Raw genomic sequence first — 144,179 nt, 5'->3', positions numbered from 1 at the left:
ATTTGGTTAGTATCCATCTGTTAAAGTGTAATGCATACTGTGTTGGTTTTTACTTATGCTCAGGTTGATGCATTGGATTCTGCCAGAGTAGAGATCATTTAGATTTGATAAAGTCAAGATTGTTAGAGATTTTTTAAGAGCACATCATGGTCCACTTAGGAGTAGATGATGGTCTATTTGTTGGAGGTAATGGTGGTAATGAATAATTGAAATTTCTCAACTGTTTTAGCTTATAAATTTTGCTCTGATCATGAATAAAGTAGTTGCATTTCTATTATCGCATTCTTCAGACTAAGACATTTTTTGTTTCATGCTATCAAAGCATGATTTGTTGGCTATCTGAGAATTTATTTCTTGTCTATCAAGTGAAAAAACGTTTCACTTGTTGGACAAAAACAATATTTTTTAGGGTCTTAGCTGTGGAAATGATTGTCAGTGGATTTGGTTCTTCACAAAATGGAATGGAAAAACTTATAGGTGTAGACGCGGTCCGGATCCAAACAGATTGAACCCAAATTGATTGGGCCCAAATCAATTGGGGTTAAGCTTAATTATCCGTTTTATTTATTTATTTATTTTCATTGTTTTGGTTTTATCCTTTTGTATATATAATGTTATTTATTTATTTGTTATTAGTTTTTTTTATTGATTTATCTTTAGCTCTTTTATATATTATCAAATTAGGTCGTAATGATGAAAACTAAAAAAAAAGGCTAATTCTTAAAATTTTTAAAATAATAATAATGAAAGAAAGTTCTGCCAGAAAAAATAGGTGCTATTAGAATTAGAATATAATTTAATTTGTAAAGGATAAATTCTAGTCTTTTATGATAACACAAAAAATATTGTTGAAGATTGAATCATAGTTAATCAAAATCTCTTTTGAATGTCCTTTATAAATAAATTCCAATCGACACAGAAAAGAAACACAAGAGCATTAATAAAAGCAGAAAAATCAAGAGAGAAAGGTAAGAAGTTCCTGTTAGAATTTTTTTGGGAATTCAGAGTTGTTAGTTTGATTTAGGGTTAGTTAGTGTTTTGGAAGAGCTCAAAAGGTAGGAAGTTAATTATTTTTGATGAATTTTTTGGAATTTCTAGAATTTTATTTTTAAAATTTTTAGATTTTGATTGAATTTTTTGATGAAATTTATATTTTTAGATGATTTTTTGGTAGTAATCCTATTTTTCGGTGAGAAATTTCAGAATTCGGTGATCAACCCAAATTTTGATAGAACTTTTAACGAGCAATCCCAAATTTTGACGTAAAAATCTAAAATTCGAGGTTAAAATTCATCTATTTTTTAGAGAGAGAACAGAGAATAGGAAAAATGAGAAAAAGGGGAAGAAGAAATTTGAGGGAAATAGGGTTTGAAAGGCTTTTATACATTTGGCAAATGACGTCATTTTTGTGCTTTTATTTTTTACAAGATCCACTTGTTCAGCTTGAAGTTGACCCGATCCATGTAGCAGAACCCGAAACGTGGGTCTAGTCTTCTAACCTAACCGTTTAAACCTCAAGCTAATTCCTTGGGCTAAGCTATGCCACGCCAACTTGTTTTGTCTTTGAAGCTACGCGATTCCAGTTTGCTAGCCGAGCCAACCTGTTTGGTACATGTATATATTTCCATTTTATTTATTTATTTATTTATATTTTACATGATAGAATTTTAGGAAAATTATTGGAAGGTTGTTCCAAATTATTAAAACATATAAGATAAGATTTTGAAGAATTAATACTAATTATTAAATGATGAAATTTTTATAAAATTTTTAGGTGAGAAATATTTTTTTTTAAATTTAACCAAAATGGAGGAAAATTTAGATAAAATTTCAATAATGATAATTAATATTTATTTTTAATTTTAAAAAATTTAAAATATATATAGGCAAATTAAATAAATTAAGGGATTGAATTAACAATTACCCAAGGATAAAGTTTTTAGAAATTTCAAATGATAAATTTTTTAAGACATCTTTAGGTGAAGAATTTTTTTAAATTTTATCTAAACAGTGGAATAATTTAGATAAAATTTTAATAAAAGTAATTGTATTCTTTTTAAAATATTAAAAATAAAAATTAAAAATATACCAAACAATTTTTTGTTAAAATATTTGACAATTATCCAAGGATGAAATCTTAAGAAAAATCATAAATGATTGAATTTTCATAAGATTTCTAGGTGAAAACCTTTTTTTTTTTTTCTAAATTTGACCAAAATGGTGAAAGAATTTTAATGAGACTTTAAAAAATAATTGTCATATTATTTTCTTTCCAAAGATTAAGAAACTAACAAGAGTTTAGATTCTAAATTTAACCCAAATGGTGAAAAATTTAGTAATGAAAATTGTAGAAAATTTTTTTAAATTAACTCAAATGGTGAAAAATTTAGTAATAAACATTGTAAAGTAAAAAATAAATTTCGAAGTTGAAATTTTTAGTAATCACAAATAGATGATTATCTAAGACATTTTTAAGTGAGAAAATATTTCTAATTTTGGCCTAAATGGTGGAAGAATTATATATATTTTCAATAAAAAAATGTAACAAAAAAATAAATAATTAAGTTTTCCTGATGACAGAGCATTTTAAAAAAAATGAGATTCTTGAATACTCTTGATGTGAAAAAATATTTTTAGGAATTCTGTCAAATTAATGGAGAATCTTAAAAGTTATTTCTAATATTAAATTTAAAACCATTAGAACTATCAACCTTGAGGATAATTTAAAATTAAATTATACCATCTTTTAGGATAGACATTATATGGGTACTATAATCTTCTTTACTTGTAACTGAACTCTTAAACTTAACTCTATTCAAAAGGTTATAACTTATTCTTTGGGGATTCTTAGTCAAGCATAAGATCTCCTTACAAGGATAGATTCATTAAGTGGCCAGTCATATCAGATAAAAAAAGATTAGTAGGAACACCTTAAGTTGTTTCTAACTATAGGTCATGGATTTATATGTTATGATAATTTAACGACTCCATTAGGGATACATAAAGAGTCAAGCCATAATAATTTTAAATTTATCCTATTCTTTGATTTAATGGTCTTAAAATGTAATTATGCTATTTGTTTACTAACCTTTTTTTTTTTTTTATCTTTTATTTGATATATGAGGGTTTGAAAAGTATATGTTTATTCATATATACTATAACATGCATTTGCATTACATGAGCTCTATACCTAGACTCTCCATTTTAGGAGAAAGTAAAGTACTACGCTCTTGTGAAATGATAATCTCTTCAATGCTAATGAAATACTCCCACTCAAATTAAATCATTTCTGTTGGTAGCTCGTTATTGGTAAGGATTGAAATGTCTTATTAGTCTATGATGGACAATAATATAAGAAAGAATTTGAAAACTTTTAGTGGTTAAAATTACCTAGCCCTGCATATAATCTACATTTAAAAGGCCAGCCTTAAAACAGAGCCATTCCTACTTGTTGATAGATGCAACTTGAAGTTAGGACACAAGAAGAAACAATTTGTAAGATATATTGATTATCTAACCATTTTTTTTCTTTTGACTTTTTGCATTTGCATAATTTCAATTGTTATATTTTGCATTATCACGTTGTCTATTTAACTTTATGCATTATTTTCATTGTCATGTTTAACTTGTGTATTTGTAACATTTTCATATATAGAACATTTGCCATATACCAATTATTGATAAACTAGATCTCATACCTACATCTATGAAAGGCCACATACAATCAAAGTTTGCATCAATTCATTATGAATCTGCTTACTAGTTGAAAATCAAGTCACAGAAAAGTTAAAAAATAGCGGGTAATTACTTGCTTAAGGGTTTTATTTCATCATTGCCCAAGAGAGTTCATCTCGATCTCCAACAAAATTGCTTGGTTGACTTAAACAATGTTTAAGGATGTATGAGTAGGATAAAGCAAAAGGTATTTGAGAACAAATATGGAGACATAGCTTTACTGCTCCAAGTAGATGTAGACAATAATTCGATCAGAGCCATCATGCAGTTTTGGGATCATTATTATAGATGCTTCATTTTTCATGAAACAGATATGGTACCAATAATTAAAGAATACATGATTTTACTTCGCTTTGATTTGCCAAACCAAGATAAGATTTATTAGTCAAACAAAATGGGTTATCATAAGAAACTTGTGCAAATGCTTGGACTCAACTTGCCCTAAGTTGACTCATGTGCTAAAACAAAAGGCGAGAGTAAGGGTATTTTATAGGGTTTTCTGTGAGACTTCATTCAAGAACATTTGGATAATGATTAGGTAATAGTAACGATGGCCATAGCTCTAGATGGATTGGTGATCTTTTCAAAAGTCATTGGATATGTTGATATCACAGTTATAGATTTTGTTAATAAATTAAAATATAAAGTCAACGCAACACCGACTATTTTGGTAGAAACTATTTGATCCTTGAATTATTATCATAAAAATAGTAAGGGTCGATTTAATGGGTGGTACAACTGCTTTACGTATGGATAAAGAGTCATATCGAATATGAAAAAAGCAAGTTACGCAAACCATACCTTTGTTCTAACATTCCAATTAAGGAGTTTTGTTGTAGCACATTGTCTAAATTATCTTTTGGTTATCAAGTGCACGAAAAAATGTGCTACAACATTTTCGTGCACTTGATAACCAAAAGATAATTTAGAAAGCACCTTAGATGCATCATGATCCAGTGTTGTATAGTTGTGGGAATTAACCTTGGATTTTTTTGTTAGGCTTATGGAATGCTGTTATTTATGCTCCAGCTTTAGTGAGAAGATAGTCTAGATGTGAGCAATTTATTCTAGAAACATACAGACTTAATTAGTGAAAATTTTTCTTTATAAAAAAAAACATATAGAAAAATTAAAGTAATAAAAAATATGAAAACAAACCATTGGGATTAACTAGGGGAGGCTTATATATGACGTTACTTAGAAATATTTTGTGTGGCATGTAAGAAGGAGCAAGGACATTGTGCTTCCTCAGGAATGAAAAGCTAACCATTCTTCAAAGCCAATTCCCTAATATCCTCTGCTGAAGGTAGAAATTGCTAAAAAAAAACTCCATATTGAGAGAGATGAACTTGAATAAGAAAATAAGCAATTGAAGGAAAAAGTAAGAGAAAGTTTGAAGCTACAAAAGTAGAAAATTCAAAGCCTTTGTGAGCAAAAAGACCAATGAAAGGCCTTTTTTTAATGATCTAGATAAAACACACTAATCAGTCACAGCTGAACTTGCTCGACTCTTAAACGAAAATGAGTTATTAAAAGCAAAAGTGGAAGAAGGAGAAAATGCCACTTTGAGGGCTTAAAGACACAATCAAATGCTACAAGAGATAATAGATCAATGCACGATATAGGTGGGCACTTTGACCAATGAATGCAAGAAACATGCTAAACAAAATGAGTAATGAAAAAGCATATATATGGATAAACATAAACTTTTGAGGCACCTGTTCAATTAGCTATGCACTATTACAAACAAAGCATCGAAAATAGAAGAAAAAGTATAGTGCAACCAGTGAGAGCTCATGGGCAACAATTGTTTGACTTCCTAAATGAGGCATAAGACCATTATCAGCAAGCTGGGAAGTTCATAAAGAGGCATTCAAATAATGTTTAAGAGATATTACAATTAATATCTAGGATTTTAGAATATTGTTTTGGCTTTGTTAGGATGTAGTTTTGAAATTTTATTTAATAAAGTTTTGAATTGCAATTTCTTTTATCAATCATAGTTATATGGCAAATATTACTAGTACATTCATGCATTAAAGTGCTAAACATGAGCATATCATTTTTAATAATATAATTGTAGTATTCAAGGGTTAAGGATAGCTCCATCAACTAAGAACCCTACACAATCAACCATCACTAATACAATACAAGAACTTGAGTCAGACAAATGAAACAAAATAATGCCAATCATTTTGAAAAGATAAAGAGAGCCTAAGAGAAGCTTGGAAGAGAGTTGAGTAAGATTTTGGAAGCCTTGAATAAATTGAACAAGAAAAAAAGAAGACCATTCATCATAAAATGTGGTTGACCTTCTATACCTTTCTAATTATGGATCGTATTAAATCCAATCCACACAAGGTGCACCATCGCAGCAGTTTACATATTTTGTAGGGTATAAATACCTTAAAATGCCATCGGCATCAAATCTAGTGCATTACCAAAGTTATGTAAACCCTATTTTACTGAAAAAATAGTTGAGCCAATCCAAGTCCTCGACTTAGATGATCCAAAAGTGAAAAAAATGAAAGACAAAAGCAATCGAGTTACGAGAGGACTTAATAGCTAATAAAAATATGAATATGCCTGAAGAAAAGTTACGAGCAGTGGAGGTTCTATGGTTTCGTCGATGCTGCTAAGCTCTATTTTAATCCTAGATGTTGTTATTCTTTCAAAATTTCAAGTTTCAAAGTTTGAAAAATATGATGGTACAAATTGTTTGGACCTACATTACCATGTATTATTGAAAAATAACTGTCTATGCTAATAATAAAAAACTACTGATACACGTATTTCAAGATAACTTTATTAGTTCTATTACTAAATGGTATATTTATCTAGATAGAATCTGTATTTACTCTTAAAGCAAGTTGACTCATAACTTCATCAGTCAATACCAACATATCATAAATCTAACTTTTGATCCCTTTTCTTTACAAAATATTGAAAAGAAGACAACCAAATCATATAAGGAGTATGCCCAGAGGTAGAGAGACATAGCTGCTCAAGTTCAATCACCTTTGATTGAGAAAGAAACCACAGTATTATTTGTGAGCATTTTAAAATTTTTTTATTATGAAAAGATAATAGGAAATGCAACCAAAAATTTTATCGACATGGTGATCTTAGGCAAAATTATAAAAAATGCCATTAAAAATGATGTCATAATGTATAGATCCATGGACTTACCGCTAGATACATAGATAAGAGTAGTCTCCACCAATCTTTTTTGTTTAAGTGTGATTAGCCACCTAAAGCATAATTTGATCCATGAAACCTGATGTTAGGTTCGAGAGTATGGTTAAGCATGGGTAAGGTTATAGCACCCCCACAGCGTCCATCCAAAAAATGGTACCAGTTTAGTTTCAAATTATCCAAGCCTTGATCATTTTATAATTTACCAAATAATCTAATATTGAAAATTAGTCTTAAAATTGTCCCAATAGTTTGGTAGCAATTTAAGGTAATTTTCTCACCTTAAGAGTATTCATAGAGACTAGTTTCCCATTCTAAAGAGGCTCTATTGCCAGATTTATTAATTTATTTTATTTTAAAAAACTAGTAAAGTTTCTCAATATTTTGGTGAGATTTACTTTGAAACAATCCTCCAATAGTTTGAAGAATAAAATTATCTTTTTTTTTTTTTGAAAATTGATTTATGAAATTTTTCAATAGTTTGGTGGATTCCACTTTAAAAATTAAATCCATGAAAATTTCTCAATAATTTGGTAGAATTCACAAATTTATTTTATAAGGATTTTTATTTAAAAAAGATTTTTTTATTGAAAACATTTTTTTTGTTTTTATAAATATTTTTTGAAAACTTAAAAATAGTTTTTTTTATTATTTTGAAAACTTATTTGAAAATATTTTTTTATTGAAAGTATTTTTTTTTTGTTTATAAATATTTTTTGAAAACTTAAAAAGATTTTTTTATTATTTTTAAAACTTATTTGAAAAGATTTTTTTTTGTTTTTTTGGACTTATTTGAAAAGTTTTTTTTTTTACAATTGTTTTTTTTAACTTGTTTATTTTCAAAAATAAAATAACAAAAATAAAACCATAATAAAAAAACTAAAAGTAAAATGAGCTAAAAAATAAAATCAAAAAATAAAAATAAAATAGAAAAAGAAAACCTTGCGATCGGGTCGAGTTAGAGCATGGCTAAGCACGCGGGTCAACGGATCAGAGTGCGAATCTTGGGTTGCCAAAATGCTACCATTTTAGAGCAGTATAAAAGCAATCCTTCAGTGTTTTTATCCTAAATGCATTTGCTATTTCTAGACCCTTAAATGCTTTCCCTTTTCTTTAAAACTTAACTAAAATCCCATCAAAAATTGGAAATCCTTGTCGATTTTTGAAAAATCCCACCGAAAAATTCATATTCCATCAAAAAATTCATCAAAAAATTTATACCCCACTGAAAAATTCATCAAAAAATTCATCCAAACCTAGATTTTTCAAAAAAAAAACTCAAAAAATTCTCAGATTCTCCAGATTCCTTAAAAAATCCTTCCTAAACTTAAACCTAATCCCATAAATCTAAATCTAATCCTAGTATCTTCAAATCACACCCAAAAACTTCAAATCAATTATAGAATCCCAAAACCCAGAAACCTGGTATTGCCCAGTTTAACCTATCCAAATCAATTATGTCCCCTCTAAATCCACCATGTTCGTTCTTTGTAATGTTAGTCCAATTTATTAGCATCCTTAGAACAAAATTTTAGGAAACAGATAGGATCAATCTCAAGCTTGGATCTTGGGATTGGATTATGCCTGAGCAAGATTTTAGGCTAAGTTTTAGCAATTTGTTTGGATCGAATCTGAAACCCTTCTAATTGTGACTTGAAATTGTTGACCATGCGGATTGAGTTCCTTCCCATGTTTAATGGTAGATTTGAAAAAAAAAAAAGAAAAAATATGAAGAAATAATAATAATAGTAATAATAATACTAAAATAATTATAATAATAACAATATAATTATAATAATATAATATAATATAATATAATATAATATAATATAATAATAGTAATAATATTAATGATAATAAAAATAGTACAATGATAATAATATAATATAATGTACTATGGTGTAATGTAATATATTATCCTATTATATATTATACTATAAACTATAATAACATAATAATATAATATGTTAAAAATCTACCGTTAACCCTGGATACATATAGGTGTCTACAGCTGTCCCTCTTTACATATCTCTATTAAACAAGGATGATGCAAAGACCTAGACACCCATTTCGTTTCAAAAATCAAATCAATAAGTGGAAATGATTGGGACTGGATTGCAAGTCAAAAAATAAAATGATTTGGACTGAGTTGAGATCGAAGATGGCTAATTGGGATAGAACTGCTAGTCAAAAAATGATCTAGATGGAATCAAGATCAAATGACTGGGATAAAATCACAAGTCAAAAAGATAAAGCGACTAAGGCTGAGTCAAGGTCGAAGATGATTGATCGGGATGAAACTGCGAGTCAGGAAATGATCTGGATAGAAATAAGATCGAATGATCGGGATAAACTTCAAGTCAAAAAGATAAAGTGACCAGGATCGAGTCGAGGTTGAAGATGACTGATCAAGATGAAATTGTAAGTCAGGAAATGATCTGGATAAAATCGATATCGAATAATTGAGATGAAACTACGAGTCAAAAAGATAAAATGACTAAGATCGAGTCAAGATAGAAGATGGTTGATCGGGATAAAATCATGAGTTAGAAAATGATCTGATGAAATCGAGATTGAATGATCAGGCTAAAATCGTGAGTCAAAAAATAATGTGACCAGGACATAATCAATGTCGAAGATGACTGACCGGGATAGAATTGCAAGTCAAAAAATGATTTAAATGGAATCAAGATTGAATAATCAAGGTGGAACCACAAGTTAAAAATGAAGTGACGAGGACTGAGTCGAAGTTAAAAATAAATGATCAAGGTGAAACCACGAGTTATAAGAAATATCTAAATTGAGCCAAGATTGAATAATCGAAGTAAAACCACGAGTCAAAAATGAATCGACTAAGATCGAGTTGAGGTCGAAAATAAATGATCGAGATAAAATCACGGGTCATAAAGAATGATATGAGCTGAGTCAAGATCGAGTAATCAAGATGAAATCACAAGTAAAAAATGAAACGATTAGGATCAAGTCGATATTGAAAATAAATTACCGGGATGAAACCACAAGTCATAAGAAATGATCAGGACTAAGCCAAGATTGGGTGATCGAGATGAAATCACGAGTTAAAAATGAAACGACCAGAACCGAGTTGAGGTAAAAAATAAATGACAAGGATGAAACCACAAGTCATAAAAAATGATCTAGACTGAGCTAAGATCAGGTGACTGAAACAAAATCATGAGTCAAAAATGAAACGACCAGAACCAAGTCAAGGTCGAAAATAATTGACCAAGAAGAAATCACAAGTCATAGGACATAATCTGGACAGAATCAAGATAAAAAATGAGTGATAAGTGATATTATAATGATGCAAATGCATATCCTATCTAAGATGCAAATGTAAACACAGTGTGTGTAATACAGATCATGCCATAAGGTTTCAATTGTAGTAAGAAGGTTTTCAAGATGCCACCAATCTTTCTTGGCTTCTTAATATTAATGATCTCAGAGTAAGTTTTGTCAGTTGTTCCATGTCTTTCTTTTCACATGATCACATCTCACAAGTCATGTCAACCAATCTATCACTGGATTTATCATTGGATTACCTTGTTTTGCCTCTTGTAAATCATTTTTTCATGCTTCTCATATTGGATTTCTTTCAAAAAATGAAAAACTCTTTAGGAAAAATGTCATTTATTTATTTTTCATCATTCAAATAAGTGACAGACATTATACATCTTCTTAGTTCATTCAGAGAATGTTCATTTGGTGAAGGGTAAGAAAAATGGATCTTTGTTATTAAAAGAATAAAAGGTAAGGTCAAGAATAACTTAAGAGTGAACAAAGGTAAGATGTTGTGATTTATTTAAATAGGACATTAATATCCAAAATAATGATTGCTCAGACAATTTTGAACTTAAACTTAGGATCATTTTTCAAAAACACATTCCATTGATTTTTTCAATCTTTGAGCTAATCATCATCCTCATTCCAGAGACTTTCACATGAAGTGATTTTTTCAAGTTTTCATCTTTACTTAAATCGCCCTTTTGGGTTTTCGATCTAAGTTTCTTTTTTTCTCATTTTTTTTTTGCTTCTCTTTTTTTTTTGCAATCTTTTTGTTTCTTTTTTTTCACCCTTTTTTTCTTTTTCTTTTTTTATTTTTTATTTTTTCTTATTTTTTTGCACACATTTTCTCATTTTTCTTTTTTTTTTTCTCCTTAGTTCATCAATGACACTTTGATCTAAGCTTCAAACAATTCAATGACAAATCTGTCCCAGTTTAATTCATGATCTTTCAAATCGAATATTCACATTCAATCAAAATAGACTTTTAAGTGATATAATGTAGGCTGGGGTCAAGGTGACCAAAGAAAAGGATAAAACAGGCCTAAATTGTGTTTGAAGGGTTATCAAACCAAAGATCATTTTTTCATGTGGAACACTTTGACATTTTACCCTATTAAATTTTCTCTTCATTTTTTTCCCTTTTTTGTTTGATTTTTTGTGTGTGTTTTTTTGCTTGTGGAACATATTAGTACTTTTTTCCATTAAATTTTTTCTTCTTTTTTTTCAAGAAAAACAAAAAGGCTTTGCCCCTGAAATTACTAAGGGTAAGCAAACTTACAACTTTGACCTCCAGTGTGAGGTGATCCTTGATTAAAGTTCTTCAAAATAAATTTTTAATAAGCTCAAATGGGATTGCAAGGGATAATTTTTTTGAAGGATAGAAGAAAGATAGCCATTTCTCATTTCGAATATGAATACTCTAAATGGAAAATCTTTATTAACTAAAAGCAGACTTACGAATGAGCAAAGATCATGTGTTGCATTAGTTTTGATATTTTTTTCCAGACTTATCCCTTTATTCAACAGTCTCTATGGATCAATAATTTTTATCTATCAATCATATCGTTGAATGATGTTTTCAAAATTAAATCCTGAACTATCGTCACAATTGTCTGAACATTCATTATTTAGAAACGAAGAATGGATATGGAAAAAAGGTATATGAAGGTAAAAATAAATAATGGGTATTCACATAAAAGAAAAATATCATGAAAATGCATCAAACATGTCACTTTATTAAAATGATAAAAAATAAGATGAAATCTAAGTACATAAAAAGATTAATATTCTTAAAAAGTCCAAGATAATAAGCAGTTTTCAATCAACCTCCTCAAAATTATTTCATTGGATGATTGGATGATGGGTCATCACTAATATTGGATGCCGTATTTCCACCAATATCAAAATTTATCAACTTTTCTTTGATCAGACTTTGCACCATATGTTTCAAAAGGATGCAATTTTCTATGGAATGGCCTGCCACCCCAAAATGGTAGTCATAGTGAGCAGTGAAGTTATACCATTTTGGATAAAAAGGTTCAAGTTATTTTATAGAAATAAGTGCAATCATATGATTCTTGTAAAGCTCTTGATATAGTTCAGTATAACTCATAAGAATATGGCCAAATATATGTTTTTTCTTATTTCATGATTCTTGCACACCTTTTATTATGCTAGTGGGATGAACATAGGACCTAGGTATGTCATGGAGTTAATTGTTACATTGCAGTAGAAGTATAACTTATGGGCGAATGATATATAAGATAGATTGGTTGGGGGTGGCTTCTGGATTGTTGCCTATTGAAACTCATAGCTTGAGTCTCACTTTTCTTTTTCTTAGATATCTTTTTAACAGTAGATAATTTTTTTTCTTCCAATTTATCGCTCTTAATTGTATTTTTAATGATCACCCTAGAAATCACCATATTGACAAAATTGTTAGTCGCATTCCCTATCATTTTCTCGTAGTATCGTGACTTGAGAGTGCTTACAAACAACACTATTATCTCTTTCTCTATTAAAGGGGGTTGTACCTAAGCAACGATATCCCCCCACCTTTGGGCATAATTCTTGAAAGATTTGGATTCTTTTTTTTTCATCTCTTGTAATGAAAAGTAATTAGGAGCCATATCTATGATGTGACGATATTGGTTAATGAAAGATCGAGTTAGATCTTTTCATAATTTAATGTGAGTCCTATCTAACTGGACATACCATCCTACATAGACTCGATCAAGCTGTCTTGAAACACATGCATGAGTAGCTTCTCATTGTTGACGTGAGCTACCATTTTACAATAATACATTGTGATATGCGTAATAAGACATTTGGTACCGTCATACTTTTTAAATTTTGGTACCTTAAATTTTGAGAGAATCACAACATCTGAAACCAAACAAAGATTAGCAGCATCCATCGATCCATAAAAGTTAATGCCTTTTACAGCCCGTAATCTTTTCTCAATGATGCTTATAGCTTAATCGGTTTTAGAGTCTTTTCGGGACATAACCATTTGTAACTTCACTTTTTCTTTGGTTTCATCCATTTTGGGCATTTTGATAAGCTCATCTATTTTTTCAGTGAAGATAGGATTGGTATAACTCTGAACATTCCTTTGACTGGGTGCATAAGTCATTTCTGGGTAGTTATAATTTGGGATGGTTACTAGTTTTGGTTGAAAAATTAGGGTAGTTTGAGTCTAATGTGGATCAAAACCTAGAGGATATGTTGATTTACTAGCTTCAGGTGAGGTATCCTCCTATTTTTTCTAATGCTTTCAGAATTTTGCTCAGTTTTCTTTCAAGTATCTCCTAGACCTTTTCTATCTTTTCGAGATGACTTGCATTATCTTGTTCCATTTTTCTGGCTCTAACTCGAGTGTAGTACTGGTGTTAAGCTATCCTTAAACCTTGATTCCCCACAATTATGGTGCAAATTTAGAATGATGTTTATGAAATCATCAAATTATGCATGAGAATAAATGTAGTGATGCATGAATGCAAGCATAATAAAAAGGTTAATAAGTGTAATATTCAATCTGCATGTATGTTTATGAATATGCATAAGAAAAAAAATAAAAAGATAAGAAAATTAGGCAATCACCTCAATAAATAACATTATAAAGCAAGTAAAATAATAATATGACCCTAAATTTTAGGTTAACTATAAAGGGTGGAAAGACATGGCTCTATCTACAGTTAGGCTCTTAAAGTTAACTATATGCGGTTTGGATTACTTCTAAAGGTTCTCAAATTATTTCTTATATCATAGTCTATCACAGACTAGTAAGATATCACAATCCTCACCCATCATAGGCCACAAGTAAAAATGATTCAATCTAAGTGAAAATGTTTTGCATTCGCAGGCTCATGCGAAGACATGAAATCTCATGAGAGCATATGTACTTCACTCCCTCCTAAAGGTAGAGCTTGGGTGGAGAGTTTTATATTATGTATATGCAAATGAATGACAAATATATACAATAAATAAATGAATAACTAACAAATATAAGCAAAAAAAAAAGTGAATAAAAAATCTCTAATTTATTAGGCAAGGCTTGGATAATAAGAAATTGTTTATTGACCTAACTCTCGACGTCCCTAGCGGAGTCGTCAAACTATCATAATATACAGATCCGTAAACCTACTGTTAGACATGGATAAGATGAGTCACCATCAATCTTTTTTGTTTAAGTGTGATTAGCCACCTGAAGCATAATCTAATCCATAAAATCAGATGTTAGGTTCGAAAGTACAGTTATGCATGGAGAAGATTATAGCACTCCCACAGCGTCTATTTAGAAGATGGTATAAGTTTGATTTCAAATTATCCAAGCCTTGATCATTTTATAATTTACCAAATAATCTAATACTAAAAATTAGTCTTAAAATTGTCCTAATAGTTTAATAGCAATTTAAGGTAATTTTTTCACCTCAAAAGTATTCATAGAGACTAGTGTTTCATTCTAAAGAGGTTCCATCATTGGATTTATTAATTTATTTTATTTACAAAAAATTAGTAAAGTCTTCCAATAGTTTGGTAGAACTTACTTTGAAACAATCCTCTAATAGTTTGGAAGATAAAATTATCTTTTATTTCTTTATTTTTAAAAATAAAACTAATTTATGAAATTTTTCAATAATTTGGTGGATTTCATTTTAAAAATTAAATCCATGAAAATTTCCTAATGGTTTAGTAGAATTTACGAATTTATTTTGTAAGGATTTTTATTTGAAAAAGATTTTTTTATTGAAAGGATTTTTTTTTTGTTTTTATAAATATTTTTTGAAAACTTAAAAAGATTTTTTTTTATTATTTTGAAAACTTATTTGAAAAGATTTTTTTTTATTTTTTTGACTTATTTGAAAAAGTTTTTTTATATAATTATTTTTTAAAAAACCTATTTATTTTCAAAAATAAAATAATAGAAATAAATCTATAATAAAAAATTAATAATAAAATGAGTTAAAAATAAAATCAAAAAATAAAAATAAAATGAAAAAAGGAAACTTTGCGATCGGGTTGGGTTGGAACGGGGTAAACGCGCGGGTCAACGGGTTAGAGCGCAAATCCTGGGTTGCCAAAACACTGCCATTTTGGTGTAGTATAAAAAACAATCCTTCAGCATTTTTATCCCTGATGCCTCTGCTCTCTTTCTCTCTCTTTCTCTAAACCCTTAAACGTTATTTTTTCTTTTAAACCTAGTCGAAATCCCACCGAAAAATAAAAATACTTGCTGATTTTTGGAAAATCCCAATGAAAAATTCACATTCCACTGGAAAACTCATCCGAAAATTCATACCCCACCAAAAAATTCTTCAAAAAATTCATCTAAACCCAGATTTTTCAAAAAAAATCTCAGAAAATTTCTAGATTCTCTAGATTCCTTCAAAAATACTTCCTAAACCTAAACCTCATCCCAAAAATCTAAATCTAATCCTAGAATCTTCAAATCACACTTGAAAACTTCAAATCGATCCTAAAATCCCAAAACTTAGAATCTCAAAAACCTAGTACTGCCCAGTTCAACCTATTTGAATCAACATGTCCCTTCTAAAATCCATTGTGTTTGTTCTCTGTAATGTTAGTCCAATTTATTAGCATTCTTAGAATAAAATTTTAGAAAACGGACAGGATCAATTCAAGCTTGGATCTTAGGATTGGATTCTGCTCGAGCAAGATTTTAGGCTAAGTTTTAGCAATCTATTTGGATCGAATTTGAAACCCCTCTAATTGTGAATTAAAACCATTGACCGTATGGATTAAGTTCCTTCCCATGTTCAATCACAGATTTCAAAAAAGAAAGAAAAAAATAAAAAAATAATAATAATAGTAATAACAATAATAATAATAATAATAATAATAATAATAATACAATGATAATAATATAATATAATGTACTATGGTGTAATGTAATATATTATCCTATTATATATTATACTATAAACTATAATAACATAATAATATAATATGTTAAAAATTTGCAATTAACCTCAAACATAAATGGGTGTCTACAAATGGTAAGTTGGAACAAGGTGAAGCTTCCACTAAAAAAGCACAAAAGAAAAATGAGACTAAAAATCAGGCTGTAAGCTTTAAAAGATAACAGTTTTAGAATTACCAACCATATCCACCACAAGCCTTTTCCACTACTACCCTATTGTGAATAATACCTTGCCTTACCCATACCAATTAATTTTTAGACCACAAACTCCCATGTACAGTCCTAACACCTAACCTCCTACAAGACTCTAAATTTATCCTACTAACCTAACAAGTGGTTCATGTGAGCCACAAAATAACTAAGAAAAATCTGTGTTTGACCCAATCCTCATGACCTATACAAATCTATATTGAGAGCTATACAATAACCATTTAATTGCTCTTAGCCATCTAAAGCCACTTAAGTCTCTTTATCCCAAGTGGTATGATGTTATAGCTCATTACGACTACTACTATGGAATTGTTGGTCATTCCATTAAAAATTACACTATCCTAAAGCATAAGGTGCAATGATTAATCAAAGATGAAATGATAAATTTTGATTCAAATGGAATAACGATGCTAAACATTAATGGCAATCTATTGCCTAACCACAATGTACATGCTTTGAATGAGGACTGAGAGCGCCATATAAAAAAAATGGAAAAGATCAAGACTCATCTTAGTCAGATGTTCAATACTTTGTATGAAGCTAACATGATACAGTTAATGGATCTACGTACTTATCTTGAAAAATGCGTACCAAATAAAAAGTATAAATATCATAGTAGGGCAATTGGCCACTCCATTGAATCTTATGAACAATTTTATCAAAAGGTACAAAAGCTCATGGATTCTTATCAAATTGAGCCTTATAAAGAAAATAGATTTTGAGAAGTGCTGAAATGTCTATGGTTGACAAGCCATCAAAATTGGTTCTAGAACTAGAAACAATCTACTGTGGGGGAAAAACCAAAGTCAATCATAAACAAGTTCATTCCCAAGCCAGTAACCTTTAAAGCCCCTACCTCATTTCCATACAATGATGAAAAAGCTAAGCCATGGAGATATGATTATGATATGGTAGTCAAGGGTAATAGGAGACTACCCCCGAGACTAATATCGCTAATATAACTAGTGTAGGTGGCATAACCCGAAGTGAAAGATGCTATACTTTAAAATGTTAGAGAAGGCTAAAAAGAAAAAAGTCAAGATAAGAGAGGAACAGAATGAACTAGAAGTGGTGCTTGAAAGAGAATGTCAAAAGCTAGTATCAAGGAAAGAAGCTTACAAATTTTTGAAGTTGATAAAGCATGGTGAATACTATATTTTTAAATAACCAAACAAGATGCCAGCACGAATCTCATTACTATCATTGTTATTAAGTTTTGAACCATATCATAATGCCTTACTGAAGGTGTTAAACCAAGCATATGTGGCCCATAATGTGTCAGTGGAATATATAAATCATTTAGCTAAAAATTTGGTGGTGCCACACTATGTAGCTTTTAGTGATGATGAAATTCCTTCAAAAGGAAGGGAAAGCAACAAGGCTCTAAATATTATAACCAAGGTCATTATTGATAATGGTTTTACTATTAATGTTATGCCTATGTCAACTTTAGCAAAGCTACCTATTAATTATTCACATATAAAAAGCAGCCATATAGTCGTACGATCTTTTGATAGGATCAGGCATAAAATTTTAGGAGACATCAAGTTGCCCTTGTAGATTGGATCGTGCACATTTAATGTAAAATTTCAAGTGATGGATATCTCTCCATTTTATAACTGCTTGTTAGGAAGGCCATGGGTTTACAAAGCAGGTGTTATTTTTTTTACCTTGCACTAAAGAATTAAGTTCAATGAAAAGCCAACTGATGGTAGTGTTTGAAGAAAAGGATATACTTGTGACACATTCCATGAATGCCTTATATGTAGAGGCTGCTGATAAGGCATTAGAATGATCCTACCAATCTTTTAAGCTAATTAATTCTGTTGGATAAAAACCTAAAAACCAACCTTATTTCTTAAAAATAGTAGTCAATTAGATTATCAATAAGGGTTGGTATCCTAAAGTGGGTTAGACATAAATTTGTAGAGAATAAGAGAGCCTCCAACGATAATTGACAACAACGAGAGGTGAGGCTTAGGCTATAATGTAAAAGGTTGAGAGATAAGAAAAAAGCAAACAAACAGAAAAGAAAGAAGGACGGAGAGACTCAAAATGTACGAATCAAAAATTATGCCAATGGTCATCCTACAACTTCATGACGCTTTTAGGCTTGAAAAGTTTATGTACCCGAAGTTAGTTAAAGATTTTAAGAAAGAGCCAAAATTAAGCATGGAAAAGGCATTCGTTAAGTTGTCCATCTATGCAATTAGAGATGAAAAAGAGCATGAACATGAAATGTGGATCCACCCTTGTCTATCAGATTACAAGCTAAACACTTAGAGCTTTATTGAAATGCCTATTATCATTGAAACTGTTTCAATGTAATTTCATATCCCAATAGCTTATGCCCAAAGCCATTGAGATGATCTTTTATGTATGGGTCATTTATCTATTTTTTCAATAAAGAATAGGAAGGACACATTTTCATTCATTTCTTCTATTGCTCACATTTTTCATTTTCATCAAACCAACACATCTTGCCAATATTTTCAATTTCAAGTCTTTAAATGAACATGAGGATAATCATGATAATGATCAAGGGTTTAGTTTTAAAAATTCGATTAACATTAATGAACTTGTTAGTGAAAATGATTATGAGGGATATGTATTACCTCCAAACCTAATAAGATTAATTAAGTAAGAAAATAAACTAATTAAACCTTATCAAGAGATAATTAAATTGGTAAACTTAAGAAATAAGGAAGATAAGAGAGAGGTTAAGGTTAATTCATTGCTTTCATCGATAGAAATGCAAAGATTGAAATATTTACTCAAAGAATTTGTAGATATATTTGCTTGATCTTATTAAGATATGCCTAGACTTACTATGAAAATAGTAAAATATAGACTACTTTTAAAGTCAGAATATAAATTAGTCCAATAGAAATTAAGAGAAATAAAGCCTGAGATACTGCTAAAAATTAAGGAAGAAGTGAAGAAGCAATTTGATATAAATTTTTTACAAGGGGCCAAGTATCCAAAATGGGTAGCCAACATTGTATCAATTTTTAAAAAAGATGAGAATGTGCGAATATGTATGGATTGTCATTATTTGAATAAGGCCAACTCGAAAGATAACTTTCTTTTACCTCGTATTGACACATTGATGATAGTACAGCCAGGCATTCTATGTTTTTCTTCATGGATGGGTTCTCGGGGTATAATAAGATAAAGATAGCTCAAGATAACATAAAAAAGACCACTTTTGTAATCATGTGGGGTACATTTTACTATAAAGTTATGCCATTTGGTTTGAAGAATATTAGAACAACTTATCAAAGAGTCATAGTGATACTCTTTCATGACATGATGCACAAAGAGATTGGAGTTTACATAAATGATATGATTACAAAATCTCATAAAAAAGAAGATCATGTCACCGACCTCAGAAAGTTGTTTGAAAGGTTGAAAAAATTTTCAATTTAAGTTGAAATAGGCCAAATGTACATTCGAGGCTAAGTTAGAGAAGTTGCTAAGCTTCGTGATTAGTGAAAGAAAGATTGAACTTAATCCAGATAAAATACTAGCTATTCAAAATTTATCACCTCCAAGCACACAAAAAAAAAAATACAAGGTTTTTTTGGGTAGATTGAACAATATTTTTTAGTTTATTTCTTAACTTAACTACAAATGTGATCCCATTTTTAATTTTTTTGTAAAAATAATCTTGGTGAATGGAATAAGGAATTTCGAGAAACTTTTAATAAAGTTAAGCAGTACTTGTCTAATCTTTCAATATCAGTGCTATCTATTTCAAAAAAACCTTTAATCTTATATCTAACAATGTGTAAGAAGTTGATGGGATGTATGCTAAGGCAACAAGATAAATCTAGCAGAAAAGAGAGAGCTATCACTATCTAAGTAAAAAGTTCACAGAATATGAGTCTAAGTATTTCTCTTTAGAGAAGATGTGTTATGCATTAGCTTGGATAACCAAAAAACTCATATAGTATATGCATTATCATACCACTTGGCTTATAGCTAAATTGGATCCAATCAAATATATTTTTAAGAAACTTTCATTGTCTAAAAAGATCGTTAGATGGGAAATGATACTCTCATGATATCATATATGTGAGTCAGAAGGTAATTAAAAAAAGTATTATAGCTGAGTTTCTCACAGATCGTGCTATCAAAAATTATAAGCCAATAAGGTTAAACTTGCCTAATGAAGATTTGATAATTGTTTCCCAACTTAAGAAGAAAAGGCATGATGAGAAGTTTTGGAGAATATACTTTGATAGAGTTACAAATGCTTTAGGGTATTAGATTGGGGTAATTTTGATCTCTTCTAAAGAACAATATTATCCTATAATGGTAAGGTTGAATTTTAATTGCATAAATAACATTGCTAAATATAAAGCAGTGTTACAGATTTACAAGCTGCTATAGATAGAAAGATTAGAGTATTGAAAGTGTTTGAGAACTTAGCTCTAGTCATATATCAGTTAAAAGAAGAATAAAAAATGAGAGATTCAAAACTCATCCCATATCATACGTATATCTTAGAGTTGATCAAGTAGTTTAAAAATATCCAGTTTGATTATTTATCTTAAGAAAAGAATCTGATTGCTTATGCCTTGACTACTCTAGTAATAATGATCCGAATTAATGATAATACTGATATTTAACCTATCAAATTAGATGTTAAGGATATGTCAGCTCATTATTTTAATGTAAAAGAAGAAAAAAATGAGAAGCCATGGTATTATGATATCTTATAATATGTTAAGAATCAACAATACTCCAACTAAGTAAATAAAAATGATAAAAAAGTTATCAAGAAATTAGCTATAGGCTTTTTATTGGATGGTGATGTTTTATATAAAAAGAGCCATGATAAAGTGCTATAGAGATGCGTAAATATGATCAAAGAAAAAAAATTATTGAGAAAGTACATAATAGAGTATGTAAGGCACAAGTAAATTGATATATGATGACAAGATAGATCATAAGAGTGAGGTACTATTGGTTAAAAATAGAGAGTGATTGTATTGACTATGCTAAAAAATATCATAAGTGCCAAATTTATGCTGATAAGATTCATACTTTGTCTACTGCTTTACATGTGTTAGTACCACCCTAGCCATTTTTTATGTAGGGTATAGACGTTATAGGTTCCATTACCCCTAAGGCCTTAAATGGCAAAGGTTCATTTTTATGTTGATAGATTATTTCATAAAATAGGTGAAAATAGCTTCATTTGGAATTATGACATGATCTGTCGTATATAAGTTCATAAAGAAAAAGATCATTTATAGATATAAGCTTCCAGAAAAAATCATTTCAAATAACATCAATAACCTCAATAGTAAGATGATGAAAAAAATATGCACTTAATACAAGATCAAACATCATAATTCAGCACCATTGTGCCTAAAAAAAAATAAAGCAATTAAAGCAGCAAACAAGAATATAAAAAGAATTCTTGAGAAGATGATTAAGACCTATAAAGACTAACATGAAAAGTTATCATTTGCTCTGCATGCATATCAAACATTAGTGCATACCTCTATTGGGGCAATCTCATTTTTCTTAGTTTATGGGATGAAAGCTATGTTATCGATAGAAGTAGAAATCCCATCCTTAAGAGTTTTAAAGAAAGTTAGATTAGAAGAGGCTGAATGAATTCAAAAGTACTATAAGCAATTGAATTTTATTAAAAAGAAAAGATTGACAGCATTGTATCATGGTTAACTATGTCAGAGAAGAATAATGAGAGTTCATGATAAAAAGGTCCAACCTCATTATTTTTAAGAAAGGGATTTGGTTTTTAAAAAAAATTCTCCTAAGCCAACATTATAATAGAAGAAAGTAGACTCTAAATTGGAAATGGTCATATATTGTGAAAAGAGCTTTTTGGGATGGAACGTTAGTCTTAACAAAGATGGATAGAGATGATTTGTCTAATCCTATAAATTCTAAAGCTATGAAAAAATACTACACTTAAAAAAATGAAAAAAATGAAAAAATAAAAAAAATGAAATAGGAGGACTCAAATTAAAATTCAAAAGGAGAATTTGAGTCAAAAGGGATACATCTAAGTTGAAAACTTGAAAATGTGGCTTAGATGAAAAAGATACAGCATCGAATTTAGGAAATCACCAACATCGAGGCTAGCATATTTCTATGAACTCTGAGTTGTTAGGTCCATCAAGTGTTTGAATTTTTAAAAAGACTTCAAGATGTATTATCATGATTATTTGATTGTTTATTTTAAGTGTTGTTACACCAATAACCCATAATTGTAACTTTTTCCTTTACATATTGTTCAATGGCTAAAGTTGTTTTATCATTTTTTAAAATAAAAGATATTTCATTTTTAATGATTATTTATTCTCGATCAACCTCTATGTTTTTCCCTTAAATATCTCACAATGAAAAACTTTGTGATTACATTTTTACTTCTTAAAATTGAAATAATGATTCATAAATGAATAATAGCATGAAAGATTTCTATATTACCTACGAAAGGTTGATAGTGCTAAAGGCAAATATGAAATGTTCAAGGCCTGATAAAGACACTGCATTTGGAAATGAAATAAAAAAAGATTGCTTTAAAAGGAGAATATGGGTGATAATGTTAAATGAGAAAGATGATTAAGCACTCTAGTCAATTTAGTCTTATTGCTTGAAACTTGAAGTGTTCAAGATCCAAAAGAAAGAGACTTAAGAACCTGTGTGCCACAATTAAAAAAAAATTAATTAACATTGCATAGCATACATTGCATTTAGGAATGTCTAATGCATGAATCCAAGAAACAAGAGAATTGTAAGATCTAACATCAAAAAGATAAATATGAAAAATTTTCAGTGAAGAAATTTTAAATTCTCATTTGAGAAAAAACATATGAGGTAAGATACTAATCCTTGAAAAAAGGGTATTTCAAGAAAATCAGTCATGGTCAAGAAAGATTTTTCAAATTTTTAAAATGGTGGAGTTTTTGTTCAAAGAAGCATTTTTTAGTATTAGGAGCAATTTGTAAAACTTTCAGGCATAATCTCCTAGTTTTCTTATATACGATCTATAAGACCTTTAAGCATGATTGTCAAAACCTTTGGGTATTTATTTTAGAAGTTATTGAGATTTTATTTAGACGAGCCTTCCATGTTCTTTAAAGTTGTTGAGCTTCCGTTTAGAAAAGCTTTCTATATTTTTTAAAGTTATTGAACTTTTGTTTAGAGGAGCTTTCTATATTTAAAGTTGTTCAACCTCTATTTAAGAGAGCTTTCTATTTTTTTTTTTTAAGATGTCAAATCTCTATTTAGAGGAGCTTTCATGCTACTCAAAAAGTTTGAGTGTCTATTTAAAAAGAGAGTTTAAAAAAAGGGTGAATAATCTGGATTCAAACATAATAAGTTATTTATATCTTTGCATAATTTCTATTGCACAGAAATATGCAATGAGAGGTAACTGTAGACACACTATTTAGTCCAGGCCCAAATTGATTAGGTCGAAACCAATTGGGGTTAAGCTCAATTACCCATTTCATTTCATTTATTTATTTATTTTCATTGTTTCGATTTTATCCTTTTATATATATAATGTTATTTATTTATTTGTTATTAGTTTTTTTTGTTTATCTTTAGTTATTTTATATATTATCATATTAGGTAATAATGATGAAAAGTAAAAAAAAAAAAATTCTTAAAAATTAAAAAATAATAATAATAATAATGAAAGAAAGTTTTGTCATGAAGAATAGGTGTTATCAGAAATAGAATAGGATTTAATCGGTAAAGGATTAATTCTAGTCTTTTATGATAAAACAAAAAATATTGTTGAAGATTGAATCATGGTTAATCAAAACCTCTCTTGAATGTCCTTATAAATAGATTCTAATCGACAAAGAAAAGAATGTACAAGAGCATTAACAAAAGCAAAAAAATTAAGAGAGAAAGGAAATAAGTTCTTATTAGATTTGTTTTGGAAATTATAGTTGTTGGTTTGATTTAGGCTTAGTCAATGTTTTGAAAGATCTCAGAAGGTATGAAGTTAAATTATTTTTTTTGGTGAATTTTCTAGAATTTTTTGTTTTTTTTTTTTAAATTTCTAGATTTCAGTTGAATTTCTCGATGGAATTTGCATTTTTTTTATAGAAATCCTAGTTTTCGATGAGAAATTCCAGAATTTGGTGATCAAACAAAATTCCTACAGAACTTCTTATGAACAATCCTAGATTCTAGCGTGGAATTTTGAAATCCAACAATTGGAGTTCATCTATTTTCTAGAATGAGAACGAAAAAAAAAAAAAAAAGAGAAAGGGAGAAGAAGAAATCTAAAGGAAAGAAGGTTTGAAGGGCTTTTATACATTTGCCAAATAACATCATTTTAGCACTTTATTTTTTATAGGATCAGCATGTTCAACTTGAACTCGACTTGATCAGTGTTGTAGAACCCGAAACCCGGGTCCAGTCTTCCAGTCGAGCCATTTAAGCCTCAAATCGATTCCTAAGGCTAAGTTAAAAGGCTAAGTCAAATGATGGAATTTTACTTATTTATTTTCATTTTACTTACTTATTATATATATTTTACATGATGGAATTTTAGGAAACTTATTAAAAGGTTGTTCCAAATTATTAAAAAGTATAAGCTTTTGGAGAATTAATAATAATTATCCAATGATAAAATTTTAAGAAATTATAAATGGTTAATTTCTATAAAATTTTTAAGTGAGAAATCTTCCTCTAAATTTAACCCAAATTGAGGAAAATTTAGATAAAGTTTCAATAATGATAATTAATATTTATTTACAATTTTTAAAAATTGTAAATATATATAGGCAAATTAAATAAATTGAATGATTGAATTAACAATTACCCAAGGTTGAGGTTCTTAAAAATTTCAAATGATAAATTTCCTAAGAAATCTTTAGGTGAAGAATTTCTCTAAAATTTACCCAAATGTTAAAATAATTTAGATGAAATTTCAATAAAAGTAATTGTATTTTTTTTCAAATATTAAAAATAAAAATTAAAAATATACCAAATAATTTTTTATGAAAATATTTGATAATTATCTAAGGATGAAATCTTTAAAAAAATTACAAATGGCTGAATTTTCATAAGATTTTTACGTGAAAAGTTTTTTTTTTTTAAATTCAACCCAAAATGTGAAAGAATTTAAATGAGACTTCAAAAAATAATTGTCATATTATTTTCTTTCCAAAGATTAAGAAACTAATAAGAGTTTATATTCTAAATTTAACCAAAATGGTGAAAAATTTAGAAATAAACATTTTAAAGTAAAAAATAAATTTTGAATATTAAATTTTTAGTAATCGCAAATGAATGATTATCTAAGACATTTCTAAATGAGAAGATATTTTTAATTTTATCCCAAATGATAGAAGAATTAGATATATTTTTAATAAAACAAAATTTTAATAAAAATAAATGATTAAGTTTTTTTTTATGATAGAGCCTTTTTATAAAAACAAATGAGATTATTAAATACTCTTAAGGTGAAGATTTATTTTTAAGAAATTTGTCAGATTGATGGAGAATTTTAAAAGTTATTTGCAATATTAAATTTAAGACTATTAGAACTATCAAGCTTTAGGATAATTTAAAATTAAATGGTACCATCTTTTAGGATGGATATTGTTTGGGTGCTATAACTTTTCCTACATGTAATCAAACTCCCAAACCTAGTTCTATTCCAAAGGTCAGAACCTAGTCTTTAGGGATTCTAAGTCAAGTTTAAGATCTCGATAGACTCATTAGGTAGCCAATCACACTTAGATAAAAAAAAGTTTGGTGGCGACTCTTTAAATTATGTCTAATTATAGGTCTACAGATCTATATGTTATGACAATAAATACCAATTAAGTATTGGTGCATGTGTATGGAAGCTTTTTTCACTTATGGGATTTAACAATTGGGGCTGACAAACTTTCAGTCGATACTTTAGAAAATGTTGAAGTAAGAAAGAAATGAAAGATCAAGTATGGGAAGGCCCTATTTGCATTAAGAACATTAATCAACAAGGAACTCATTGATCATGTTCATGATGTTAAATAGCCAAAGAAAGTCTAAGATACCTTTGAAGCCTTGTTCGTGAAAAAGGATACAGCAAGATTGTAATTTCTAGAAAATGAACCGATTGTTTTCATTTAAGTGACAAGTCTATTTCTGAATATTTCTTAAAAGTTAAGAAATTGTGTGCTGAAGTTTCAAAGTTGGATGAGAAGATTGAAGAACCACGATTGCGGAGATATCTCATTTGAGGAATTTAAAAAGAATATATGACATTCATCACATTGGTGCAAGGATGGGCAAATCGGCCAAACATTGTCAAGTTTGAAAATTTGTTAAGTAATCAAAAGGGCCCTTTGTAAAAGAGATGGCTAAAACCATCATAACATGAACTAAAGAAGTTCTTTTTACAAAAGGAAAAAGACAAACTCAAAAGTGTCCTACCAATAACAACACCGATGGTTCATCTAGCAATAATAACAAAAAGAATAAATGTTATAGATATGGGAAGCTTGGCCATCTCAAGAAAAATTGTCATGTAAAGCTTGAAAGTGGGAACTTGAGCATTGAAAGAAAAAGAAAACAAGATTCCTTGACAGCAAAATGGGATACATGTTTTTTGAATGAGGTGGTTGAATGAAGTGCTTGTGAAAATACATTAATTGACTACCATAATGATTGGATCTTCAACTCTGACTGCATTCACTATCTTACCAAAGACGATTCAATGCTTTCAAATGCTCACCATCATGATAGGATGAAAGTGATTGTCAAGCAGATAATTTAGTTAACTTAGTGGAAAAGGAAGGCATTGTCAATGTTAAGGTAACCACTCTAAAGATAATAGCAATGTTATCTTTAAGAGTGTTTATCATGTTCCTAGACTTAAGAAAAATTTAGTTTCAATTTCATAAATTATAGATTCAGGAAAGTATGTTCTTTTTGGACCCAATAATGTAAAGGTGTTAGGAAATTTAGAGGCCATTGTTGGTGAAGTCATATATATTGGAAATAGAAAATCTAACTTGTTTGTATTGTTTGCATCTGAAGCTTATGCATAAAAGACTATTCAAAACATGTTGGATATCAACAATCAAAGAAAATCACATCTAAGCAGATGGTTGATGCAATTTCTATTCTAAAAACCATACCTCTAGCTTTAGTTTGACAAAGATATCAGTTTGGCAAATTTTAACACTTACCTTTTAAGAGATTGCAGAACCAAAGATTAATAACTCTTGAATTGGTTCATTCAGATTTGATAGGACTGACTAAAACACCAAGTTACAGCAATTATCATTATATTATGATCTTTATTGATGATTTTTCTAGGTCTGCTTCTAAAGTAGAAAAATAAAGCTTTCGATATGTTTCTTGAGTTCAAAAAGCTAGTTGAGAAAAAGTTTATATGAAGATCAAATGCCTAAAAACAGATAAATGGCTCAAGTACATGAAAACATTCTCAAGTTTCGTAAAGACAATGGGATTCAAAGGTAGATGACATGTTGGAAGGCTCTTCAGCAATATAAAGTTGTTGAAAGGAAACTTTTGCATCTCTCAGAGACAAGTTTGTCATGGATACATGACAAGAATCTTTCTCGACAATTGTGGGTGAAAGTTTTGAAGTGCTCATGTTATGTAGTGAATCGTTTACCACCATAGCAAGGTAACTAATCTCTTTTTAAGCTTGTATATGATAAGAAAAACAAAAATGAGTTACTTGTGAATTTTTGGTTCAGTTTGTTATGTTCACATTCCAAAAAGTGATAAAACAAAACTAGATCTAAAAGTAAAAATGTGTATTTTTGTTAGTTATAATCAGTATCAAAAGGTGCATAGATCCAAAAACCAAGAAGTTTACCACCATTCGAGATGTGTTCTTTGATGAAGTTTCACTCAACTACAAAATTTCAAAAAAGATTGAATCAAACATCAAAGTTATTGATGTCCAAGTAACTAGCTTTACAAAAAAATTATGAAGTCCAAGCAAAAGAGTCCACTATAACCCAATGCTTTTTATAGGTCCAATTAACTTTCGTGAACCTTCATGCTTTAAAGAAACTAGAGGACACATAAGATAGGAAAGGACAATGCAAGAGGAAATTTCAGCACTCATAAAGAACAATACTTTGAAGCTTGTGCCTAAGCCGAAAGACATTGAACTAGTAATATGTAAATGGGTTTACAAGTTGAAAAAAAAAAGTGAATGGATTAGTGGATCGATACAAAGCACGGTTGGTTGTTAGAGGATTCTTGTAACACTATAAACTGGATTATGAAGAGACTTTTAACCCATTTCTCAAGATGATAATAGTTAGAACCCCTATCTCTTTGGTTGCCTATAAGGAATGGAATTTATGCAACTTTACGTCAAAAATGAATTTCTCTAAAGAAAATTAGATGAATAAGTGTTTATGAATCAACCGCATGATTTTGTCTCCAAGCAATTTCCTAACCATGTTTGCCAACTTAAAGAAGCTTTATACGACCTTAAACAAGCTCCATGTGTACAATATGGAAAAAATCTCTAAAAACTTAATCTTTTATGGATTCAATGTTTTTTATTCTGACTTAAATATGTTTATCAATAAAATTTTAAAGATGCATTTATTGGTTCTTTATATGTTGATTACATGATTATTACTGGAGATAATTATGTTGAAATCAAGACTTTATGTTGCGATTTGATTTGAGATGAAGAATCTGGAAAAACCTAGATGTTTTCTTGGATTGGAGATTGAGGAAATGAAAGATGAATTATTTTTTTTCAAAAATGATATGCCTAAGCCTTATTGGAACATTTTTCAATGGAAGTTGCAAAGCCAAAAGGGATTCCCATGGAACCCCAAATCAAGTTAAAACAGGATGGAGGAAAATCAATAGTGGACATGCACAAGTTTCGCCAACTTGTTGGTAGTTTGATTTATCTCACTATAACAAGACCTAATTTGTCATTCTCTATAGAGGTTGTCTATCAATTTATGAAACATCCTTAAGTCCCTTATCTTGATGCTAAAAAAAATTTAAAGATATATATAGAACATTCTTAAGTTTAGGTTACTACATAAGATGAATGAAAACTTTTTATTATGTGACTTTGTGGATTTTGATTGGGCAAGTAATTTTAAAGATAGAAGATCAACAACTGGCTATTGTTTTGTTATGGGATCGGCTGCAATTTCATGGTGTAGCAAGAGGTAAGCAAATGTTACTTTGTCTAGTATAGAAGTAGAGTATTGTGCTGTAACAATGGCTGTATAAAAAGAAGCTTGGTTGAAACAGTTAATAACTGACATCTACAAAAAATGGACTATCCCATTACCTTGAAATGTGACAATCAAAATGCAATCAAATGAGCATCAAACCCAGTATTTAATGCTCGAATAAAGCACATAGAGGTTCAACACCATTTCATTCAAAAAGAAGTTCTTGGACAAGAATTTGAGTGAAAAATATTGGAATAAGTGATCAAGTTACTGATACCTTCACCAAAGCACTCACAAAGCTGATGTTGGAGCTCTTTTATGAAGCTCTTGGTTTAATAAATCAAAAGCATGCACAAAAAATTTGACATATAGTGACACTCAAAAAAGTGTTGGTAAAACCCTAAAATCTATCATTATAGAACCATAAACCCTATATCAACGATTAAAATGTGTATTTCAATGAATTTTTAACTGTCAGTATATCTCTTGTTGGTATAGACCTATACTGAAGGTTTTTAAAGTGTCGAAATAGCTTACAAAGATATACCTACGGTGTAAGACTGTTAGTAAATGTATATCTGTTGGTATAGCATCCATTATATGTTAAACCGTTATACATTTTATCGATGGCTAACACCCATCAGTATAGACTTGTATGTTTTAATTTTTTTTCCTATACTGACGGTTAATGCTTGTCAGTATAGACTGTTAGTATAATCTAAAATATTTTAATAGTAAATTTCGTTAGTATAAATTTTAAGGCATCGATAAAAACTTTTTTTAATTATTAATATTAATTTATTTGTAATCATAATATGATATGATTTCATATAAAGTAAAAATACATAAAATAGTAAAAATATTTAATAACATTTGAAATAAAACAACAACCAAATTGTTTTATAATCCACAAATTTAAAATAAGTCAAGAACTAACATCATTGTACCAAATCCAAAAAAAAAAAAAAAACATTAATATCTATGATTGAATGTCTACAAACATGGTGTTCAAAATTTGTATCAAAGAATCCTCTTGGTGCTATTACTAATAGCTGAACCTCAAATCTTCTATATATATTCTGAATAATTTTTTGAAGATTATTCACATAAGATATATGTTGATCTATTGCAACTCTTATTCCAATATCGGAGCCACATAATTCATTTTTTGATCAGCCAGATTGTTATTTAAGATATTTCTATAAAAGCTAAACAGGCATTAAAATTTCAAAAAAAAAAAAATTTGTGATGTTTTTATCCGAAAAGCCTAAGGATAAGCTGCTTACTAGATTAAAAAGAGAAGCTCTTCCCCAACTACGTGTTTCATAGTCATATTTATCAAAAGGCCACCAATCCATAGTAGAATAGATAAAGTTTTCATTTATTTTTCCTATTAAAGCTATTCCATTAACAAAAATAATGTTGTTAATAACATTTTCAGGCCCTCCTCTACTTTTTGAAGTGACAAAGACTGAGCCTAGATTCATCCAATATAGCCAAAAATACAAAAAAAAAAAAAAGTATGCTCAATGACATAAAATTGAGATGTAAAAAATGAAAAATACATTTGAGAAATGACGAGAGTTTTGATGCTTCAACTTTAATTCAGCTCTGAAATAAAATAGGTGCCAATGGGTTTAAGTTTGTAGAGTCGACGAGAAGTGGAAAGAGTTGGTAGAAAGTGGAGATTAAGCATATAGAGTCGATAGAAGGTAGAGGTAAAAAAATGATTTAAATTCATAAGCCCGCCATTTCTTGTTGGATTATTCAAGGCATTTTTTGTCAAAAATGTCTTAAATAATTTCTTACAAAAAATTCAATGGGATTATTCAAGGTATTTCTGGTCAAAATCGCCTTGAATAATCCTCTTAATAAAATTTTATGAGAGATTATTTAAAGTGTTTTTCACCAAAAATGCCTTTAATAATTTATTACAAAAAATTTAATAAGGTTATTTAATGCATTTCTAGCCAAAAACGCCTTGAATAATCCTTTACTATTTTTTTTAAGATTATTCAAGGTATTTTTGACCAAAAATGCTTTGAATAACCTCCTCATAAAAATTAAATGAGGTTATTCAAGGTATTTTTACAAGGCATTTCTAGCTAAAAATGCCTTAAATAATCCATGCCATTCTTTTTGGGGATTATTCAAGGCATTTTTGGCCAAAAATGCCTTGAATAATCCTTTAAAAAATTGAATAGGATTATTCAAGGCGTTTTTAGCTAACAACGCCTTGAATAATCCTTTATAAAAAAAATTAAATAAGATTATTTAAAGCGTTTTTTATCAAAAATGACTTGAATAATCCATTAACAAAAACACTGGAGTAATCCAGTTAGTTAAAGCATACGGCTATTAACCATAAAGTTGTAAATTTAATTCCTCCCTCTGGTATTTTAAGAGTTTTTCGAGAGATTATTAAAAATATTTTTGGTTAAAATTACATTGAATAATCCTATTTAATTTTTTGTAAGGGATTATTCAAAGCATTTTTGTCAAAAACGCCTTTAATAATCTTTTGAAAAACTCTTAAAATGCTAAAGGGAGGAATCAAACCTACGACTTTATGATTAATAACCGTATGCTCTAACCAACTGAACTACTCAAGTGTTTTTGTTAATGAATTATTCAAGGAGTTTTTGGCCAAAAACACCTTGAATAATCATATTCAATTTTTTGTAAGGGATTATTCAAGATGTTTATGGCTAAAAACGCTTTTAATAATCCCTTGAAAAACCCTCAAAATGCTGGAGTAAAAGATCGAACCTATAACCTAATGGTTAATAATCGTATGTTCTAACTGACTGAACTGCTCTAGTGTTTTTGTTAATAGATTATTCAAGGCATTTTTTGTCGTCTTCAATAATCTTATTCATTTTTTTTATAAAAGAATATTTAAGGTGTTTCTAGCTAAAAAGACCTTCAATAATCCCTTACAAATTTTTTTATATGGATTATTGAAGGCATTTTTTATCGAAAATGCCTTTAATAATCCCTTTTTAAAATTTTTTAGATGGGTTATTAAAGGTATTTTTGACAAAAAACGCTTTTAATAATCTCATTCAATTTTTTGTAAGCCAATATTTTTTTTTGTTTTGAGCCTATACTGACGATTACTTTAATAACCATTAGTATATAATGTATTTATTCTGATGGATAGTCATATACCATAAAAAAAATTTTATTTATACCGACGGTCAAATAAAGCGTTGGTATAAGTATGATATATTTTGACGGTATTAAAAATCTATCAGTAAAAATCTCTTTTATTGACGAAATTTGACTATCAGTAAATAATCCACAAAAAAAATTTTATGTATGGATTATTGAAGGTGTTTTTATTGAAGACATTTTTTATCAAAAACGCCTTTAATAATCCCTTTTCAAAATTTTTTGAATGGATTATTAAAAATGTTTTTGGCCAAAAATGCCTTCAATAATCCCATTCAATTTTTTGCAAGTCAATAGTTTTTTTTTTTGAACCTATACTAATAGATACGTTAATAACTGTTAATATATAACATATTTATACTAACGGATAGTTATATACAGTCAAAAAAAGTTTATTTATATGATAGTTAAATAAAGTATTAGTATAAGTATGATATATTCTGATTGTATTAAAAATCCGTCAGTAAAAATCTCTTTTACTGATAAAATTTGACTGTTAATATAACCAAGCGTCAATATATAAAAAAAATTTTGTAGTGCACTAGGGGGAAGTGTTAAAGTTTAGTGCATGCTGTGTTGGATTTTACTTTAGTTATGCTCAAGTAGCTGCATTTGGTTATGTTAGACTATAAGTCATTTAGACTTGGTAAAGTCAAGATTGTTAGAGATTTTTAGGAGGACATCATGGTCCACTTAGGAATAGATAATGGTCTATTTGTTGGAAGTAATGGTGGTCATGGATAATTGATATTTCTCAACTATTTTAGCTTATAAAATATTGTACTCTAATCATAAATAAAATAGTTGCATTTTTTGTTCTCACTTCCTCGTACTAAGACATTTTTTGTTTCACCATCTATCTTTCTTTCAAGAAAACTTTGTTATCAAAACAAGTAAAATCTAATTTTGAATTAAAACAAGTCGAAAGCTACTTACATTGTATTTAAAGCAATACATGATTTAAACAAAATTTTGGAACACAAAAAATATTTAGATTAGAATAAGATTATTCTAAACATATAAACATATTAACATATTCATAAACAATCAATGAAATTAGTTGAGTTGCAAAAAATTGAATATTTCATTTGTAAGATTTAATTTCGATTTTTGCTATCAACCATTTTTTTTTTTTTGGTAAACAATTATCCTTGAGGCATACAACATGCATTGATCTTAAAATGACAAAACCTCCCCTCACTTAAATTTTTTTAAAAAATCACTACTTGATTAGAAAATTTGAATAATTAAAAATTTTTTGTATGCACAAGAAATTAAGATCATGTTTGATATATAAGATATAATAATATATTATAAGATAAGATAATATTATAAATATAATTAGATTAAATAATATCATCTTATCTTGTGTTTGAAGTGTGTAAAGATTAAGATAAGATAATTTATTTATTAATCAAAATTATCTTTCATTAAAGTTAAATAATTTAAATTATTGATGTAATTTTTAAAGATATAAAAAACATATCAATTTAATCTCATTAATTAAAAATAATTCTTTTCACTTTAAGAAACTTAAATTATTCTATACTAAGAGGATAATAATCTTATCATTTTTTTAAATACAAATCAAATATAATATAAAATACTTATTATTTTATTTTATCAATTATCTTATACATTAAATATAATGTAAAATTATATGACTCAAATCTTATCAGAGCTATTGCACCGACTACATGGCAAACCGCACTACTTTTGGAATCTGTTTGGGATTGAGCCTTATAAAACTATCTTACCCATTCAGAAAATTTTTTACTGTTTCTGAACTTAAAAGGCCAGGCCCACAGCCCGACAACAGCTCTGAATGTGGTCATGCCCCCACCCACACTTGGAACTCCTTGGCTGTTTTGGGTTTTGGTCAGATAAACTCATTGGTTTACAGTACATAGATGCTGCAAAATGCTGCACTTGTATTAATTCGTGGTGTTTGTCCAGAGTCCAGACATAAACTCCCTTAAAACAAAAAGGCAAAAGTTTATTGATGTTTGCGGGGGACAATAGAAAATTGCATTGTTCCTTGCTTGCAACACAAGATCAATGCCTTTTTTTTTTCTTGTTTTCTAGGGCGTTTTCTTTGGACTGATATAGGAGTTAACCGTTAACATAGGCTGTACAAGAGAAGTGGTCATTGGTCAAAACCCTAGATTGTTCTTAACACTACTTCTATACCAAATAATTAAATAGCATCTCCTTTCTTTAACAAATATTGAAAAATTTTATTTTAAAAAAATTTTCTCTATCCAACAGTCAATGCATAAAAATCATCACATATATATTATTTATTGTAGTAACGAGGAAAAATTTTTAAAAGTAATCTGAGAAAAAACAACTATCTAAATAATTGGTATAAGCGACATTAAACTTTTTATTTTGAAATTTTATACATTTACAAACACTGTTATTATTTCAATCACACCATTTTAGAATTTGAAACATTTAAACACGTTTTGTACTAAATATCACCTTAAAAAGCGTACTTAAGGCTTACATTCAAAGTTGGCAACTACTGTTTTTAACTACCAAATACTAAGCTGCCACTCTAACGAATGATTGAAATTGCATGTTGAAGACTAGCACTACTCAAGCAGCTTTACGACGATATATAGACGAATTAAGATTAATGGAACTGAAATAAGTTATCCTCAGAAACTCGCATTGTTAATAGCAAATATTTGAAGATTTGCCAGAAAAATCCTTCAAGCAACTCGTAGAGAAGAACAGCAAAATCTTGTAAGAATTGCAAATTAAACGATGTATGACGTCAATTGCGGAGGTTCAGATCAAATGAAAATCCATGATATCTCTATGTATACAGAAGAGGTGATTTGCCACTTGAACAAATGCTTCATTTGGAAACAAACAAATGATGAAGGACAAATTACCTTAATTTTGTTCAAGGGTCATAGTCTCTCAAACAAACAAATAAATTAGTTCATGCTTGGAAGTAGGAAACAAAGCTCTTGATCGAGTAATTTCAAAAGAAATATGTATTTGCAATAGTCAACTATATTCTTGTCGCATAATGTTGATATATAAAATAATTTGATTCCATTAAGAGATAAAAAAATTTGAGAACAAAAATTGCAGTTTCATGGGTCGAGCATCTTTTACGAGCGACACCTTTTGTCATTGTGGCTTCAAAGATTCTTTGGTTTTGCTTTGCAAATGCAAAAGAGATCTAGAACAGATGCCAGGGGGAATTGGGGTTGCACCACTTAAGCTAACAATTATGTACTAGATTCCTAACTAGAATGCGGAATAGAAAGCAAAAAAATTAAATTAAATTAAAAACTTGGGTTTAAATTCATAGATCAGTTTACTTTTAGCAGATACATGGGTCGGTAGTCTATATATATTAATCAGAGTCAGTTTAAAGAAGAATCCATGGCGTCAATGCTGATGTTGACTCAACTGTGTAATAGCAAAACATGAGAGAGAGAAAGAGAGAGAGAGAGAGAGAGAGTCAGACCATTAAAGGCAATCAGTGTTGCATACGCCTCAGCTTCAAAAATTGATGACAGAATAAGGCATAACATACACAAAAGCCAAGCAGCCGCAGGAGCTTGCATACAGGTAGAAAGACCCATCACGGTTGTACCCTGTTGATGACGCTTCTCTTTCATTCACCTTTTCAATCACCTCTTTTCTTTCTCTATTTCATTTCTGGATACTCTCTGCTGCCCGCCTGCTTGATCATCTACATAGGATCACCATCTAAAGAAAAACACATTAAATTAACATCAAGACATTAAACAAATATCATCTCACCTTTCTTTTCTTTTCCCCGTTATTTTCCATTCCTTTCTGGCTTGTTTTCTCTTTTGAAACCTCTAAAATCAATGCCATGTATTTTAGACGAAACACGAGAACCGGTCAACAATAACTATATATGAAGACATAATAAATTAAAAAGAGAAAAGCCATGGGTATTATTTCTGTTTTAAACCGCAAGCAGCTTATCAAGTGAAAGACAAGACCACATGATTCAAGCAAAAATCACAGGTCCAATCTATCACATCATTCCTTTTTTGTAGCAAATCAATCCCAGAATTTCAAAACTAGTTTCTTTACATAATGCTAATTACTTAGACCTCATGGGTTTATGAAAAGTGCTTCATTCATTTATAAATGCTAAGAGGCAAAGTTTTGCAAGTGGGTTTGATTCTCGAACACTTCTGATCATTAGTCACAAATCTTTGGTGTTTTGAAAGATTATTCTCTCACCTTTTTACTTTTCTTTAAGCAATAGAAGTGTAAAACACACGCTTCACAAAAGCAAGCAAGGATCAAATCTTGCTCATAATTCTGAGATTTGCAAGTCAGAAGCTCAAATTTGGATCTAACTTCTAAGAAACCACTTACATATTTGAAAAAGAAATTGAGGTCAGAATAATAAATTAAACAAAATATATCAAAGAATACCTCCAGGAAGTGGAGTCCAAGTCTTCAGCCTAGCAGGAGGTATCAAGACCATCAGTTGAGTAGACAAGATAATACAGATCCAAAGCGTTAACAGTATAAAAGTACCGAAGTTAATCAGACGTAAAAGCAGACATAAAAAAAAAAAAGAGGCGGAGATTACACTGCTCCACCACTTCTTGCAAGAAAAGAAGCGGAACTGATATAAAAGTTTTTCTGAGAAAGAGTTAGAAGGTTTAAGAAAAAAGAACACCTCGATTTAAGCATCCCCAAAGTTGAAAACAGGTAAAAGAACATTCACTTCAATAGTAAAAGTTACTCCAACAAGAGAATCTCAAGCTAAAAACAAGTGTTCTAACTTCTAAAAGAGCTACTTCTCTTTATCCACCTAGAAACCCTAAACTGAAATCCTGGTCATGTAAGAAAAAAGAGAAAATGAAAAGGGTTAGGAAAGAAGTGTTTTTAATGGTTGTGAGGGTGGAAGAAGGCATCCAGGGTTTAGATCAGGATGCAGCAGAAACGGACAGAGAAGATTCTTAAAGCCATCATGAAAAAAAAAATCAGTCCAAAGGAGTTAAGACTGACAAACAACACAACTGACTACACTAGAGCCATAATATTTAGAAAGAAGAAAAGGTATACCATGAAAATGAGTAATGATGATCCTTTTCCGCTTCAATCATTAAAAAAAAAATGGAAAAGAGGAGTCAAAATCTTTCATCATTTCACCAATCTGCTCGTCCCAACGACCTCAATCTCCCTATTGACCAAAAAATCCATGTAGAAGAACACTTCAAAATAAATAAAAAGCACTATGAACAAAAACAAATCTATAAAAACACCTATAAAATTAGGTGTAACAGAGAACAGAGAACAAAAAGAAACAATCAAACCTTACCAGGAGATCATGGAAAAAAATGAGGAAATTAAACAATCAAAATTAAAAATCACTACTGAAAATGGAAGCAACAATTGGGGGGAATGAAGCCTGGTCCGACATCACTAACCTATGATCAATGATTCATCATGATCTTAATTTTGTGTCTGAAAAATAAAATCCAAAAATAATTTCGATCAACTGAGATAAAACCATAGATTTAGTTGATGACCTCGAGCCAGACAACATTCCCCTCAAAAGAAACGGCTTCATTCGTTCTTCTTATCTATTTCACCTAAAAAAAATCAATCTTAAGCTAGATACCCTGAACAAGAGAAAGGGCCAGAAGCGAAGCAAAGAAGAGAGAGATAGTGGGTTAGCGATAACAGTGAATGAGAAATGATATGGGTGATTGATGAAGTGGGAAAAAGAGAAGTTGGTAACAGATAAAAAGGCTAAGAAGGAGAGATGAAAAGGACAAAGTAATAAAAGTAGCAGACTCCCCTGACCCTACGTCTGAGTCTTGGGTTTCAGAAATATCCACGATCCCCAATCCGCACCCCCTCTTCTCTCTCTCTCTCTCTCTTCTTCTTTCGCATGTCACTATGCTCGTCTATGTATCTATGTATCTATCTCATCGTCAATATATGTAGTCAGGGAAAATAACATTATATATAGGCTATAGCATCAGGGGGCTCCCCATTTTTCTCTCCCTCTTTTTCTCCTCGATATCAAATCACATGTCCACCACAAGATCATAATTATGACCTAATCATAGCATCAGCTCCGGCTGTTATATTTAGCTCTATCTTAATCCTATAACTAACAAAAAGAAAACTAAAAATACTATTAAACCACTATAATAATTCCATATTTTTAAGTTTAAGAACAGTCACTCACAAAGCAAAGTAAGTTTAGACAAAGGTAATTGCGTATATTAATTTGGATTTTCTTCTGTACGGGGATTTTTTTACTTAAAAGGGTGCTCATAATCACAATTCACAGCTCACCCTGATTAAACTTGATGGCAACCTTGTTCAAACTGATTAAGGAAGATATCTTAGCATTTAGAAATTAGTAGAGGTGTAAACCAATAGATTTTGAAGAATAATTTATGAATAGATTTAATTTTTTTATTACATTTAACAAATAATTACAAATAATAATTTAAAGTTTGGTAATTAAAGAAACAGATTTAGAATTTAAAGTTTGTTAATTAAAGGAACATATTTAAAATTTAAGATGTTCCTTAATAATATGCTCAGTTCATTTACAACCTTAAAATTTAGGATTTCTATGTCCAATGCTAATCATTTTGATTCCAATATATGCTACTTTTATCTAACAAAGTTGTCAAAAAACTTCACTTTTAGGTAGCTTTGTATTTTTTTGTAAGATTACTATGGTAATATAATTATTGAGATGATCTTATTATCAAGGTAATCTTATCACTTGTGATTTGAAATTATTTTATTTAATTAACAATTATTAATTCTTAGGAATTAAAGATTATTATTTTTGGTATTATTAAAAATTAAACATTATTTTATTTGAAAGTACGAAAATAAGCACGCATATTATAATAGTTACACAAATTAATAATTTTAATATTATTTAAAGATAATAATTTATAAAATATTAGTAATATGTTATTTTATTTTAGAATAAAATATAATTTAATTATTAAATTAATAAATATATTTATTGATATGTAAATTAAATTTTATAATATAAATTATGTAAAAAATATTTGAATTAAAAAATAAATCTAATCTATTAAATTCATAATAGAAAAAAAAATTATATGTAAAATGTTAAAAACTAAAAAATATATAAATTATTTTTGAACTTATTATAATGAATATTAGTTTGAAAATATAAAAAATTATAATATAAAATACTTACAATTTTAAAAGGAAGTAAATTTTTAATTCACATATTAAATTGGTAATATTAACTATTGTTAATTTCACATATTACTTCACCTTCGTGATAAAACTTTTTTTACCTTTTTATATGGGAATTAGATCATTTTTCAAGACAGTGATATGATCATTCTTCATAATCCAAGACCATTATCATGTAAAATCATCAAGTGTTTACCAAACACAGTGATTTAATTACCATTTGTAAATCATCATGATTTTTGGAATGATTACCCCATACCAAATAATATTTTAAAAGATTCCTACCTTTTGGTAAAATAAAGTAAAAGAAAGTAAAGGAAAAAGAAGAATTTTTAAAGAAAAGGAAAGTATACATGTAACATTTATTTGAATAGTTAAAGTTAATAAAAGAAAGAAAAAAATTTAACAATTATTGTTTGGTTAAAAAGTAAAAATAAAAAAATTATTTATTATAATATTTTCTAATTATACCCTGAAATATTTCATTTATCATGTGAATAATTTTAAAATTATTTATTTAAGTTAAAAAATTCAATAAAAGAGATTAATTTCATTAATCTATAAAATAAGGGAAAACCTCTAGCCATATAGTGTAATTACAACTTTCCTCAAGTATCTGAAAAATATATAGCACTTAATTTTCTTTATAAAGATAATTAATTAGATCACATTGTTAAGGGGGTTTTATCATATCTTCTTGTAAAACAAAAAAGAAAAAAAAAATTCATAAAAGTCATGATCATAACAATTAACTTATAATGAGTATGATGATGAGACATATATAAAGGAATTGGCAAATAAGTAAAGGCGAGTCAGAGGATTAGTTGAGCTAATAAACCGACCTACATTAGCTCCATAAATTATATAATACCGTATATTATTTTTTGATATTGAGGTTGGCAGAAGGATGGAGTGGATATAAATTCTTGTTTTTGCAAATAATATAACATTTTTTAACATTTATTTAAATATTTTTGTTGTATCGTACCATATATTTTATAAAAGATATATAGTAGTACAAAATTTAGTAGTAATTCATGAATAAAATCATGAAAATAGGAACCACTTTCATAGTTCATCCCTGTTCCCTCCCTCGTTCACTGCAATTTTTCACTATTTCTTTTTCTGTGCTTTTGCCCTCGGGAGATTCGAGATGATGACTGTCACGGGCTCAGACAGACATGTATTTAAAGGCCAAAAAAAATAAAAAAGAGAGGAGAGAGTGTGGCCTGTGATCAGGTCAGCGTTTCTGCTTAAAATTCAGGTACTGATAACACATGGTTCTTCCATTCTGGTCCTTTTTTTTATTACGTACTTAAACAGTTTCTACTATGCTGACTTTTCCACTTAATTTCTTCTTTTATGAAGCTTTTCAGCAACTTTTAAGCATACACATTTTCCACTACAAAAACGACTGAGGTATTAATAAAAATAAATGAAAAAATACTAAGTTACAATTATCGTAACATATAAATTTATAAATTTATCATTAGACATAGATTAAAAAAATTATTATTAATTTTTTTAGTTTAAGTATGATTGATCACCTGATTTAATTTGTCTTATATAAAAAAGAGTTTCAAAATTAATTTAGATATCTTAAAATAGTAAATTTTAATATATAAAATCAAAATTTAAGTTCAAAAATACGATTATACATTAAAAAGATTATAACACTCTCACAACACTCATCCAAAATATTGTACCATTTAGATTTCAGATTATCCAAGCCTCGATCATATTTGTGATTTACTAGATAATTTAATATTGAAAATGTATCTTAAGATTATTCCAATAGTTTGGTAACAATTTAAAATAATTCTCTCACCTCATGAGTATTTATAGAGACTAGTGTCTCACTCTGAAAAGATTTTATTGTCGGATTTATTAATGTATTTTTATTCAAAAAAATTATCAAGATCTCTCAATAGTAAGACTTATTTTGAAACAATCCTTAAATAGTTTAGAGGATAAAAATTATTTTTTTATTTTTATTTTATTTTGAAAACTAATTTTTAGAATTTTTCAATAGTTTGGTGGATTCAATTTTAAAAATTAAATCTATAAAAATTCTCCAATAATTTAATAGAATTTCATGAATTTATTTTGTAGGGACTTTTTTATTTGAAAAATATTATTTTTTAATGAAAGGATTTTTTTGTTTTTATAAGTTTTTTTTTTTTTGAAAACTTAAAAAGATCTTTTTTTATTTTGAAAACTTATTTGAAAAGATTTTTCTTTGTGTTTTTTTTGTTTATTGAAAAGATTTTTTTTATACAATTGTTTTTTCTTTATTTTTAAAAAGAAACAATTTTTACAAAATAATAAAATTTTTCAAAAATAAAATCAAAAAAATAATAAAAACTAAAAATAAAATGAGTTAAAAAATAAAATCAAATCAAATCAAAAAATAAAACTAAAATAAAAAAAGAAACCTTGTGATCTGGGTTGGGTCAGTGCATGGGTTGACACATGGGTCGCCAAGTAAATGCGTCTGTTAGGGATGTTCAAAACGTTGTCATTTTGGAATTGTATAAAAAGCAATCCTCAATCTTTTTTCTTAGAATCCCCAAGTTCCTTCTATTTCTAACTTCTAAAAGCTCTAACTTCTCTATAAAACAAAGCCAAAAGTTTGATCGAAAACTGAATTTTTAGTCGATTTCTAGAAAATTGGTTGGAATCTGACCAAAAAATTCAACCGATCGCTAAAAAACTCATCGAAAAATTATTATGTTCTTCAAAAAATTTAGATTTTTCCCCAAAATCCCCAAAAAATCTCAAATTTTCTCAGAAAGCTCCAAAAATTCACTAGAACCTACCTATAACTCCAAAAATCTAAATGCTAACCTAGAATTCCCAAAACCTTTCAAAATTGAAATCAAACCCTATTGGCAAAACTTTCTTGAAACTATTACCACCAGCAATTTTCTTCCTTATTTTCTCTGCTTGTTGCACCTCTGACCCTTAGTTCAATTTATAAGCAGCTTAAGAACCAATTTTAGGAAACAAACAAAATCAATCATAAGCTTGAATCCTAAGATTAAATTCTATCCAACGTGATTTTAGGTCCCAAAATTTTAGTAATCATATTGATTCGATTTTACATTAAAAACCTTGATCACATTGGTGGGATTTTGATCTTGATCCCCTCCAAATTTCCTTGTTCATGTGGAGCAAAAGGAAAGAAAAAATAATAATAATAATAATATAATAAAAGTAATAAAATAATAATAATAAAAGTAATAATAATAATCTGATATATATACACAATATCACATACTAAACAGTTCAAATAATAGTAGCATGCCATGCTATAGTAATAAGAAAATCAACTCCAATTTGTCCCGAATATAGATGAATGTCTGCAACAGTTGCTACCAATAATAAGAAGACTGAAAAGGAAATGGGCAGAGTGTTTTAACCTAAGCTTGCATTGACGAGGAATTGGAGTGTTGAAAGTAAGAAAAAATTTATTGAATTTAAATTTCTCTGCTCAAAATTCATTTTTTTGTCTTCAAATTACAATTTTTTATATAAAAATATAAAATTTGCTGGTTAGCTAAATTTGAAAGATCACGTGATTGAATTAAATTTTGTTTTAGATGAATGAATTTTTGTTGCATCCAATGTTGATATCTTTTGATAGGAAATTAAAGCTTTGAATTTCATTTGCTTTATAAAAATCCATATAATTATGATTGGCAATTTAAAATAAAAAGAAATTGTACAATTTAAAATTTTAGATCTATTAAATAATATTTTTTAATAAATCAATTAAATTAACCCTCTAAATAAAAAAATATTTAAATATTACTGCGATCTTTATCCTTTCCATGGGGAAAGTTTTCTAAACGATGAACAATATTATAACATTTATCTTTTCCAAGACAACTCCTTCACTCCCCCACTACTTTTCTTTCTCTAATGTCATGAGGATTGGCCAAACTCCCCATGTAGGTACCAAACTTTACCTAGATTTTTGGTCTTTCCCAATTCCCACCGCATTCATTGACAGCTAGCTATTCTCCCGCTTCTTCCTTCAACGTACAAATAATAATTCAAGAAGAAGCCAAATCCTTCAACTCTTTTTCGAAAAAAAAAACATGATTAAGATTTTGCTTTATTATTTTAACCTCATGCAGCAAATAAGCTTTAGAAAATGTGGAAGAGTGGTTGAAAAGAAAAAAAGGTGAGAACCATTTTTTTTGCAAGCTTTTAGGCCACCCAACCCCAATTGCAAGAACAACAAGAAGAAGATTCTCTACAAACTAAACAACGTAGAAAACAGAACCGAAGGTTTTCTTCTTTGAGTTTTTGTTCTGATGTTTGAAATTTCCAACTCAAAACATACATGCCACGACACATTGAATTTCGTTCCCATTAATTATTTAAACACCCAACCACGCACATTGTGACTTTGATCAGCTATTCAAATACTGTTAATTTATTGCCAATTTTTCTTCCTTGTTTCGAGTTTTAGTAGTGTTTGTTCTCAGGTCTGTTTTGGGCCTTCAGTTCGAATTCGGCTGCTTTTTTTTTTTTCTGGAATTCTGGGTTAATGTTGGAAAGGCCACTTCAAAGGCCCAGGTAAAAGAAGTTTTAAACTGACTGCAAATAAAGTCCAATTTATTTGGGGTTAGGGAAATATCTAATTTCCATCCGTCCAAAGAAACTGAAGTTAGCCTGCTCTCATACCCAGCTTAAGCTAACCCTGAGTACCGAAGAGCCCAACTTCACCGACCGCTGCCTTCTAATGGACTCAGTTTCAGCTTTCAACTTATTTATTTATTTGCTCTCGGAAAATGCTTTTTTTTTTTTAAATCATGAAAAGGAGATTCGGAGTTTATTCTCTGCGCTAAGATCGTATATTAATCATTGAACTAAATATTTCAGCGCATGAAAAATATTAACTAACTAGTACACAATAGTTAAAAAAGAAATTTGTAGTTTATATTGTCTTGAATTTAATAAAAAATAATGTATTAAATAAGTTTAAAATAATATTTAAACTATATTTAATTAGTATTGACAATTAAATTAAACTAGTTTTAAATTTGTGCGATGTACAAAAATATATTCATATATAAAAAATTTTGTATAAATATAATTTTTTTAAATGACAATATAACCTATGAAATTTATGAATAATTCATAACTTATATAATTATTTTTATTTAAATTTATTTATTTTAATATAATAAAATAAATTAATTACATATTGAATATAATTATGCAATTATCATGAATTTTAAAGAAAACTCAAACTATAATTTATTAAATTCAAGTATTCTTTAAACAAAAGATAATAATATTTTTTATTTCAAAAAATTAAAAATTTCATTCTTAAAATCAATTTTGCATACAAACTTTTTTCTACAGAAAATTCTTCCATAAGTTGTTGTTGAAATAAAAATACAGCAATTGATTCTCTAATATTTCTTATTATCTTTGAAATGTGTCATTTTATTTGATAAGCTAATAGATTTTACAGATGGAGGTGAAGAGATATATAAAACAGTAATTTACAATTTGACAATAGTTGAGTTATAATCGAAACTATATAACTTTATCAAAAACATAATCATTATAATAAACTCTTACATACCTCTTTCAATAATTTTTAATATTCAAGTTTATGATTAAAATAATACACCTTATTCATTGTAAGTTTGGTATTACTTGTCTCAAAATTATACTTGATTGCCCTCGTTTCGAACACACAAATTTTACCTCTAAAATCTTTAAGTATCTCTTAGATTTTATAATCTCTATTCTTTAAAATCATAAGTATAAATATATCATTCAATTAATTTGAATATTAAATAATATTAAAATAATTTTTATCTTAATACTTAATAGATATTTCATAAAGATTGTTAATATCTCTATTAATTAAATCCTTAATTTCTATATTGAATTGTACGAACATCGTCATTCCAGAATTATCATATGCCTCAATATTCGATTTGTATATATAAAAAATACAAAATTTTATAATTACAAATATAATATAATAATTTAAAATATTTTTATTATCATAATGGAATAATAATTTTTTTATGTATCAAATATAAAAAATATAAATATTAATTGTTTTGGAGTTGAATTAGTGACATCAACATTACAGGAATAACATTAAAATTTTTTATCAATTTCTAGTAGTTTTTTGTTACACCTACATGATATATAATACTAACCAAAAGTGGTATCAACTTTCATGATAATGACTCTACTGATAAAAAACTTTTCTGGTATATACCCAATCATCTTTAAATCAATCATCAAAATGTGTTTATTAATTTATTAAATATAGTTTTAATTGTAAATATTGTAATTTTGCGTAAATATAGTTTTGCATAAGAGAGTCAATATTTTATAATTGTAATTGTATTATTTATTAATTTATTAATTATATATTGATTGATTTAATTTATCAAATTAAAAAAATTTTAAAATTTTAATATGAATTGAATTGAGAGTAATTTAAGATTAATAATAAAAATATAAATATAATCAATTTAATTTTTTAAATTATTTTAAATTAAAAATGTATTAAATAAAATAAAATGCATTTATTAAATGTCATTTGATGATTTTTAAGACTGTTTGCATATCAACATTTTAAGTCCTTCACATATGATTTTTTTTATTTTTACTAAAAACTTTGGTTTTTATATATTTATATAAGATGATACTTTAATTTTAAAATATTATCAATGAAAGAGAAATGAGATTTTCTTCTCTTCTTTATTTTTTAAACAAATTGTTATGCAATCTATAGAGTATAGACTATATCTAATAAAATCTTGCTACCGCACAAAGATGCCCCGTCGCACTTATGTAAGTGAAGTGAACCAGAAAGCCTGCCATTAATGGAGATAGAAAATGACTGAAATGAAATCAAAGTGTAGTGCCATTTTGGGCTATTCCTCCAACACATTTTCTTATCTCTGCTTTTACATTTTAAAATGCTGGTGCGAGGTTTATACAATGCACAGGGTTTGGATTTCGGAACAACACGTAAAAATGCTGAACCTGTTACTATCAGTCAGTGGTATCGTAAAAGTTCGATCACTTTCAACCGAACCTTAGGAATTGCTAGGAAGAATAAGCAATGATGTGAACACATATCGAACCTACGCATCAATTCGTTCACAGGTCAATTTTCCAACAAATTTGCCTGTTAAAACAATGTCCGAATACAACAGCTTTAGATATAACCTGCTGTACAGCTCCTTGTTGATAAATAAAAGAAACAAAAAAATTTTTTTAGGCCTGGTTTGTAATCTGGGCCACAAGACTGGCAAAGAATGGATTCTAATATTCTGCTTCGTTCAGGAACATATGCTTCATCAGTTGCACTTTATTAGATTCATATATTCAGAACTATTTTTATTTACTGATCTCACTGTCAAGCCTTTATCCAACTTGCATTAAGTTTTTCCCAAGGTCTCAATCAACTTCTAGTATATATATACTACATAAATGATAAAGCATAGTGCAATCTTCTGATGCAAAGTGCATATTTCTGCTTCAGAAAATAAAACAAATCTTGATGAAAGGACGAGCTGTTTGATTTAGAAGATGTGAGATTGGCCGGAAATTAATGTGTTGCAAAATATTATATGCAAATGCAAAGCAAGCACACAAAGCATAGAGGAACCTATCCTTCAAATAATATGCTGAGGACGGGGGATTATCTATTGCTTTTTAATTATTACAAGGGGTCCCTCCTTGGTTTTATGTGTACAGCTCAATCCCCCCCCCCCCCCCTATATTCTCTCCATCAAATGACAGTTGAAGATGTCAATATCATTACCTTCTCGCCAAACATGCTTAGTTATATGTTAATTAAGGATAAAACATCTGCTAACTAAGCTAATCATTTATACAAAATATCCTACGTGACACACACACACACACACACATATATATATATATATATATATAGATTACGAATTTAATGGAGAAGAAAGGGAATTATTGGTTCACAACCTAGATTATTAGTTCCAAGACGGACATTTGAACCTTCCTCTGCAGGTAAAATGGTCATCTCTCAATATGTTTCTCTTGCAGCCACAATGAATCTTTATTTAGAGGTAGTCGCAAATACGGAGCCCCGTAGGGCCAGGCTAGTTGGCAGATGGAATCGATTCCAACACGTTGGTCAGGTATTGAATTTGGGATACACCTGATGCTTAAGTAGTGCGGCTCAAGTACTCAAGGTTTCCTCTCTAAAAGGGGGAAAAAAAAAGCAGCATGATGTCAATATTAAGGGAAGCCGTTGTTTTCCTGTCTCATTTGTTACTAAATAATTTATGATCATATTTGATGCATAGAACAATAGATATGATAATATGATAATATGATAATTATTTTATATTATATTTGATTAATATTTAATTAAAAGAGATAAGATTACAAAAAAAAATTATCATTTTCTTAGTATAAGATAATTTAATCCTTTTAACGTAGAGAAAATTATTTTTAATTTATGAGATTAAATTTATATATCCTATTATACTCTTAAAAATTATATCAATAATTTAAATTGTATAATCTTTGAGAAAAAATAATTTTGATCAATAAATAAATTATTTTATCTTAATCTTTGCACATATTAAACATAAGTTAAGATTATATTATTTAATCTAATCTTATTCATAATATCATTTTATTTTATTTTATCATAACCTTATATATCAAACATAACTTAAATATCTCAAATGCGTTATAACCTTGTATCAAAATATCCAAGATGGTAAAAAACCATCAGAAACTTGATAATAAAGCATCTGCAGAAGCCAAATAGAGAATCATATCAATCCCAAATTATACCATATTAATCATAGAAGCAGTGTTAGTCATCTTAGGGTGGAAAAAGAAGGAAATAAAAATATCAATTTGAATGGTTCAGCCGCCTACGGCACTTAAATGTGGCCTAGCCTCAATCTTCCCATGATTGCAGATTGTAGATTATATTTTGAAAGAAGCTGATCCACCCCAACAAGATTCCTACCCAAGTTAAATGAAAACTTTTGCCTTAGACCCAAAAAGTTGATCCACATTTATGTTAAAGCCATTTACCACGGACAAGTTCAACCAATTTCAAATCCTAATCAAGAAAGAGAATAAAATCTGATTTGATCACACAACTAAATCAACTTGGTTAATAATCATTAATTTTCAGGATTTTAGATTATGGCAATTTTAATGTTCCTTCAAATAAGTGATTTGCTACTTTATTTTTGCTGAAAAAAAAAGTGATATGCAGTAGCAACTTGTTTGTCACTAACCATTAAATAATAAAATTATAGAGAAAACTATAAACGGAGATGGATGTTCTGTTCTGGATAGCAACCCTTTAAGCTTTCAACTTGAACATAATCAAAGCACTAAACTATTCTTTATCTGGCATCAAATCTTCTCACAGGAAAAAGAATAAAGCCTCATTTCCTTCATGGTTATTTCATTAATTAGATATCTTTTTCAATACTGATAATGATTCTTTGCTATGTTAAATATAGTACTTTCCAACCTAAAACTTAATTCAGTTGTTCATGCAATCACTCCTAAAAAGTGATATATAATAGGTTTAGAGGTCAAATTTCAGTGCCGGCAACATCTTTTCTTATCTAATAGTACTTCCACACCAAATATCAACTTAATCAAAGTCCTAGATTTAGATTTACACAGTACATGTGGCATCCAACACATTGTCAATCGCAAATTAATATCTAATTGCAACACAAAGACAGAGAACAGAAAAAACCAAAATTAGAAGGCCACCAATTTATCTAAACTCAGGCATATATAATTAAAATAAATTTATACACTTTGTAACTCAACATTGGTCAAAAGAATAATGAAGAAGCTGTTGATGCATCAGCGATTTGAGCAAATTGGAGGAACTCTTAGGCCATCTTAAAGGACAGTGAACTAGAAGAATATAGCATAATTTCCTGCTAAACTTTGAAAGATTCAATGTTGATGAGTTGGTTGAGTTAATTTAAACCTTCAATTGCATTTCTTCTGTTTTCCAATGGGATCCAATCACCCAATCGCTTTTGTTTGCTCAAGTGCGGGAGACTGATATAGTCCACTCATTTAGAGAACATTGACTCAATCACTTTGTAAATGGTGATCAAATCTTTACTCAGTAACCCTAACTCCTTTAGCATCAGAATCTTCTCTAATCTTGAAGGAATATATGATGTGAATGTAAATGTTCTTTGCTCCATGTAGAACATTGAACCAGCTGGGACAGAATCCAGGATGCTGATCAAAGCCTCAAACTGGAACAGCCATTTAGCAATATGTTATATATTTGATTCTCTCAATTGATCACTACTCTCATATTTATAAATTAAAGAGTTTGTGGCAATTGATAAATCATATTTGCTTTTGAGATTCATTATTGCACCTCTAATATTATTCTATAATAACCAACAGTACTTTGAGAATTAAGGGTCTTTGATTATCATGGCATCTGCTATTGATGATTCTTTTGAATGAAGCACTAAATCTTATTCCAATTACGTTGCATACATCACCACAGAATTGGATTCTTTTCTCTTGTTTTTCTTCCCCATTTTAGCTGCCATTTACCACAGAACCTTTCTTCATTTGGAAATATATATTGATACTACAATTCATATCTAGGTTCTGCCAACTTTGAAGGCCAGGATTATGCCTGAGTTTCATCAAGCTTTTGATGGCTGCCAGGTGGGTGCTACAACAGAAGTTCTGAAGGTGAAAAAAACATTGGAAGATGGCTTTATTTCTTTCTTTTTTATAATTAGCCTAAAGACTAGAGGGCGTGATCCAGGCGCATATTAGTTAAAAAAAAAAAACCATAGAAGTTGAGGAACGACCTTTGGCTTTAGCCATGGGATCAACTGCTTAAGTGCAAGACACGTGGATTTAGAGCATGTAAACATCATTTATTCAACTCTTAACTTTATATTGCAATTACTTTAATGAACAATTTAAACTTTAGTATTGGAAACAAATTTCCATCTTCCCTAAACTTCTCCAAATTCATTAACAAAAATAAAGGAAGTAGATAATGCTTTTGGATTGAGAAATGAGAAAAGCAAGTGAAGGAGAAAGCAAATGTAGATAAAATTATCTTTCCTGAGATAGAAATCCTGATCATTGAATTAAAATCAGTGCTATATATTTGCTTTCTTAGATAATTGGAATTGAGTTCAATATTCAAGTCAATATTCTTTTACTATATAGACAGAAACTTGGGTAGATAATGATGCTCCTAACAAGGCCACAATTGAAACTCAGTTAGCATTTATTTAGAGGCAGCAATTGAAGGAGTCAAGTCATTTTGAGTCCAAGAAAATTCAAATTATTTAAGGTTGAAGTTTTTTATTTGGATCATTTTGAATTTAAATCATTTTAATCTAAATTATTAATTTTTAAAATTAAGTTAATTAAAAAATTGCATCATTCTGATTTTTTGAAAAACAATTTGAATTTAAGTTATTTTAAATTTGAATTAATTAAAGTTTGAATTATTTCAAATTTAAATTATTGATTTTTGAATTAAATTTAGCTGAATCAAGCTGTATTTCAAATGAAAATTTTAAATTCAAATCAATTTTGTCATTTATTTATGCATTTGATTCCCATTAGAATCTAAACAACAATGTAAACTCAAAAGAGCAATTATTTAAATCGTACTTGAGCAAAGAGAAAGATTTTGACAAGCCCATGTATACATGTAAACAAAATTTAAGCATTTCCTATACAAAACAAGAAAAGGGACATTAAGGGGATAATTGGCTTTCCCAAGCAAAGATTTTGTCCGTCTCCGATCATTAAAAGAAACTAAAACAAGTTTTGTTTTAAAACGAGTAAAAGCTCCAATAATCCAGCTTCAATTTTGACCACCTGGGACCAACTGTCGAGAGGTGGATTTCAAGAAGGGCCCACTTGGGGGGATAAGTCTCTCGGACTGGTCCTTGGATTATTAATTTTGTGTTGTCCTATGTTTGAATTTGACAACAATGTCCCTTGCCCTTTAAGGGCGCATGATTGAGACAAAACAAGGGGAAAAGCGACAATGGGCAGGTGTCGTAAAGCCTAATGCCCTTTTCATGGGAACTTGGACGCGTGGAGTCATGAACAGGGGCTTTAGTGCATGAGGAAAAGCGAAGGAAAATTAAGAATGCTTGGAACACGTGGCGTTCGATATGGTCCACGTGGGCTTTGGCTACTCGCAGCTCTGGGCTAGTGCCTAAATCCACGTATTGAATAATTATAATATTATAATAGAAAATTTATAAGTAATAGTCCTTTCATATTTGTGGGATCATTTGAGAGACACGATAGCATCGTCACCGGACGTGGTATTATGTTAACGTCAAGTAACTTTTATTCAAGCTGCCAAAGATTGTTTCTTTCTCTTGAAAAAAGGTCCCCTAACATCAAAGATCCTTCTGGTTATTCATCTTTGGGCCATTCTCACTTTAAAGTGCGTGCTGATTAACTTCTGTCACTTAATTTTTTTTTAATAATAAATTATTTAATAATTCAACTATTTTTTTAATATAAATGATTTTATGTTACAATAAACAAATAAAAAGTTACGTTTTGAGATAAAATATATATAAAATTATTATTGGATAAGAAACTATTTATTTGAATCAAAAAGTTGGAATGTAAATTTTATAAAATTATATTATATATCCATTTATTAAAATTAATTTTTTATATATTTAAATTTAGTCATAATATTCTTGAATAATCTCTCCTGTTAATTACACACACAAAAATATATCACATCATATATTATTAGGGTTTTGAGTTTAATTGTTAATCAAAGTCGAAGAAGGCATGTTTACAAATTATTAGATTGTCTCAAATGATTTATCAAGTTGAAAAAAAAAATTCCAAATCAAGGATTGAAATTTCTGGCAAAAAAAAAAAAAAAAACCAAGGATTGAAAATGACTATCCAAATTCGATTAAGATTACTTTTTATAAAAACAAATTAAAAACCCTTAGATGAGAAGAGATGTTATATCTTGAACTCTTTAATGCCACTTGAATTTCTCATTATCATTAATGTAAATAATGTGGTACTTACTAGTTAAAATCTTATATAATCTTATATAAATATATAAAGATCAAAACTTTTGATAAAAAGATAATTGTCATATGCCATATCTAAGTTTTTAACATGTGAATAGTCTTAAATAATTACCATTTATTCATTACTTAATAATTTTAATTTGATTTGACTTTGATTACATTAATTGTTTTTATATTTACTAGTTTAAATTTCTTTCTCAATTAATTTTAATTTTTAACTGATTTGATTTTAACTAAATTAATTACATTTACTTTAATACATTAAATCTTTTTAAATTAATTTTAATTCTTAATTTAATTTTATTTTGATTAGATTAATCACATTTATTTTTAATTTTAAAGTAAAAAATCTTTGGCAAAAAAGATAATTATCCTATGTGAATAAAATAATTTCTTTAACATGTGGATAGCCTTGAATAAATATCATATATCCATTACTTAATGTTTTCAATTTGAGTTAATTTGATTTGATTCTTATCAAATTAATTGCATTAATATTTAATAGCTTAAATTTTCTCTCAATTAATTTGATTCTAACCAAATTAATTAAATTTACTTTTAATAGATTAAATCTTTCTCAATTGATTTTAATTCTTAATTTAATTTAATTTTTCTTAAATTAATCACATTTATTTTTAATAGCCTATATCTCTCTTAATTAATTTTATTTACTATTTTTTATTCGTTTTTTAACACTATAAGTCTTATATATCTTATACAAATATATAAAAGTCAAAGCTTTAATTGACAAAAAAGGAAAATATCCAACATAGATGCTTACAATATTGACATGTGGATAACCTTTATCAATCATCATATGTCCTGTATTAATTATATTTATTCATATTTATTTCTTTTTAAATTAATATGATTTGATTTGATTTTATGAAAAATTTAAAATATTTCAATGCATTAATTATGTATATTTTTAAATTCTCAATTAACTTACCTTTTATTTCCAATAAAAAATCCTAAATTATAAATCTAAGCTAAATCAATAATATATTATAATCAAATAATTTTTTAATGATTTAAAGAATTAATAAATAATATAATTACAGTCGTTAAACCTTTTTTAAAAAATTCAAAAAATTCTATTGAAATCTAATTAGAAATATTATAAAAAAAATGTAATAACTACTATAATTACGATCAAAAATTGATTCCTTAATCAATTATTTGATATATTTATATTTGATTAAATATGATATCCAACTGAGTAATGGATGTTATTTATATATAAATATATATAAACAATATAATGATTTTATATATCTATGTAAGATTAATGATACATTATAATGTTAGATTTTTATTTTTGTTGTAAAATCAATTGTTTATTATAATGTTAGATTTTACAAATACGAGTTTTTGTGCATTTTTTGTGAAACAGGAATTGTGCAAAGATATAGACATTCATTATGTCCGGATAACTTACAAGATATATTTTTTTAAAAAGACTCTTTTAAACAAAAACTCAAACTTTTTGAACAATATAAAAAGCTCCTCTAAACAAAGGTCAACAACTTTTAAAAATATAAAAAGCTTATCTTAATAGAGGCTCAATAACTTTTGAAAAATAAAAAAATATTCTTACTTTTACTTAACAAATTTAGCTCGGGAAACATATGAATCTTACTTAAAGGACTTGATATTATGTTAGGAAGTCTTACAAATCTTGACACGAAAACAAATTTAGCTCATAAGACTTACAAATCTTGCCTGGAAGACTTAGAGATTATGCCTAGAAGTCTTACAAATCTTAACACTTAAATGTTCCTCTAAGTAGAGGCTTCACAACTTTAAAAGTATAAAAGAGATTTTTATCTGAAGGAGATTAGGGGTTGATTCAAATATTTAAATTGAAAATTTGAGATTCTCATAAAAAAGTTCTCGAGATTTGCATAATTCTTTGAAATTTTCGTTAAAGATTAAAAAATTATCATTTGAAAAATTCAAATCTAAAATTCAATGTCTCAATAATTTGCATAAGAGATTCTTATCTTATGGTAAAAAAAACTTTCTAAATAGAGGCTATGAAACTTTAAAACTAGAAAAGCTCATTAACCAAGATTTACCAATTTTTCTTAAAATCATTTAAAGATTTCAAACTTTATCTTTGCAAAGTTTTCCTCACATGAGGATCAAAATCTCTTTAAAATGTTTTATTTTTTTTTAAACTTTTATTTTTTTGAGATTATGCTTAAAGGTCTTAAATATTATGATTGAAGTTATTGAAGATTATGCTTGGAGGTCTTACAAATTATGCCCGAAGGTCTTATAAATCATTTCTTATCTTTGAAAAAGCTTCTCCTTGATAGAGGTTTTGAAATGTTAAAAAAAATCATTTTGTTTGAAATAAAAAAATCTCATCTTGAAAAATGTTTCACCTTCGAATCAAGACTCAACACTTTTACAAATCTCATTTTGAAAATTTTCTTAGCCCAAAACTCATCACTTTTATCATGAAAATTTTTTCGCAACCGAAAATTGAAATCTCATATTCAATAAATTCTCCTCAATCAAGGGTCAGAATCTTATATTTCCAAATTCTCAACCTTTCAAAATCAAAATCCAAAGTCAATTAAATATGTAATGAATGAGATGAATGTCATGCATGTAATGCAAAAATCAATGTCATGAATCTTTAATTATGGTAATTAAGTCCTCAAGCCCTTTTTCATTTTCTGTCACAGAGCTTTAGAACTAGCTAACAAGCTAGTTTTCAAAATAATCCTCTATCATTTTGTTTTGACTCAAAGCATTTCATTTTTCAAACCATTTATCTTATCTATGGATCTTCTTCAAACCTTCTACCTTGACCATTCTCCTTATTCCAAAAAGTCATTCTTACTATAATGATTTAAAATCATCTATCTTTTATCTACACCAATTTATGTTAATTCAAATATAAATGTCTTCACAACAAATGCCCCAATATGTTCATGATAAATAAAAAAATTATTCTATGATAAAAAAAAATGCATGTTCTTTTGAAAACATGTGATTGAATCTTTTAAAAATTGGTGATTATTGCATAGAATGATAAAAGTGAATCATAACTTGGTCTATTTAAGGGAATAAAATGATTCGATACACCAAAGATCTTAAAGGAGATTTTGCCACTAGATAGGAAAAAACATATCAGTATGTCTTCATTTGGGTTCACCAATGAAAAATCATCTTTTAAAGCACAATCCACTTTTGCATTCCCTTAATTTCTTGATATAATAATTTAACAAATGTCAAGACTAGTTGTGATAGGCTCAATGGGAAAGAAAGAAAGGTTCAAATTTTAAAACAAATTTTTAGATTGGGGTTTATTTTTTCAAATTTTCCAAAGATTTTCATTTGGTTCCTTCCTTTAATGACATTACTTGAGTGGCTTTCAATTATGCTTTAGATTGCCTTTTTGAGTTTTTACCTTAAAGCTTTATTCAATCTTTTTTTTTTACTATTTCATCATGCATTTAAAAACTCAAAATTCATTCAAAATAAAAAAGTAATGGCGATTTCCTAAAGAAAAGCTTTGTAGTTTAAATATCCACACTTGACCAAAATAAGTTTTTCAAATGACATAACGTAGACCAGAGTTTAAGGTTCTGAAAAAAAGGATAAATAGGCCCAAAAATATGTTTAAAGGTAATCAAATCAAGGATCATTTTTTTTCTCAATAACATTTTCCATTTTACATTTCCATCTTTTTTTTTCTTTCTTTCATTTTTTTTCTTTTCTCTTTTTTCTTCATGTTTCATTGCCCAAAATTTTAGAACTTGCCTTTTGATTGTAGGCATTTTTTCCTTGTCTTTAACTTTGGATCTAGTGTTTTTTTAAATAAATCTTCTGTTATACTTGCCTTCCAGTGTGGAGGATAATCCTTGGTTAGAGTTCTTCTAAAAAAAATTTAACAAGCTCAAAGGTGTAGCAAATTGATATTTTATTTTCATGAAAGGAATATGAAAGATGAACATTTATTATGTCAAATATGGACACCTTCACTGAAAAACAATTATTAAGAATTGATTTTTCTTTTTGATTTGGGACTCGTTTGAGTATCTTATTTGCATGCTGTTATAATTAATTCTTTTTTTTTGCTTTATTTTTTATTATTTTTGTTTTGTTCTTTTCTTCTTTTGCAAATCAAGTTCATTAAATAAGACCCCAATGTAACAATCTTCATTTTTAGAACCCATCCAAGTGTTCATTTAATCTCTATTCAATAAGAGATGAAATGAAGGCCAACCATATCAAATATATCGGAAAATTTTGATAATTTGGTTTTTGGTAAATTTGACTCAAGATGTAGGAAAAAAAAATTTTAGGACAATGAAAAGAGAAGGAATCAAGATGTCAAATAAGGATATTAAATGGATATAGCCTTTCAATAATTATGCTTTAAGAAAAAAATTAAAGAGGTTAAGATTTGTGAAGAAACATGGGTAGTAATGTGTTTAGAATAGTATTAACATTTATCAAATTACCTAAATCCAAAATCTTTAAAAGAGTACCTTATATATTAACTTACAAAGATTTTGTAAATTTCATTGTTCATAGCCTTAATAAAGATTATTAATATTGAAATCCCTTTGGATCAAGTGAAAATAAAATTTGTGAAACTTGAGAAGTTAGGCTTTAAAATCGTATGGTGTTCAATTGAATTGGAGTATAATATGGTAAATGAAACAATTGGGTATGTTCATTCTTGACAATAATTATCAATTCTCTCAAGATTATTTTCACATGTAATGCAAGAATTCATATACAACCAAAATTGAAAGCAAGAACTTATGTACATGTCAAAGCAAAACATAGACAACAAACTCAAAATTTTAAAATCTTCACACAAATTTTTTGGTGCTTCATATTCAAAAGAAAAACTATTGTAAAATAGATTTTCATTGCTCTATAAGCTCTGTGGTCAAAGTGCCATTATTGATAAGTTTTTTGATTTTCTCTTTCAATTGCCTGCGTAATTTAGTTGAGTGTCCAATTACCCACATGTGATAATCACATCTACTATTTGGATCATAGCTTCTTGTTAATGAATTTAGGGTTGTTTTTAAAAGTACAAAGGTAAGGAATTGGTGTTTTATTAGTAAAGACAAGAGGTTAGAAATTTGGATTGAAATTCCCTCTTGATTATTCCTTAATCTTTTTCACTTGCTTCCAAATTGGGTAACAATTGTTTGAGGACAAGGATTTGCATGAAAACCTAATTGTTGCATAAGTTGGCAAAGATAAGGATTTTAAAAGCAGTTATTTATAAAAGGGTAATAAGGTGGGTACATTGAATAAGGTTGACATGGGGTGAAGCCTCTAGCTTGTTGCCCATCATAAATCATAACTTGAACATATCATTCATTCTTCTTTGGCACATCATCTCTCTATGCATCATTTGTACCACTTCTTTTAAGTTTGCCATTCTTGATTGTATTTTCTATTATCTCTTAAAAAATCATCATATCAGTAAATTCTTAGTGGCATTTTCAATCATCATTTCATAATATGGGGCTTTGAGAGTACTAACAAATAGAATCATGGTCTCTTTGTCAGTAAACAGTGGTTGAACTTGGGCAACAGTATCCCTCAATCTTTAGACAGATTCTTTAAAAATTTTAGTGTCTTTCTTTCTCATGTTTTACAAAAAGAGACAATCAATAGCTAAATATATTATGTGTTGATATTGACTAATAAAGTCACGGGTTAGCTCCTGCTATGAGTGAATATGAGACTAATCCAACTGAACATACTATCTCATCGTAAAACCAGTAAAGCTGTTTTGGAATACATGTATCAAGAACTTTTCATCACTAGTATAAGCAGTCATTTTTTTGTAATACATGGTAACATGAGTTATCAGACACTTTGTACCATCATACTTATCGAACTCTTAAACTTGAAATTTTAAAGGAATAACAACATCTAGGACTAAACAAAGCCCAGCAGCATCTAGTGAACCATAGAAATCAATTTTTTTCGTTGCTCATAACCTTTTCTCAAGCCTATTCATTTTTTGGTTAGCCTTCGAGTCTTTTACTGACTCGATCACTTTTAACTTTAACTTCTCTTTTCTTTTGGATAATCTAGATTAAGGACCTAGATTAGTTCTAAGGCTTTCTTTCTAAAGATTGGATTAACATAACTTTGAAACTGACCTTGGGTAATAGTAATTTACATTCTTAGGTTAGCGTATGGATAGGCTCTAAGGAAATTTACTTATGAGCTTTGAGAAGGTTGGCCTTGATCAAGGCTAAATCTTAAATGGTATAGAGAATTAATTACATTCTACACAAGATGCTCAGGTTGACTTAAAACTTCTTCCACCTTCTTTCCTTTATTCAACTTATTCAAAGCTTTCAAAATTTTATCCGACTCTCCCTTGAGTTCTTCTTGAGCCTTTTCAATATTGTCAAAATGATTTGAGTTTTCTTGTTTCATCAGTATAGCTCATGTTCTGGTGTTGTATTAGTGAAAAATAAGAGGTTTTATATGGTGGAACTATCTTTGAACCTTTTATACCATAGTTAGCATACACATATCACTAAATATTTATGCTAAAGTTTTTCAAGATTAACCTAACTTGTTTAAGAATCTTATATGCATGAATGAATTGAAATCGAAATGTCAAGACATCTTATAACTTGGGCTGAGACTAAAAAAAACTTATCCAAAAATAAGATGGGCCTATCTTTGGTCTAAATTCACTAAATAAATGCATAAATAAGGTGGGGTGAAATAAGAAGATTATATTCACACTAGCTAGAAAAAAAGAGCATGAATATGGATAGGATTATGGTTAGATTTATTATCGTGTAATCTATAAAAGTAAATGGACAAATTATATTCACATATAAATATCATGAATTTAGGCACGATTCTAGCAATGCAATATGAAAGTTTCTATGCTTTGAGGGATGTTCTTAGCCTATATATTTTCTATTATTCTTTGGTAAAAGGCATAATAGAGTTTTTTTATCTTTAAATAATCTTTTAAATTATTCTTCAAGTTCTGTATCTCTTAGGTAGATTTTTTAGAGTGATAAACTTTTATTGTTCTATATCTTCGATTAGAATTCTTAGGGTGATGTTTCTGTATTTACTCTTAGTGGTAAACTTTTATCTTTGTTAATCCAATAATCATTTTTACCATTATTCAATTTTTTTGAGTTATCTTTTTTGTGAATTTTTTATTTACAGTTAATCTTTACATTTTAAATATCAATTTTTAGTATCAAATTGGTATAAGAGCTATGATAGGTCATCATCGTCAAGCACCAACAGAAGATGTTAAAGCCAATATTGACATTGTAACAACTACCAATGTTGACTCAATGGATACCCTCATAGAGAAGATGTAATAACAGATCATTTAACTACAACATCAGTTACATATACAAAAAAAAAAGAGGAGATAAGGAGACAATAAAAGAGGAATGAAAAAGGTGAAAAAAAACTAATCCGTACCATGAAAACAATAATAATTTTGATGATAACATCGTATTTCACCCATGGTAAGTCAAAGATTATCTATGCAGAAACTAACTTCAACCTAGCATATTCAATATGAATATAGAGATTCTTGAGTTCGAGGAAAATATGCAACCTGAAAAATTTTTTTATTGGCTACACACAGTGAAACGCATATTTGAATACCATGATACCCCTGAACATCATAAAGTGAAGTTAGTGGCCATCAAACTCAAAAAGTATGTATCTTCTTAAATTGGCTACACACAGTGAAACACATATTTGAATACTATGATGCCCCTGAACATCGCAAGGTAAAGCTAATGGCCATTACACTCAAAAAGCATATATCCTTTTGATGGAAAAATCTAAAAAAAGAAAAGAAAAAGATAAGGCAGGAGAAAAATTACAACTTAAGAAAAGATGAAAAGATAGTTGAAAAAAAAGTATCTCTCAAATAACTTTTAGCAAGATGTCTTCTTTAGGCTCCATAACTTGTAGTAAAGAAATCTCTAAGTAAAAGAGTATACAATTGAGTTTGACCACTTCATAGAGTACTTATGACGAAGGGATATTGCTATTTACTTTTGATATCCTATGATTATCAAATTTTCCATCCATAGAATTTCCCATCCCTAGAAATGGCACATTCATCTTCTTCTCTCTCACTGGATTACTTTCTTGACTCCGACTATCATTTAACTGTGACGGAAAGGTAAGTAATAACGATACCTATCCAATCCAAGGAGCAAAAATTGAAAGAAGAGGGACTCCGTAGTTTCATTCCAGAATACTAGTTCCTTGGGCTTAGGGATCTAGTCCCACTTCAAACCTGTCCTCTTCTCTTTTCAAGAGATTGAGTTGAAGTTTCATCGTGCCCTCTTTAATAGAAACGAAAGCAACAGGATCAATCTTTCATAGGTCTTTGGATAGGGCAAGCATTTTAAAATACAAATTGGTGGAATAGAAGAAGTAGACTATTATCTGTTATCTTGGAAGATTGAAAATTGAAATAGCTAATGTGGTGCAACTATAACCCTATTAGACTTTCAATAATGTATGCAAGCTTACTGTTAAGGTAAAGAGACAATAAAAGAAGACTCAGTCTAGTGAATAAACCAAAAGGTGTTTTAAATGTCAAAAGCCTAGACATATTGTCTCAGAATGCCCAAATAGAAAGATTGTAGCTTTAGTAGAAGAAAAATTTTAAAAAAATAAAGAAAAGCTAGCTGAAAAGAATCAAAACCTTGAAGGGAAGAAAGAGGTAACCTATGATGATTGTGGAGCATCCTTAGTCATATAATGTAGTTTGAGTACCACACCTGCTAAGGAAGAAGATTGGTTACGAAAAAATGTGTTTCATACTTGGTATACTGCCCATGAGAAGGTATGTGATGTTATAATTGATAGTGAAAGTTTTAAAAATATTATTTCTATTTTATGGTTCAGAAATTACGCTTCAAGGTAGTGGATCACCTCCAACCATATAAATTATCTTGGCTGCAAAAAAAAAAAATTAAGATTACTAAAAGGTGTTTGGTTCTTTTTTTTTATAGGAAACAATACAAGGGTGAAGTGTGGTGTGTTGTAACTCCAATGGATGCTTGCCATTTACTGCTCGAAAGACCTTGGTATTATGATTAAAAAGGTTATTTATGATGGTTAACGTAACACTTACACATTTATGAAAAATGGATACAAAATCATCCTAGGCCCTACCAAACCCATGATGATGTCAAAACCAACCAAAAAAAAAAAGTAACTTGTTTACCAAGGACAGTTATAGAAAAAAAATTAAGATGGGCTGTATTATGTATGCACCGGTGTTGACTAAGGAGAATAAAGATAGTGAAGAGCCCTCTGTAGTAATACAACCATTATTGATAGAATTTTAAGATGTTGTTCAAGAAAAGTTATCAGTTGGTTTACCACCAATAAAGGACATTTAACACTACATAAACCTTATCCCATAAGTTGTTTTACCCAACAAGGTAGAAATTTTCTTGAAGAGTTATGTGGGAAAGAAACTAAAACAATGAGAACTTATTTTACGACAAGTGGAGTTTGCCTACAACCATTCATCAAGTCAAACCATTGATTAGCCTTTTTGAAATTATTCTTGGTAAGAATGTAATTTATCATTTAGTTTTAATTCAACTTTATACTAACCAGTATTTTGATGAAGATGTAGAGAAAGAGCCAAGAGTATCAAAATTTTTCATGAATAGGTTCAGAATAAAATTTTGTAAAAAATAAAAAATATAAAAGGGTAATAATCATGCATCGAAGACATATGAAGTTCAAAGAAAGTAATTTGGTGTGGATTAACTTACAGAAAAAGAGATTTTCTCTAAGAAAGTTTGGCAAATTATAACCTAAGGCAGATAGTCCATTTAGAGTTCTCTAACGCATTAAAGAGAATGCCTATAAGATAAAGCTTACCAACACTTATAAATTATCTTTTACTTTTAATGTTGCTGATTTGTCACCATATCATGGCGAGAATACTAGTTCAGACTTGAGGATAAGTTTTTTTTAACCAGAGAAAATTAACACTAGAGTGTCAATACATCTTATAACTTAAGTTGAGATTAAGAAGAACTTGTCCAAAAATAAGATGGGTCTATCTTTGGTCCAAACTCACTAAATAAATGCATAAATAAGGTGAGCTAGAATAGAAAAATTATGTTTACATTAGCTGAAAAAGAAAAGCATGAATATAGATGGGATTGTGGTCATATTCATTATCATGTAATTTGTAAAAGTAAATGGACAGATTATATTCACATACAAATCTCATGATTTTAGGCATGATTCTAGCAATGCAATTTGAAAGTTCTCATACTTGGAAAGATTTTTCTAGCTTATATATTTTCTATTATTCTTTGATAGAAAGCATAATAAAGTTTTTTTTATCCTTAAGCAATCTTTTAGATTATTTTTTAAGTTCTGTATCTCTTAGGTAGATTTCTTAAAGTGGTGAACTTCTATTGTTCTGTGTCCTTGATTAAATTGCTTAGTGTGATGTTTTTATATCCCTTAATGTCTAGTTTTAGTGGTAAACCTTTATCCATTTTAATCCAGTAATCATATTCTACTATTATTAAATTGTAGTTACTCTCTTACATCTCAAACATAAATTTTCAGCATCATGAATAAATGCATTGAATGTTTGATATAACAAATTATAAAACATAAACACATAAATGTATGTACAATAATGTATGAATCGATAAATGAATGCATATGCTAATGTTTGTTATATTATAATGCATAGATGAATGCTTATGTTAATAATGTTGTATTAAAATATGACATACAACAACTTAACAATAAATAAGAGATCAAATAAAATTTCATATAAAATTGATACAAATGAAATTCAAAGAGTCCACTCATATGTCCTATGTAGGGTTACATTTTAATAATGGGTAGATATAGCTCTAACCTAAGGTTGGCTTCTTAAGTATTGATTATATGCAGGACTAGGTGATTTTGACCACTAAAGGTTCCTAAATTGTTCCTTACATCATTGTCTATCACAAACTAGTAAGGCATTCTAATCTTTAGCCATCAAAGGCTACCAATGAAAAAGATTCAATTTGAGTAGTTGTATTTCACTAGTCATTGCTAAGATTATCATCTCACGAAAGCGTAGGTACTTTACTCCCTCTTAAAAGGGACGGAGCCCAAGAATAAAGCTTATGTAATGCAAATGTATGTAATAGTCTGTGTGAAGGAACACATAGGTTTCAAACCCCCATTAATCAAATAAAAGACAAAAAAATGTTTGTAAACAAATAACATAATCTTTACATTTTAAGACCATTAAATCAAAGAATATAATAAATTTAAAATGTTATGGCTTGACTCTCTATAGGTTTCCAATGAAGTCATCAAATTGTCATAACGTATAAATCCAAAAATTTATAGCTAGACATAATTTAAGTAGTCACCACCAATCTTTTATTAAGGTACGATTAGCTACCTAGGTGAATTTACCCTCTTAAAAATATTCTAAGATTGACTAAGAATTCCTAAAAAAGTAAGTTCTGGTTTACTAATCAAAATAGGGTTTACTAGTTTGATTATATGTATGGAAGGTTATAATACCCCTACAATGCCCATTCTAAAAGATGATACCATTTTATTTTAAATTATCTTAAGGATTTATGTTCTAATGGTCTTTATTTTAATGTTTAAATATTAAAAATAATTGCTAAGATTTCTCCATCAATCTAGTAAAATTCTTTAAAAAAATACTTCATTACCTCATGAGTATTTAAGAATCCCATTTATTTTCTTGAAGAAGTTTCGTTATTGGAAAAACTTAATCATTTGTTTTTGTTTTGTTGCAAATATATCTAACTTTTCAATCATTTGGGCCTAAATTAGAAACTTTTTCTTACATAGAAATATCTTAGATAATCATTCATTTGTAATTATTAAGAATTTCATCATCAAAATTTTATTTTTCATTTTACAAGTTTTATTTTTAAATTTTTCACCATCTGGGTCTATTTAGAAAAATTTCCTACAAGTTTCATAATCTTTGAAAAGAAAATAATATGACAATTATTTTTTCAAGTCTCATTTAAATTCTTTCACCATTTGGGTTGAATTTAGAAAAAAAGTTTTTACCTAAAAATCTTATGAAAATTCAACCATTTGTGATTTTTCTTAAGATTTTATCCTTAGATAATTGTTAAATATTTTTACCCAAATTTTTTAGTTCTTAATTTTTATTTGGGAAAAGTATACAATTATTTTTCTTGGAATTTAATCTAAATTATTCTACCATTTGGGATAAATTTTGATAAATTTTTTACCTAGAGATTTCTTAAAAAATTTACTATTTGAAATTTTTAATAATCTCATCATTGGATAATTAGTATTTATTCCCAAAATTCATTAACTTTGCCTATATACATATTTTTATATTTTTTAAAAAAATTAAAAATAAATATTAATTACTATTATTATTAAAACTTTATCTAAATTTTCTTCCGTTTGGGAAAAATTTAGAAAAATTTATTTAGAAAAATTTCTCTTAAAAATTTCTTAGAAAATTTGCCATTTAAAATTTCTAAAAGTCTCATCCTTATATAATTATTATTTATTCTCAAAAAATTTATTAATGTTTTATTTTGTTTTATTTTTTTTGTAAATACTTTCTAATTTTTCCTAAAAATTATAAATAAATAGTCAAATAAATAAATAAATAAATAGACAATTATGATAAAATACAAAGATAGCTAGAACTTAAGAAAAAGACAAGTAAAAAGTAACTACCAAAGATTAAGTCACAATTGATTCCAAAGCACGCAGGTCTTTGTAATTGTGTTTTTTCTCAACTCTTTTCCCTAACAATGAACTCCTAAAAGAAAATTTTAATTATCTAAACTCAAAACACTAGAAAACTCTAAAGAATAATCTCAATTTTTTTGCTTTATTTTTACTCTTTTTTTCTTGATTTTTTTGATTAATTCTTGATTAATCCTCATAGGGTCTTTTTATAGGCCTTTAATTCAAATGACAATATGAAAAGGTTTTCTTGGTTTCAATCTCCTAATCAAAGTCAATTTTAGATTTTAAATTAAGTCCACCTCTTAACCTAATACATTTTTTCAATTAAAACACTAAACACCAAACCGAATCAAACTCTTTCTTTTCTTCTTCTTCTTTTTTTAAAAAAAATCATAAATCAATCAATTAACAAAATAATAATCCTAAACTAAAAAAAATGGTAAAATCTTAAAATTAAATAAAAAAAACCCTGACTAAATGGGGTGTCTCAGCTTTATTGATAAAAGAAATCTTAATTCGAAACTTTATTAAATAAAATTTCAAAACTACATCCTAACAAAGCCAAAACAGTATTCTAACATCCTAAACATCAATTCTAATATCTCCTAAACATTATTCTAATGCCTTTTTATGAACTTTCTAGCTTGCTGGTAATGATCTTGTGCATCATCTAGGAAGTCAAACAATCGCCACCCATGATCTCTTACTGGTTGCACTATTGCCATCAATTCTTCCACATTTTCTCCATATTTGTTGCTTTGTCTGCAACCATGCATAGTTGATCAAAGAGATGCCTTAGATGTTTTTATTTTTTCGTGCATATGCCTTTCCATTACTCACTTTGTTTAACATGTTTCTTGCATTCATTAGTCAAAGCTCCTACCAGTACTATGCACTATTTCACTATCTTTTCTACCATCTGGTTATGTTTGTGTGCCCTAGCAGTGGCCTTTTGTCAGTTTTTTACCCTTACTTTCAATAATTTATTTTTTTTAAAAGTCAAGCAAGCTCGAGTGTAACCGATGAGTGTGTCTTATCTAAATTATTGAATAAAGCCTTCCATTATTTTTTTTACTTACTGATGCTCTAGATTTTCAGTTCTTACAGCTTCAAACTTTCTCTCATTTTGTCCTTCAATCGCTTATGTTTTTATTCAAGCTAACCTCTCGTAGTTTAGAATTTTCTTTTGCAATTTCTACCTTTAGCAAAGGATCTTGGGGAGTTGGCTTTGGAGAATGGTCAATTCTTCAGTCTCTAGGAAACACAATGTCCTTACTCTTTCTTGCACGTCACATAAAATATTCCAAAGTAACATCATATGTAAGCCTCCCCTAGTTAACCCTGATGGTCTGTTTCTATACCTTTTTTATTATTTCAATCTTTCTATATGTCTTTTTTTTTGTAAAAAAAAATTTCACTGATTAAGTCCATTTGTTACCTCTTTTGAGTCTATTAAATTCTTTTTGGAAGAATTTTGACCAGTGGAGTTGTTAAACTAGCATAACTTATAGATATGAAAATCTATAACTAGACGCAATCTAAGAAGTTGTCACTAATCTTTTACTAATGTGTGATTGGCCACTTAGATGAATCTACCCTTTTAAAATGTCCTAAACTTGACTAAAGATCTCTAAACAAATATTTTGGTCTACTAATCACAATAGGGTTTGAGAGTTTGATTACATATAGGGAAGGTTATAGCACCTTTACAATACCCATCCTAAAAAATGATACCATTTTAATTTAAGTTATCCTAAGGATTTATGTTCTACTAATATTTATTTTAACATTTAAATATTAGAAATAATTGCTAAGATTTTCTATCAATCTAGCAGAATTTTTTAAAAAATATTTTCTTACCTTAAGAGTATTTAAGAATCTCATTTATTTTCTTAAAGAGACTTCGTCACCGAAAAAACTTAACTTTGTTTTGTTGTAAATATATCTAATTTTCTCACACTTGGACTTAAATAAGAAATATTTTCTTACATAAAAATATTTTAGATAATCATCATTTTGCGATTATTAAGAATTTCATCATCGAAATTTTATTTTTTATTTTACAAGTTTTATTTCTAAATTTTTCACCGTTTGGGTTTATTTAAAAAAATCTCCTACAAGTTTCATAATCTTTGGAAGAAAAAAATATGACAATTTTTTTTAAAGTCTCATTTAAATTCTTCCACTATTTAGGTTGAATTTAGAAAAAAACCTTTTTAGCTAGAAATCTTATGAAAATTCAACCATTTGTGATTTTTCTTAAGATTTTATCCTTGGATGATTGTCAAATATTTTCTCCCAATTTTTTTGTCTTATTCTTAATTTTTATTTGAAAAAAAAATACAATTTTTTATTGAAATTTAATCTAAATTATTCTACCATTTGAGACAAATTTAGAGAAATTTCTCACCTAGAGATTTCTTAAAAAATTTACTATTTAAAATTTCTAAGAATCTCATCATTGAATAATTAGTATTTATTCTCAAAATTCATTAAATTTGCCTATATACATATTTTCATATTTTTTAAAAATTAAAAATAAATATTTATTATTATTATTAAAACTTTATCTAAATTTTTCTCCATTTAGGATAAATTTTTAAAAAAATTTCACCTAGAAATTTCTTAAAAAATTTATCATTTGAAATTTCTAAAAATTTCATTCTTGGATAATTATTATTAATTCTCAAAAATTTTATTAATTTTTTATTTTGTTTTATTTTTTTGTAAATACTTTCTAATTTTTCCTAAAAATTATACATAAATAGTCAAACTAAATAAAACAAACAAACAAATAAATAGACAATTATGATAAAACACAAAAGATAACTAGAATTTAAAAAAAAGACAAGTAAAATATAAATAGTAAAAATTGAGTCACAATTTATTCCAAAGCACGTAAGCCTTTATAATTGTGTTTTTTCTTAACTTCTTTCCCCAACGTAAAACTCTGAAAAGAAAATTTTAATTATCTAAACCTAAAACACTAACAAAAACTAAAAAAAAAAAAAACTCTTAATTTTTCTGCTTTATTTTTACTCTTTCTTTTTTGATTTTTTTGATTGATTCTTGATTCATCCTCATGAGATCCTTTTATATGCCTTTAATCCAAATCACAAGAGGAAAAGATTTTTTTAGTTTCAATCTCTTAATCAAAGTTAATTTTAGATTTTTAATCTAAGTCCACCTCTTAACCCAATACATTTTTTTCAATTAGAACAGTAGACTTCAAACCAAATCAATCTCTTTCTTTTTTTTCTTTTTTTTTAAACTATAAATCAATTAATTAACAAAATAAATAATCCTAAATTAAACAAAATACTAAAATCCTAAAATTAAATAAAAAAATATCATAAACTAAATATAGTATTTACAGCTGTCTCTTTTTACATATTTTTTGTAAAATATGAATTGTGCAAAGACATAGATATCCATTACATCTGAATAACCAACTTGACATTTTTTAAAAAAAACTCTTTTAAATAGAAACTCAGACTTTTTGAACAACATAAAAAGTTCTCCTAAACAAAAGCTCAATAGCTTTTTAAAATATAAAAAGATCTTATCAACAGAGGTTCAATCATTTTTGAAAAATATAAAAAATTTATTTCAACAGAGGCTCAACAACTTCTAAAAAATATAAATATATTATCACTTTTGCTTAACAAATTCAGCTCGAAAGACTTACGAATCTTGCCTAAAAGACTTGAGATTATGGCTGTGGGTCTTACTAATTTCAACATGAAAACAAATTCAGCTCAAAAGACTTACTAATCTTTTCCAGAGGACTTAGGGATTATGCTCAAAGATCTTATAAATCCCAACACTTAAATACTTCTTTAAACAAAAAGCTCAACAATTTTAAAAATATAAAAAAAATTCTTATCTGAAGGAGATTAGAGGTTCATTCAAATATTCAAATTGAAAATTTGAGATTCTCACCGAAAGATTCTCAAGTTTTGCATACTTTTTCGAGATTCGCATTAAGGATTCAAATATTCACATTTGAAAATATTAAAGATTCATATCCAAAATTCAAATATTTTTATTTAAAAAGTTCAAATCTAAAATTCAATGTCTCGAGAATTCGCATCAAAGATTTTCATCTTATGGTTAAAAAAAAAAAAAAAAAACTCTCTAAATAGAGGTTATAAAACTTTAAAACTGAAAAAGCTCCTTAGCCAAGATTTACCAACTCTTTTTGAAATCATCCAAATATTTCAAACTTTATCTTTGCAAAGTTTTCTTCATACGAGGCTTAAAATCTCATCAAAAGGTCTTATTTTTTTTTTGAACTTTTGTTTTTCTTTTCTTACAAATCATTTCTTTTCTTTGGAAAAACTTTTCCTTAATAAAAGTTTTGAAACTTTAAAAATCATTTTTTTGAACTAAAAACATCTCATCTTGAAAAAGGTTTTACTCTCTAATTAAAGCTAAATACTTTTACAAATCTCATTTTAAATATTTTTCTTAACCCAAAACTTTTTGCTTTTGTCATGAAAATTTTTCTTAATCGAAAATTAAAATCTCATACTCAAAAAGTTATCCTCAATCGAGAGTTAGAATCTCATATTTTTTAATTTTTAACGTTTCAAAATCAAAATTAATAATAATAATAAATAACAATTGATCCCAAACACATATAGATATTTATACCTTTGTATGAGAAAGATTTATTTATTGAACTTTGAACTTGAAGGAGATTGTTGAAGATTACCTGTCAACAGCATTTTAACACCGAAATTCCAAAGGAAGTCCGGACCTTCCTCAATGGTAACTCTGATTTAGGGTACCCTTTAATAATTACCTCAACTTTGATCCGGGGAGGACAATCTTTCTCGATTAGGCTAAAACTTTGGCAGTATCCAGCCTCCTTTTATGCAACGTGCTGTCATCCAATGATATGAAATTTCCCCATAAGTTCCTAATTCTTTTTAATAAGTCATAGCACCAACCATGAATAGGAACACCTTCAATCTTCAACCAAGCAAACTTATTGTTTTAGTTTTTTATATCAAAGGAAACAATATTTTATATGCATGAGATTAAAAAAGTTCTCAAAACAAAAATTTAATAATCAATTAAGTCATTGATATTTTATTACAATCAATTAAGTCTTACATTTTTTATTTCAAATCAATTAAATTCTTAAATATTTATTTTTATCCAATTGAATCTTTATATATCTATTTTTACTCAATTAAACCCTTGATTGGATGAAAATAATTAACTATTTTTCCTCTAACAATTACTCAATTAATAAAAATAAATGTTTGAGGGTTTAATTAATTGAAAAAAATAAGGGCTTGAATTTTAGTTTAGGGAATTTTTTTTTACCCTTTTGCCTATTTTATATTAAAAGGCGTTCATATTATTAATTATTTTTTTGCTATTGTAATTGTTTATTTAATTTCATATAAAATTTTTTTTATTTTTTTACACAACTATGACGTGAATAAGTTTAAATACATTGAATTGTTATATAATTCGTTTTATTATCTTATACGCATTGACTGTAGCTTTCTACCATTCTCCAATTTATTAACTTTTTTTTCTAATACTATTATTCATTCTATATTTGAAAATTTGTAAAACATTGAAAAGTTATTTTTTTTTGTGCAACATTTCGAATGAACTTATATATTTTAAATAGTTTATGTATTTTAAGTAAACATAATTGTGATAAATATTTCTTATTTCATTTGAAATAAAAAATGTTTATATGCATGTGAACTTTAAAAAACAATTACTCTTATATAAAGTTTATTACTTATATTATAATTAATTTTTTAATATAATTATATACTTGTACATGGTACGACTTCAAACTAGCATTATCTAATAGGGGTTTAACTAAAAAAAAAAAAATACTTAGTCATGCTTTACTAGAAGAATTATCCACTTTGTTTCTAGCATATAAGTTGGGATTGATTCTCTCAAAATTTTCATTTAAAAATAAATCTTAAACAACAAAATTATTCCGGAACTTAATCATTTCTTTATTTTTCCTATACTTTGATATAACTTTTAATTTTAAAGCCTACCCCTCCATATATATTAATTGTTTTTTTTTGTACGATTTAAGTAAAAGATATTAAATGTCTATTTTGATATTTTAATTTTAATTTCATTCTATATGTTAAAGTATTATGTTCAAAGCAAATATTATATTAGATTTTATTATGTTTGACATTATATAACTTTAAATATATATATATTTTTTGAGTTGTTAATAAATATTATAATTTTAAGAAAATTTATATTATATATACTTATTTATATATAAGTATACTTTCGTACATAGTGCAGTTTAAAATTAGGGTATAAAATCAAGTGATATTGCCTGGAGGTAGAGTAGCTCAGACCACTAGAGCCAAGATGCCTAAATTCTGATAGTGATGCAAATCAAAAAGCCAATTGATGGGCTGCTGATGTAGAATATAGTAATATACTAATAGTAGGCTTTGTTGATATTAATTTGATAGCTATAGCTATGGAAAAAGATGACAGCTAATTCCACATATTTTGTTGATTTTTTTCCAAAAAAAAAAAATGCTAGCTGAAATGAGTATGGGGCATGGGCTCTCAAATCTCATTTTCGGTTATTAGTGCTGGTGGCGGCGCAAATTGATATTTCAATTTTAAACTTTTGATTTTTGTTTATTTCCGTTATAACTCATTAAAGCCCTAGGCTGTTTAACCTTTACTTCTACAGTCCACAAAAATCTCTATATAAACAAACCTCCCATCTCATAGTTTAACCCAAAAAGGAAAACTAAACCCACTCAAACAAACATCCATCCCTCAATACCCATTTTATAATTCCTTTCTCCATGGAAACATTCTCTGATTGCTTCTGGGTTTTGTTTGTTGCTTCCAAATGCAAAACTTTCTCCTCGCAAAACTTCATTTTGCTTCTTCTTTTCCTTTGCATGGCTTGGCTGGCCATGTCTCTGTGCTTCTGGTTCTACCCTGGAGGCCCTGCCTGGGGTAAGCATTTTTGGCTGCGGAAAAGGTCAGCCACAAAACTCAATAACAATATCATTCCAGGGCCAAGAGGGTTCCCTGTTGTTGGAAGCATGAACCTCATGGTTAACCTGGCTCACCGCAAGCTTTCTGCTGCTGCCAAGTCTTTTGGGGCTAAGCGGCTCATGGCCTTTAGCTTGGGTGATACTCGGGTTATCATTACATGCAACCCTGATGTAGCCAAAGAGATTCTTAACAGTTCCGTTTTTGCTGATCGTCCAGTGAAAGAGTCAGCATATAGTTTAATGTTCAACAGAGCGATTGGCTTCGCTCCTTACGGGGTTTACTGGCGAACTCTACGAAGAATTGCCGCAACACATCTCTTTTCTCCTAAACAAATCAGCTCCACCGAGGCACAGAGGTTCAGTATCGCCTCCCAAATGGTTTCTATAATGGCATGTCGTGGTGGAGAGTTCTCTGTACGCGATATAATCAAGAAAGCTTCCCTCAACAACATGATGTGCTCAGTTTTCGGTAGTAAATATCAACTGGGCTCATCAAATAGTGAAACTCAAAAACTCAGCCAGCTCGTTGAAGAAGGTTACGATCTACTAGGGAAGCTCAATTGGTCTGATCATCTTCCATGGCTTGCTCGTTTAGACCTTCAAAGAATCCGGCTTCGATGTTCAGAACTTGTTCCCAAAGTGAACAAATTTGTGAACAGAATCATTCAAGAACATAAACTCCAAACGGGAAGAAGAAACCATGATTTTGTGGACGTTTTACTTTCTCTCAATGGACCCGATAGACTCTCGGACAACGAGATGATTGCCGTTCTCTGGGTAAGCAACAAACTTAATGTGATAATAATTAATAAAGAAAACCAATTTGTTATTATATGCATGTTTTTGTTCTCTTGCGTGATGTTTTCTATATGTGAAATTGCATGGGAAAAGAATCAAAGATGTAATCTGATAATGATTTGGGATCGGTTTGTTGATTAGATTCTGATAATATATATTTAGTGAATCTCCGAATTTAGTTACTTTATTTTGATAAATTTTTATATTTTTATTGTATCTAAATAAATTATTAATATTTTATTTGTATTTAACTAAATTTTTATTTTAAATAAAAATTGATTTATATTAAAGATTTATTCATTTACAAATTAAAAATTATGAATTTATTTGAATACAAATTAAAATTTAAAATTTTTTTTAAATAAAATGATAAAATTTAACGACTTTTCTATTATTTCATCCTATATATTTCCTTAGATTTTTCAAGAACTTCTTAGCGACAAACGAAGCATTATTCTCTTTGATTAGAAAATTAACTGCTTGTTTTTAATCATGCTATTCTCATTGCACAGGAGATGATATTTAGAGGAACCGATACTGTGGCAGTTTTAATAGAATGGATATTGGCGAGAATGGTGCTTCACCCTGAAATCCAATCAAAAGTGCAGGCCGAGCTTGATCAAGTTGTTGGGAAATCACGGCCGTTGATGGAATCAGACATTCTATCGATGTTTTACCTGCCAGCAGTGGTGAAGGAGGTTCTTAGGCTGCACCCACCTGGCCCACTTCTATCCTGGGCCCGTTTGGCAATCACAGACACTACTATTGATGGATATCACGTGCCTCCTGGGACCACAGCCATGGTTAACATGTGGGCCATCACCAGGGACCCAGATGTTTGGATAGACCCACTCAAGTTCATGCCAGAGAGATTCGTGTCCAAGGACAGTGCTGATGTGGAGTTCTCTGTGCTGGGGTCTGACCTCAGGTTGGCTCCATTCGGGTCAGGCCGTAGGACTTGCCCTGGAAAGACTTTGGGTTTGGCCACTGTTAGCTTCTGGGTCGGCTTCTTGTTGCATGAGTTCGAGTGGATGCAATCAGATGATAATCCAGTTGATCTCACCGAAATGCTTAGGCTCTCCTGCGAAATGGCTAACCCTCTGAAGGTCAAAGTGCACCCTAGGCGCTGTTAAAAAAGACCAAAATAAGTGTGAAAGTTGAAACGTTAATCGCATAATTTAAGATTTGCTAAGTCTCACCAACCTGTTAGATATGCTGGACTTAAATGTAAGTATAGCTGGTGTTTGCTATCTACGAATCCCAATGCCTTAATCTTGACATGCGTTGCTATTATATGGCGATCTAGCAATAAGCTAGAGCTAGCAATGTGTAAATTTTAACTGTTTAACTGAAATATGGTTTTGATCTCGTTTGGGTTTCACTTTTTATTCCAAAACATCTTATAAAATTGATCACGGTATTAAACCACTAATGGAATATTCAAACCCATATGGATCGAATATCCACCATGGTGACAGTGCTCACCTTAACCCAATCGACAAAGGAGGACAAATCTAAAGCTCAGCATGCTTGAAGTTGATTGCATTAATTTTGTTGAGTTAATTTGCTAGTGCCATCCAGTAGTAATATGTTTTCTTTGCAGTGGGCCAGTAAATTTGATGCAGACACATCACAATTCACTCTATATACAGTTTTTTTTTTGTTGCCATTCACGTTGTATACATTTAATAAACATAATAACAGCTCTGCTTTTCTGCACAATGTGCCCATGACACTTTCTTTTTAAACCGTCCATGGAACTCGAAGGACGAGCGAAATCGGACAACATTTTACATTTCAAGAAGAAAGTATATGGCGACGAATTGTGTGTCAAAAAGGACTAATCATACTATATTGAAAAGCTAAAAGGGTTAGGTGAATGAAGCAGGAAGCTAAAAACAGTGGAACATTGATTGGATGTTTATCTAAACTTATTCAATACAAATGAAGATAAGCGAGCCTCTCCCGAATGAAGAAAGTAAACAGGAAAAACAATACATTTTTGTTTCCGCGAGATATAATGGCAGCTGCAAATCATTTGATTGAAATATATTTTGGAATGGGTATATTTGACGTTATGAATCATTCGAACAATAAGCGTATTCATTCTATAGCGAATCTCTTACAAGATCAACTTAGATTAGATCTGATTCGTTTAAAAAATATAGTTAGAGGAATTATATACAGTGCAATTAGGCATAAATTAATACCGACTCCGCAGACACTCCATTGCTGTAAGGCTATAAGCCAATAGCTCTTACTATAAGCAACTCCTTTTCATATTTCTGCAAAAAAAAAAAAAAAATTCAAATAAAATCTCTATTTTTTTAATCAAAGAAATAGAGAGTTATGAGAAGAAATAAGATAAATTTTATTGTGTAACCTGCCCCTGAAAAAATTTAAAACCAAAATTTCAATTATTCTAGTTCTTAGGCACAAAATCTAGATCGTGTGGAGTTAATTGAAATTGAATGAATTCACATAGAATAAATTACATGCAAAGGTGACAGATAATGAAAATTGAGTTTTTATTAGCTATTTCAGATTGAACTGGAGTATCATGGTATAATATTTTTTACCATAAAACATACGCGCATATTTATTTATCTATGGATTCATTAATCCATCTATACATTTTTATATTCAAATGAAAGGAACGAGTTTTCATTTTCAAATGAAGAAAATGTCAGAGATGAGATCAAAGGAAGATATAGATTTCGTTTTCCTTTTTAGTTAGGGAAAAAAGAAAGATAAAAAAAAAGCATGATTTTTGTTAAAGTGAGTTATCTCACGTATAATAAATATTTAATTTCTTGTAGTTTTATATTTATATTAAGCCCCTCATTTATTGTCAATTGATTTTAAATTGGATGCTTAACATTGTATCAGAGTTAAAAAAAAATTTTTGTTGCTCTTTCTTAATTTGATACGTAAAAGGTTTTTTTCATTTTCCCTTACACATGATAAAGGCCTATTGAAGTGGGTTATCCCACATCTAATAAATATCATGTAATCTTATATTTAGGTTATGGTATAAAACATAAAAGGTATAAGCCTTATACATGATGGAGGCTTGTTAAAGTGAATTATCTCACATCTAATAAATATTTTATAATTTAATATTTAAGTTATGTATTATAAAACACAAAGGGTATAGATGTTATGATCCAGTGTTTAAACCTCTTCACATCTCAAGACGTGTAGTTTTTTGAGAACATAAAAAGTGCACTAGTGTATCCTTATTACATTCATCATGTTCTTCTTTATGTATTTTTTTAGATTCATTTTTTTATTGTTTTTCAAATGAAGAGACTATTATATGTACTTTTGACTTAAATAGTGATCTATCCTAGGTACTTTTGATTCAAATAATGATCTGTCTTATTTAACTCATACTATGTCTAATCTAATTGAGGCTCCTATTGATACAGTTGTCCCCTCCCCATACATACCACCTTCATTTCGTCATTCCACCTGGTTAAGAGAATCTAACACTCAAATTCATGGTTTTCACTGTTATTATACTTTAGTCGCATTACATGAACCTCATAATTTTCGTGAAGCTGTCTTTAATCCTATGTGGCAGCAAACAATGATAGAGGAGCTTCAGGCTCTTGAGAAAACTCATACTTGAGATATTGTTGAACTGTCTTCTAATAAGTTAGTGATTGATTGTGAATTTGATGTTTAACATGGTATCAAAATCAAGATTTTTTTCCGTTATCATTTCTTAATTTGTCATGTAAAAGACTTCTTTCATTTTCACCTACAGGTAATGAGGCATGTTAAAGTAGGTTATCTTACATTTAATAAATTTTTAATTTTTTATAAGTGGATTATTTCATATCTAATAAATTTTCAATTTTTTATAACTTTATATTTAAGTTAGGTCATTCTATTTACTGTAAATTAATTTTAAATGAAATGTTTAACAATTTTTTCATGATAAAAAAGAATGATAACAAAGTACATAGACGACCTTGCCTTTTTGTCTGTGAATTTTTTCATTATCTGAACTTGGGGTTGGGGGCCATTTCCGATTCTTTCCCCTTGCCCTTGAATAGGGTAATCGTATATGATAAGCAACCAGTCAACAGCACGTGAAATGCACATGGATTGAAAGACACTAATGGTACTTTGCGAAAACTATTGTACATTGAAACAACTTTGTCTATTGCCCCAACATCGATTGTGATCGTCCCTTTCTGTTACAATAAAGACCCATTTTCCCAAGTCTCAATCCAAGACTTATAAAATCAAAATAAAAGCAAGATGCTATTGTATGCAAAATTTTAAGGATATGTTCAATTTTTTTTCTGTTAAAAAGCTTTGGCTTCGTGCATTTCACATCACTCTCACACGTCCTAAATTCATGCACGGGGCCAAGCTGGAGCTAGCAGCTGATCGAATCAAATCAAACTTAAATGCAAAATTTTGTGCTATATATATTTCAAATCTCCTTCGAGTGGTACCATACACCGTGTCCATGATTTTTGCATAATGGAAAAGGTTACGTTCATAATGACACATGCTCGCATCTCTACTTGGGCCATACGTGAAAATCTTCGATTGATTCGTTGTTATCCCCTGGACAGAGCTAGGTGTGGTTACCAAATGAGATATGTCCTTGTACAGATGTATCGAACCCTGATTATGAGGGGATTGTCGTGTAAAAACGTTGTTATGTACCTAAAAGAGATAGAGAGATACCCAGAAAAACATGGGGCCAAAAATAAGACATCAAATAATCAGTACAAGATCATGACTATTAGGCTACTAATGCTTTCATATATGGCTCATATTTTCCTGTCTTTTTTAACACGCATTGTCCTTTTTAACAAGTCCCACCATCGGTCCTCCCTTTTTGATTGATGATGACCATATTCATTCCTTTTGGTTCTTAGCATGAAGAAGAATAGTCCCGATAAATTATTATGTACTATGCAATTCATATCAAATCATGAAGCAATGAAACTATCTTCTTTTAAAGACTAGAGACTCGTTCCTTGTCGCTAGTTAAAGGTTTTCTTTCACGAACTAATTATAATTTACAGCCTATTTTGGAAGATTTTAAAGCACGGTCTGCCATAAGATCATCATCATCATCATCATCATCATCATATAGTTCATGGATCAACCAGTAATTAAAAGCAATAATTTTGATACATATATTGTATTTTAATTGAGACAATGTTTATATGGCAAACATTGTGATTGAACCAGGGAAATTTGGAAATTCATAAGGCAAAGAAATTAGGTGAAACGTACAGTTATTCTCGAAAGATTTATCGATGAAAAACATGATAATACCAAGTTCATGGGGCACAACGTCCAGCAAATTGAACTGATCATTATTAAATTGTACTGATAATAATGTGATAGAACAGAGGAAGTAGAATATATGTCGGGTTTTTGGGTGATCATGCGCACTGACCAGCCATAGCCAACTGATTAAGATTTCAATGGAGCATTAAACCGAAACCTTTGCTAACTGAATGATTTAAATCTTGAAAATTCGGAATTTTTTAAGTTGTGATATTCAATAAATCTAAAGAACAAATCATAATACTTGCAATTATTTTTTCTTTTCTTGTATTGCGATTTCTTTGTACAAAAATATGCTCGAAATTGGCTTGAAAATCTTTTATGTGATACAAAGTTGACTATATGTAATGATTATTTCTTAACCAAAACACCTTTTGTCCATGCTATACCCAGCAAGTGATATAATGTTGGATATGGGTAAGATTATGATGTTCGAAGGTTTCCAAATTATATATATTAGGCGGCCTAACTAGCTACTCAAAACTTTTTAGGTCTATTATTAGAGTGTGGAAAATGTTTTGTGAATGAATTAGTCTAGTCAATGACAGATGCAAGTAGCATTTGAAAGATGTGTGATAATTGTTATCACTTTGGAAATTATTATCCATATATAATGATGAAGAAAAGCATTTCTTTAAAAAAAAATCATATTGTATAATTTAAAAAAAAATCATATAAACTTGAATTGGGGATTAAAAAAAAAAGAAATTAGAGGGTAAACTATTTACTTAACTCCATTTTAAAGAAATTCAATCATAAAATGCAATCTTAGATAAGATAAAAATGCTTTCGTTACACTATCTAATAGAATTTTATAAAAAGCCTTGAAAATTAGTTCCATCTCCAATTAGTAAGAATAATCACCCATCTAACAATCCGAACGAGTCTACTTCAAGAAGGAAAGAAGAAAAAAAACATCGCATACCAGTCGCTAGCTTGTCATGTTAAAATCTGTTGAATTCGACTAAGCTAAGTTTTTAAGAGTTATTTTAATTTAATTATTATTATATTTTAGTATATACTTTTCTCTTCGAAGAATGCTGGTTTTGGAATTGGTCCCACGAAAAGCCTCGCTTAGCTTTATTTATTTGGGTTTGAAGCCTAAAAATGTCAGGGCCATAGATCTACTATTTAAATTTTTCTTCAATGAAGCCCATCATTTGGCCCATATTTTGGGTGGGAAATTAATGTATCTGAACCCCAGTTTTATTGGTCCAGAGCCTTTTCATATGTTTCTTCAATGTTGGTTTCATCTTTCCTTCTGCTACCTTTAACAAGAGCCGGTTGATTCTACACACTGTTGTGAACTGCTATTGTGCTTCAGACTTGCACTTAAAATTTTAACTTCGGCCTGTGGCATAGCATAATTGCAAGGCCCGAAGGCAAGAATGTTACGGAAGAAAGGACCATTGGGCCACGTATGGACACTGCATAGTTGACTGAGGGATTCTTGTTCTTGTTCTTCTTTTGTTTCTACACAAATTCTAGGAAGATGGTAAAGCTCAACTTGAATATTGGGTTATCATTTAGTTAATTAATCACATTAAAAATTGTATAATAGTAATTAAAAAATTTATATTTCAGATATCAAATTAAAAATTTTTTAAATTTAAAACTCATATTGAACATTTTACCATAATATTAACCCTGTATTTTATTTTTGATTTTGTTCTAAATTGTTGCATCTAGAAAAGATTTGTGGATATCTAAAAAAAAAAAAAAAGAAAAGAAAAGAATTATTGAAGTTAAAGTCTTTTTTTTTTCTATAAAGAAACAATATATTATGCAAAATGTCCAGCATTTAACAATTAAAACAGCAAATTTCAAAAAAAAAAAAAATGAAATAGCACAAATGAAACCTTCTTTACATGAACTACGACCAAACCATTATTGAATACAAGAGAACTTAAGTTTTTATTGAATGAGGTGGAATCCTACATCCTAGAGAGCGCCTCTTCTAATTGCCTCCACTTCTGCTCCAGTGTCCCAATGTATCCAATGGACATCCTCACCAGCCCTGGCGAAATACCGGCAAGGGCCTTCTCTTCAGCATTCATTTCACTGCTCGTACTACTACCAGAGCAAGACAACAGAGTCTCGTAGTAACCCAAGCTAACAGCCATGAACCCAAAATGACTGTAGTTCTGCAAGTGGTGCATCAGCCTGTTAGCTCTTTCTTCAGATTCCATGTCAACACAAAGAAGACCACCAAACCCATATTCCTTGTTGGCCATGGACTTCAATAGCTCGTGTTGAGGGTGATCCTCAAGGCCCGGGTAGATGACCCTGAGTCCCAATTTCTTCATTCTAGTCGCATAATCCATGGCTCTGTGGCAGTGCTCCTTCATTCTTAGGCCCAAGTGAGGTATCCTTTCAGAGAGTTCAAAGGCAACCTTGGCGTTCATGGTCGGGCCTAGGAGCATCAAAGCACCTTGATGAAGGTCCATCATGGAGTTCATCAGGCTTGCAGGACCACAAACAGCACCTGAAATTTCTCATTTTATTGGATTAACAAAATGCATATCTACACTTCCAGGATTCTCGGTCAATAATAGTTACTATATTCCAATATCAATAAACTGACTAAAAAAGCATTTATATTTCACAAGAACTAATGTTTTTGGCAATCTAGCTTTGCCTAGAAGTTAGCAAGGTAACAACATTAGGGCAAAAGATTATTAAAAACTTTTGTAGAAGGGATACTTAACTTTTCAACTAGAAATGTCAAATTTAAGGCCCTGAAACTTTAAGTTGGTATACAGAATTTATCAGAAAAATAAAAAATACAAAACACTTCACATGAACGCTTATCCATAAGAGGAAACGGAGGATCGAAACGCACACCTCAAGATAATGATCTTATCGGTGAAAAACTGAAAAATTAGAGAAATTGCAGGAGAATAGCCTTATCAACCATAAAAAGATAGCTAGAAAACGAAACTTTTGGACTATGGTAGACTATATTCATTTCCCATTTTATTTTATGATTAAGAATCCTCAATTCATGGTAGTATTTTTTTTTTCTTCTTTTCTTTTCTTTTGGAAAAAGCCAATTTTCATCGAAACTCTGAAGTCAATTCCTAGATTCAACCATTTAACTTGATTAATCAGAAGATTACACGTAATTGATGGCTCTTTTTCCAACCTAATAATGTGTGACTCGTGTACGGTAAATGACAAAAAAGAGACAAACAAACCTGCAATAACATCGGCCCCACCACTGATGAACTTGGAGATACTATGGAGAACCACATCAGCACCAAGCCGAGCAGGGGAAAGAACCATGGGAGCGAAGGTGTTGTCTACAACCACCATGGTTCCTTTGTCGTGTGCTAGCCTGCTTAGCTCCGGAATGTTGGCTACAGCGAGTGTAGGGTTCGACATGGACTCGAAGTACAAAACTTTGGTCCGTCCTTCGACGATGGCATTTTTCACCGCTTCGTGATCGCATATGTCCACGAACGTGGTCGTGATGTTACAGGCTCTGGGCAAGAAATGGGTTAGGAGTGCATAGGTCCCGCCGTAGAGAGTCCTCGATGCCACCACGTGTCCACCGCTGCTGCAGAGCTGCAACAGCACGGATGAAATAGCAGACATACCTGTAATCACGAAATCAAATTATTAACCATTAAATTGAAGGTTTTGATAATAATGTTTTTTAGATTTTTACGTGTGAAATAAAAAGTGAAAGTGAAACAGAAAAATTAATTACCGCTGGCAGTGCAATAGGCAGCTTCGGTTCCTTCCATGGCTGCCATCTGACGACCGAGATTTAAGACAGTGGGATTGAAGTGACGGCTATAAATGAAGAAATCACGATCAGGGCCGAGTTCACCAGCAAACATGCGGCGCATGGTCTCAGGTTCCATGACGGTGAATGTGGCGGAGGCCTCAATAGACATGTTAACGCCACCATGCTCACCGAATTCATGGCGCGCGCTGGCTAATGCAGCGGCAGGGTCATTTTCCCATGCTGGTGCTAGGGTTGATGTCTTGGCCATGAAAAGATCCTCCCCGTCAAATCCATCAGCCCCTGCAGCTCTCTTCTTTCCGGTAAAAACAAAGCCAGGGTTCTCTGTTTCTTCCATAATTAATTCTAGAGGGAACGGGAATCAAGATTGAACCAACCTCCAAGAAATCTTTCGCTCCTTTTTTTGTTGTTTGGGTTTTGTCGGTGGGGACGTAAATGGTAATGGCAAAATTGAAAGATGAAATAAAATTATTAAGGAGAAGGAATTAAAGAGCCGTCTGGGGAAGAGATAGACAAAATAGTTAGTGCTGCGATCAATAATCAAATTTAAATTTTGATAATTTTAATTATAAAAAAAGTAAAATATTATCTTATGTGACATTACCTAAACTTTTTCTTAAAATAAAATCCAGTGAATCTAATCTGTTTTTTATTAGGGATTTCGGAAATTTCCTATATACATTTACCTAAAGTTATAACCTCGTAGGGGTTACCAAAAATAAGGGTTACAACTTTTTTTTTTCCGATAAATGGGTTGAAAATTTTGGAAAATTTTACCATGTTTTTCAATTACTCAGTTATTTGTTCAATTTTTTAATTTTAACATATAATAATTTATAAAAAAAAAGGTATGTTTTTTTCTCATTCTACAAATTCTTTATTTATATGATTTGAAATTGAGATATTCAAATTAAAATATGACATTATTAATTATTTAGATGTTTGCTTATAAAGACTTTGTAGGTGATTTTTTTTGAATAAATAAATATTTAATTAATTCATATTAATTACAATATTACAATATCATATATATGCCAATTAACAATTTTTTTGAAGGGTTAACACGTATTTTTTTATGATAATATATTACACTTTTAATCATTCACCTTTAGACGATTTTTGATATTTTGATCATTAATTATGAAAAGTTAAAATTTAGTTATTAGCTTTATGAATTTATTTTTGGTCACCCAATTGTAGTTGATATGCTCCTGAAAAATTTTTCAATGTCTCATTGTCACATGACTTTATAACAATTTAATCAACAATTTTTTATTAAAATAATAAATTGTTATATTATTTTTGTTATCTATATTGAAAGATACTAAGATAATATTCAAATAAAGTTTTGAACTTTATTAAAAAAATGAGCAATCAATATTTTTAGTGCATAAAATTAAAATTATTATACCCTTTAAATTTAAAAAGAATATGATTAAAGCCAATTGCTAAATTTACTTGATTAGCATTACTTAAAAGTATTTGTAATCCAGCTCACTCAAATAAATTTAAGTATTTTAATATATTACATTAACCAATCAAGATAACTTAAATGAAATATTAAATATTAAATATTTTATAACGACAACATCCTAATAAAAATAAAATTTTGTAGCATTAATTTCATGTAACAAAATATTAAAAATATGAATAATTTCAAAAACATTAATAATCAAATTGTAAAATTTTCAAAGTTGGATTAAGAAAATAAAATTAAGAGATTAAAAATGTAATTTATCTTGTTTAATTTTCAAAACTTATTATGCTACACAAATAATGTCATATGATATATCGAATGTCAAAGCAATATCATATGACATTTTGACAAATGATACCATAATATTATGTCAGCATTTCGTTAATTAATTTCTAATAATTAATGATAAAAAAAAATTTCATAAATTTTAATGATCAAATCATAACTTTTCATAATTAGATTCTCAAAAATAAAAACTTGTCTAAACCTATAATTTACCCATCCCAACCCTAAAATTATTACCGACGCCTTCGCAACTCTCTTTTCACACACAACAGCTAGTAAATTTTTTTTAAGACAAATAAATATTCTTTAGTCTTCCAAAACATGCAGATAGATATCTGTAGGTATGTTTTTGACTATTTGGTCATAATTAGTGCATGGAGTGGAAAGCGTAAAGGAGAAAACTATAAAACCATATGCCAACATCAACAGTTCAAAAGGAGTCGGCACTTCTACTATTTATCTATTAGATTGGAGAAAGGCGAGAGAAGTAGGTAATCGTCAAACCAAATTTTAGTTATTGACGTTGCAATAAACTAACAGAGACGACATTTTAAAGGATGTTACAAACCCAAACACGTAGCAGTGTCGTATCAAATTGTTAGATCGTTTTTGTGAAGTCATATCTCTATTTTGACTTTTGATTATAACCAAAATTTGAATGAAATTAATTCTAACAAGTAATATTCTGTCATTCCGACTTGTATAATTCCAGTATGATTTTCTTTTCTTTACTTATCTGGCTTTGAAATTGTCTTAATGAGACATGATCCGCAACTACAATATGCCACATTTTCATTGATAAAACCCTGTTAGTTAGAAATTGAAAAGAAAAAAAAAAAGATATCCCCTTCCGAGAAAATTTGTAAACGCATCACGTTCCAAGTGGAAGTTTATCTGCCACTTCATCAAGATTCTGACAAGTGACAACCATGGGCGCATTCTATTTGCTGATAACAACGTGCAAAGTGTTCTTATCTGATCACCAGCAGGCCAGCACCTCATTTTTTTTTTTTTTTAAGGTTGAGTGTCTTCATCGATTCTGGATCATACATACAAGATGAACTCTTCTTATTTCCAGCTATGTACCTCCATACTTTCAAATATCCCTTCGAAGGAAAGAGGAGATATGAAGAGAAAAACACCGCGTAATTATTACTATTAACTTATAAACTGTATTACTATTTCCCATATTATTAGTAATCGGAAAGTGGAGATATGAAAGGTTAGGTATTTGAAAGAAGGGCAATCCTTTCATTTGGACCAAAGACAAGATGTCCAGATTTGACAAAGAAGAAAGCTGGGCTCTGGCAAATTCAAGGAGGACTTTGTCATTTTCATCAAAGCCAAAAAGAAATACTACTAATATTGTAATCATGATGGAGTATGTTGAGAGTAAGAATCATTTCGTTCTTTGTTTATACGTTGGGCACATGAATGAATCATGCTGAATTTCTGTTAAAAAAATAATATTGTAATTAGCTTCAATATATAATTTTATGGTTTAAATATGTATAGATACAAAGGAAATAAACAAACAAACAAATAAGATAAGGATGCAAGTGCAACAGATATATATATATATATATATATGTATAAATAAGTTTTGCATAGTCAGAAAAGATATGATAGTATAATTTTCCCTCTAATTCCACATGCTAATGTATATCCGGACAGTGACGATGATAAATAAAGTATACAAAAGAAACAAAAAAGGGTAAAACAAAATATACATGATAACTTATTTTTTGTGATATTTTGCATGTATAGACAATTTAAATGGCATCCAGTAAGTCGTTATAGCTTATTTTTCATGATTTTTTATCATCATATTGTAATCTCCTTTTTATAAAAAAATAAAAAATATGACAACACAAATCATATATGTTTTTTCAAATTTGCATTAATGTCTACATGAACATTTACAGAATTAATTCCAAATTTATTGGATCCACACTTCTACATATATATAGTTCTTTTCTTTTTTTTTTGAACCATCTATATTATCTCTATGAATTACATTAACAACTGAAATAGAACAAATGAAACCTTCATTACATGAACTACGACCAACCCCATTATTGAACACTAGATGAAAGAACTTTAGTTTTTATTGAATAAGGTGGAATCGTGCATAATAGGGAGCGCCTTTTCTAATGGGCTCCACTTCTGCTCCAGTGTCCCAATGTATCCATTGGGCATCCTCACCAGCCCTGGCGAAATACCGGTAAGTGCCTTCTCTTCATCAGTCAATTCACTGCTGGTACTACTACAAGAGCAAGACATCAGAGTCTCATAGTAACCCGAGCTAATCGCTGTGAACCCAAATTGACTGTAGTTCTGAAAGTGGTGCATCAGCCTGTTAGCTCTTTCTTCAGATTCCATGTCAAAGGAGATCACCAAACCCATATTCCTTGTTGGCCATGGACTTCAATAGCTCGTCTTGAGGTTGATCCTCAAGGCCCAGGTAGATCACCCTGAGGCCCAGTTTCTTCATTCTAGTGGCACAATCCATGGTTCTGCCACTGTGCTCCTTCCTTTAAGGCCCAAGTGAGGGATCCTTTTCAGAGAGTTCAAAGGCAACCATGGAGTTCATGGTCGGGCCTAGGAGCATCAAAGCACCTTGATGAAGGTCCATCATGAAGTTCACCAGGCTTGCAGGACCATAAACTGCACCTGAAAATTCCCATTTTATTGAATTAACAAAATATTGCCTACACTTCCAGGATTCTCTGACAATGATGGTATCCTTATCGGTGAAAATTTGAAAAATTAGTGAAGTTGCAGCTGCAGGAGAATATCCTTATCAGCCATAAAAAGGATAGTTAGAAAACGAATCAAGGTCATATTTTCTGTACAGAATAATATATAAAATAAAATGATAATTATTTTATTATATTTAATTTATATTTAAAACTATAATTTGATTATAAAAAAAATCAGCGTCTTTTTAATGTAAGATAATTAATTTTTTTAAAGTAAAAAAATTATTTTTAATTTATGAGATTGAATTTATATATTTTATTATATTTTTAAAAATTATATTAATAATTTAAACTATATAAAATTTTTAAAAAAATAATTTGATCAATAAATAAATTATTTTGTTATAATGTTTACACATATCAAATATAAAATAATATTATATTATATTATTTTATTTTATTTATAATATTATTTTATCTTATCATAATTTTATATATAATACATTGGCTTAATCTATTTATTAAAGTAGAAACAGGAGAATTTGTGTTTGAATAATATTTGCCTGCTTTGCAAGTTACCGGTACGTAATAGCATCATCATTCACGAGAAAAGTTCCCCTCCCCCACCCCCACTAGCCCTAAAAGAATTTTCCTATCCATTATTTAGAGTTTTATATTCATACCAGAATCATATTCGATCGTTTGCCTTTAATGAATCCGAACTTTTGGAACGTGCACGACTATATTCCTTACCCATTTTATTTTATGATTCTGAATCCTCAATTCATAGTATTTTCGGTTTTTCTTTGGAAGTGGGCAGTTTTCACCAAAACTCTGAAAACACATGTCATCGATGGCTGTTTTTCCAGCGTAAAAAAATGAGATTAATGTCTGACGCGTGTACCGTAAATGAGACACATACTACAAACCAACCTGCAATAACATCGCTCCCACCGCTGATAAACTTGGAGTTACTATGGACAACCACATCAGCACCAAGCCGAGCAGGGGAAAGAACCATACATTTAAAGGATTAATTTTCATAACAGTGTCGTTTGTTAATTGCAAGGTTGTTTTGTCGTTTTTGTGTGGTCTCTATTTTGACTTTTGTTTTTAACCAAAATTTGAATGAAATTAATTTTAACAACTAATATATTTTGAGAATTTTCAATTCCCTACGGAATATTCTTTCATTCCAACTTATGTAATGCCAGTATGATTTTAATTCCCTTTCTTTTCTTTTCTTTTCTTTTCTGGTTTGGATCTTGACTTATTCGGACATGATCTGCAACTGCAATATGCCACGTTTTCATTGATAAAACCTTGTTAAAAAATGAAAAGAGTGAGAAATTGAAAAAGAAGAAAAATCATATCCCCTTCCGAGCAAATTGTAAGCACATCACAATCCAAGTGGGGCTATGAATTCCTTCATCAAAATCCTGACGAATGAGAACCATGGACACTTTCTATTTGTTGACAACGATGGTGCGTGGGTGTTCTTATCTGATCAACCAGCAGGCCACCACCTCATTTTTTTTTTTAAGGTTGAGTGTCTTAGATCGATCCTGGATCATAAGTACAAGAGAAACTCTTCTTAGTTCCAGCTTTGTACCTCCATACGTTCATCTATCCCTTCGAGGGCTTAAAGGAAGGAAAGAAGAGTTTGTGATTTTCGTCAAAGCCATAAAGAAATACTACTAATATTGTAATTATGATGGAGTATGTTGAGACCAGAAATCATTTCCTTTTTTGTTCATACGCTGGGCACATGCATGACGCAACTTAAATTTCTGTCAAACAAATAATATTGTAATTAGCTTCAATATATAATTAATTTCATGATTGAAATATAGGAAATAAACAAACAAATAAAGAAAATAAATTCATTCAAAAATAAATAAAGAAAGAAGATAAATGATGCAAGTGTAAATGTATATATATATATATAGAGAGAGAGAGAGAGAGGAGGTATAACTTATATAGTGTTAAATTTTTTTTAATTTTACAAAATTTTCTAATTCTTAATTTTAATAGATCCAATTGATAAAATAAATAAGTAGAAATGAGAAAAAAACAGTTTAATCTCAACGCTTGAATCTATTAACATTAAATAATCATATATAATAGTATAATTTTGAATACAAAAAATTTTATATATAAAAAGAGATACATTTAATTTTTTTTTTTTTTTTTATCATTGATCTAAATAGTTAAGACAAAAGAATTCAAAATAGACGTGGATTTAATTTTGATCTAAAAGTTTAAAAAATGCAAAACTTACACTAATGTAAGTGATCCTAATATTCTTAATGTAAATGTGTCATGGGACATATTCTTATCAATTTTATTGATGTCAAGTAAAAGTTTATCTTATTTCACAAAAATAACTAATGATGTCAACTTGTTCGACTAAATAAAAATTTAATTAGATGCAAATAAATATTGAAGGAGTTGATTAATTATAATAAAAAAATAAAAAATAAATAATTTTTAATTATAATTCGGAAACTTTTTATACACTATGAACTTTGTAATTCTTTATCTGTACATATATAATAGCTGGTACCCATTATACTTGATGAATTTTTTTTGCAGCAAGTTTATCTTTCTTACTTCTTGGATAAATAAAATTGCCATTTAATCAAAAAAATATCTATGCCATTTTTGAATTTTTTTCCCAAAAAATAAACACGTTTGACAAGCCTCCATTATTATATTTAAATCTGTCATGTTAATATCGGTTGAATTCGACTAAGCTAAGTTTTTAAAAAGCATTTTAATATAATCATTGGCATATTTTCGTATATCCTTTTCTCTTCGATGAATGCTGGTATAGGAATTGGTCCTAAGAAAAGCCTCGATTAGCTTTTTTTCTTTGGGTTGTAAGCCCAATAAAAAACTGTCAGGGCAATGGAATCTGATATATAAATTTTTGTTAAATGAAGCCCATCTATTTGGCCCATATATTTGGTTGGCAAATAATTTATTGAACCCCAGTTTTCTTGGTCCTGACCCTCTTCATATGATTTTTTGATGATGATAAGTACTTGCTTGATCAGTTGATCTTTACTTCTGCTACCTTTAACTCTTAACAAAAGTTGGTTGATTCTAAACACTGGCCTGAACGAGTTTTGTGTTTCAGACTTTCACTTAAAAATAGTGAACTTTGGGCTGTAGCATGCCATAGTTGCAGGGCCCGACGGCAAGAACATTGTTTACAGAAGAAAAAACCATTGGTTCACGTTTGGACACTGGATAGCTGACTCAGCGATTCTTTTTCTTCTCCTCCACCTTTCGTTTGGACACAAATTCTAGGAAGATGATAAAGCTCAACGTTGAATATGGGCAAAGTCAAATTGAAAAGAGAATCAACGGCAAAGAAAGCGCAACTTATGGTATATTTTATCTTCACTTTTGTTCTAAGTTGTTGCATCTAGAGAAGACTTGTTGAAGTTCAAGTTTATATTTTCCTTTTCTAAAAAACATTATATTACGCAAAAGGTCCAGCCTTTAACAATTGAAATACCAAAAATAAAACCTTCTTTACGTAAACTACGGCAAACTTATTATTGAACACGAGATGAAAGAACTTTAGTTTTCATTGAATGAGGTGGAATCGTGCATCCTAGATAGCGCCTTTTCTAATTGGCTCCACTTCTGCTCCAGTGTCCCAATATATCCAATGGACATCCTCACCAGCCCTGGCAAAATACCGGCAAGTGCCTTCTCTTCATCATTCATTTCACTACTGGTGCTACTACCAGAGCATGACATCAGAGTCTCATAGTAACCTAAGCTAACCGCTATGAGCCCAAATTGACTGTAGTTTTGCAAGTGGTCCATCAGCCCGTTAGCTCTTTCTTCAGATTCCATGTCAACACAAAGAAGACCACCAAACCCATATTCCTTGTTGGCCATGGACTTCAACAGCTCGTGTTGAGGGTGATCCTCAAGGCCCGGGTAGATCACCCTGAATCCCAATTTCTTCATTCTAGCGGCATAATCCATGGCTCTGCGACTGTGCTCCTTCATTCGTAGGCCCAAGTGAGGGATCCTTTCAGAGAGTTCGAAGGCAACCTTGGCGTTCATGGTCGGGCCTAGGAGCATCAAAGCACCTTGATGAAGGTCCATCATGGAGTTCACCAGCCTTCCTGGACAACAAACAGCACCTGAAAGTTGCCATTTTATTGGATTAACAAAATACTGCCTACAATTCTGACAATGATAGTTACTATATTCCAATACAAGAAACTGAAACGGTACTAAAAAAAAGATTTTATATTTCACAAGAACTAATGGTTTTGGCAAGTTTGTTTTGCCTAGAAGTTAGCTACTAATAACATTAGGGCAAACGATTATTAAAAGAATTTGTAAAAGAGACACTTTTACTTTTCAACTAGAAAATGTCAATTTTAAGGCCCTGAAATTTTAAGTTTGTATACAGAATTTATCGCAAAAATAAAAAAGACAGAACCCATCACATGAAAGCTTATCCATAAGAGGCAAAGGAGGATCGGAATGCACACCTCAAATCCATGATGATGATATTATCAGTGAAAATTTGAAAAATTAGTGAAATTGCCGGAGAGTATCCTTATCAGCCATAAAAAAGATAGTTAGAAAACCAAACTTAACTATTTTTTAAAGTTTTTTTTATCCAAAGGATCGGAGAATTGGGATGATAAGTTCGAACTTCTATCTTACATGTCTTGTTAAGCTTTCTTTTTAACACTAGGCCAATAAAAGTTTAACTATTCCTTATATCATCATTCACGAGAACATGTTCCCCCCACTAGCCTAAAACATTTTTCCGATCCATTATTTATAGAGTTTTTATTTTCATACCAGATATCTATTCGTTTGCCTTTCATGAATCCGAACTTTTGGAATGCGGAAGACCATATTCGTTTCTCATTTTATTTTACGATTATGAATCCTCAATTCATAGTATTTTCTGTTCTCTCCTCTTTTTTTTTTTTAAAAGAAGGCATGCAGTTTTCATCAAAACTCTGAAAACAATGTCCTAGATACCACTATTTAACTTAATTAATCAAAGGATAAAACGTCACTGATGGCTCTTTTTCCGACGTAAAACAATGAGATGATATGTCAGACGCGTGTACCGTAAATGAGAAACATACGACAAACAAACCTGCAATAACATCGCCTCCACCGCTGATGAACTTGGAGATACTATGGACAACCACATCAGCACCAAGCCGAGCAGGGGAAAGAACCATGGGAGCGAAGGTGTTGTCTACAACCACCATGGTTTCTTTGTCGTGTGCTAGCCTGCTTAGCTCCGGAATGTTGGCTACGGTGAGTGTGGGGTTCGACATGGACTCGAAGAACAAAACTTTGGTCCGTCCTTTGAGGATGGCATTTTTTACCGCTTCGTGATCGCATATGTCCACGAACGTGGTCGTGATGTTGCAGGCTCTGGGCAAGAAATGAGTTAGAAGTGCATGGGTCCCGCCGTAGAGAGTCCTCGATGCCACCACGTGTCCGTCGCTACTACATAGTTGCAACAGAACGGATGATATAGCAGACATACCTGTCATCACGAAATCAGATTATATATTACCACAAAATTGTTGGTTTTGATAATAATATGTTTTAGATTTTTGCGTGTAAAATGAAAGGTGAAAGTTAAACATAAAAATTATTTACCGCTAGCAGTGCAATAGGCAGCTTCGGTTCCTTCCATGGCTGCCATCTGACGACCGAGATTTAAGACGGTGGGGTTGAAATGACGACTATAAATGAAGAAATCACGATCAGGGCCGAGTTCACCAGCGAACATGCGACGCATGGTCTCAGGTTCCATGACAGTAAAGGTGGCGGAGGCTTCAATGGACATGTTAACGCCACCATACTCACCGAATTCATGGCGCACGCTGGCTAATGCAGCGGCGGGGTCATTTTCCCATGCTGGTGCTAGTGTTGGTAACATTGATTTCTTGGCCATGAAAAGATCATTCCCCTCAAATCCATCAGCCCCTGATGCTCTCTTCTTCCCTGCAAAAACAAAGCTACGACTTTGGGATTCTGCCATAATTAATTCTGAAGGGAACGGGATCAAGAATGAACAAATCTCCCAAGAATCTTTGCAAGAGAAGGAATTAAAGAGCGGATAGGTGAAGAGATATAGGGTTGGGAAGCTATATATAAGCAAAGAACTGAGCGAAAATGGTGGAGTTTTAGATTTTGCAAGAGATAGTATCAAATGAAATATAAAAAGATTATCGGACGTGGCGTTACCTAAATTTTTTTTCTTATCAGTCGAAATTAATGCCTTGCTGACCATATGAATCAACTACTAGTCTTATTCTACGAATTCTATCCCTCTTATATAATTCGAAATCAGTATATTCAAATTAGAATATCATATTATTAATTATTGACAGATCTGCTTATAATGGTTTTGTAGGGTTTTTTTTTTTTTTAACAAATAAAATATTTAAATATATGATTGAATTTTTTTTCACAAAATAATTATTTTATTTCATAAATAACAATTATTTTTCCTTTATGACTTAATTTTAGAATTTTATTCCTCATAAATCCATTCAATTAAAAATAAGATTTTGTGATATATATGTTGATAGTTTAAAATGTGGTGTATCTCACATTAAGTAAAAATATCATTTATATATGATTTAAAAGAGATTATTTATATTACTTAAGTAATTGAGTTAAATGCTAGAGTGGACTAAGTTATTTGGGGTTGTTAGAAGTTTTTCTAGTGGGTCAAATAATTTTAAAAGTTAAAGATAGGCACTTTAGGTAATTTTTTTATTTCAAAATATTACTAATCTGAATAAACATGTTTGAACAGAGAAAAATATGATAGTTCAAATAAACATATCTGAACAATAAAATATAACTATTTAAATAAAGTTTGTTTAAACAATAAAACATGATTATATAGAATGTCATGACTTTTTGAATTAGTTTAATTGTTGACTGTTTATTTGTTATAAATAATTTTTTTTGCTTGACCAATTTTACTACTTCTAATTTAGAGGGTTTTTAAAATTTTATCGTATCCTATGGACATAATTGTCTTTAAGATAATATTTTTTATGTCTCAAAACCATATTTTTTTTATTTTTTTTGTTTTCTTAAATTTTCTAACAATATATATATATATATATATAATTATATATATGCTATTATAAAACAATCTTAATAAGGCTTTCACATGGATGACTCACATACTGAAATCCTCATCAGTTAAAGGCTCAGAGCTTAATTAATATTACATGAAGTATGCTGAGCAGAAGAATCATTTCTTTCTTTCTTTTTTGGTTCATACTTTGGGCACATGAATCATGCATGATGCAACTTAATTTCTGTCAAAGAAATAATATTGTAATTAGCTTCGATATATATTTTCATGGTTAATTTAAAATATATAAATGTACAAAGTAAATAAACAAAGAAAGAAAGAAGATAAAGTTGCAAATGCAACTGATATATATATATATATATATAATTAACTACCTAACTAGTGCTTTGCATGGTCCAAAAAAGAAATGATACTAAAGTTTTCCCTCTAATTCCACACGCTAATGTGTATGAATAGTGATGGTGATAAATAAAATATCCAAAAAAAAAAAAAGATAAAAATTGCAATTTCAAGTAATAAAAGACTCATGTGAGTACTTTTCCCCCTCATTTTCCGACTATACGTATAACCAACCTGAATTCTTGAAGTATATTAAATTAAATTAGGCAATGCAAATGCCAAAAAACGACTAAGTCAAGATGGTAGATGGAAATATATAAGAAAGAGAACGTTTTAGCGATGAGCTATAATAATAGTATAATTTTGGAAAAATTATAATTGGATCGTAGGAGAGATACAGAGACGTGTGCGTCGATGGGCTGCAGCAAATTAGCAAAAGAAACGAGACAATTGCATAAAGCCACTAAGGCTAAGGTCTAGCTCTAGATGCAGCAGATCGGAGGGTTAGAACCCAACCACGTGGTGTCTTTTCGTTGGATATAGGCTCAGTTTTTCTTCAGCTTTTTTTATTTATTTTATTTTATTTCGTTATTATGTTTTTTTTAATATGATCAAAGACTCATGAGTATTTCCATATATAATATATGGAAAATTGGGAAACCAACTTCTAGACCATTTGTCATGATAAATAGTAAAGTAGATTGGCAAAAAAAAAAAAAAAACTATGCATCAAATAATGGGTTATAAATGGTATGTACATTTTACTTTTTCATATTTTTCCAATCCCTAATAACTGAAAACATGCATTGATATCATCTCCGAAGGGACGTGAGTAGGCCCAGACCTCCATCCATCATCTATACATCCATGATCTGCGCTTAGGTTTTATAAATTTTGCATTGTGCCAGACATGTTGGTGTCTCCGTAGATATCCATCCTCCTATATAAGCTCAGACGGACACAAACAAAAACAACATGGTTCCGTGCCTTGGACTTCAAAAGCTATAGTCATATCTGGTGATAAGCTCGTAGAAGTTAATTTCAATATTTTTCTTCTTTTTCATTGAAACCTTGTCAATCATATTATTCAAACAGTATTCCTCTTTACTTTATTAATAAAATTTTTTAATTAGAATAATATTTAAGTATTTGAATTGTTATGTCTACTGTTGATTGTCATGTCAGCAACAACTTTATCTGTCACATTATTATCCGTAAAATATAAAAAGTAAAATTGAATGAAAGAGAGATTGGATTCTCAATTTCACACTCTCTACTTCCCTCAAACCTTTCCATCTCTCTCTCTCTCTCTGTTTGACTCTCCCTTCCTTCCCTTGTATACTTTATTGATTTAGGGTCGAAATGCACCCCGCGTGAAACCTATAATACCCCTATCTTTTTCTCTGTAACTGGCCAGATCAGCCACCCAGCTTTCAACAGCCAGCAAGCATCTCAATCACCCAACCGGAAAGAGCATCAATGTTATTCAATGATATAAATAATGTATAAATGTCATGTTTGATTTTTTTTTTTTTCAAAAAAAATAAAACACGTTTGTGATTAAAAATATAAAGTTATATATCCTTCCTACCTTGGTATTTGGAAATGGTCTGGTCCCCGAACAATAATTAATGACAATTCTTCATATATTTTTAGATGCTTTGGAAGTTTCATACACAAACATCCATTCCTTGAGTCAAAATTTCCATGCTTCTTTTAACTTGGTAGACACGTTTTTGGTTAGACTAATACAAGTGTGAAATTGACTTCCAAAACGTCCAATTTCATACTCAATAATCAATATCAATTTGTTTTTTTTGTAAAAAAAAAATTTTAATCGATAAATTATTTAATTTTTTAAATTAAAATAAAATATATCATATTTAATAATTTAAAATAAATTATTATTATACATTTAAAATAATTTTAATAAATAATCATCGATAAAATTCAAACCTAAATTTTTTTTGTCAATAATTAATTTAACGAACCCGAACCCCTTATAGGTAATCAATATCAACTTTGAACTTTTGCAAAATCACCCCGGTCAAGACACAGTCGCTTCCCAAGACTATTCGTTAGCAAATCAATTTCGATTTGACTATTATAGCCAAAAAAAAAAAAAATACATAGTAAATCAGATGGAGATGAGTCAGAATGTCAGGTCAGTTAAGCTTATTAAATCCAGTTCGTCATAGTCTAATCTCCTAATTGGAAGTGAATAATGATTTTAACAGAAATTTTATCAACTCCATTTCAAAAAAGATAAGGAATCAACTTTTTTTTATGCTTGGAATTCATGAATATTCATGCTCTGGTGATGAAAATGGCAGTTGGTGTGAAGAGATAAAACATCCACGAGGGGTCAATTTTCCTTTATATAAAAAGGATATAAGATTCTGTTTTTGCAATGGGAATTTCCACATTTCTTATGGATATTCAACCTGGACAGGAAAAGGTTGTCGATAGGGTAATCAAGCACATCACGAAACCGGACTTTGATATCTACCTTCTCTTCCAGGATGCGATGCATAGCAACCTGCTAGATCATTTTCTGCTCTTCTGGATGGTACGGTGACATTGTTAACATTGCACATAAAAGCAATATCAGGACAAAAGCAACAAATTAAGCAAATGCAGAAAAAGATGATCCGGCGAATTGAGAAACTTCATTATTTAGTTCCTCAAAAAATTAATTGCACCTATCAAGTATCAAGCATCAAGCATCATCAGGTCATCATAAAAATGGGATTCGATTTTCAGCTGTGATGCAGCAGCTACAGTAGCATGAAAATAAAGAATTGGCTATGCTACATTGAACTTAATGTTACAATCAAATTAGTAATACCGAATAATATGGCAGATCAAGCACAGATGAATTTGCAAATAATTTACCAGCTATGCTTCCACGTGATGCAAGCCTTCTGAACTATGCTGCACAGCTTCTGAGTCACAAGAAAATCTAGCAGTTTTGGATGCATTTCTTTCCAAATGCTCGAGAAAATCCATTACCACAGGGTCAGTCCAAGAAGCTCCTAGAGGAGCCTCAGCACCCGCAACCCACCCTAAATGCCCACCTTTAGGTGTCACTATCAACATGCAGTTTGGATTTTCCTGAGAGAGCAAGCATAATCTTTTATTAGATACAGCAATTTAAAACGAAGAAGAACATTATTTTCACAGGATTACATTCTTTCCATGCAGCCAAAATGATAGATGACAACAACAGTAGCTTAAATTAATTTGCGCATATCTGATGTCATGTGGTCAAATTTAAAATATATTCCCACTGATCCAAAGAGCTGAGGAAAGCTGTTCAAAACAATATTCTGAATTGAAAGAATTTCACTCTTATTTAATGATACATAGCTCCCGGATTTACATTGTCTGATCAGCAGATATATTATAAACTTGATATTCTCAAAATGTACTGTTAGAATTTTGAAGAGAATAGAGCAACTACCAGATGTCAATATCTTGGAAGGGGCAAAACATTTCAACATTTTTCTGTATCACTAACTGGCTACGTTGACCGCATACAGATTTCAGTACGAACCATAAGAGATTTTGGAAGCTCAACAACAACAACAACAACACACTAAGACTTATATCCCATATTCTGAGGTCGGCTGTATGAAAAACCAAATAAAAAATCAAATTAGGTTGTGGTTTGAATCCTCTTGTGCCACTCATTTCTATCAACAACCACATTTTCATCTAATTCTTTAACTATCATATCGTTTTTTATTACTTGCATCTATATCTTTCATGGTCTACCTCTAGATGTTTTGATCTCTCATAGATCTAGAGACTCAATTCTCCTAACCGGTGCGCAGCTAAGCCTACGTTTTACATGTCCAAACTATCGCAAACATCCCTTTCTCATCGTCTCTTCAATTTGGACTACCCTTAATTTTTCTCGAATCTCTTCATTTTTTATTTTATCTCTTCTAGTCTTTTGGAAGCTCACATTTGCCAAATTATTAGTTATTAACAAACACACTAACCTCTAGTAATTATTCATTGAAAATGACACACAGCGCATATGTATGTTCCTAGAAACAAATTTAATAGCAGCAGAATCTTGAACTTCTTTTAGTTATGGATGTTCATTCCATTGCCAAGAAATATTTGGGATGTTCTGCTAAAAGTCTCAGGAAAAATGAGAGAACCTTGTAACTATTTCTCAAAATTAGAAAAAATATCATGATACTTCAAAATCTACTTGTGTAATGTCCCATAGCAACGAATATTTGAAGAGAAAGAGAATAACTAGATTCATGCCTGATGAATAGGATGTGGTAAAAAGGGATGTGATAAATTATGTTGAGTTTTGTTCAAAGGAAAAATCCCTGGCCTTATATTATCTTAGAATGAAAGTTTGATAAAAGAATGTAGATGAGAGCTGGAAGAAAAGACTTCGAATGGATATAGGAGTATTTCTGTCAGCCATATATGGTGAGAATCACCCATGCTATAATAAAGGTAGGCTTGTGTCTACAGGTGTAGTCCAGTCAACGAGAATGCTTAAATAACACAGAAGCAGTTTTGGTTTATTATCAAGTTAGAAAGCTATTTGCATGTTGTCTTTGAGGATTTACAATGATTTAAAATCAAATAAAAAACAATAGCTCAATAAATTAGAAAGCAATCGACATACCTTGATATCTTCTCGAGGAATTGCCCTAGAGGGTGCAATTGGATCATTTGCAGCCTGCAATAGCACATTTTTAAACACAAGTTGAATTTAATTTCCATTTCAAACATACCTTCGAAACCCCAAAAGAATGAAACTCCTAACTAAAAGATGAGCTATACAATATTGGAACATTGAAGCTAGCCATGCAAATCCAATGCTTAAAAACAAGTGTTACACACAAAATTCATGTAACAAGGACCAAAGACTACTGCGAGAAGTGAAGAATCAAAATAACATGTACTAGAGCTATGAAATTCAGCTCTGACAATTCAGTTGAGCTGCTTTCACTCTCATAGCTTCTTCAAACAGCAAGCTCTGGACTTGAGAATATGAACAGATGACTAAAGACATCCAATCTTCTAGATTATGCAAAAAATTTGAGATTACACATTGTAAGAAGAATCAATTTCAGTAAAGGTATTAGGAATAAAATGAAAGATAACACCCCAATCCCTAATGTTTACCCGAAAGATTAGTCCTTCACTGGACTTCAATTGATTGTTATAAAAGATTTCTCACAATAATGTTGCTTCCTCTATTACCAGAAAAGTGGAATGGACTAAACAAGAAACAAATAAAACTAAGAAAATTTGATAATTTTCTTTTCTTTTAGTAAAACAATCTGCTGATGCTGAGTGTCAATTTTCTTTTCTTTTAGTAAAAGAATTTGCTGATGCTGAGAGTCAAAGTTTAATGTATGTCATATAAGATAGCAACATCATAAAGATGATATTGAACAATATAATAGTAACTAAGAAATTCAGGAAACGTATTTTCAAAATTGGCACAAATATGTCACCTGGATGCAGAGCAACGGTCTTTGAACATGTTTTATGGAATCAGAACTGCTTGAATTAAAGTAGTACTCATCCGCTGACTTGAAACCAAACGAAACTGCAAGGCAACGTAGAAAGATTTATAAGCAAATAATGTTTCATTATGGACCCTACCTCCCAACCCCAATCTCGCCCCCTTCTCTTTTCAAAATGAATATCATAGTTAAGAGCATGCCCCGTGTTAATCCTTCATCGAAGTCCCTGACAGATTTGGCATTAGCAGCTAAGCGAATATTAAATTCACCCTCCATATCTTCAAATAGGAGAGCATGCCTGTAGAACACAAGAGATTCAAATGAAATTCTGAATACTGGGATACCACGTTGTTAAAAGTGGTGCTCAACTAAAAGCATCTTATAAGAGGATTACTTCTGGAATATTTTACAGAGGGCTCTAGCAAGAGCTTTATCATAAACATTGTTAAAGCCCTTGTGGAAGTCCTCATCAGCAATGACCAAATTGAAAGGATTACACAATGACACAGCACCAGAAAGAGGGCAAGTGTGAGATTCCTGCAAGAGGAACGCAGTCAAAGGACAGATGAAATGGACACATTGCTGTGATAAAATGCAAGCAGAACTGGAACCAAAAAAAAAATCTAACATTAAACATAAAAAGTACAAAAAATTTTTCCTCCAAAGCAGTGAACTTAGAGCAGGCCGGCAGCAAAATCAGATTAAAAACAACTACTCAAGGCATATTTTAGTGTCAACCTGTGCATACCAAACATTAGGGTAAACTGACTGTAATCTATCCCTACAATGCTTTACCCTGATTGAAAAGTTGGAATTTCCAAATGGATTCCATTCAAAGTTATAATGAAGTGCTCAATCAAGAATCATCAAGACCTTTTCCCCTATCTCAAGTTGTAAAAATCTTTTCTTAAACCAATGAAATGAATAAACTTGACAGACAAAAATTATTCAGAGGAGTGCACTGCCCCAATAAAATACAAATACGTGAAATCAGAAAAAAAAAAAGATAATTAGTGAACAATGCCAATAACAACTTCGTAAAAAGAAGAAAATAGAAGTTTCTCATAACAAATAAACAAACACATTTCTACTAATGACATCAAAACTAACCAACTAAAGCAAAAAGTTTCATCATAAATGAAAAAAAAAAAAAAGAAACAAATATGCACAGTTATGCTGCTGTCTTACCCGACCAAGATATCGAACAAGAATATTTGCACCAAGAGACCAACCAACAGCATACAAATTAGCTTGCGGGTATCTAGCGCCAACATGTTTCACTACTTCACGCGTGTCTCCTAGAAACGAAGCTGAGTAAAACTGCATATATAATATATCAATGTCATTCTAATAATCAAATCAACATTCTCTTTCTTTAAAACAATTTTTAAAAAATCCAATCTCCGAAAACTTTTCTTATTAAAAAAATTAAAAATGAAACAGCAAAAAGTGAAAAATAAAGGAAAGGATTATTATTACCTGGGGAGTGGTAACTGGACTACCTCCACAACCTCGGCTATTGAAAACCACAACGCGCCACCCTTTACATTTTGCTTTAGTTAACATATGTCTTACATATGAATCCTGGCTTCCTCCAGTCAAACCCGGCTAAAAAAAAGTCAAAGTTTCTTGGATTAACACAATTTATTTATAACACTATTTTCTAAAAGATGGTTGATTTTATGTTACCAGTAAAATTAGGATGGGAGAATCGGAAGGAAGACGGTGGTCGTCGCCGGAGACCCAGTCGAGGGCGACGGAGCCGCCATCTTTGACTTGGAGGCACTCTCGGCGTAGTCTGACTTGGGGAACGGAGCGGAAGAAGGAGGCGAAGATGGTCTCGACGTGGCGATTCCAGGTGATGAGGGGGAAAGGATTGTAGGGCAGGCGGAGGGTGGTGTGGAGAGCTTGGAGGAAGCGATCACATCCGCCGCCTATGACCTCCAGGGATGGGTGGTGATTGGGCATTGTTAGTTTTGTGGTTGTCCTGGTGATGTTGACGTGGCCGGCGGTGAATGGAGGACGGATGTGGCGAGAACGAGAGATAGAAACTGTGGAGCCCAAAGAGAGTTGGGCCATTGCCTTTGAGGACAAGGAGAGGATGTTCAAAAGGGCAAAGTAAAGAACACTCCACGGAAGACAGAATCAGAACCGTGTGCTTTTATTTGTCAGTGTCTAAACAACGTCATTTTCTTATACTTCCGTGCCACGCGTCTCACAATGATTGGCTTCTCTTTTTTGTTTAGATGAAGCAACGTTCACCGTTTTGATGAAAAGGAGAGGAGAGAGAGCTCTAAAACGGGGAAGGTGCTCAATGACAAAAAGAGAAGAAGAGTATAAAAAAAAAAAGGAGAGAGAATGGTTGTGGAAGAAAAGAAGCTGCCGGATCTGATTTTTTTTTCCTCTTCTGAAACATTTTTGACAAGAAAAGGGGAGGAAAGTGGAGTTTGTATCTGCGATGGCGGTGGCAAAAGCAGCAGGCGTTGTATATATACATGATAATCACATGATATTTTCTCCCATTTTCAGTCTTCTCTTTACCTGTGCATGTGATGTGCAAACAAAACCTTGGCTTCGGTTCTTTTGATCTTCTATGTCTTCATCCAGGTAACACTCTCTTTCTCTCTGTATGTGTAGTGGTTACTTTTTTTTCATATATGGTTATAAAGTTTTGTGCTTTCTGCAATTTTTTGTTTTTTTTCAATTCAGGCTTTTTTTTTTAATATAAACCTTGGAAGGAGGGGGTTGATGAAGTTCGTCGATTTTCAGTATGGGTTTCTGATTTTGTTTGGAGTCTGAATTGGGTTAAATAAAAAAATGGCGCTTGGATTATAGATATTTTTGTGACAATAGTATGTAAAGAAATAAAATTTTATGGTTTTGATTTTGATTTTGATTTTGTTGTTTATTTTGATATTTGATGTTAATGTTATTTATTAATTTGTTGATACATTATGAATATTTAATAAAATATTAATATATGTTAAAAGAATTCAATCATTGTCACATTATTTATTATCACATCAATATCAAATAAATTTTTAAAATTTTACAAAATTTAAAACAAAATTTTAAGTATTTTAAATATTTTTAAAAATTAAAAATTGAAATATTTAGAAAAATTAAAAACTTATGATAATTTAAAATTTTTCAAAAAATCTTAAAATTTAAATAAAAATTCTTAAAATTTTTCTTAAAATTTAAAAAATTCACAAAAATCTAAAAAAAATTTAAATTTAAATTTTAAATTTTTTTAAAAATATCTAAAAATTTCAAAAAAAATTGTAAACAATTTTTGAAAATTACGAAATTTGTTTTGAATCATACAATTTTAAATTTTTTAGATTATTATTAAATTTTTAAGTTTTCTTATTTTTCAGAATCTTTTTTAATTTTTTATAATTTTTTAAGAATATTTCAGATTTTTGAAAATTTTTTATTTTTTTGAATTTTTTTAAATGGTTATGAATTTTTTAAGAATTTTATATGTTTGTTAAAAATTTTAATTTTTGTCATTTTTGAAAATATTCAAAAAATTTTAAAATTTTTTTATTTTCATTTTTTTCAACTTTTGTGAATTTTTTTAAAATTTTAAGAAATTTTTATTTTTATTTTTATTTTTTGAATTTTTCAAAAATTTTTATTAAAATTTTGAGTTTTTTGAATTTTTTAAGTTTTCATACTTTTTAATTTTTAAAAATATTTTATATATTTTAATTTTTAAAAATATTATATTTTATATTTTTAAAAATTTTAAAATATTTCTTTTAATATTAATGTGACAATCGATGTGTTTTTTTATTTAATCTTTTTAATAAGATATCATATATATCATATATCATATCTAATATGTATATATATATATATATATATATTAACAATATACATAAACAAGTTCGTCACATGGTCATCTACGTGGACAACTCTCTTAAATGAAACATAAGATAGTTTTTTAAAAAAATAAGATAATTTTTTTAATTACAATTTTTATATTTTTAAATTTATTCAAATATCAAAATTATTCAAATTATAATTGAAAATCAAATCAATTTAGAGATATATTTTTTAAAATTAAAAATATGAAATATGGATTTTATATTTTAATAAATAATTTTCGTTGTTTATCAAATCATTTTATTTAAAAATTATTTAATTATCAAAATCTTTCAAATATATTTTAAAATTACAAAGATTAAATTTATCTAAATCTTTCAATAATCTTTTTTTATCTTGATTTAAAAATTATCTTTTTAAAAAATTTACGTAAAACATTAAAAATTCAAACAATTTTATATAAGATTTTGAAAATTTAAAAAATTTTCATCTTAAATTTTTAAATAATAAGACCATCAAAATTATTATATCCATTTGAACTCTAAGTATCAAATTTATATTTCAAATAAATGCGAAAATTTTAATATTATCTTTATTACTTATTATTATCCATTTTAAATTTTAAAAAATTAATTAAAATTATTTATTTAATCATAATTGTTACTAAAGAATTCGTTTACAAATTTAATATTACAAATGTAATGTGATATACATCAATTTTTTTTTCAATAATTTTTTTTCAAAGTATATTCTATTACTGTTGCAATTTGTATTTTTTTTGTCTACAATTTTTTTCAAAATATATTTTATTGTTATTACAGTTTCATTCTTATTAAAAATAATATTTTTTTCAATTTAGTTTTTCTTTTTTCACTTATTTTTTAACATTTTTCATATTTTGCATAATAATTTAGTCAAGATTATTAAAGTGAAAGTATGTTAATATTTCTCTTATTATTTAATTTATCATTTAATAATATATATTTTTATTTTTTAAAGAAAAGCATAATTTATTTTTATTTGATATAATCTTATAAGTGTCTAAATATAATTTTAAACAAAAATATCCAAAGGAAAGACATAATTTTTTTTCTTATTGTTTTTAGCAAGTTTATTTTTAATGACAAGTCAATATATATAAATTTTATATATGGTATGAGTTTTAAAGATTTGAATATAATTTTAAAAAGAAATTAATTTGTATATATATAATTTTGAAAAAAAATAATTTATATATATACACATATTCATATTAAATAAATAAAATTATTCCATACATCGCACGGGTTATAATATAGTATATATATATATATATTTTATTACAATATACAAAATTACCATATAGTATTCGCTGACATTAATACTTACGTGAACAGTTTCTTTTTTCAACATTTAAAATAATTTCTAAAATTTTTCATTATGGTAAATTTTTCATTATAATGACACTTAAGATATTTATTAATTTTAAATTATTTATAAAAAATATATATTTTAAAAATTATCAAATTATCTAAAATTTTAAAATTTAATCAAAAACTAATGTAAATTCTAATGAAATTCTTTTCTCTTGTTTATCACCTCATCTCAATTTAAAATCAATTTTACAATAATTTATCTTTTCTAATTTATTTGCACTTAACATGATTATTTAAATTTATCAAAACTTTTAAAAATATTATTTAATATCTTTAATATTTTTTATAAATAATGCTTATATTATCTTCAATTTTTAAATATATTAGTTATAAACAAAGATAATTTTAATAACAATCAATCAATTTTAAAATAATAGATTTAGATATATCTTAATTAAAATAAATTTTAAATTTAAATCAATATTTATCATAGACTTTTAATATTAATATTATAAAAAAATATGAAAAAATATATAAATACCAGAACAACTTCAAAAAAGCTCTCATTGTTGTTAGTTTTTAGTTATATAGATTTTTCAATGCCATAGGAAGCATATAACCTAAATGTATTTTCTTTACTATTAATTTAATCTTTCTTTTATTAGTCTATTCTTGCTATGACAACTAACATGTTTTTTATGATGATAAGTACTATTTTACTAAGCATACTATTCACTTCATGAGGTAAGATTTTTTTGTTTTCAAATCAACTGTAACTTTTTTGTTCTATTTCTCAATTCATAATAAATTTAAGGGTAAATTACATAAATATACCTTAAGGTTTAACGCGATTTGAATTTACCCCATGAAGTTTAAAATGTGACACTTAAGTATTCTATAATTTGTTTTATGTATATTTACCCAAAATTGTTATTTTTTTCATTTTTTATCTTCTTCATTTTTAATTCATCTTCTCTATCTACAATTCATTCTTTTTCTAAAATCAAATGAATTCTCTTTCTAAACAACTAAATCCAAAACCACTGAAAAACTGTTTTTCACAAACCCAAAAAAGTAATCTCAAACCAAGATACAAAATTTTGATTTTGCTATTGGATGTATGGTATTCTTTGGTTGTGTTGATTATTCTTGATTGAGATTTTCAATTTTTTTACTTATCCATTTGTATGCAAATTTTAAGTTTTATATCTTTTTAGGAATGAAATTTTTACTATTAAGAATTGTATCAAGCATCAAACAAACAATCAATTTTTATTTGGTAGCCACAGAAAACTCAAGGATAACAAAAAATGATTCGAGAAACCTAGAAACAAACCTAGCATCCACAAAAAAAAAACTCTTAGAATCCAAATCTACCTTAAATTATTCATATACAATAAACCCACAAAAACAATCACAAATCCACATAATAGCCACAATAACTCATTAACAAGGATTTTTTTCTATGGGTTTCGATTAAATTTTTAGGGAATTTTTGAGTTTTTAAAACAGAGACAGAAAGAGGAATGGGGAGAAGATCAATTGACGACACACACCATAATAATATACTTTTTCAACATTTGATCCCCCACTTGCTGAACATTATGAGGAATTCATGTTTTTAGCCTAATTTTTCTTTGAAAAGTTTCAATACGAAAAAAAAAAATTAAGGAAAAAGTTATGGTTTATTGATTAAGTGTTAATGACATTAATGAAAATTAATGAAATGTCACATATACACAACTCAGGATTATGTCACTTTTTACACCTTAAGGGGCAAACTCAAATTGCATTAAATCTCAGGTATATTTATGTAATTTACCCTAAATTTAATTAGAACCACTTAAGCTAATATTTTTTTTATTATGATTTTAAAACAAATAAGAAAATAAACTCAATAAATTTGTTTCATTTATTTATGTAGATGAATCACAATACACAACTAAATAACCGTAAGAAGAAAATCCGTGTCAGATAATTTTTAAACTCTAATAAGTCATGTGTGGTCACTTTGATGGAATTTCTTGAGTCTAGAGTTAGCAAGTAATTATCTGATTAGATATTTTTTTTTGGAGGATAAATGTATAAAACACTAAAATTTAAATATTATTATCTGATTAGATATTATCTATAGATATAATATTGTATTACAATATATATGAATATCTTATAAGATTTACTTATGTGTAATCTTATGTGTACAATTTATTTTGATGACACATCATATAGTTTTAAATATATGATCAAATAAACATTTTTGCATGACTACTTACATGCATAATCTATACATAAGATAATTCTTTAATTTTAATTATTTATCAAATAATTTTAAAATTTTAAAAATTAAGTTTATCTAATATTTCAATTTTATATAAACTTTAACTTAATTTAAATCACAAAAAATCTCAATTAACTTTTATCATTAATATATATCAAAGCCAAAATTCATATGCTAACTTTTAAATATTAAATATTTTTCGATTAAATCATTCCAGTTTTACTCACTTTTTGACTTTTTCTTATACATGTTACTTTAAATATTTGAATTAATTATGTGTAAAGCATACAAATTAAATATAATTTAGATCTATTTTTTTAAACTAAAATTTTTCAATAATATACATATATCTCTTTTAAATTTAAAAATTTCAATATATTCATAGATTTCCTCGTAATCTTTTAATATTTGATATATTCTTTTTAAATTCAAACAAATTAAAATAAATTATTACATCTTTTGAACTGTCAAAATCTTTTAGTATTTTTTTCTGTTGAACTTACATTAATTACGGGTTAAATATGAAGTATGTATTTTCACATCTAATAATTATACAAATATATTATTTTTATTCAAATTCTCTTTTTAATGCAAATTTCTTAATATTTTTTAATGTGTTGATCAATAATACAATTAAGTTAAAGTATGTCAAAATTTTTTTTAGTTAGTTTTAGTTTTTAAAATTATTGTTTATTTTTAACTTTTTTTCTATTTGCTTCACACTTTCTAATTATTTTAATTTTTTTATCAAGCTCACAGTTTTTAAACACTTAAACAAAATTTGTAGGTATATATTTTTTTTGTTATGCCAAGAAAAAATTATTGAATAAAGAAATTAGTTTTATATAATTTATAAATAATATATATGTATTTCATTTGTTAAATTTTTTATATTATATATTGAGTTTAACTTTATGAAAATCTTCTTCTATGTGAAGATTCTATTTTAAGTTTCAAATAATTGGTTAGTACTTAATCTTATTATATATTTTTTGGACATATAAAACTTCTCTGGTTTTTAATATGCAATGTTATATTTATTATAATAGTTTATTAAATGAAAAATGAGAAACAAAAATAAAGTAAAGAGAATAATAATTATTATTATCTGATTTGTAAATTTGTAAATAGTTATCTTATTAACTTTTATATTATCATATTTTTTTTAAGTAAAAATAATAATAACATGAATTGTGAATATGAAGATTAAGCTACAAAATATTATTTTTCATGAAGATAATGATAGTAAGTTTTACTTAATCAATAATTATTTTTTAATTTAAGAAATTTTAAATTATTTTTTACTGTTTGGTAATTTAAATAAGTTTTTATATATTTTTGAAATTTAAGTAGGTCTTTTATATTAATTATTGTTTTTGAAATCACATGAATTTAAAAATGAGAATTAATTATATTTCAAAGAAATTTATTTTGAATAAAAAATAATTTTCTTATCTCTTGGTTACATAAATATTTTTATTATAAAATGATGTTTAATTATTGACAAATATTTTAATATAATTTTTTAAATTTGTTTGTAGTAATAAATTCTAATTAATAGTTTTTTAAATTTAAAATATTTTAATTAATAAATAAAATTAATTCGTGCGATAAATATTATTAGTCATCCTTAGTTTACCGACCCGATTTTACAGCTCCTTGTAACGTCTTCGACTGAAGTAACTTTTTTTCTTTCGTCTGTTCACTCTTCGTCTTTCCTTCTCTTCAGATCTTTTTCGATTCCGTTTGGGCGTTGCACGCAAATCCCTCGTTCAACGCAATGTCAGAAACCACTCAGGAATCGCAACTTCAAAATGGATTCCAACCACAATCAAAACCACAACCTGAACCGGAAACCAAACTAAAATCTCAACCCGAATGGGAACCACAGCCGGAATCAGAGCTGGAAACGAAATCGGAGGAGGAATTGAAACTGGAATTGGTTGTAACAGATACGGATCCGAAGCCGGAGGAGGACAAAGAGAGCTCGATCCAATCGAATGAGGGAGCCAAACCAGCATCCACAGACAAAATTGCTCGTCCGGAGCTGCGAAAAGATGAAGGCAACCGGACTTTCACGATGAGAGAATTGCTAAGTGAACTGAAAACCGATGAAGATGATGCAGGCTCTCCTCACAGGTAACTTTTTTTTTTCCTATTTCCCTTTTGGATTTTCAATTGATCAGAAAATTACGCTCTTTAATTTGTAATTGAATTTATGAAGATTTTGTTTAGAAATCTCTGGATCTTTGGAATTCTCTGTTAATTTGTCTCCTTAATTTACATATGGAAAATTATTCAAGTTTTAACTGATCATAAAATTACGCTTTTCCTTTTTATATCCTGATTCCTGAATAGAGAAGCTGAAGAATTTTGTTTCTTGAATATCTATTGGCAAGCCTCTAGATGCAATTAAGGCGCGCCCTTCCTATTAGATTAGGAGTTCATTTTCATTAGTTGCACAGATGAGCAACTGTTCTCAGATCATGGTCCTCCGTTAGTCCTGAACTTGGATTTTGCTAGAAATTCGTTATCTTTGAGCTTTTGATGCAACCAGATCTGTTTTTCTGTATTTGTATCATTCAATCAGTTGCGAATTTCAAGTTTGACGTTAATTGTAGTCTTGCTCTATGTCTAACTTGGATGAAGGAATCCTAAGTTTTGGGATCTTGCACTTTATAGAAGTAAGTTAAGTTTATTTTCTTTTTCATGTGCTGCCATTTACGTAAAGCTTTCTTGGTCTTGTTGTAATAAGTATGATATCATCTTGTTCCTGCTTGTATTTCTGGTTTTTCTTGTGCTTGTAAACAATACCATTTTCTACCCTGTGATTTATATGTTCCAGTCAAGAAAGCATGCAACAAAATTCCTACCAAAACGATGCTGCGATGGAGTTGATCAATAATGTCACAGGTGCTGATGAGGAGGGCAGATCTAACCAACGGATTCTTGTATATGCTGCCAAGAGGTACTATCATCTTGTTTTTATTCACTTTTCACACTTTACTGTTGTATTGAGCTTGCCATATTACTGTTTCATAGTCCTGCTATTCCGTAGTAGTGATTTGCAGTCAAATTTTGTAGGTATGCTACTGCTCTAGAGAGAAACCCAGAAGATTATGATTCTCTTTACAACTGGGCTTTGGTTCTTCAGGTTTGAGATATTGATTCATTTTGATTAACATCTTTCAGAATTATATATCATGTCCTCATATTCATATTTGGCTAGGACACCTTGCAAAACATTGTCAACTTAAGCATATTGTAATCATTGTAAAATGTTGGATTGCTCTTATCATGTCCGCACTGTTCTTATTTGGCTTGCAGGAAAGTGCAGATAATGTTAATCCAGATTCGACTTCACCTTCTAAAGATTCCTTGCTAGAGGAGGCTTGTAACAAGTATGATGAGGCAACTCGTCTTTGCCCGACACTTCATGATGTATGCATGCTTGTCCATTTATGTGACGATCCTGTTGCATTACTTTGAATTTATGATTTTTAAAGTTCTGTTTAATTGGAAAAGGCATGATGATTGCGCAGAATGTAGAATCCAGATACGAAACTGAATACACAATAGAAACGAGTGTATAGCTGTATGAGTGCATATATATACACACAAAGAAAGGAGTCTGTACAATATATATATATATATATTTCATGATATAGCTTGACAGGCTTTCTACAACTGGGCAATAGCAATATCTGATCGAGCAAAAATGCGTGGTCAGACAAAGGAGGCTGAAGAACTATGGGAGCAGGTTCTGACTATATAATTTTGGTATTTCAGTCATAGACGTTTGTATGAGTAACACTAGCCTTTTTTTGTTGGAAAATTTCGGTGTCTTGTCATGGAAAACCTTTGCCGTGTGTGGATAAGATAGCATTTCCTTTTCTGTTTCATGTTAACCACATGCTGTTATATAATCCATTTGAATAAGGCCAAAGAACCATGGGAATTGGTTGACTGTAGAATTTTGGTATATGGTCAATCTAAAATTTATTACAGAAATGCATTGTCCTTGTGGTACTGCTGGGTAGTAATCCTTGGCCTTTTCTAATAATTGCCTTGTTGTAGTGAATAAATACCTTGAAGTTGGGTTTGATATAGCCTAATCATATTGTTATGGGTTTGATATAGAGCCCTCAGGTATGTTTGAAGTAATTGGTTAGTCTTGTAATTGTGCTAACTAGAGTGACTCTATCTTTCATTTTTATTCTACCTGTTAGTGATTTTAAGTATTCTTAAATCTCTTTCAGGCACTAAACAATTGGGGACTTGCTCTTCAGGTAAACTATGTTTTCGTGATGTTGATATTATAATTAGCTTCATTTATCTCCATTTCTTTCAAATTAAATTCTGAGTCTTCTTCTATGGAATCCTATAATGCTTTGCTTACTTTCATGTCTTATCATGTATTCTTTAGGAGCTCAGTGCGATTGTTCCAGCATGAGAGAAGCCAAAAATTGTGAGGACTGCAATTAGTAAGGTACAAAAGTCATTTGGAGAAATCAGAGTGCTTGGATGACTATAGGAACAACCAGCAAAGTAATTTGACATCTCATATGTCCTAAAAGAATAATTCTAGTTGTATTTTCTATTCTTACAATATCCTTTGCTTCTGATGCAGTTTCGTGCTGCAATACAGTTGCAGTTTGATTTCCATCGAGAAATATACAACCTCGGAACTGTTTTGGTAAGATTGTTGGTTATTACCAGTTCTTATATTAGATGGAATAATCCTATTCTCACCTATGATTTATTTCTTTGTGATATTAATGAGATTAGATAATGACTTCATTATCTGAACATTTTATTCAAGTTTAAGTGAAGCATAAATTCAAAACTTAAAATACCTATATTTTTAATTGCAGTATGGACTAGCTGAGGATACCTTAAGAACTGGAGGCTCAACAAATCCAAAAGAAGTTTCCCCAAATGGGCTTTATAGCCAGTCTGCTATCTATATTGCAGCTGCTCGTGCATTGAAACCAAATTACTCTGTAAGAAATAAGTGTGTTCTTGGAACTGACTAGATGTAGTATCACTTTCAGGCTATATAGGTGGCATAATTATTGGCTAATGAAATTTTGCGGCATAAATTTTACAAGAAAACTAATGATATACTTCTTCGTTTTCTCCTTAATTTAAAGTTTCAAAGTTATGCAATTTGACTTCCCATCTTAGTTTTGTGGATATGTTCTTATTTGATGTTTTAAAACGTACAGGTTTACAGCAATGCCTTGAGGCTTGTTCGTTCAATGGTTAGTATGTTATCTTTCAACAATATTTTTGAGGTTTATTGTTTTCTAAATTGATTGAATATTCCGTAAGTAATGTTGAGTCTATTAGCCATGAGAATGATCTCTTGCTGCTTTCCCTGGTTAATTATACTTTTCAAGGATTTTTTAATATTATAGGATGAATGTTTTTCAGTGTTATCCATGAATTCCTCATTTCTTTCATGTCATTGCATCAGTGCTGTTTTTAACTGTCAATTATCATGCAATGTAACTGAGTCTTTGAGCTGCACCTGAAACTGTTGTTTTGATTTAAAATGCCCTTCCCCTTAGGCACTTCAGGAGCATATCACCTACAATTCTTTTACTATAATCCTATAATTTTCCAATCATGATATAAAATTTTGTAAGAGTCCACCATTTATAAGTTTGGGCTCAGCATAAAATTTTGATGGATCTCACAATTCTGAATTGAGATCAGTTAATTGTACTACAATTATTGTAGGAGAAATGCTTCCTATGAACTGCATGCCTAATCCAATGTTTTTTTATAGTATTCCTTTGGCTTGGATGTAAACCTTTTCAATGATTGGACAATCCTTACTCGCATCGGTGTTCATTTCTTTTTGTTCACAACATAAGTCATTTCACATAACTGTAAAACTTTCAGTTAATATGGCCTAGCAATACCTCCTTGCAGTAGTGATCTTGTGTTCAAATCATAATAAACATAATTTTATTAAAAAATATAATGGCAAGGAACTCAATTCCTATTCTTTCTCCCTCTTCTTTTTTGAGTGTGTCTGTCTGTTAGGAAAGATGGTTTTTCTCATTTATGGTTTCATGTTTAAACCGGGCAGCTCACCTGGTGAAGAGAACTACTGACTGGTTAGAAAACAAATGGTTGTCACAGTCATTACTCTGTTTATACTCAAACGAATTAGCTGGGAAAATTATTTTCTATTACAAGTCTGACAAAAAAATTTTTGACAGCTACCTTTACCCCATCTTAAAGATGGGTATCTAACTGCACCAACAGTAGGAAACACAATTGCACCTCATGGTGATTGGAAGAGAAGAGAGTTCTTTTTGAATCATGAAGTGCTTCAACAGGTAAAAAACTGATTGGTTTTTTCATTGTCCATGGTAAATAAATATCAAGTTTCATTTTCATCTTTGCCTGAGTATGGGGATTCATTTCTTCAAGCCAATTTTGATATTTAAATGTCTGAACTTATGTGATTGTAAATTCCTTGAGAAGTTGGAATGAATCATAGAGTATGAGCAAATATGTGCTTGTTGTAAGTCACTTTCATTTTAAATTCCAGGATGTTATCTACACAAGGAAAACTAATATAAACTGTTACACAACGTACTAAGGGTGTGTCCGTGTGTATGAGAGAGAGAGAGAGAGAGAGGTGGGAATAGGGTTTATCTCCAGTTGATGCTGCTGGTCGATGTCAGTTTATCCTTGTATGCATTGCTTTACTGTTTCATTGCTTTGGCAGTCGCACTAATCTTGGACTAGTTAAAGGCCACATCTGTTCAGACTTTCATTTTCTTTTCTCCATATCCTTCTCTTCTATTTTCCAATTGAGCAGGTCATCAGAGTCGAGCGGAAACAAGTTTCCCGAAGCCTCTTTAGCAGAACTGCAGATGTAGCAAATATTGACAAAAGGGCCATCAGAGTTGATATTCCAGATATTGTTTCTGTATCAGCATGTGCTGATCTGACTTTACCACCAGGTGCAGGCCTCTGCATTGATACAACTCGGGGTCCAGTTTTGCTGGTAAGTATATCATGCTTTATATTTTCATTCTAAAAGTTTCGTCTCAAATCTTAATAAAGGAATGACGTCTTTCATGCTGTTGGCAAACTTGACAATTATTTGCTAGATGTGCCAATGTTTGTCGTTTGGATGCTATTTTAGCAATATATATATGTATGGCAATCCAGCTTTAGCGAGTATTGTCTGCACTGCCCTTCAGGTTGCAGACTCATGGGAATCCCTAGATGGGTGGCTTGATGCTATCCTGTTAGTTTACACAATTTATGCACGAGGTAAGACTGATGTTCTAGCGGGTATCATTACTGCCTAATTATTTCTTATATATTGATCTGACATTTTTTGTCGAGGTTTTTTACGTCTGTCTTCAAATTTGGTTGAATCTAGTTTGATTCATGTATATTATCAAAATTTTTGGAATACTGTAAGGTTAAGCTAATTTCTGTCAAATTATTCATTTGGCATCTTAAATGATATCATATTTCTTTTCCTGCGTTTTATATCCTTTGAAAATTCTAAATGTAAAGTTGGAGGGTGGATTGAAGTTGAACCACTCTTCACTTCCCCATTTGATGATATCCAGTGTGATCGAGTGGTTTTAGACTATTAGTTTGATCTCAATTTGGACCCTTGCCCTTTTTGTCTACTGATTGGAAACATTATTGGTTATACCCAGTGTACAGTTTTTTTTTTTTTTTTTTTTTTTTTTTTAATTTTTGTAAAGAAAGTACTCTGGTTTTTATCCTTTCATGAAAGTGCCAAAGTAATGTAGACTTGCAGCATTTATTATGCTATCTTCCCAAAGATTGAAGTTTTTATTTTCAAAAAAAAAAAAAAAATCTAGTCATCGACCACTCGGACACAATTGCTGCTAGCGTTTTGTTCTCGGATCTGCGTTTAAACTTTTTGTTCTTTTTTCTTGAACATTTTATCATGATTTCTCTGCTCAAACTAGCTTTGCATGTTAAGAAAGATGGAAAATTATAAGGATGAAAGACTTTATTTAATCAAAATAGTTAAGTTACAAACTATCAAATTGATTATAAATTTTAAATATTTAACAAATTTTTTTATCTTCGTTTCTTTTCCTTTTTTTACTAAGCAAAGCTTAAGTCTAAGACCGCAGAAATTTCATGCAAATGGGAGGATTTATTTTGGCCAAGGCAAGAATTGAAGCAGGGAGAACCCATAGCCCTTCTCCGCATATTAGTCCAGAAGCAACGGCTGGAACCATCATGTCAGCCTTCTTTGTTTTCAGCTTGTGCCAAACAAACACCACCAAAGTCCCCAAGCACATGTCAATCGCAAAATAGGCCCCAACTAGAAATGGCACCGCCATGGCCATTGGAAGTGGCATCCATTTCCCTATCTTATGCGGTGAGAAATCTCTCACCAAATTCACTGCCACTGCAAAAGCAAAGAAGCCATAACAGAGTTGCAAGCAGTGCTGAGGCAGGGCCGAAAAGCCTTGTACGGCGAGAATTGCCATGTTTCTGTATATCAAGGCATACGGAGCTTTGAACTCTCCATTTGGATTTCCAACATCAAATGCCTTGTAGAAAAGAAAGAAACTAAGAGGCGCTGTAACGCAGCCAATAGCCGTCCCAATTGCCTGGCTCAAGAACATTGCTCTTGGAGAGGTGAGAGTATAATGCGCTGTCTTGAAATCTTGCATTAGAATGCAAGCAACAGAAACAACAGATTTGATGAGACCACATCCGGCAAGCCCTGCGACCACGCCGTTTTCCTTCCCCGACAATGCCGCTAGCAGAAATAGTGCGACTTTCCCATAGTTATAGGCCATGTTCATGTCAGTGAGACCAGCCCCGTATGCATTGCAGAATGCCAGAGATGGAGCTAGAATGTAAGCTACAACCACATAGTACCATTTGAGCTGAGGAAACATGATGGGGATCACAATAATTGACATGATAGATAATACTACATATCCGACAATGCCTATCCACATGGGAATGGTTTCTCTAAGGAAAACTTCGTTTTGTTTTAGATCCTCAGCTGTCTTCTTCAGGTCATCCTCATCAGCTGCAAGCAAGGACAATATATGTTGGTTACTCACCGTCAAAAGTTCACTATATGACATAGAGCATTGATGAACTCTTTAGCTTTTACGCCGCCCCGAAAGGAGAAGATAGGAATGCTGCTCAATTTACCTGTATTTCGGTTTTTGTTCTTCAACCTGCCATGGATGTTAATAAGCGTGAAACAGAATATCTTGAGGAAATTGTAGAGGCCATCACCGAGAATGAGAGCAACAGATACAAAAACCTGACCACCATAAAATTATAGGTTATAAACATTGCTCTGTAAACATTTTTATAGAATTTTTTTGAATTATTAGGGAAGCGAACTTGTTTCGGGAAAGAAAGAAACTGAGAGACCTTGTAGCCATATAAACTTTTCATACTGCTTTCTTGTAAATCCTCAGAAAACCAATCCCCTTTAAGCCGATTAATGAGTGGCCACATTAGTCCATAAGAGAGCACGGCTCCAAAAAGCAAAGACAAGTTCACGAGGTGGGAACAGATCATTCCTGTCCCGACAAAGGTCAGGCTAAAATCAAAGAAGAATCTGCAAGAAACCAAGAAATGATTAGTCACATAAACAAGAAGCAAAAAAATAAATAAAAGGAACGATATGCTCAATAACATTTCAGGAACAAAGACGTACGTTTGCTTCCAGGCTTGCAATCCGAAAGTAGGAAACTGTTTGAAACCACATCCTTCTTTCCCAGAGAAAAACCATTGGAAAAACCCCCACAGGAAACTAGCTGAAAAATACTTCACGAATCCATGCACCTGTTTCCTGCAATAATGATGATCATATTCATACGTCATAACTTCTTCTTCTTCTGTGGTTTGATTCTTACATACTTTTTGAATAGATTTGTAACAACCAACAAAGAAATGTTAACTCTAGATGCTTACTTGGCCGACTCATCGCCTTGGCTATGAAAACCATTGATGAGAACTGCAGTTGCTAAGCCACTTGGATAAGTCAACTTGAGGTCTACTATCATGACCTGTACAGAAGAAGAATTCCCATGAAATTTTTTTGAACTGTTTCCATGAAAATTTCTTTCCCCTTCGTGACATAACTTGGTGCAAGTGATCCACAACTGTTTATAACAAGGTCATGGTGATGGAGAAAAAAAGTTTAAGAGCTGTTGATCAGATATACCTTTCTGAGAGGAATTAAGACAAAAAGACCAACAAAGCAAACTACAAAAAGGAAGCCAGTCATCCAACCAAATCCTGGTTCTTTCACAGTGGATGCAGCGTTCCCTTCAGTGTCTACTCCAGACAATTCATACGTTTTCCTGTTTAACCCTAAAAGATAAGAAGCAAATCCACCTGCAGTCCAGATAAAAAAAAAGTGGTGATATCAGGAAAGAATTGAAACTAGCCTGAAAATAAACAAGGAAATTTCAAACGTTGCTTATGCTTGAAACCTCTCTAACCTCCAACAGCGATGCTGTAACATGCAACTGCACATGTTTGTATCATGGTGTTCTCTTGTCTTGTAAAAGGTTTGGACATAAATCCAGCCTTTTGAACAGCCTTTGTCCATGTCCGGATAAAAATAAAGGCAAGAAGAGCAGCCGAGACATTAAAATGGGGAACCAAACCAACTGTGAGGTTTAGCTTCATGGCTATCACACTGTAAATGGTTCCGATCAGAATGCTTACGATGATTCCCCTGACTGTGATTTGCTTTGTCCATGGTTCTATTGTCCTTGAACCCTCGGTTTCTTCATGTAGTTCTTTCAAGTTCTCTCTCTGATTCTCTTTCTTATAATTCACTTCGTCCATGCTCATTGTTGCTCTGCGAAATTCAACGAAGACTTGACATCAACAGAATAAAGAAAATGAAATTGATCACCACTGACAAAGCATGTGAAATGATTAGAAAAGAAAACTAGGCTATTTTTGTGGGAATACAAATCCAATGCATAATATATATATATATATATATATATGTCACCTCGGTCTACCTTGTACTTCTCATTTTCTTTTATTCTTCTAGCTTTGATAGACGGATTAGAGACTTATTGCATAATTTCAAACAAGTTGTCAAGTGGTTCCTTGTCTGCTTCTTTTAGAACATTAAAATCCTTCTCAATGAACCAGACACCATGAAACCGATGCGGATCTTAGTTTCCTTCTTAGAATCCCAGCCTATAACTAGCATTCATATATAAATATAAATCATTGAACCACCAAAATATCCCTCCTAATAGTGTAAATATGTTGTTCAGAATCTACTTGTAGTTTCATTCACTTGCCAATTTGACAAAGTAGAAATGACTTCTCACACAATCGGAAGAAAATAACATGTAATATAGTGCTTGGTATGAACTATGAAGGTGTAGGCAGGAGATTATAATATTTATAAAGCTCATAACTTTAACAGCTTACTTAACGAGCATTGGCCTGATTTGATGACCATATTATTGACCTCTCCTTTTTTTTTCCTAGGCCATTGAGTTGGTTATAATAGTATTGTCAACAAGAGAGATTCTTTTTTTTTCCTAAGTGTGGTTTAAACATGATTTAAGGAAAATTGTTAAGTTGTGGCTATGTGGGTCAGTCATCCAATGCAACAGAAAATGATGGAAATTATGTTCATATTGAGGTTTCTCTCTTTCTTACTGGTAATATCACCCCCATTGATTTTTGTTAGTGTAACAAGCCATAATATGGAATTTGGGATAGGCATTCATCTTCTTGGTGCATGTAATGCTTCTTTCTTATTGTTGTTGACTCTATTTTCCTACCCTGTTAATTTCTACTCTCGCAACACCCTGACATCAGCAATTGTTATGTCTTTAACAGTTTCCTATTTGTCGGTTCTTTTTTTCTTTCATGTCCTCTCAAAATCATTTATGATAATGTGAACACATTGAAAAAACTCGCAGCAAATAATCACAATCAACCATCTACAGACAAAAGTACCCATTGACAGTATACATTTTGGCTGAAGTGCAAAGATATATAGTAATGTCTAATCATATGAAAACCTTTTACCATACGGCACTGAATCAACGTTAAATAAAAAGGAAATCTAATTGATAAACTTCTTCCCGCTCAAAATTCTTCACTTCTACAGTTTTATCCTCCTTCATATTGACCAACCTAAGAGTAGAAAAATAGAACTTTCTTTTCTACTGGAAGGGGATGGCTCACAGTCACAGGATTCACAGCAAGTAATTATGTGTTTATAAAATTAACCAGCCGAAGTTAACAAGGAACAAACAAACAAGACAAAACCAAGAAATCCAACTAGAGAACTTGACAAACAATTCAAGCCTCACATTTTATTGCATATAATTCTAGCTTGTAGATATTATTATAAGACTGAGGTTAGGACTTAGGATCTGAAAAGTGTTTTACCTTCTTATTATTGCCTTCTAGACTAGTCAATTATCATTCATGAAAGACCAACAATTTAGTGTCACTAATATTTATTTCCTCTTTCCCTTTCAGTCAACTCTTTGAACTGCACTACTTTTTTGTTCGTTTTTTCTTTCCCACTTTAAAGCATTAATAGCTAGTCAAACGGTAAGCAAAAGCCTCTTGCCTCCTATGCTGACAAAGCCTGTCTTATAATCAGAGTAATGAAAAAAGTTCCCTTAATTTCTTTTTTTTTTTTTTTGTGCATAAAATTGAAGTTCATTTTCGTAAGAGATGGAAAAAGAGAGAGAGAGACAAGAAGTAAAGGATGTGTAAATGGTGTCGTGGAAGTGTAGCCTTCTTTGAAAACTAATGGTCTTGATTCTTGACCCCACCACACGCTGCAGCCAAAACTGTGGTCCCAGAACGTGAAACTGCTGGAAAAATACAAGATATAGACACCCATTATTGATGTTGATAATGTCATAAATATCCCATTAGTTCATGAAAGGCTGGCGGAAGAGTAAACCATAAATCCAAATTTCAGGCTCCTGATGGTTAATTGTTTTACCCAATGGCAGTTGTTCTGCTTCTGCACTTATTTATAAATACATCTGAAAATTATTCAGTCGTCATATTCATATATAATATCTTCAGATAATGATCAAAGGCCAAATGTCCTCTCATATATGCTCAAAATTTTCATGCAATTATCAGTATAATATATATGTCAATAAGTGATGTAAATTTTGATCATTTTATCTGCAAAAAGAGTTAATAATTAAGCATGTATAATATTCTCAGTTTTCTACATTTCAGAGCAATGGTCCTGAATTGGGTGAGGGAACAAGCTTGTTGTCAGTAAGTAATGGTTTTAAAGCTTTAGTCAAGCTATCGAGGTTTGAATATGTTCAGTCGATTCAATAAATTTTAAATTAAATGATTTAAAATTAAATTAATTGAATTATGTTATTATATTTTTATGAATCGAACTAAATTTTTTAATTTAAAAAATTAATCAATTAAAATTAGTTTGATTAATGTTTTATTAACTGAATAATAAAAGAAAATAAATTAAATTGTATTATAAATTCTTAATTTCTTATATTTAAAATAAATTAAATAAAATTATCTAACAAAAAATTCAAATACCAAATATTAAAATAAAAACTTTAAAAATTTATAATAAAATGGACAATTCATATATTTTTAGTTATATATATAAGTTTTATTATATTTTAGTTAATTTAATTTTCAAATTAAATTAATCAAAAATCAAAATTTTGTAAAAATTATTTTCAATAATTAATAAAAATTAATTTAATAATAAATTAATTAATCAAATTAAATTAATTCAACCTATTAATTTGATTAAAACTGAATTTTAAACATCGTAACATTCAATCAAAATTAAAAGACTTGCAAGACATAGACAATTAGACAGAGGTGTCGAAACTGGTATGGCAGGACGCTCAAATCAAAATCAGTATTCCGTAAATAAGATGATAAAGAGGGAGTAAAAATAAAAGTGAAGACAAGAGTGAACATAAGGCCTATGTGCTATGGGAAGATAATCTCATGTGCATTTCTGTTCTTTCAGTGCCAGATGCCAATACATATTGTATTGGATCACTATGCCATGTAACCCACAATTTCGCGTGCATTCAGAATTTGAATTATCAGGTCTATTAAACGTAGAAATAATAACGGATAGAGCCGAAAGTAATTTTTATTTATTTTAAATTTGATATTCGATTTGATAAATTTTTTATTTTTTTATATTTAAATTTGATTTGATTTGAAATTAATAAAATATTATTTTTAAATATAAATATAAAATTAAATAAATAATTTAAAAATAAATTTTTTTTATATATTAAATCGGATGAAATTTATTCAAAATTTGATATTGACTTGAAATATAATTTTTTATTTTAAAAAAATCGATTCTAAAAAATCGTATGAAATCAAAATTTTTCGAAACGAATTTGACCGATATCTCTAATTAAACGTCAATTCTAATTTCGAATCCAATTTAAAAGATTTATTTATAGTGAAGTTGAAGTTGCTTTCAAACCAGAGCCCAAATGGCACTTCATCCAATACCAAAACGGCATTTCAAGCGGAAAGAGATAGATTGCCACAGCGCTATTGACAACTCTCCCGAATTGTAAGAAGTCATCATCTCCCCACCGAAAGTCACATGGTTGCTAGTTGCGGCAGTGTCCAGTCGGAAGACAGCTCCAATTGCTTTTGTCATATCAGACGACTAATTCTCATTTTTCTACAAACGTGGTTTGAAAATTTTATCACCAAGCAATTGCCGTTAACAACATGCCTCAAATTCCTGAAACAGAACAAGACACGTTTGGATGTTTCTCCGTAATATATGTTTTTTTTAATCTTTTGAATTATAATTACGTTTCGAACTCAAAATTCTCTTTATTGAAGTCGATCTTAATATTACGGAATTAACAGGTATTTGAGATTCAAAACTCTTATCTTAAAACTGATTTCAGTATTGGTTCCCTTTTAATCATTTAGCAGCGAAACAAAATGATTTAAGATTTATTTAAATGGATAATAAAATTAATTTCGATGATATTAAAAATTATTATAATTATTATTAAAAAAATTTCATAAAAAATTTATATTAAAAATACGATAAAATCTAAAATCTCACTTAACAATAGACTTGCCTAGATTCCCCTATTGTAGGCCTAACCCTATTTTCTAGGCTTAAACGAGCACTGCTCCTTTACAAAAAGCCCAGCCCCAACTGAGAAACGAAACCAAAGCTCTACCGGCGTAAATTGACAAGTCAACTGTCATGGATGAATTCGGATTCACAATCAATCAAGTTGTAATAAGCAGCCAAGAGGAATCTCATCAGTATCATAAATTGAAGATAATTATTTCAGTTCCAAACAAAAGAAAGAAGCCAAGAGTATCAGCCATCTATGGCCCCAAAGTTTGAAAATTCCACAATCAAAACCACAAAGACACCATCTTCGTTACTCAGCGCAACTAGATAATATCACAATGAAAAGTTTGAAAATTCCATCAAGTTACCTCTTATCCGACAAGAATTTATAGCTGTTGTCTTCTTGTACATTTCGACACTAAAACCGTGTGCTATCACCCCCCTTATTCTCCAAAACCGACGTCGCCTGAACCGCCTCTATCGCCTCCACATCCACTCTCTTGCGTTATAAATCCCTCAAAAAATATTTCAGATTCCATTTTTGAAACCAAATAAAAATAAAAGATGTGTAGGTCTTCGGATTGTTATCACGACTTTCGCTCCAGCGATCAAAGTCTTTTGAAGATCAAAGCTTTCTTTATTCGTTTCTCGGGTTTGGGTTCTTGTGCGGAACTGTTATCCGATTCGCTCACCCTACTCTACTCACCAAGAATCAACGAAACGGCACTTGAAGTTTCCGGGTCCAATATCCGGCCCGATTCCTTCGCGTTCTTGACTCTCCATCGGATGGTTAAAGTGGAGACGAAAGTTGGAGAGGCGATATACGGGAGCAGAGAGCGGGTTCGCGCCGGGGATGGGGTCCGGTTCGAGGTTTATTCAAGAGAGGAAAAGGTGTTGAAAGGGATTTTCAGAAGAGAGGAGGCGCAGAGGTGGAAAATGGAGTGCAAGTGCGCGCTGGAAGGAGGGGATGGGGAAACGGTTGCCGTTGAACGGGCGATGGCGGATGTCTGCGTGGCTGTAGAGGGAAACGTGGCGATCTTAGAGAGGGTGGAAATGTCTGCGAGGAAGAGGAAGAAGAATAGGAGGGTGGGTTTTAATCAGCTGGAGGATATTCCAGAGGAGAGAGAAGGGGAGAGTGAATCGGACGGTAGATATTGCTGCAGTTGTTGGGAACCGGACAGTAGTGGTTTGGAAGGAAAGTGCGAGGCAGATTGTGGTGGGAGGCAGGTGATGGACACGGATGCAGAGGGCGTGAGTTGGGCCTTTGATGTGGGCATTTGGGTGATGTGCTTTGGGATTGGATACTTGGTCTCCAAAGCCTCCGCCAAAAGCTTGAGGCGCATGAGAATCCTATGACAGTGTAAATTATAAATTATAAAAAATGGAAATGTGGTATTGGGGCAATTTTTCCAATCTCTTATTCTAAATTTGTTACCCAGTTTTGGAAATTTGGAAGTCAATTAACAAAACAAAAAATCATAAAATGAAATGACTGAAATGGGTAAACTATTAAAAAGTTACTGAATTATTTTAAAATTTTAAATAAATTTTTATATTTTTATCATAGTTAATAGATTTTTATTTTTTAATTTATATTTAAATAAAAATTTATTTTAAATGAAAGGATTGATTTATATTGAAGATTTATTTAGATAAATGTTAAATGACAAAGACGATTTGGAATTAAAAGTAAAGAGTTTACTTAAATATGAATTAAAAAAATTATTTGAATATAGTAAAAATATATGATTTTATTTAAATAAAGTGATAAAAATTAAAAAATTTTATTATTTTAATTATAAGAAATATTTTGTAATAAATGAGAAAATTAATTTCATTTTTATTTTAGAGACAATAAAGATTTGAGGCATATTGTAGTCTAGTATACTAGGCATTTGGAAATATTCATAATAATAATAATAATAATTTTATAAAAAAATATTAATGGACTTCATTGGGTCTGAGGAATGCGCAATTTGTTAATTTATTTGTAATTAATAATAATAACTAGTTTTAATTGAAATTTCATATTAGCATATGAGTTATGACAAAGTAAACTTACGGAGAAAACCCCACTATAAATAATCAAAACTCAGAAAAGGAGAAGAAAATAAAATAAGCTACGTCTAGTCGTCTGCCAACTCATGGGAAAAATCCACGTGTCAAAATCCAATCAACTAGCAGTAATTAGCCACGTCAGCACCACCCCGTTCGCTCTTCACCTCAAACCAGTCCCCTCTCTATGTCGCCGCTCATGGCGGTCAACGGATCAAATAAATACTTCACGCCTAATAATAAAAACAAAAGAAATAAGCCGCCTTTTAATTTTCGGGACGATTCTTTTGCTGTTAAATTACTTTGCTGGCGTCTTTAAGCGACTACTTCTTGACAGTTAATGCGTTGGTTCTCCAAAGGCGGTTTAAGGTTTTAGGGCATGAGGAGAATGGGTGGAAGTCAGAGACGTTACTCAGCGAATTCTGACGATTATAAGCTTTTAGAAGAGGTTGGTTGTGGCGCCAGTGCTACCGTTTATAGAGCGATGTATCTCCCTTCTAACGAGGTCGTAGCTGTGAAGTGTCTGGATGTCGATCGTTGCAATAGTAATCTGGTTCGTTTTTTGCTCTTTATTTGATTTTTAGTTACTACTCAAATAATGCTGTAACTTGATTTGATTTTAGTTGGTTTTGAATAGATCTCGTTTGATTAAATTGATTTGATTGTGGATTTATTGATTGTTTCTCGTGGAGTTGAATGGAATTCTGAGATTCTTACTTTTTATTATTGAAAATCGTTGCCTTAAAGTCGGAGTTTATGAGGTTTTGAACGATGATTGAATTCTAGCTTTGTTTCTCGTCTGTGTGTACGTCTTTCTCTAGTGCCAGATAATTGTTGGAATTTGTTCCTTTTGAAATTGTTTGAAGTTGAAAATTGTTCCTTTTATCTTCTATCTTTAATTGTTTCTGAGGAAGCAAGAAAACTCTATTTAATAGTGTTATGCGAACCATACCATTCAAATAGGAATTTTTCTTTGGTAGCGACCATACCATTGATTTAGCTGAGGCAGTTTAGTGCTGAAATGGGATTGCTACTGTGTGTACTGAAGATAGTCTATCAACATTCCATGGTTATTTAAAGCTTGGATATCTGCCAGCAAGGAATACTTGAAAATGCTGACACCATTGGATCTGTGGGATTATTTGTTCTTCCAGTTAGGAATATGTTTATAAAGGAATTAAATTGGTGCCCACTTGATATGCCTAGGAGATGATTTTGTTCTCATAGAATTTTGCTACTCAACTGAGAAAGGATTGAGAAATCAGGGGGACTCAGTTCGAAAATAATAAGAGACTTTAAAAGTTGTTACTTGTTACTGGTGGGATTAAAATTTTGTCCTGTTAAAACGTTTTCTAAATGAGGACAGTACTATTCTCCGTACCTTACTTTTCCTTCCCTTAGCTTCCTCTCAATCCAAACAAAGCCTTAGTTATCGTTCATGCGTACTAAAGTTCTGGTAAGCTATTTTGTTTCATTACATATAGGTCATTCCACTGAACAAGTTTTATGTTTGATAATAATAGAATCACTCAATATGTGCATGCCGCATTGTTTTTTGGCTACTGGAATCTTTTATGATGGAAGTCATTTGGAGGCTTTATAACTGTTAGTATCATGAGTGGTATAGCTTAGGTCTATATTTTCTACTTTTCATGTTAGTCAATACCTCCTCTCTTCATGATCTTTTGACTCTTGTGTAGCTTTCTTGATGACTAATGCTCTTTTCAGGATGAAATACGCCGGGAGGCTCAAACGATGAGTTTGATTGATCACCCAAATGTTGTTCGGGCATATTGTTCGTTCGTAGTTGACTATAACCTTTGGGTAATCATGCCATTTATGTCGGAGGGTTCCTGTTTGCACCTCATGAAGATAGCTTATCCTGATGGATTTGAAGAGCCTGCCATTGGTTCTATTCTGAAAGAAACTCTTAAGGCTTTGGATTATCTTCATCGACAAGGACATATTCATCGGGATGTTAAGGTCAAGACACCATTGAAGTTAACATTATTTTATCCAAATGAATTTATCATTCCTTTTATTTCAGTTGTTTTTAAATTGACATTACAGGCCGGGAACATACTGCTTGAGTACAATGGCTCAGTAAAGCTTGCTGACTTTGGTGTTTCAGCCTGCATGTTTGATGCAGGAGATAGACAACGTTCTAGAAATACCTTTGTTGGGACTCCTTGCTGGTGAGCTATCTTTGTCAAATCTGTCAAACAATTATTGTTCTCTTCCTCACCTCTCCCACTCTGATGCCATTGATAGCATTTATTTTTCTTCTTGAATTTTTCCATGATTTGAGATTTCAATTATCCTTTCTTTGCAGGATGGCTCCAGAGGTCTTGCAGCCAGGAAGTGGATATAACTCCAAGTGAGTTTCAATCCGTGTTTAAGATTTTGAAAAATATTTAAAGCCTAAGAATTTCTCGTAAATACATATTGTCACCATAAAAAGTTCAGTAGGTATGGCATCTTAGTTTACACAAGTTTTTCTGTTTCTGGGTAGCAAGGTTTGGTCATGGGTTTGAACCTGCAAGGTATCATGATTTTGGTCCAAGTTATATATTTCCAAAAACCAAAATTTTACTTTATCCACACATCATGGCATTCTATTAAATTATCTATGCTCCTCAAAGTTGCCACTTTTGCAGATACATTGCAAATTTGTGATGTATATTTTAATTATTCAAATTGTACCATGGGAATCTGGTATATTTTATATAGTTAATGGCTATTATGCTTGGACTGAGTTGAATTTGGCTTGAGTGCATTCAAAGTTGGTATATTTTTTGGTACATTTAAAGAAGTAGTACATTTTGTTTTTCAACTTAATTTTGTAATTTCATTAATTGGTTGCATTTTTTCACAGGGCTGATATGTGGTCATTTGGCATAACAGCATTGGAGTTGGCTCATGGTCATGCACCTTTTTCAAAATATCCACCAATTAAGGTATCTAATCCCAGTTGAACATATAACAAGAATTTATGTAAATGCTCCACCAATGAAGGTATCAATAACACGAGCTTTTAGTAAACATCTTATTTATGTTTTACAACTTTTCTTTCTAACAATAACAGGTTCTCCTGATGACCATACAAAATGCTCCTCCAGGACTTGATTATGGTCGTGATAAGAAGTTCTCTAAGGTACTGCTATTCTTTCTGGCTACATCATCACAGTGACAGACATGTTATTTGTCATTATATACATAAAACATTGATTGGTGCATTTAATGGTGTTTTACAATTGCTTATTTGTCATAGCAAATTTCTAATTAAAGGACTTCCAGTTGTGATCAGTCTTTTAAAGAAATGGTTGCGATGTGCCTGGTGAAAGATCAAACAAAGAGGCCAACTGCAGAGAAATTATTAAAGCACTCCTTTTTCAAGCGTGCAAAGCCTCCTGAGCTTTCTGTGAAGAAGTTATTTTCTGGTCTGCCACCACTTTGGAATCGTGTGAAAGACTTTCAGGTTAATGATCACACTGCCAAAATGCACATGTTTTGCTTCATTTGCTCACAGTATTTGTCTAATTTATCCCTTTTTTGTCAAAATTTTACAGCTTAAAGATGCTGCACAACTAGCTCAAAAGAAAATGCCTTCAGCAGAACAAGAAGCTATATCACAGGTTAGGAATTATTAATCAGAAGTCATTTTTATCTTATATCAGATTTACCTGTTCTTCAAAATGACATATCTGTGAAATTTTTAACTGTTGAGTTGTGCACTTGGGGACATTTGTGTTTTCTTACTGCTGGGGTGTTGTCTTGTGCTTGTCAGAGTGAGTATCAAAGAGGAGTTAGTGCCTGGAATTTCGATATTGAGGATTTGAAAGCGCAAGCATCTCTGGTAGGCCTCATATTTAACTTTAACCTTTAATAATAAAGATTGTAATGCAGACATAACGTATGAGAATTAATTTCTTGGTTGGTTATATCAATCACTCAGTTTATACTCATTTTTTCAATTGAACATGCTAAGGTGCATGATGATGATGACATTCATAAGTGCAAAGGTGACTATGAAAGAATGAAATCAAGCCTTGGTCAAAAGGTCAGTATTTGTATTTTTTTTTTTTTTTTTGCCCCAGCAGTATGTGGTACATATCTAGACATGGTTAAAATACTACTTTTTTACTTGTACAACTTGGAATTGTATTTCTTTCTGATTTTTCCTTTAGAGCAAACTATGTTAATTGATTCTTGGTGTTGGCTGACAGGCTTCAGCTTACTGCAAATCTAGTTTGGGAAAGTTGAATTTAAATCGGGAAGTGTCTCAGGCTGAATTTGGAGGACCAAGGAATGTTGATTTATTACAGTTTGATTGCTTGAATGGAAAGGGAAAGAATCCGGAATGTGATATAGTCGAAGCTGGCTGCCAGGAGATGGTTGGTTTGAGAGGAAATGGATCAAGCATTGATATTATGGCATCAACTTCAGAAAAGGATGTGCTATTGACCAGGGCTAAAACAGTGAAACCTAGGCAAACCCAAAGTGGGCCACTCACACCTGGTGCTGTTCTTAATCATTCATCTTCAGAACGGGCTCGTAACTCAGAAAGGTTGGTCACAGTTCGTAGTTAAGTTTGCTTGGCCATTTCAGTTGTCTTTGTTCCATGGGTTTTTAAAGTGATCTGGGCCTTTTTTTTTTTCCTCCAAGTAATTGTTACCTGATGATGCTGTTGCATAAGCATGTAGAACATTTGGTTCTAATTGTAGTTTAAAACATATCCTATAACATATGAGGGGACTCAATCTGCTATATGATGGCTGTAGGCCCTGGTTATCATTTTAACTACCAAACGTGAAGTAGGTCTTTTCCTTTTGGACTATTTTATTGCCTGTGATTTTGAGAATAGTTAATTCTATAAATTGGGCCAGTTAATTTTTTTCTCATGTGTTTTTGCCTCTGTTGTTGAATTATGTTTTAATATAACATGGTCTAAATGTTGGGCTAGTGAAAAGCCATATGAGGTCATAAAAGTATACCGCTGTTATAGGCTATTTTTGTCTCTATCTCTCCAATAAAACAGAAGTGTCAATCTGACAAGTCTTGGTTCCAATGTGCTTTAAGTTGATTCAACAGAACATTTGATTATGATTGGTCGGTGACATATTTCATTTAATATAGTTTCTTCTGATATTGCTTTGGCCTTTTTATGGTTGTGGAATTGAAGGATAAGTAAGAAAATGATTTACAGCTCATCTGTATACATGTGAGATTAATCTCTTATCTTTTGTAATTTAAGAAAATGATTTATATATCATCAGAAGTGGAAGAGAAATTTGTAGGTTTTTAGCTTACGGTTTGCTATTGATTAGGTTTGAGAATGAAATTTTACCAGCAAATGAGAAAGTTTGCCAAGTTCGTAAAGCACCAATCTTTAGTGGTCCATTAATGCTTCCTAATCGAGCATCTGCAAATGGTTTATCAGCTCCAATTAAATCATCAGGAGGTAACAAACTCATAGCATTTAGAATAGTTGTTGTTTGTTTTTGTCACCAGCATCACCATCAGTGCTACTCTTTTGGTTGCTAGGATTTATATATATTGTAGCATCCTTTTTCTCCTTCAACAGGGTTTAGGGATTCTTTGGATGACAAGTCAAAGGCTAATCTGGTGCAAATAAAAGGTCGATTTTCAGTAACATCAGAAAATTTAGATCTTGTAAAGGTAAGGCTCAATTTTAGTGCTATATTTGTTCTCTTGTGCAACTTCACTAACCAAATAATGTTCTCTAGGATATTACTTTAAGTACAGTTTCAGGCCGGTCTTCACAAGTGGGTTATTGGTCTTGGCATAAATATGCTTCTATAAACAATATAATTGTCCACTTCTTATTGGTTGCTCTGTTTCTTCTTGAGTTTCAGACTTTGCCTCTCAGAAAGTCTGCTAGCGTAGGTGATTGGATAAATGAATCCAAACAAGTGGTTCAAGTATTACATCTTCTTGTCAATGTGGTTGATTGTGAATTTATGTTCTGTTTCATTTTATTGCAACATCTTGCATCTTGAAGCTTAAGGATTATAAATGAACTGGCGTTAAGGTGTGTGCCCGGGAAATAATGTTAGGCACAAATCAGAGAGAGTGCCTCACTGCCTTCCAGGGGAGGCACCTTTATTGAGGCGCATGCCTTTTGAAAGGCACACAAGGGGCTTACCCCACTCAACTGATTTGGTTTGCTATGATTGTTTGTATGTGTTATTTTAAAAGAATAAAAGAAGGGTAGTAATATCCATATTTAACAACTTCATACAAATCAAGTATAAATTCATCTCATCTTAGATGTGGTTCCATCTATCTGGTAGTGGAACATGTTTAGCAGCTTTGTATGCCACTGCATTATGTAAATAAGTGTTGATTTTTTTTGCACCTGGTTTTTTTCAGCCTATCAATCACACCGCCAAGGATTTGACCAATGGTAGCATGCCCACATCAATTCTTATGACTCACCTTCAGAATCTTTTTCAGCAAACCTCACTTCAACAGGTAAAGACTTAAATGTTTCGTAGGGAGGATGAATTTTTTTTTAATCTAATGGTTGAGATTCTTAACAACATGTGCTATTTTGTAACTCAACCAACCATTACATTAAAATTTTTTCCTTCCTTTGCCCTTTCCTTCCTACCAAAAAGTGTAGGTTTGGGACAGTAAGTCAGTGTTTCATTTTGCTGACAGAATGTTTGTTTGCCTTAAACTTAATGATGTTCTCACTGGAAATTTTTTTGGCATGCTAGGATTTTATCACGAATTTGTTTAATAGCCTGCAGCCATCTGAGTTTGTAGATGGTCAGTGAAAGATTGGTCTTTCTATCACACTTACATGATTAAGTTAGGAAATACACTGCTTATCAGTATAGTAATCCATTTCTTTTTTGTTTTTCCAGCCACACAAAATGGAAAGTTGCCTCTACCTCATTGCACTGAGAGCAATGGAAACGTAAGAACCTTCTGTCTATGTTTTATGACTATTTCTAGTATGTTATTCTTTCTTCACCTACCTGATCTTTTTCAATAGGTTCAAACAGCAGCTTCTGAGAGGGAGCGTTTACTGCTCGGCAAGATCTCAGAGCTCATATCTAGGTTGATTGTTGTGAATCCATACCTAGTAGTTCTACCTTTTTTTCCCACTATATATGCAAGTTTCTTCTGATACTCTTTTTTGAACACTTTTTGCAGAATGATGAATTTAACCAATGAATTGACTACTGAAAAATTGAAATATGATCAAGTGAGCTTCTCACAGGGTTTTATATATTTACATTTGTGGCTTTTTGTTGCCTCTACTTTATATTTCATGGTTGTGTTGTGTCTAGCAAAGATGCTTTCCAAAATTAAGAGATGATGCTGGGTTCTTGACGTACGTTTAAACAATTCCCTCTTGCTCGATACTCGATTCATCCTCTCTCTCAATATCTTCCTTATTGATACAAGAAGAACCCCATCGTGTGGAGAAGGAGAGGTTATCTGTTGGCTCTGATGATTTCATTATCGTTATGCAGTTGCAAGAACAACTAAGATTCATGTCTGGTGCGGAACAGAACTGGATTAGAAAGGAAGGGGATTCGTGAAAGCTGTAAAGAGAAAAAACTATGCATAATCGGGCAAAACACCGACCGAAATCGTGAAAATAATATTTTGTTCCACCATTCTTTGACCATCAGATAATGGGAACTGCTTTTCAGGCCATCAACAACGGTAGAACAGTAGAAGGCAGCAGCATCATTAGTTACACCTTGAATGCCGATGCGTTTCTTTGCAGATTTCAGCCACTTGAATGACAAATAAAGCAAATATTAAGGGTAGATGAAGATGTTTTTACTTCTATTTCATGTAAAGAGAAATGTTGTTTCAGAGCCAGACCAATTACTTTTATTGTCATGGAAGCAGTCACGTAGAGGGTTAGATGTACGAGTTTTGGCTTCTGCCCAGAAAATTCATTTTATCATTTAAGGAAACAAAAAAGTTAGTAGTGATTTTTTATTTTATATACTATTCATACGGGGAATATGAACAATTATCTTCTCTATTTTTTTTTTCTTTGAACAACATATTTTTAAATTAAAAATTAAAAAATTTTGAAAAATCTTCCCCATTTGCTCATACAAGGAGGCTGTTCTTCAATTACAAAGATAAAAAGGCCCAAAAGATCATTGGGCGGTCAAGAAAGCCATTCCATATTTGTTCTAACGTAGTAACATTCTAGAAGTAAGCAACAAGCAGGCCAGAGGAGCTCCATCTTGTCAACTCCAATGGTTTATCACCCTTAACAAAAATGTTACGGTCGAAAGTTTTATGCATTTATTTTTAACCACCGCGAGCAAATATCGGGAAAAGCGCCCATACTCCTTAGTTCACAGCTCATGCTACCGGTAGCAACAACCGAACTATGATCTGCTTCTACCTCACCCAACCCTCTTCCTGTTCTTCGTTTTTTCTCAAGCCTCCTCTCATACCTTCTTCAATATCCAAACTTAAACCCTTCCATCACCTTTCAAAAACCCACAAAAAGGTGACAATTTGTATTGATCTGTTCTTTTTGTTTTGTTATTTTATTTTATTTTATTTGGTTGCTGACTCTGGATTTTTACAGAAGAAGATTAAGAGAGGAATATGCAGGGCGGAGTTTTCGCCGGACGCGCCCCTTGCTGCCGCAATCGGCGCGTGTATGCTGAGTTCGCTGCTGCTTCCGGTCGCCGATACTAGGGATGAAGATGGTGGTAACTCGGTTATTGACTTAGGGGATGCGAGGTTTGTGGCTATGGGGATTATCAGCTTTATCCCTTACTTCAATTGGCTGGTTAGAAACTGAATTTTTCATTTTTTTTTTATTTTAAAGGGGAGGGGACTGGGGAGCTTCCTTGTTAAATTTCCAGCAATTTTAATTTTTACTTTCACGTTTTTGGTTTTTGGTTTTTGATTTGATAGAGCTGGGTTTTTGCTTGGCTTGATACGGGGAAGCGGCGCTACGCCGTGTATGCAATTGTATACTTGGCTCCTTACCTCAGGTATCACTTTTACGATTGGTGCAATTATAATTTCCTAGTGCCAATCAAATTATCACACTGGAATGAATATTCAATATTTTATATTTGGAATGCTTTTCTTGCTTTAGTTTGAGAGCAGCAAGGGTGTCAAAACTAGGGTCTAATGGAGAGAGTGCAAACTTCATTGTCTTATAAGTTTCATCTTAGATAAATTTAAGAGGTTTTAATATCTCTTTTAGGAACGATTTTGGGGTGTGATCGTTAAAGCACTGAGCTGGCGAGTGTGAGTGCAAGGGTCTAAGTTGGTGCTTGGGAGTTGCCTCTCTATCTCCATGCAAATGTGAGAGAGGGTGGGTTTGTTTCTGAGTCCCTTTTCCCAGGAGGGACTGCCTTTTTTGGGAACTTATCTAGGTGATTTTGACTGTTTTATTATGTTTTTGTTTAGTCTTAGTGGTATTCCAAATCTTATGGTGATTATGTTTCCTTTGTCTTTTGGCTATCCTCAAAGGGCAATGAACTAGAATGCTAGTGTTGACTTATTAAGCTTCTTTCTTTGAGGTTTCAAGTTTTAATATTTTCTATTGTTTATCTCTTTTGAAATTTTTGAACTTAAATATGACTATCGATTATCAACTTCTTTTTGTCTTTTCATCATAAGTTTTAATTATAAGTTATAACCTTTTCCAAGCTTCAATGAGGTAAATTTTGTTGCTTTTTTAAATCAATGTGTTCCTCCTTCTAATGTGTTCGTTTCGATACTTGGTTTGTTGCTGTCAAGTTCTGGCTTCTTTAAAAACCCATTTCGCTTATATTCATAAATACAACCACCATTTCTCTATTTCAACTGGTTATGCTCCTAATGCTGTATTTGTGGGCAATAATGAAAGCTAAATTGAGACGATGGGTACTTGATGGACTACACAGTTGGATTTTCTTAAACTTTAGATTGTTTTTGTTAAAATGTAACTTGACAGGTTGTGTGGATTTAATTACATATTTTTTCTCTGATTTAACAGGTCAAATTTGTCTCTTTCCCCAGAAGATAGCTGGCTTCCTATTGCTAGCATAATATTTTGCATTTTTCATGTCCAGGTACAAAATTTATCAAGATCGTTACTTTGTTATGTTGGTAAATATGTTGTGGTACCCCATATTTCTGCATTAAAGTCTTGTCTGATGATGGTGATTTATTTATCAATGATTTATGCTCCTCTAGGTAATATGGAGCTTCTGAGCATCACTGTTGTTTTAGTTTGTGGTGGATTGGTTCTGGCTTAAGATGCCACTTTTGAGTATATACTGGAAGCTGTACATAAGTGTATGGCATTGTGACTTCCATTGCTTGTCGTTGCAGCTGGAAGCAAGTATAAAAAATGGTGATCTTCAAGGATTTCAAATGTTTAGTGAGGCTGCTAAGCATCTTTCATCAAGGAGTAGAGAGGAAGACACACATTTCAAAGGACATGAGGAACCTGAGGTATCAGGATCTTGAAACCCTTGAGAATTTTTTGTCCTGTTTAAATATCTGCTTTTATATATAATAGAAGTGTTGTTCTTAATGTCAGGTGAGAAAAACAGAATATAGGAATTTGCCTGATGCTGAAGAACAATCAAGAAATGAGATCCGGCAGTGGGGAATCTCTAGAAATCCCCCAGAACATCATGAACAGTCGAATGGAGATTGGGATGATGATGGAAGTGAATACTAGAATGACAGGCATCATAACTCAGCTTCCTTGATTTTAATATTTTGATCCAAATGAAGTGCTAGTGTCTTGGTGTACGCCGTTTAATTATGAATGCTGATCTGCTGGTTAATTTGATCCCCTGTTGATATCAAATGGATGAATTACCTTGTGGAATTTGGACAGATGATGGCAACTTAAGGGCCCGAGGATATTTGACCTCTAGAGTTCATTTATCAGTTCCAAACCCACAACTAGGTTTTTTGATCCAATAAGTTGTATCATTTCTCTTTTTCACCTAGCGATTTTAGTTTTCAAATCCCAAACATAAGATCTTTGTAATGTTCCAGGTCGTTTTACATTCATTTCTTTCAAATGAAGAAGAGTAAAGAAAAACGGAATTTTCTTCTCTTTTTGGCAATAGCAGTTCTTGTCAGAAACCAAACCTTAACCCGCTTTTAAATCTCCTGAAAACTCTTGGGCCTCAACTTAATGAGGGTATTGGCTATTGTAGAGCGCCTAACGGTTCACGTTCAAGGCATCACGCTTCTTGTGCCGCTATCAACGGATATAACGGCAACGCCCCTACCCTACCCTCACTTTCCCTTCCAACTTCCAATATTTCCAGCGGTGGCCTAGAGAGGGGAACAACAACCTTGGCCCGCCTTCGCACCGAGACATCCCTGTTACAAGATTTACTCTTTTATGCAACAAGAGCCCCTTTCAGTTGCCTGGTTCTATTCGCCGGACTCGAACAACAAGACCCGAATCATGAATCCTCCAAGAAATCCATTGAAAACAAAAAGGCCTTCTCCAAACGCCTTGGCCGCCCCCCTCATCGACGCTAACCTCTACAAGGGCCTTAAAGAAAAAGAAAAAAAAACTTTCTTTTATATATTGGCAAGAACCCCATTTGTATTTTCAAAGTGATTTTTGTTTTTTCTTCTTCTAAAATGCAGGATGTGATAATGGTCTGATGTGATGAACCCAGACCACATAGTCGTTGAATTCAAATCGGTTGGTGGGTTTGATAGAATCAAAGAAGCATCGTACGAGTTGGTTATTCTTCCTCTTAAAAGGCCCGAGCTTTTCGCTTATGGCAAACTTTTGGATCCCCAAAAAGGTGTGCTTTTGTACGGACCACCGGGGACAGGAAAAAACATGCTTGCTTGTTATAGAATCTGGGGCTGTCTTTATCAATGTTAGAGTTTCTAATTTAATGAGTAAATGGTTTGGTGACGCCCGTAAACTAGGTAAACAAAACGGGATTTCTTTCAAAATCATTGCCTTGTTGTACATTTTAAGGTTTCTAATATTATTGCACTGACTGCTGTCTTTAGTATGGCTTATAACCTGCATCCGGTTATTAAATTTATTGATGAAGTGGACAGTTTCCTGGGGCTGTGATGAGCTACGGACAACGAGGCGATAGCTGGTATGAAAACCGAGTTCATGGCTTTGCGGGATGGTTTTACCACTGATCGTGAGTGTTCTTAGTTATTAGCTTGATTTTAAACTGATTGTTGATCTGTGAGTGTACAAGTTGAATGTTCTTTACTGACATACATTATCAGCATCAAACGCATTTACACTTCCAAAACTTTATTTTACTTAATCATTTGTGAGGATCATTAAACATACATTGTAGTATCCGTGCCATATATATTAACAGAATGGTTTTTAAGTTCAAAATGCTTTTCCTCCTTCGCCTACATGTCCTGAGGTTTGGAGTTTATTATGATTTTAAGTCAATTTATTGAAAACATTTCTTAGGTGTTCGAAAAGTATGTAGTGCTCACAGAGTGGGGTGTTTGGCGACGGTTGGATATTTATTTTGAAACTTTTAAAACTGTTAGATACCGATGTTTTTTGTGTTTGTTGTGCTAAAAGTGGTTCGGTTTTAACAAGAGATGGGCACGTAGTGCTATAGCTTAAAATAAATAGTACTTCATGTCAATATTGAGCATGTAAACTTTTGTATATAACTGTGAAGTTGATTTTTCTTTCAACTTTGCGTTCAGAGAATGCTCGAGTTATGGTACTTGGTACAACCAATAATGCTTAGGCGCTTTTCTTAAGTTCTTGAAATTGGAAGACCTGACTGTAATGATAGAAAAAAGATATTGAAGGTGATATTGAAGAATGAGAGAGTGGTGGACACTATTGATTTTGACCACATAGCTAGACTGTGTGAAGGCTCTGCAAACAAGCAGCATATATTCCTCTCAGGATCTCTTGAATGAAGAGAAGGCTGGGAAGATACGTGAAAGTGAGTAATATACATGTCACTCGTGTTACTCTTTATACATATGAGAATGTTTATCTCCAAATGAATGGGTTTCTTGTGGAGAAGTTGCTTTGTAAATGTACGTAAGTTCTCTTCTCTACTTTAGAAGCTTGGCTGTATGTTCTCTCATGTTCTGTTTCTTGGAGTGCGTGAGAGATATAACTTATTAATGTAATGGCAATGTACTTGTGCAGATGCCTTAACGCCCTTGTGTTTTTGATGTCCAGTTACAGGTACCACGACCATTGTCACGGTTGGACTTGGAGAAAGAGTTAGCTACTCCAAGTAAAACACGTATCAACAGGCATAGATCTTGTTCATCAGCATGAGTTGAATGCAGTGAAGATGGTTATAGGATCAAGTTGCGACAGAGCACATAAAATTTTGAAGTTCTGAATTACTAAATTTTGACTTGGATGCCTAAGCCTCTGTAAGCCTTGCTGTTTTGAGTTGTGTATCTGTACTCAGGATATTCAACGAAAATATAGTCAAGAGAATTTATAGATGATGGAATTGGGCATGTTGAAGAAGCTGCAATGCCGAAGGTTTGTTTGAAGAAGAACCTGAGTTTGAAGACTGAAGCAAAGTGGATGTGATTGGTGAGAGCATGGATGGCTCGGAATTTTTTTTTTCTTGCCTCTTCATATTTGATTAATTAAAATACGGGGATTGGTCTTATTCACAAGTCAAACTTTTTAGTCATTATTTTTTTATTACTATTAACATTTAACATAATAAATTAATAAATACCAACAAGTGATTGGTTCAATCGATTAAGATTATTTTTTTCGACAAAAAGATTTTGAGTTCAAGTTCTGTCGGTGAATTTTTTTCGATGAAGAAGTTTTGAGTTCGAGTTCTATCAGTGATTATTTGATGAAATTATTTCGAATGTACGATTTGTAGTAATTTATTTTAAACTATCAGATATAATATATTTTACCTTGATTTAAGAGTTTAAGTAATTATTTATTCTCAAATTTTTTGTTTTTTACCAAAAAAAATAAATTAACAAATTAAATGATCACAACAAAATAAATATTTAAAAGGACGAACACAGACTTTTTATCTTAAGATTCATTAAATCCTATATTTATAAAAAAGCAGCTGGGCTGTCATGTAATTTGTTTAAAATGCGAAAATCAAATAATTTTTTGTTGTGAAAAAAAAAAAACTCTTATTTTTCCTATGAAGAAACTCTTTTTTGTTAGTAAAAAGCTAATTTGGTTCTCTAAAATAGCTTATTAAAATTAATTAGAAATATTTTTACATAGTAATTTAAAAAATAATCATATTTTTGGTTACTTAAATTCTTAGAACTCATAAGTATAATTAAGATCCATAATTCTTTATTTATAATAGTAAAAAACTAATTTTAAAATGATTCACATCTTAAATAAAAAGAAAACAATTAACTAAAATGAAGAAAGTGTTTTATTTCTTTTTTTTTAATAATAAAATAGAACAACATTGTGAATAATTTTTATATTATAATAAAATATTTAATATGATATCTAAATTTTAAAAATTTTAATATAATGCTTGAATTATGAATTCATTAATTAATGTAATATATATTTATAATATGATTAATTTTAAATGATGACATGTGGAGAATAAAAAACTCTTTAAATATCATATTAATTAATAAATTTATAATTCAACTATTACATTAGAGACTTTTAAAATTTAGATATTATATTAAATATTATATTATAATTTAAAATATTAACCTTATTAAAATTTATATATTTTTTTACAAATTACAAGTGTAAAATATAAAATTTAAATCTAAATATTATTTTTTAAAACAATGACATTAATTAATTAAATTAAACTTCTAACTTCCGCACTCTTTTTGCACTTTATCATTTAAAATTTTAGAAAAAAAAAAAAAACCCAAAGTCCAAATTATATAATTTTAAAAGAAAAAGTTAGAAAAATGTTGTTTTTTGGAGGGTATAAAGTAAGGATTTAGATTTTAATGTATTCGTTAATATATATATTTTATATATTATCAGATAATATTATTTTATTAATAAGTAATTTAAATTTGATATCACAATAATAAATAAAATTTTTTTAAAATTATTAAAATTTTATATTTATTTTAAAAATTAATGTTTTCCCATTAATATCTTATCTCCTGACGGTGTATAAAAGGCATCAAATATAAACTCGTTAAGTAAAGGAACGTCGGTTGCGGGGTGAAAATTGGGAGTTAAAGCCTTAAAGGCATGTGGGCAAGAGGAGGGTTTAACCAGAAGCTTTTCAACTTGCCCAAAGCCCTCTTGCGCCCTCTCATGGCTACCTCCAACCTTATTAAGGTTTCTTCCCCCGCTTATTCCACTGGCTCCCCAAACAACGTGCCTTCTAAGCGCGTTGGAACACACAACGGCAGCTTTCACTGTGACGAGGCCCTTGGCTGCTTCATGATTCGTCTCACTGACAAGTTTTCCGACTCCGAGATTGTCCGTACCCGAGACCCCAAGGTCAGTTTTTTTTTCCTATTTCTTCTGTTTGGTTGCCGAAAATTTGTAACGAAGTAAGAAAAAATGCAAATTATAAAATGGGTTTTCTTTCGGATCTAAAAAATGTGTTTCTTTTGCTTTTCTACGAAGTTAGTTTTCTTGTCTATTTGTTTGCAAGTTTTATACAAGTTTCGCCCATAAATTCCAAAACTTGAAATGTAGTTGGATTGGGTAGTTTATTAAGGGATTCTTGTAGTTTATTTTGTTCTCATTTGTGTGTGTGTGTGTGTTTTTTTTTTTTTTTGTGCTTCCTCTTTGAAGGTCCATTATAAGATTGATCTGAGTTTTGCAGGAATTGGAGGGGCTTGATGCTGTGCTTGATGTGGGAGGCGTTTATGATCCTTGTCATGACCGGTATGATCATCATCAGAAAGGATTTGAGGAGATTTTTGGTCATGGATTTAATACAAAGCTTAGCAGTGCCGGACTTGTTTATAAGGTATTCATTTGTTACATGAGGCAATTAAAGATTCCTTCTCATTGTTCTCTTCTTGTTGGTTTTTATGTTTTTCTATTCTCATCCAATTTGGTCAATGATGTTTTTTGGTAGTTTATGATATTTCTTGATTATCAGTCAAAATTTTCCTCTATTTAGCATTTTGGCAAGGAGATAATAGCTAAAGAGCTTCAGCTTGGTGATGACCACCCGGATGTGCATAGATTATTTCTGGCCATTTACAAAAGCTTCATGGAGGTACTTACTTCTTTGATTCTTAAGTTTTAAAGGGTTTGAATTCCATGAGTTCTAGCTGCTTTGTGTGGAAGTAGATTAGGATCTTATGGTTAAACAAATATTACTATCTAGAGCTTCAACTTTCTGAAACTGGTGCTAAAGAGTTTTTACAGATTATAAATTCTGAGCTTTTTTGGTTTTATTAGCAATGAAAATCTCTAGATTTGTTTTGTTCAGGTTGGTCGGACAGGATTAATGCCATGGGCTTCCTGCTCTTTCCTTGGTTTTCATTTTCCTATACTAAGTTATTATGGATTTAGATGTTCATTTGGGTGTTTTTTTTTTTTTTGCTTTTACCAGGCAATTGATGCAATTGACAATGGAATCAATCGGTTTGATACAGACAAGCCTCCAAGATATGTGAACAACACACACTTATCCTCTAGGGTTGGAAGGTTAAATTTAGACTGGACAGACCCTGATCAATCACCTGAGAAGGAGAATGAGGCTTTCCAACGAGCAATGGTTCTAGCTGGTAGTGAGTTCTTAGATGTAAGGTTCTTTCAAAATTAAAAACATACCTACGTATACAATTATTAGTATGGTTTTCATTTCTAAAATCCTCGATATGGATTGTTTTGTTTCTCTTCAGAAGGGATAAAAGTATGTACTGTATTCTTCTTATTTTAAAAGTTTGATGACCTTCTCCAAATTTCAGAGTGTCCGGTTTCATGCAAAATCATGGTTACCAGCAAGGTCAATTGTGATGGAGTGCATTGCAGAGAGATATGATATAGACCCCAGTGGTGAAATTATGGTTTTGAAAAGGTTTTGCCCTGTAAGTAGATGTTTCTAATTTTTCTTTCTTGTAATTTTCTTTTTCCACTAATCCTGCATGTGTATGGTATATGTGCTTCCTTCCATTTTTGTCTGTATATGCATCTCTTCACTAGAGGAAAGTGAGCTATCTTGGCTTATCGAATTGCTTGTATATAAATATAGTCATTTTGGTCCTTCAGTTGGTTTTAATTTTTATCAAATGAGCAGTGCAATTTCCAGTAGAATGTGAGAGGAATCTATTACTGACAAGTGACTGTGGCTTATTCTTGACTTACCATTAGTCCATTATACATCATTTATTTACAGCTAAGTATGATTTCATTTTGCTTCCAACAGTGGAAGCTTCACTTATTTGAGCTTGAGGAGGAGATGAAGGTTGAGCCTCCTATTAAGTATGTTCTTTATGAGGTATGTATTTAGACCTATCTTCCCTTCAAATATGTTCTAGAATGTGCAGCCCTAGATTAAATACTAGTGTCAGACAAAGGTTTTGTATTCTTCTCCTGTAGCTTATGTTGTTCACTGTGGTTTCTGGATCATTTCCAGAGTTTGAGATAGATTCTCATTGTTCTTGTGGCAATGTATTTTGCAGGATGAGAGGGGCAAACAATGGCGAGTTCAGGCAGTAGCAGTATCTCCTGATAGATTTGAGAGCCGGAATCCTCTCCCGGCTCATTGGCGAGGTCTGAGGGATGATGAACTCTCGAAGGAAGCCAGAATTCCTGGCTGTGTCTTTGTCCACATGAGTGGGTTTATCGGTGGAAATCAAACTTATGAGGGTGCTCTAGCGATGGCAAGAACTGCTCTGAAGACATAATCTTGGGAGGTTGATTTTATTTGTCTTTCACTTGTCATGGTATCTCTTACGTCATTCTATTCCGGGACCTGGATTATTTACAAAGTTTTGTGGCTTTATTGATTGCTCTTGGATTCATGTTATCACATCATTTATAGCTGATTTTTTGGAAACAAGTCAAAATTTAGGAGGTAAGATGTGAACTTTTCTTTTCTTGTTTTCATAAAATGTAAAATTAAGTGTAGGAAAAAACAGAGTCCAATTAAGATATTTGGATTTTAAATTTCAAAACAAAATGGAATTGAAACTTCGGTGTTAAAACTTGGGTTTGTTTGATTAGTCAATAAAATCCCTAATGAACTTAGGAATCATACACATCACAAAATTCAAGATGTCAATATGGCTTTGATTAATTATTTTCCACTAGAAAACTTGATTAGAAACAATCCAAAGGATATGAGTTAAGAGTCTTTGCATTTCTTCCCCAATATTTTCTTCGCATGGCCCTATCACAGCCAATGGTATTGGATTTTTCTGCTGCTTGTTCTTTCTGTGAATGGGACATTGGACAATGTTGAGTTGTGAGATTTATTCCTTTGGGGCGGCAGCTGGGCAACACTATGCACTTCTCTTCACTTCACCATCACAAATGTAAGCCCTGCAGAATCCATCTCTTAAAGAAAACCTATTAGACTTTGTTCTCTTTCCAAGCCTAGCCATGGCCTCATTGCCACCAACCACCAAAACCCTCAAAGCTCGTCTCAACAACGGTGACACCCTCTACGGTCTCTTCTTCATGAGTTTCTCCCCTACTCTGGCCGAAATCTCAGGCCTTGCTGGCTACGACTTCGTAGTCATAGACATGGAACATGGCCACGGTGGCATCTCCCAGGCGCTCCCTTGTCTCCAGGCTCTATCCGCCACCCAAACTCCTACCATCCTCCGCTTGCCCAAAAATTCCCCATCGTGGGCCAAGAAAGCCCTTGACTTGGGCCCAGACGGCCTCATGTTCCCCATGATCGACGACCCAGAATCCGCCAGAAACGCCGTGACATACTGCCGCTACCCTCCTGCTGGTATCCGCGGCGCCGCACACCCAATTGTGAGAGCTTCAAAGTACGGCCTTGACGATGATTACTTGGCAAAGTGCGAGAGTGAGCTACTGATTATGTGCCAAGTGGAATCGGAGAAAGCAGTGAAAAGAGCTGGAGAGATAGCGGCCGTTGATGGGGTTGACCGCGTGATGATTGGGCCGTTGGATTTGAGTGCCAGCATGGGGTACCTGATCGACCCTGGGAATGAGAAGGTGAAGGATATTATGAAGGTGGCGGAGGAAGCAGTGTTGGGCGGCGATGGCCCCTATCTGGCTGGGTTTTCTATGCCGCACGATCCACCGAATGAGATGAGGAAACGTGGGTACCACAAGATTTGTGGTGGGGTCGATTTGGCATTGTTTAGAAATGCTGCCCTCGAGGATGTAGAGAAGTTTAAGAAAATAGTCTAAA

General features: G+C 30.6%; 9 protein-coding genes, 3 long non-coding RNA genes and 2 pseudogenes across 32 annotated transcripts; 7 read left to right on the top strand and 7 right to left on the bottom strand.

Moving 5' to 3' along the window:
• Positions 1 to 36,030: 36,030 nt before the first annotated feature.
• LOC149516736 (uncharacterized) lies at positions 36,031 to 38,984 on the bottom strand. 5 transcript variants are annotated; one of them, XR_016345068.1, is made up of 3 exons: positions 38,390 to 38,984; positions 37,831 to 37,948; positions 36,031 to 37,220 (listed from the first exon to the last, which is right to left on the bottom strand). It is a non-coding gene; the product is annotated as an uncharacterized LOC149516736 (long non-coding RNA). The 5 variants fall into 5 exon arrangements; XR_016345069.1 differs by having other exon boundaries at positions 36,031 to 36,599; positions 37,192 to 37,220; positions 37,831 to 38,972; XR_016345065.1 differs by having other exon boundaries at positions 36,031 to 37,948; positions 38,087 to 38,984.
• A 33,630-nt stretch (positions 38,985 to 72,614) lies between these two features.
• On the top strand, positions 72,615 to 74,977 carry LOC111315815 (cytochrome P450 78A9-like). Its single transcript, XM_022917847.2, has 2 exons — positions 72,615 to 73,663; positions 74,197 to 74,977. The coding sequence occupies exons 1-2, from the start codon at positions 72,689 to 72,691 to the stop codon at positions 74,815 to 74,817; spliced, it is 1,596 nt and encodes a 531-aa protein (XP_022773582.2). The 5' UTR covers positions 72,615 to 72,688; the 3' UTR covers positions 74,818 to 74,977.
• Positions 74,978 to 80,745: 5,768 nt separating this feature from the next.
• On the bottom strand, positions 80,746 to 83,193 carry LOC111308047 (methionine gamma-lyase-like). Its single transcript, XM_022906401.2, has 3 exons — positions 82,722 to 83,193; positions 82,207 to 82,608; positions 80,746 to 81,494 (listed from the first exon to the last, which is right to left on the bottom strand). The coding sequence occupies exons 1-3, from the start codon at positions 83,095 to 83,097 to the stop codon at positions 80,944 to 80,946; spliced, it is 1,329 nt and encodes a 442-aa protein (XP_022762136.2). The 5' UTR covers positions 83,098 to 83,193; the 3' UTR covers positions 80,746 to 80,943.
• A 3,192-nt stretch (positions 83,194 to 86,385) lies between these two features.
• Positions 86,386 to 87,825, bottom strand: LOC149516735 (methionine gamma-lyase pseudogene; annotated as a pseudogene).
• LOC111308026 (uncharacterized) lies at positions 86,386 to 89,171 on the bottom strand. Its single transcript, XR_016345064.1, has 2 exons — positions 88,158 to 89,171; positions 86,386 to 88,081 (listed from the first exon to the last, which is right to left on the bottom strand). It is a non-coding gene; the product is annotated as an uncharacterized LOC111308026 (long non-coding RNA).
• Positions 89,172 to 90,673: 1,502 nt separating this feature from the next.
• Positions 90,674 to 93,358, bottom strand: LOC111315809 (methionine gamma-lyase-like). Its single transcript, XM_022917834.2, has 3 exons — positions 92,895 to 93,358; positions 92,377 to 92,778; positions 90,674 to 91,393 (listed from the first exon to the last, which is right to left on the bottom strand). Exons 1-3 carry the CDS (start codon positions 93,277 to 93,279, stop codon positions 90,816 to 90,818), a joined length of 1,365 nt encoding a protein of 454 aa, XP_022773569.2. The 5' UTR covers positions 93,280 to 93,358; the 3' UTR covers positions 90,674 to 90,815.
• Positions 93,359 to 97,039: 3,681 nt separating this feature from the next.
• On the bottom strand, positions 97,040 to 102,284 carry LOC111307983 (embryogenesis-associated protein EMB8-like). 4 transcript variants are annotated; one of them, XM_022906373.2, is made up of 9 exons: positions 101,895 to 102,284; positions 101,685 to 101,813; positions 101,394 to 101,525; positions 100,600 to 100,742; positions 100,406 to 100,503; positions 100,194 to 100,288; positions 99,356 to 99,409; positions 97,591 to 97,809; positions 97,040 to 97,257 (listed from the first exon to the last, which is right to left on the bottom strand). In XM_022906373.2, exons 1-8 carry the CDS (start codon positions 102,282 to 102,284, stop codon positions 97,594 to 97,596), a joined length of 1,257 nt encoding a protein of 418 aa, XP_022762108.2. In that variant the 3' UTR covers positions 97,040 to 97,257; positions 97,591 to 97,593. The 4 variants fall into 4 exon arrangements, with proteins under 4 accessions (XP_022762108.2, XP_089621704.1, XP_022762100.2 ...); XM_089765578.1 differs by having other exon boundaries at positions 97,040 to 97,254; XM_022906365.2 differs by lacking the exon at positions 97,040 to 97,257 and adding an exon at positions 97,343 to 97,472.
• Positions 102,285 to 102,672: 388 nt separating this feature from the next.
• LOC111307970 (protein HLB1-like) lies at positions 102,673 to 115,170 on the top strand (annotated as a pseudogene). The gene is made up of 14 exons (XR_016345063.1): positions 102,673 to 102,812; positions 109,402 to 109,811; positions 110,518 to 110,640; positions 110,757 to 110,826; positions 111,000 to 111,113; positions 111,349 to 111,432; positions 111,932 to 111,961; positions 112,099 to 112,161; positions 112,303 to 112,368; positions 112,547 to 112,675; positions 112,901 to 112,936; positions 113,906 to 114,025; positions 114,514 to 114,702; positions 114,902 to 115,170. The product of XR_016345063.1 is annotated as a protein HLB1-like (transcript).
• A 510-nt stretch (positions 115,171 to 115,680) lies between these two features.
• Positions 115,681 to 119,179, bottom strand: LOC111307951 (metal-nicotianamine transporter YSL1-like). Of its 3 annotated transcripts, none has more exons than XM_022906339.2 (8): positions 119,136 to 119,179; positions 118,178 to 118,542; positions 117,898 to 118,070; positions 117,645 to 117,739; positions 117,388 to 117,522; positions 117,099 to 117,288; positions 116,871 to 116,985; positions 115,681 to 116,742 (listed from the first exon to the last, which is right to left on the bottom strand). In XM_022906339.2, exons 1-8 carry the CDS (start codon positions 119,144 to 119,146, stop codon positions 115,814 to 115,816), a joined length of 2,013 nt encoding a protein of 670 aa, XP_022762074.2. In that variant the 5' UTR covers positions 119,147 to 119,179; the 3' UTR covers positions 115,681 to 115,813. The 3 variants fall into 3 exon arrangements, with proteins under 3 accessions (XP_022762074.2, XP_022762066.2, XP_022762081.2); XM_022906331.2 differs by having other exon boundaries at positions 118,712 to 119,177; XM_022906346.2 differs by lacking the exon at positions 119,136 to 119,179 and adding an exon at positions 118,702 to 119,074.
• Positions 119,180 to 122,744: 3,565 nt separating this feature from the next.
• Positions 122,745 to 124,227, top strand: LOC111302715 (NADP-specific glutamate dehydrogenase). The gene has a single exon (XM_022898493.2). The coding sequence runs from the start codon at positions 123,379 to 123,381 to the stop codon at positions 124,168 to 124,170; it is 792 nt and encodes a 263-aa protein (XP_022754228.2). The 5' UTR covers positions 122,745 to 123,378; the 3' UTR covers positions 124,171 to 124,227.
• Positions 124,228 to 124,874: 647 nt separating this feature from the next.
• On the top strand, positions 124,875 to 132,863 carry LOC111307918 (uncharacterized). 11 transcript variants are annotated; one of them, XM_022906317.2, is made up of 20 exons: positions 124,875 to 125,422; positions 126,598 to 126,852; positions 126,940 to 127,064; positions 127,202 to 127,246; positions 127,745 to 127,826; positions 127,955 to 128,023; positions 128,177 to 128,347; positions 128,439 to 128,504; positions 128,657 to 128,725; positions 128,858 to 128,929; positions 129,096 to 129,436; positions 130,197 to 130,330; positions 130,454 to 130,548; positions 131,263 to 131,364; positions 131,613 to 131,664; positions 131,763 to 131,815; positions 131,894 to 131,958; positions 132,055 to 132,106; positions 132,192 to 132,235; positions 132,378 to 132,539. In XM_022906317.2, the coding sequence occupies exons 1-20, from the start codon at positions 125,249 to 125,251 to the stop codon at positions 132,391 to 132,393; spliced, it is 2,082 nt and encodes a 693-aa protein (XP_022762052.2). In that variant the 5' UTR covers positions 124,875 to 125,248; the 3' UTR covers positions 132,394 to 132,539. The 11 variants fall into 11 exon arrangements, with proteins under 11 accessions (XP_022762052.2, XP_089621696.1, XP_022762045.2 ...); XM_089765570.1 differs by lacking the exon at positions 132,192 to 132,235 and having other exon boundaries at positions 131,904 to 131,958; positions 132,378 to 132,863; XM_022906310.2 differs by lacking the exon at positions 132,192 to 132,235 and having other exon boundaries at positions 132,378 to 132,863.
• A 175-nt stretch (positions 132,864 to 133,038) lies between these two features.
• Positions 133,039 to 135,968, top strand: LOC149516734 (uncharacterized). The gene is made up of 6 exons (XM_089765577.1): positions 133,039 to 133,387; positions 133,469 to 133,675; positions 133,804 to 133,883; positions 134,879 to 134,954; positions 135,217 to 135,339; positions 135,428 to 135,968. The coding sequence occupies exons 1-6, from the start codon at positions 133,265 to 133,267 to the stop codon at positions 135,569 to 135,571; spliced, it is 753 nt and encodes a 250-aa protein (XP_089621703.1). The 5' UTR covers positions 133,039 to 133,264; the 3' UTR covers positions 135,572 to 135,968.
• A 142-nt stretch (positions 135,969 to 136,110) lies between these two features.
• On the top strand, positions 136,111 to 138,603 carry LOC149516733 (uncharacterized). Its single transcript, XR_016345062.1, has 4 exons — positions 136,111 to 136,800; positions 136,939 to 137,030; positions 137,569 to 137,816; positions 138,062 to 138,603. It is a non-coding gene; the product is annotated as an uncharacterized LOC149516733 (long non-coding RNA).
• Positions 138,604 to 140,020: 1,417 nt separating this feature from the next.
• On the top strand, positions 140,021 to 142,995 carry LOC111307902 (uncharacterized). Its single transcript, XM_022906234.2, has 7 exons — positions 140,021 to 140,326; positions 140,658 to 140,804; positions 140,961 to 141,059; positions 141,399 to 141,590; positions 141,757 to 141,876; positions 142,215 to 142,286; positions 142,471 to 142,995. The coding sequence occupies exons 1-7, from the start codon at positions 140,072 to 140,074 to the stop codon at positions 142,693 to 142,695; spliced, it is 1,110 nt and encodes a 369-aa protein (XP_022761969.2). The 5' UTR covers positions 140,021 to 140,071; the 3' UTR covers positions 142,696 to 142,995.
• The last annotated feature ends 1,184 nt before the right edge of the window (positions 142,996 to 144,179 follow it).

Source organism: Durio zibethinus, chromosome 9, assembly GCF_047325235.1.
Source record: "Durio zibethinus cultivar Kanyao isolate XHJ-2024 chromosome 9, ASM4732523v1, whole genome shotgun sequence".
Classification (NCBI taxonomy): Eukaryota; Viridiplantae; Streptophyta; class Magnoliopsida; order Malvales; family Malvaceae; genus Durio; species Durio zibethinus.
The sequence above is the reverse complement of the archived record's forward strand: the minus strand, read 5'-3'. Positions and strand labels throughout refer to the sequence as shown.

Bases quoted from the DNA above. Each gene is read 5' to 3' on its own strand.
- LOC111315815 (XM_022917847.2), top strand. From the start codon at position 72,689: ATGGAAACATTCTCTGATTGCTTCTGGGTTTTGTTTGTTGCTTCCAAA. The intron at 73,664-74,196 runs GTAAGCAACAAA...CTCATTGCACAG, and splicing joins AGATGATTGCCGTTCTCTGG to GAGATGATATTTAGAGGAAC.
- LOC111308047 (XM_022906401.2), bottom strand. From the start codon at position 83,097: ATGGAAGAAACAGAGAACCCTGGCTTTGTTTTTACCGGAAAGAAGAGA. The intron at 82,609-82,721 runs GTAATTAATTTT...TCGTGATTACAG, and splicing joins TGCCTATTGCACTGCCAGCG to GTATGTCTGCTATTTCATCC. The intron at 81,495-82,206 runs GTTTGTTTGTCT...GAGAAATTTCAG, and splicing joins TGGGGCCGATGTTATTGCAG to GTGCTGTTTGTGGTCCTGCA.
- LOC111315809 (XM_022917834.2), bottom strand. From the start codon at position 93,279: ATGGCAGAATCCCAAAGTCGTAGCTTTGTTTTTGCAGGGAAGAAGAGA. The intron at 92,779-92,894 runs GTAAATAATTTT...TCGTGATGACAG, and splicing joins TGCCTATTGCACTGCTAGCG to GTATGTCTGCTATATCATCC. The intron at 91,394-92,376 runs GTTTGTTTGTCG...GGCAACTTTCAG, and splicing joins TGGAGGCGATGTTATTGCAG to GTGCTGTTTGTTGTCCAGGA.
- LOC111307983 (XM_022906373.2), bottom strand. From the start codon at position 102,284: ATGGCCCAACTCTCTTTGGGCTCCACAGTTTCTATCTCTCGTTCTCGC. The intron at 100,743-101,393 runs GTAAGACAGCAG...TTCCTCTTGCAG, and splicing joins TTGTTCGATATCTTGGTCGG to GAATCTCACACTTGCCCTCT. The intron at 100,504-100,599 runs GTAATCCTCTTA...TGTGTTCTACAG, and splicing joins CTCTGTAAAATATTCCAGAA to GCATGCTCTCCTATTTGAAG.
- LOC111307951 (XM_022906331.2), bottom strand. The intron at 117,523-117,644 runs GTAAGCATCTAG...TCATTATTGCAG, and splicing joins CAAGGCGATGAGTCGGCCAA to GAAACAGGTGCATGGATTCG. The intron at 116,986-117,098 runs GTCTCTCAGTTT...TATGGTGGTCAG, and splicing joins AAAGTTTATATGGCTACAAG to GTTTTTGTATCTGTTGCTCT.
- LOC111302715 (XM_022898493.2), top strand. From the start codon at position 123,379: ATGTGTAGGTCTTCGGATTGTTATCACGACTTTCGCTCCAGCGATCAA.
- LOC111307918 (XM_022906310.2), top strand. From the start codon at position 125,249: ATGAGGAGAATGGGTGGAAGTCAGAGACGTTACTCAGCGAATTCTGAC. The intron at 127,065-127,201 runs GTGAGCTATCTT...CTTTCTTTGCAG, and splicing joins TTTGTTGGGACTCCTTGCTG to GATGGCTCCAGAGGTCTTGC. The intron at 128,505-128,656 runs GTTAGGAATTAT...TGTGCTTGTCAG, and splicing joins AACAAGAAGCTATATCACAG to AGTGAGTATCAAAGAGGAGT.
- LOC149516734 (XM_089765577.1), top strand. From the start codon at position 133,265: ATGATCTGCTTCTACCTCACCCAACCCTCTTCCTGTTCTTCGTTTTTT. The intron at 133,884-134,878 runs GTATCACTTTTA...CTGATTTAACAG, and splicing joins TACTTGGCTCCTTACCTCAG to GTCAAATTTGTCTCTTTCCC. The intron at 135,340-135,427 runs GTATCAGGATCT...TCTTAATGTCAG, and splicing joins AAGGACATGAGGAACCTGAG to GTGAGAAAAACAGAATATAG.
- LOC111307902 (XM_022906234.2), top strand. From the start codon at position 140,072: ATGTGGGCAAGAGGAGGGTTTAACCAGAAGCTTTTCAACTTGCCCAAA. The intron at 141,060-141,398 runs GTACTTACTTCT...TGCTTTTACCAG, and splicing joins TTTACAAAAGCTTCATGGAG to GCAATTGATGCAATTGACAA. The intron at 141,877-142,214 runs GTAAGTAGATGT...TGCTTCCAACAG, and splicing joins TTTTGAAAAGGTTTTGCCCT to TGGAAGCTTCACTTATTTGA.